Source organism: Primulina eburnea, chromosome 7, assembly GCF_022965805.1.
Source record: "Primulina eburnea isolate SZY01 chromosome 7, ASM2296580v1, whole genome shotgun sequence".
Classification (NCBI taxonomy): Eukaryota; Viridiplantae; Streptophyta; class Magnoliopsida; order Lamiales; family Gesneriaceae; genus Primulina; species Primulina eburnea.
Genome location: NC_133107.1, coordinates 1,307,344 through 1,408,739, shown reverse-complemented (window position 1 = coordinate 1,408,739; position 101,396 = coordinate 1,307,344). Strand labels below are relative to the sequence as shown.

Genomic DNA, 101,396 nt, shown 5'->3' with positions numbered 1-101,396 from the left:
TGCCTTGAAATGTAGCCTTGTCTCCTAGCTGCCTGTACGTATGCAAATACCAATTATATTTGGTTATACATCGATTTCGAGCTGAGTTGTTAGACTAATTATAATAGATAGAAATTAATTAGCTTACTGTTTCATGTTCTGAGCAAGTTCCAGCTTGAAAATCTGATCATTCTCGCCCCACAGAAGATGTATTCTCTGCAAGATTATATATATTAATTAAGTGGTCTCAAATTTGTTTTTCTTGTTTTTTAGATCCTTTTTCTGGTGGGAGGATTGATATGGATGATTAAAGCGCGCAGTAGCGGCGAAAGAATAGAATACCTGGGGGAAATTCGGGATGTTGGCATCTTTGTTGCTGACCAACAGACCTTCAAGTAGTTCAGCCCTATCCTTCCTGTTGGTGAACATCACCTGTTCATCACCGAATCAGTTCCTTCAATTTTCTCAAGTGAATTCTAATTTTTTAGGGTCCAAGTTTATATTTTTAAACAGAAAATATTTTTTTTTTTTAGAAGAGTGGGATGTGCAGTTAATAATGATGAAAGAGACCTCTAGAAAGTCCTTATGAAGCTTGTCAGGGAACCACAGTTTCTTGTGTGCCGCAACTTTGAGCAACGCCTTACAACCTTTGACAGAATCAGGTAACAGCAGCTCCGAAGATGATGAAAACCCGAGCCCCTTCAATGTTTCGTTGCTGATCGAATCCGTCATGGCTAGGATGGACCCGGAGATCACCAACGCCTCCACCAGCTCCGGGTACAGCTCCGCCATCTTGAACGCCACCATGCCGCCGTAGCTGAAACCCACCAACGTACACCTCTCGATCCCCAGCTTCCTCAGCCCCTTCACCAGACACTCCGCCTGGAAAGACGGCGAGCGGTTGGGATTGTCGGTGATGGACCCGCCGAAGAAGAGAAGGTCTGGCACGAAGACGGAGTATTTCTTCGTGAGGGAGCCCACTTGGAATTGCCACGTGACGACTCCCTCGGCAGCGAAGCCGTGGACGAGTACTACTACGGGTTTGGTTGGTTTGGTGGTGGCATGATGGCGGTTTTCTTGGCTTTTTTGGGCTTTTTTACGGTTTCGGAAGGGACCCAAATGTTCATTACGGTTCCGGGCTCGATTTCCACTGTGTGTGGGATAACTCCGGCCATCTTCATCAAGCCTAGCAACAATGGCTTCTGGGCTGCCACAAAATTCACCATGCTTTTTCCTTTTGTCAGTTCGTTGTGTGAGCTTGCAGAGATGATGAAGAACGGAGGAGGAATTTAAACGAGGAAGGATGACTGGAAGTTGGTATTAGGTTGCCTCCTTTAATGATATGGGCATTATATTGATATCAATTCAATACACTCGTGGGTCCAAAATTAGGAGTGGCTGATTTCATGAATTTGAAGGATAAGATTTTTCTTTAAAAACAAACATATAGAATATTTTTTAAATTTTGGATAAATTATATCATAAAATGGTGTGTTTTTTTAAACATGAAATGGAACTACAAAGGTATTTTCGTACAGTGTCTGCTATAACATATGAATAAAAAAAATTTACAATTTTATGATTAACTTTATTTATTGATAAATGAAAACTTTTATAATTTTTTTAGGTTTTATTTATGCATTTAATGGATTGATAATCAACAATTTCTTGCACGAAATATTTATCTTAAAAGAAATTATATGTTAATTCGTTCAAGTAAGCAAGTACGTGAAGTACTTTGTGTAAGAACGGTGATTAAATATATAAGGTGGTTCGATTTTTCATCAACCATTCCGTCCACCGTCTGCCTTCCATAATGATATATTATTAATGAATAAATTTTTTTTTTTTTTAGGAACTAATGAATAATTTTCAAATTATATTTATATAAGCCAAGTTTTAGCTGTCACTTTGATTTTTGCAAGCAATTGATCGACTTGTTTGGTTTATTTTGTCGACGAAGTTGGATGGCCTACTACTAATGTATCCATTAACATGTAACTCAATATGAAGTGGCATCTATGTTTTTATAAGAGACGTGTGTTCGAATCCACGTGAAAACGAAAAAATCATCTCTAGTTAAAATGTATATTTTAATTTTAAAAAATGAACTCAATATTCTAATCCAGCCACGTATTGTTTCTCCTCCATTGAATAAATCTATGACAAATTAATTTTGTTTCAAATATTCATGAATTGGTAATCCCATGAACAGTTATAATTTTGTTGTTAGAGTAAAAAACAAGTTTAGATGAGTGAATATATACTTTAAAATATTTATACAGAGACAGATGTATTTTAGGGCTCTATTGGGATGTAGCCCAGCCCACTTTTTTTTTATTTTTTAATAATTTAGCGACGGTTTTTCAATAACCGTCGCCGATGTGGATCGGCGAGAGTTTTAGTTACACCGTCGCTACTAACGACGGTTTATTCAAACAATCGCTAATCGGCAAGGCAACAATCCAGGTAAGAATCGGCTATACATTTTTTATTTTGTTTAATTTTTTATAGCTTCTCTGTGTGTGATTTGTGGTTTCTTGATTGTTTGTTGTTGAGTTGTTGATTGACTATTACTTGTTTATTTGTTTAATAATTATTTTATTCTTGTTTAGGATTATAACTTGAACTATTTCAAAATGGAACATCAATCTGTTGTAAAGAAAGGAAAAACATGGATATCCTCTTTCTTTAAGAAGAGAGAGCTAGTCAAGATACTTCAAATCCTATGGTCCTTACCATGCAACATCAATCCAGTGAAAGTCTTCTATTTCTCAATATCCAAATTCCTTCATGTTCCTCTCCTAGAGACGATCATCAGTCTTCGTCTACTTTTATTGAACGAGATCCGGGAAAAAGAAAACAGATATGTGAATATCATGTTAATGTACGAGATGAGATAAGACGTTCATATCTAAATATGGGGCCTTATCAACCAGATATGTTGGAGTATCCAGGTACAAAATTTGGAAGCCAGAATCGTTGTTTTCAGAAAAAATGGTTTCAGAAATTTTTTTGGTTGGAGTATTCGCCTTCAACAAATAAGGCATATTGTTTCTATTGTTTTATTTTCCTGAATGATGTTAATTCATCTAATATCTCGGCATTGGTCAATGAAGGATTTGACAACTTGTGCTTTTCTTGCCCGTATTGGTTTTGCAGCTTCTTCACCTCATACTATGTGTGAGAAAAGGGCTGAAAATTTGATAAGGCCTTCACAACATATTGATAAAGTGATGCATGCACAATCTAAAGAGGAAAAAGAGAAAAATAGTCTGCGTTTGAGCACCTCAATTATAGCTGTTCGTTGGCTAGCACTTCAAGGTTGTGCTTTTAGAGGTAACGATGAATTTCTATCTTCATCTAATCGTAAAAATTTTCTTGAATTGGTCAAACCACTCCAACTTTTATTCCTGGATTCGTACTTGTATTTGTAAGAGCAATTTGTGAAGTCCAGCTAAATTAGCAGCTCGAGTTGAATTCTCGATCCCACAAAGTACAACTGAACTAAATTTTTGAAAATTCAGAAAAAGTTTGTGGTACAAAATGAACTGATATACTTACATATATAATAGTATAATGTAAAGAGAGATAAATAAAAGTGAATAGAGACGAAAATTTGTTTATGGATATTGTTTGAATGTTAAACTTTTTTATTTCTATGTCTCTTTTATTTTGTTTTTAAAAAGATTCTATGAGAAGATTTGATACAACCATTTGTACAAACTTACTTCGTTTAACAAATTTTTTGAACTGAATTTTTTATTTTTTGTCTAGTGTTACATCGATATTTTTTTGTGTCTTGTCAACACTATGAAAAAATAGAAATGAAAAACAACAAAACCAAATTTAATGTACCAATACCAAATTTTGAAAACTCGGTTGACCAAAACCCTAAATAAAACATTTATTATACCAAAATAGTTATTTACTCTCGATTAATTGATGTTGATTGTTTATCAGGATAATTTGTCATTCTATGGTTTTATTTTATTTCTATAAATGTATCATCAAAAAGTTTTGGGTGCATAATTTTTAAAAAGAAAAAAAAAATTAAAAGATCGTTGAATATTTTGTGGGCCATTTTCCAATAGACTGATGATAGAGCCCATTCTACATGGAGGGAGGAGTCAATTCACGGGCCTTAATCAACTTTACTATTGTTCTAAATAGCAAGACTTGTGGTCAAATCTTGAAAGATGTTATAGTTTAGTTAATTTATTTTTGGCACCACTACGCACAGGGGCCGTACTTTTTATGAGATCAACGAGACCATCGTCTCAGGGTCCGATCTTTGAAGTGGTCCAACATATATATTTTAAGTTGATGATATATTGAAATAAATTTTTTTGGCTCAATATTAAATAAAAAGAAAAGTAATCTGATTATGTTTATAATTGATCAAACTCGATTTTTTTTTTCAAATTCGGTTTGAACAATTTAAATAATATTAAGAGACTTTGAGACATTTGTTGATTTTGGAGAAGTTAAGAAGTTATTTTTTAACTATCTTGATAAAGTATTGTATAGAATATCAACAATTTTTTTAAAATACTACGGTGTTTGACAAAACTGAATGATTTATTCTTAAATATTTATATTATCTATAACATTATTGAAGTTGAAGTTAACAAACACTTATCTTCGATAAATAATGTCACAAAATAGACTAAATGAGCTAGCTATGTTATTAATTGACAAAGAAATGATTCGAAACTTGGATTATACAAATATGATATATATTTTTTCCTCTAAATTAAATAGCTAAACAATTATTATTTATGTAATTATTTTAAATATTTGTTGACTTTTTTTATGTAATATATTGTTTCTTGTGTATTTATTATATTTAGAGTAGGTCTCATGTGAGACCGTCTCACGGATCCTAATCTGTGAGACGGGTTAACCCTACTCATATTCACAATAAAAAGTAATACTCTTAGCATATAAAATAATACTTTTTCATGGATGACCCAAATAAGAGATCTGTCTCACAAATACGACCCGTGAGACCGTCTCACACAAGTTTTTGTGTTATATTTATTATTTGTTAACTGAATTTTAGTATTATTTATAGTAACAAGATAATCTATTTTTTTTTTAAAAAAAAGATAATCTATTTTTAAATTTTCGTTTCAGGTCTCATCGAACACATGTACCGCTCTGATTACGCAGGGTAATTATCATAAATTACCATGAAAATGCATGAAACAATTGAGTCAAAATTGGCATAAAAATGCATGAAAATAATTGATTGCCGATTGGTCATCATCGAGAGAAGAAAAAGGTGGAGAATTAGCTTCCTTTGGGCAGAAAGAGTACCAGACCTCATCGTCTTCTCCTTGTAGGAGACAATTTGAGGTTGCGTACGGTGTCTCTTTTACCAACTTTACTGACCTCGTTAATTACCCCATATTTGACCAGAACCTCCGTTCATATCATCTATTGTGATACCCTTGTAAGAGCCCGGGTCATGGATGACCCGGAATATCAAATGGATTCCCAAATTCGAGTGAGTCTGCAGATGAATTCTTCTGGAGCCGGGCAGGTGAAAGCCCATGCTCTACTCTCCGGGCAATCTTAGGCTCGGGCTCTTGTATAAATCTCCAGGGAGGCATTCTACCCGGCCACCTCGGTATGAGCACCGCACTCGAGTATACTAACAGAATAGGATGTGGGCGACTGTCCCATCTCTGACACCGTGCCGATGAGTTGACATGTCAGAATATAGGGTGTGCTCAGCCGTCCTACTATAATTAGTAGCTAGGTAGCACGGAGAACGAGGTCATCATTACTCCTCATATTATAAATACCAGGTTTTCTCTTTACATTTAGGGGGGATTCATTCATTCATTCACACCAATCACACAGCCATCACTTGGCTACATTGGTTTTATTGCTTGAGTACCCTGCTGACTTAAGCATCGGAGTGGTCACGCCGGACACCCCTCCGGCGCCCATTCACGAGTTCCTTTCATTGTGTGCAGGTTACAGCTGAAGCCATATTACGGAGATATATCTCATTGCTCTTATTCCCATCATTATATTGATAGCAGATCCGGTGGAGCTCCCGACCCGGCTCACCCATTTCACCAGGATCGCATCATTGGCGCCGTCTGTGGGAAACTTGAGCTCAAGACGTAGATATGGTTTCCATTCGAAGCAAGTCCGACCTTGCTCGGCACCACAGTAAGCCCAACTCTCCTTGGCAAACATAGAAGTCCGACCAGCTCGGCATTCAGATCTTATATGTGGATTTTATATGAGCTCGAAGCTCAGCAGCTATTCCGGATTGACGTGGAAGAGTATTTGCTATGTACTCAGTAGCATACAGCTGTAGTCTAGCTCAACTAGAGAATTTCACTCTACCGAAAATGAATTCGGATTCAGTATTTCCAGGTTAGTGATTTGGTTTTTAATAAAACTAATATAGCAGGAGAAACAAAATCTTTTAAGTCCGGGAGATACTAGGCCCCGGCACTCATATTCAGAGCCCGGGAGGTATGAGGCCCCGGCATCCGGCACTCATATTCAAAGTCCGGGAGATACTAGGCCCCGGCACTCATATTCAGAGCCCGGGAGGTATGAGGCCCCGGCATTCGGCACATTATATTAAGTCCAGGGATCCGTACTCTGGCTCGGGGCTCCGCACCTCGACCATTCCAAGTCCCGGGACCTGCTCCCCGGCCCAAGGCTCCGCACCTTGGTTATTGATAAGCCCAGGGTTCTCAAACCTGGCTCGGGGCTCCGTACCTCGACCATTCATGAAGCTAAGGCTCCGCGCCTTGGTTATCTATTAAGTCCAGGGATCCGTACCCTGGCTCGGGGCTCCGCACCTCGACCATTTATGAAGGCCAGGGCTCCGCACCCTGGTTATCTATTAAGTCCAGGGATCCGTACCCTGGCTCGGGGCTCCGCACCTCGACCATTCATGAAGGCCAGGGCACCACACCCTGGTTATCTATTAAGCCCAGGGCACTACACCCTGGCTCGGGGCTCCGCACCTCGACCATTCCAAGTCCCGGGACCTGCTCCCCGGCCCAAGGCTCCGCACCTTGGTTATTGATAAGCCCAGGGTTCTCAAACCTGGCTCGGGGCTCCGTACCTCGACCATTCATGAAGCTAAGGCTCCGCGCCTTGGTTATCTATTAAGTCCAGGGATCCGTACCCTGGCTCGGGGCTCCGCACCTCGACCATTTATGAAGGCCAGGGCTCCGCACCCTGGTTATCTATTAAGTCCAGGGATCCGTACCCTGGCTCGGGGCTCCGCACCTCGACCATTCATGAAGGCCAGGGCACCACACCCTGGTTATCTATTAAGCCCAGGGCACTACACCCTGGCTCGGGGCTCCGCACCTCGACCATTCCAAGTCCCGGGACCTGCTCCCCGGCCCAAGGCTCCGCACCTTGGTTATTGATAAGCCCAGGGTTCTCAAACCATTCATGAAGCTAAGGCTCCGCGCCTTGGTTATCTATTAAGTCCAGGGATCCGTACTCTGGCTCGGGGCTCCGCACCTCGACCATTCCAAGTCCCGGGACCTGCTCCCCGGCCCAAGGCTCCGCACCTTGGTTATTGATAAGCCCAGGGTTCTCAAACCTGGCTCGGGGCTCCGCACCTCGACCATTCATGAAGGCCAGGGCACCACACCCTGGTTATCTATTAAGCCCAGGGCACTACACCCTGGCTCGGGGCTCCGCACCTCGACCATTCCAAGTCCCGGGACCTGCTCCCCGGCCCAAGGCTCCGCACCTTGGTTATTGATAAGCCCAGGGTTCTCAAACCTGGCTCGGGGCTCCGCACCTCGACCATTCATGAAGGCCAGGGCACCACACCCTGGTTATCTATTAAGCCCAGGGCACTACACCCTGGCTCGGGGCTCCGCACCTCGACCATTCCAAGTCCCGGGACCTGCTCCCCGGCCCAAGGCTCCGCACCTTGGTTATTGATAAGCCCAGGGCACTACACCCTGGCTCGGGGCTCCGCACCTCGACCATTCCAAGTCCCGGGACCTGCTCCCCGGCCCAAGGCTCCGCACCTTGGTTATTGATAAGCCCAGGGTTCTCAAACCTGGCTCGGGGCTCCGCACCTCGACCATTCATGAAGGCCAGGGCACCACACCCTGGTTATCTATTAAGCCCAGGGCACTACACCCTGGCTCGGGGCTCCGCACCTCGACCATTTATGAAGGCCAGGGCTCCGCACCCTGGTTATCTATTAAGTCCAGGGATCCGTACCCTGGCTCGGGGCTCCGCACCTCGACCATTTATGAAGGCCAGGGCTCCGCACCCTGGTTATCTATTAAGTCCAGGGATCCGTACCCTGGCTCGGGGCTCCGCACCTCGACCATTTATGAAGGCCAGGGCTCCGCACCCTGGTTATCTATTAAGTCCAGGGATCCGTACCCTGGCTCGGGGCTCCGCACCTCGACCATTCATGAAGGCCAGGGCACCACACCCTGGTTATCTATTAAGCCCAGGGCACTACACCCTGGCTCGGGGCTCCGCACCTCGACCATTCCAAGTCCCGGGACCTGCTCCCCGGCCCAAGGCTCCGCACCTTGGTTATTGATAAGCCCAGGGCACTACACCCTGGCTCGGGGCTCCGTACCTCGACCATTTATGAAGGCCAGGGCTCCGCACCCTGGTTATCTATTAAGTCCAGGGATCCGTACCCTGGCTCGGGGCTCCGCACCTCGACCATTTATGAAGGCCAGGGCTCCGCACCCTGGTTATCTATTAAGTCCAGGGATCCGTACCCTGGCTCGGGGCTCCGCACCTCGACCATTCCAAGTCCCGGGACCTGATCCCCGGCCCAAGGCTCCGCACCCTGGTTATCTATTAAGTCCAGGGATCCGTACCCTGGCTCGGGGCTCCGCACCTCGACCATTCCAAGTCCCGGGACCTGCTCCCCGGCCCAAGGCTCCGCACCTTGGTTATTCAGTAAGTCCGAGAGACAAAAGGCCTCGGCATCTTATCTCAAGTCCATGAGGCACGATACTCCGGCATTTCTTCTCATTTCTAGGAGACATGAAGCCCCCGATGCCTTTATAGAACAAGATTGATTATCTCTTTGGGAATCCAAGCATGACTGATCGGGACAGCGAGTATGACTCTAGCCCGACTATTTAAGGGATGTGTGATGATACCCTTGTAAGAGCCCGGGTCATGGATGACCCGGAATATCAAATGGATTCCCAAATTCGAGTGAGTCTGCAGATGAATTCTTCTGGAGCCGGGCAGGTGAAAGCCCATGCTCTACTCTCCGGGCAATCTTAGGCTCGGGCTCTTGTATAAATCTCCAGGGAGGCATTCTACCCGGCCACCTCGGTATGAGCACCGCACTCGAGTATACTAACAGAATAGGATGTGGGCGACTGTCCCATCTCTGACACCGTGCCGATGAGTTGACATGTCAGAATATAGGGTGTGCTCAGCCGTCCTACTATAATTAGTAGCTAGGTAGCACGGAGAACGAGGTCATCATTACTCCTCATATTATAAATACCAGGTTTTCTCTTTACATTTAGGGGGGATTCATTCATTCATTCACACCAATCACACAGCCATCACTTGGCTACATTGGTTTTATTGCTTGAGTACCCTGCTGACTTAAGCATCGGAGTGGTCACGCCGGACACCCCTCCGGCGCCCATTCACGAGTTCCTTTCATTGTGTGCAGGTTACAGCTGAAGCCATATTACGGAGATATATCTCATTGCTCTTATTCCCATCATTATATTGATAGCAGATCCGGTGGAGCTCCCGACCCGGCTCACCCATTTCACCAGGATCGCATCATATTGCATTACGTGCTATTATTTAGCGTGAAATATTTGATTCAACGTCATTGTATTATCTTGTATTTAACTCAAATTTTACGATCATTAAAGTTCATAAATTATTATATTATCTTTATCTTTTAATTTAGAGTGAGTCTCATGTCTCACGGATCATAATCTGTGAGACGAGTCAACCGTACCCGTATTTACAATAAAAAGTAATAATTTTTCATGAGGGATCCAAATAAGAGATCTGTAAGATCGTCTCACATAAATTTTTGTATTTAATTTTTCATCCAACGTCGCTTGCTCGTGATATCATAACTGTTTCATCATTGTAACATGCTCACTATTTAACCAATAGTGAGTCCCGACAGTCGACTGCGGAGCCATCTTATAGCCCGCCGAACTAAATTTCTCTTTTTAATTTTTTTATATTGAGATATTTGTTCAAATTTGTATTTAGTCTATGTAGCTCAAATAAAAAAATAAAAAAAAATACAGAAACGTTAAAAATTTTGTATATAGCTCGGATAATCAAATAAAAAAGAAAAATATAATCTAGTGCTAAAAATAAAATTTTAGTCCAAAAAATGAACTTATTAATTGTCATATATTATTTTGTATTTTACGAAAAAAATTAGTTTCTTGATTCCGGGAAATAAATTCTTACTTGTTGGGTATGATATACTTAAACTGGGAAACTGGGATTCAGTCATAATCCCAAATGCATGACGTTGCTTTTGAGGAATTTCAGAATCTCGAAAAATGTTGTGTGTAATATAATATCTATGCATATGATTAATCAGTCGTCTTTTATTCAAATTGGATTTGCATGCATTCATGCATGAGGTAAGCCCATCGAGTGCCACGTGGATCAAGGCAATGATTAGGCCTTTTCTGGGTTTCTGTTTAAAGAAGATTTTATGTTATTATTTTGAAGATTTTGGAAACTTGGTCCAGTTTTGGGTCCCGATAATTTATATATGTATATATATATATATAATATAATATAATTGTTACGTTTTTTTTTTAAAACGATCTTGCTAATTTTTATTTTGAGATGATTTCAATCATGTTCATATTTGTAATAATAAATAATATTTTTTCATCAGTGACTCAAATATAAGATCTGTCCTACAAAATTTTTGTTAAATATAATTTACGAATTTTCAGTAATGTAAAAATAAATCGATGACAAATTAAGAATAAATTTGTACATGAAAATAGTTGATGGATTTTGTTTAAATTAATTTCCAGTTTTGTGGACGATTCCAATCTCAAGACGATCCGATTCCCTCTGCATGACTGCATCTATATGTAAGGGTCCGCCTTTTAATGTTTTATTTTTGTGACCATATATTCATTTTTGTTTTAGATTTTTTTTAATAAAAATTTCTCATTGAAATTTGCATTTATATTAATTATAGCAAAAGGTCAAAATAAATAAATAAATAAAATGTGTCAAAGAGTAGAAGTCGGGCTTCAAATTTTTCAAATTTAAGAGAGATTAGTATAAATCTAGGTATAAATGAGGAAATAAAAATGACTAAATAAATGAATAAATGAATAAATAAATAAATAAATAAAACGTGTCAAAAAGTGTTTATACTTTTTTCTAGAAATTTAAGATTAAATGAATAAATTTTCAATTAAAATTATAATAATAATAGTTTCCTACAAATCTATAAAATAATTTAATAAAAACATTATCCAAATATAAATTAGTATATCATATTATATTAATATAATATTTATAAAAACATATTCATTCAAAAAAGTCAGGTGTTTTAACAAACGGAGTTTAATTATACACATATTTTTAATATTCTTTAAATTTGTTTTTGTTTTTGCTTACTCATGATGAAAGAAGAATATAAATTTTTAAAGAATTCATATAAAAATTAATAGAATTATTTACTTAATTCCTTCCATTAAAATAAAATAAAACCACCTGAATAATTATAGGTCAAAGATTTCATTAAACCCCCAAACGTACAGTGGATGATTACAAATCTTGCTAGTACCTTTTCCACTTTTTGGTATTGTCCCCTATGAATTAATTAATACATTCAAACATCTTCGATCTATTATTTTCTTTACATATTTTACACACCTTGCAAGTAAATGGAGAAAACACAATTTTTACGCTTTTCTTTGAATTAATTAATTTGAGAGTGAGGGTCATGTGAGACCATCTCACGAGTCATAATCCGTGAGACGGGTCAACCCTACCCATATTCACAATAAAAAATAATACTCTTAGCATAAAAAGTAATACTTTTTCATGGGTGACCCAAATAAGAGATCCGTCTCACAACTACGACCCGTGAGACCGTCTCACATAAATTTTTGCCTTAATTTGAATATGGCATGTATATATGAAAATGACTGATATATATTTTACTGCCAAAATTTAAAACTTTATGGTTATATAAATTTCTTTCTTTATGATTTTTTTTAATGATTGGATCGTCTATAACAACTAATCGGCATGCATAAGAATAATGTACGTACATATATATGATTACATCCTTGAATTTTACTTGGAATAAAATCTTACCCCATCGACCTTTTAGTCTTTCAAATCTCTTTTCCCTTTTTCATGACAAAAAAATAATATTCGTGGTCATGTAATTTACAAATATTTTATTTTTGTTTATGTTATCCGTTTAGTTTTAGTATAATAGTTTATTTATTTATTTATTTATTTTTTGAATTTTTTACACGTGAAAACGTTAAATAATTTGTTTATAAGGAAAATTTTGACCATTTGCCAGTTCGATGCATGGAACTTGTGATCATGAATGGAAGACTAGTCACGTGGGTTCTTTTGACTGCCCAATCACCAACTATATCACTCTACTTCCACCACACACATGCATATTATATATATATATATATATATATATATATATATATATATATATATATATATATATATATATATATATATATATCTGTGTGTGTGTGTGTGTGTATATATATAGATGATCGGATATTGGAGATAGATACATCATACACATGTATAAATATATATATATATATATATACACATTCTGGTTTGTAATATTCCTTTGTTTCACTAGATTACACACTGCAAGCTGTAACCTGTGTTCTTTTTCTGTGTATCCAGTTTCACGTAATTTCACTGATAGTTTTGTTATGCTTATGCAATATTGCAACAAGATCAGATATTCTCAATCAATCTGAACGTGGAACGCTGCAGATTGCGACTGACATTTCGCCATTTCATTAGCTTTAATAAAGCTAACAGACAAATATATATACTATTTCTCTGATCTCTCGTACACTCGAACCAGCTCTGTTCTATGTTGTTGTTCAAATAATGTATTATTATCACTATCATACATCACTTTCGATTCACTATTTGCTCTTACCCACTTCTTTCTTGATAAGAATTACAGATCCCCCCACTTCCATTTTATTTCTCTCCGTATTCATTCGTTTCCCGGCATCAATTTTGCCTTGATATTCTTCGCATCTTCTGGAACTTGTTATTTCTTTAGAATAGAAGAAGAAAACCCTTATGTTTAAGTTCAACAAAGTAGGGGGATATATTTGAGTGGAAAACATTCAAGAATGATGCACAGGTGCGGTAGTTCGAACATGGTGGGGGGTTGTACGTGTGGCATGTACCATCCTACTCGAGGGAATTCATTTTCGATGCTTTTCTCCAAGAATAATGATGGATATCTTGAATTCGATGAAGGGGATATGTACTCTTTCGCTACTAATTCTCCGCCGTCTTCTGTTGATTGTTCTCTTTCTTTGGGCACGCCTTCCACTCGTCTGATCAGTAATGAGAAAAAGCGGTCTTCTTGCATTCCTGGCTTTGGATGGAACAATTTTCCAGCTTCTAAACACATGTCTTCGCCGCCGACCACCGTGAAGAGTCACCGTGGAGGAAGTAATATTGGACACTCCGGCAGGGATCCTCTCGTGGCCCGCCGATGTGCTAATTGCGACACCACTTCTACTCCTCTCTGGAGGAACGGTCCCAGAGGCCCTAAGGTCATAAACAGCTACCTTATGACTTCAATTGTTTTTAAATCGATCGTTACTGTTGTCCTACTAGCTAGTTTAATTGAATTCACGTGTTATATTATCGCAGTCACTGTGCAATGCATGCGGGATACGTTTCAAGAAAGAAGAGAGAAGAGCCACGGCAGCCGCCTCCATCACCAACGGCGGCGGCGGCGACTCTCAAAACGCGATGAATGATTCATGGGCGGCTCCACCTCAGAGAACTCTCTACCATCCTCCTTCCTACAAAAACGAGTTCCGATTCGCAGAAGAAGACGATCATCGCAACTCGATTTCGTGGCGGTTCAACGTCACAGACAGGCCAAGTCTTGTTCCCAACTTTACATCATAAATTAAGTTGATCATTCGTCCCAAGAATCTTAAAAAACCAATCAATTAAATTACTGACTACTGATATTAATCCGGCCGTTCGATGGCGACCGTTGGTCAAGAAATCCAACGTTCGGCTGTTTCTTTTTTTGGTCCCATCGGTTCTTACATAGGATGGGAGTGTTCTCTTTTGTGACAAACTTTCACTTTTGTTGTAAGTTAATGTTGTCGGAACCTTTTTTCTGTTTGTCTCAGGACATATTGCATTTTTCTTTAATTAATTAATATTATTACGACCGGTTTGAGACCACGCGTGCGTTCTCTTTATATGCGCCTGTTATATATTTTCTATGTATTCAGATGTTCTATTAACGATTGTTGTCGAATTTCAAAAGTTAAATTAAATTATATTATTATTATTTATATCCTGAATTAATATTAATCATTTATTTATATTTAAAAGTCTACGCACGTGCGCGTTGTTGTCATTGGCTTGCAAATATTGCGACCTTAATTGTACGATGAATTGAATTTATTTGAAAATCCAACACTGAGCATTGTTTCTTCTGGTGCTGAATCTTTTAGACGAAATGCGTATGTTGTATAATTTTGATATATTATTTATATTAGTGACTGACACAAGAAATGCGTATGTTGTATAATTTTTTATTTTTGAAAAAGCGATTTTCGAAACTCATGCAATGATTTTTCAGCCACAGTAGTGAGAAATTTTTTTTAACTTTTCTTTACTGTTCTTAGTTTTTCTCTTTATTTTATTGAAAAATATTTGTATTAGTTTAATTGAACTTATAAACATAAATTTAGTTTAATATGATGATATTGATGAACTAAGTCGGTTATTATGTATTGCTAAGTTTAACTAGTAGCATAGATTATAAAAAAGTGGTTGGATCAATTCAGTTGTTTCCCGTAAAATTGGGCCAATCTACAATTTTAAATCATGATTATTTAATATATACTGACATTGGACTCTACAAATCTCTGCGCGACCTCTAACAAATTGGAGCCATTGATTCTTAGCGTCTTTTCTCTTTTGAATTGAAATCTGTCACCCTTCGCAAGCTGATTTTTTTTAGCTTACCAACTCCACGAGCAAACAGTACGGCTCCGAAGAACCAGACGTTTGAGGTGTTTATGCTGTATGTAGTACATAATCATGCCAACTGTTTTTGTTCTATTTGCTGTCCAAGATAGTATTAGGTTCGATGTTGTCTTCATCGACAAATTCTTGCTGACATGGGCTAGCACTTTCAAATCATGGCACCCCACGCCACTGTCAATCATGTGGTCAACAATGACAGCCCTGCAGCACCTCAAAATGGCAATTTTTCCAGTCATTGAACCCTAGACAATACCAACAACTAATGAGGATGTTTGCTACGCCCTTATCAAGTTCTGCTCCCACCGATTCCTCCACAATGATGGGCTCGTCTTTCGCTACAGGTACCTGCTTATCAGTGTCATTAAACCATGTTTCAGCGCCTAGTAAGTTCTGGATTGTAGATTCTGGTGCATCTAAGCATATTTGTTCTGATGCTACTCTATTTTTGAACATGAAGCCTATGCAGAACTCTACAGTGACTCTTCCGGATAGCACTTATTCCAGTCACTCACCCCAAAGGATGATTGGCAAGGGTGATTGAGTTGGCGATTTGTACATCTTTTATCATGTATCTTCTGCATCACATATTATTGCTGCAGCGAATAAAGTGTCAGCCTCCATTTGGCACAATCGACTTGGTCATCCTTCATCAAAATCTCTCGAGGCCTTGAAGACTCTCTTGTCATGTGATGACCTTCATTCTATTCATCTGTCTCCATGCTATGTTTGACGCAAAGCTAAGCAATGCATGTTACCTTTCATTGCTCACAGTAACATGTCAGAATCGCCTTTCGATTTAATACACTATGATATTTGGGATCCATACAGTCTACCTGCAATTAATGGATATCGTTTTTTTGTGACTCTTGTTGATGATTGTACTAGATTCACATGGGCCTTTATGCTCAAACATAAATCTGACGTGAACTTCGTCATTCCAAGATTTTTTGTTGATTTGGGAGCCTGCCTTGACACCCGCAAGTCCACAAACGGTTTCTGCATTTTTTTAGGCGACTCTTATTTCTTGAAAGTCCAAGAAACAGTCGACTGTGTCTCGTTCTTCTGCTGAAGCCGAATATCGAGCTCTAGCAACAACATCATGTGAACTGACTTGGCTACATCAGCTTATAATCTCGGACTTTCACATTATAGTTACGTCTCCGGCTCCTCTTTTGTGATAATACTGCTGCAGTCCATATTGCTTCCAAACCCATTTTCCATGAACGTACGAAACACATCGAGCTCAATTGTCATTTTGTTCGTGAAAAGATTACGCATGGCACTCTGAAACTCCTTCCCATTCGCTCTCAGCACCAGCTTGCCGACATGTTCACCAAGCCATTAGTGTCCACAATGCTCCTTCCTCTACTATCCAAGTTGGCCGTCCTGAGATATCTACCGTCCTCCTTGAGGGGGAGTATTAGACTGAGAATGTAAATAATTTAGTCCAAGCCAGCTGGCATAATTAGTTGGCACAGTTAGTTTAATATATTTTGGGTCGATAACCATTTGTTGGTTGGTGTACATAGAGCCATGTAACTGCTTACATTTGAGTAGAATGAGAACACATTTTCTTCCATATACGATAACTCTCTAGATGCAACAATTCGTAACAGTAGTGTTGCAATTTGTGTTTTGTGATATTTGATGTTTGAAAGCATTATTCTGATTTTCGGTATTCTCGTAACTCCATACTGATGGTATTTTTGTTCTACGATTGAACGTGTATGAAAAATCAGGAAGGAAAATGCAGAAGATGTTGTGAGGACCCTTGCTGACAACTCTACGTCGATTTAGCTGGAAGCAGTTTCTGATTTATTTTCGTGTTTATTCAATCCATCTTTTAGACATTATATGGTATTTGTGAAGAGTGTGAAAGGTTTAATCTTGGGCCTGAAAGATAAGATTATCTCACATTGATGGGGCGAATGTTTGGGCTTCATATGACCAAAACATCTCAGCTCAATGTTTGGCCCGTAGATGTCAAATGATTAGGTTGGGTTCCCACTTCGAAACCGTACGATCTCGCTGTTTTCTGAAACACCCAAAGCAAAGATCCGACCCAAACCAAATTCACTTTGATCAAGAAGGAAAGATTCATTGGATAAAGGAAGCCAAGTTCAGAACTGTATCAGCTTGTCGACTAATGGTGGAATTTTTGGGTAAAGTAGCCAACTTTTCTGTCATTTTTACCATCACTCTACGGAGATGCTACGCTTTACGTATGTGTGTGCTTTAAAATTCGATTGTTTGTGTTCATCTCGTTCTCGGTTTTTTACGTTGATATGTTTTCCAGTGCTTTCATTTATCTAGTTCCAGATGTCAAGAGCGCCATGTTTGGTTCAACAGAAGTGCAGATAACTGTTTGATGAAATGCCCGTGACAGAAACCGCCTGGGGGGTCAATATCAGATTAACTATTTTGTTCTGGGAAATATATTTGTATGATTTAGGTTTAGAATTGATTCCTTGAAGAGACTGGGAAGGGAGATTGCGGGCCAGTGAAAGAGGCTAAAGAAATTTAATTGGTAGAATTTCATCTTTGCGCTGTAGCCTGTGAGACCTTTCCTTTTCTATTGATGAGCTGCAGGACATAAGATTGGAATAGAGGAAAGTATGGTCCTGACGGAAATATGATCTGCCAGTTAAGAATTTAGTTTACACACAAACCACATATGCTATGGTTCATCGATTTTGTTTAATAGAAATATGATTATATCCTGCATGTATTCTTAGGTTTTAAATTGATGCTAGATCTGTCCACTTTCTGTTGGCACTTGCCTATTTAGATGTTCCCATGTAGTTAGGCATCTGAATGCACTGTTGCATGAGGCAGAGGGAGGTGCGACCGTGCAATCTTGTGCCCTTATTATGGTTGAAGACTAAGTGGCTCCATGATTTGCATGCATGCTCAAGGAGAAATGATATGCCTTGTTGCAAGAAAAACCATGGAAAATTTTGAACTTTTGAAGGAAAACAAAATATAGAGAAAGGAAGGGTATTGGTCACAATAATCATCTCTTGACCACACATTATTAATCCACTGGGTTGCAGATGATCTTGTTGGTTGTCTCACATTGGTTAGATAAAATCCCTGAGAGTTTCATATATGGACTTGGACAAATCTCACCCCTTGAGCTAGCTTTTGGGTTGAATTAGGTCCAAGTTCCAATCTTAATATAGCTCAGGTTCTACCGTTATGTGTTGGATTGCTCATAGTTGGGACACTCGTTCTGTCTATAATTGGATCATTTATAAACTTCACGCTGCAGATGTTTATTCCTGGGCGTGAGGGTTTTTTAGTTGTCCCACATTGGTTAGATAAAATTTCTGAGAGTTGCATATATGGACTTGGACAATCTTCCCCTCTTGAGCTAACTTTCGGGTTTGAGTTAGGTCCAAGTTCCGATCTTAACATGTCTCAGCTTTTTTCTTTTGTTGTTCCCATTTCCTTCTTTTACCATGTTGAAATCCGGCTTCTTGTTCTCTTTCCTTCATCTATCTGGTTTTATATTGTGATTTCCGTCACTCGTCCTCCACCTTCATTTAGCGTAGACTATGACCAATTTTCACGAAACTCCTGGCTTCTTTGTTTCTTTATATCCGCCACAATATTTTACACGCTTTACAGATTTCACTTAATTCTCTTAAGTATCAATAGCGGTTATTTTTTTAGCAGCTTATCGCTGAGAGGCACATCTTTCAGTACAGATATATGTTTGTTGGTCGCTGGTACCATTTCTTGAAGTTCTTGCTTTCTTTTCCTTTGATCGTTACTTCGTTACTCTTTTAGATCAGGACGAGGAAAAGAAACGGGTTCATCAAAAAGATGGTTATCTTTGTGGATATGAAATGTTAAATATATCTGGTGGCATCTTGACTTCTATTACATCCATAATTAGTTTGTCCTGACTCCTGACTGCTTTGTTTGCCTATCATGTCAAAATAGATTGGATGAAGTTTAGGATACAGTAGGTTCTTACTGAAATTAAGCGAGAGTCCGTATGGAACTGCTAAAACTCCATACTGTTTATGTAGGTTCCATTGATTTCAGAAAACTTATCATTTATTCTCATTTTTTAATTTCCTTTGTTTACTATGGATGATTGTATAGCGATTAGTTTTCATGTCATGAGGAGTTGTTCCATTCGTGTTGAGTAAATCTTCTCTGGAAGCCCGTGTTTATTCACTATTTTCGTTTTTATTTCACATTTTTTTACTTCATCCATACTTGTTTTCAGGTGATTAATATTTTTGCTAAAATGGAAGCCAAGTTCTTTCGCTTTCTTAAAATTGTTGGTGTCGGTTTTAAGGCTAGAGCAGAAGCCGAAGGCCGTCTGTTGTACTTGAAACTCGGTTATAGCCACGAGGTTGAACTGACGGTGCCTCCTGCAGTTCGTGTTTTTTGCTTCAAAAACAACGTTGTCTGCTGCACTGGAATTGACAAGGAGAGGGTGCATCAATTTGCTGCTGCCGTTCGTAGTTGCAAGCCTCCCGAAGTATACAAAGGCAAAGGCATAATGTACATTGATGAAGTGATAAAGAAAAAAGATGGGAAGAGGTCTAAATAAAGGGCGGAATTTCGTTTAGAATATGTTATTCATGCTAAACCGATCGTTCTGAATATTTCATCCAATTTCAAGAAAATGGTATTTTCGATTAATTAACTTTGAACATCGCAAACAACTACCCTCAGCGTGTTGCTGCATTCAGTAAATTAGTGTTTAATTTTTTGCTTGCATCATGGGTTTCACTGAGGAAGATGATGCAAAGCAAACTATAAATAACTCGATTCATTTTGTTTAAAAATGAGAAATATTTGAATCAAAATATAAATTTAATGGCTGAAATATCATGAATTCCAAAAATTCATTCGAAGTCCATTATTTCCGTCTGTGAAAAAAAAAATAAAAAAAAAAGATAATAGGGTAACAAGATTTCATGCAGTACTATTTTTAAATATATTAAATTAAATTACTTATCAAATTGGTGCTTTTTTAATCCAATGTATATATATGGGAATTCATTAGAAAATTGAGTTGAGGAAGAAAGGGGAAGAAATCAGAGATGACTTTGGGTCTGATTAACGCTAATCCGGTGGTTCACGCTAAGAAGGAGAGGCACGCCCGCACCGACGACCCTCACGCCGTCGATCCTCTCGATATCTATGATATCCTTCCTATTTTTTTTTTTGAAAAGCTAGATTCTTGCTCCATTTTCAATTTGCTTCATGTAAATTACTGTATTAGATAGAATTTTAATGTGTGATCCTTCACTGTGGTTGAATACAACATGTGAGGGACATAAGAGATCCAGAGCATCCGTATTCACTGGAGCAGCTCAGCGTGCTTTCTGAGGATTCTGTAACTGTGGATGAGAAGCTTGGACGCATTCTGTAAGTATTTGATTTATATGTTCAAATGAGAAATGATGTGAATTTTTTACTTGAATTTGAACATCGACTGAATTTCTATATTTAAAACGATTAGCTTTTGGTTAAGTTCTTGTTTTCTTTTTTCAATTAAAATCTTTACGAAAATCTTTACGACTGTATCTACAAGATTGAAGTCTAGCTCCTTGTGGTTGAGTTGCGTATGCCTTTGACTGCACCTTCTACCATGGTTTAGCGATGGAATTGGTCATGTCTGAAATATTCAGTTCATTTCTGCATTATTTTTTTCTCTATTTATTATCTGTTTGTGACAGGATAACCTTTACTCCAACTATTCAGCACTGCAGCATGGCCACTGTAATTGGTCTGTGCCTAAGGGAGAAGTTGAAAGACTGTTTTCCTCCACATTTTAAGGTTCGTTCTTGCATCTGTAAAAAATTTCCTTTTATCGATGTAATTGCTTGACTTGCGAGAGATGGCTTCTATATTTGTTGGAAAACTTGTAACAGGTTGGCGTGGGGAGGGGTAAGAGGAAGTGAGCTTGCTTAACTTAAGGATAGAAATGGAGTAGTGATTTCCTTTTCAAAAACTCGAACTATTACAAAACTTTCAGTTTCATTTATTCATAAAAAGGCCGAAGGAGTTGAGGCAATTTGATCACAAGAAACTTTGTTTTAATGAATTGATAAATGGTTAAGCCACTCCAGAAGAATGCTGGGGTTGCATCTCTAGATGTTACCTTTTGAATTTATTTTCTACCTTTTCTATTGTAGTGATTATGGTTCACATCAATCTTAAATTTTATGCATGGATGTGATCTCGCAGGTGGATATAAAAGTGGCTCCTGGATCTCATGCAGATGAAGAATCAGGTGATTATACCAAAGAGTTAATGCATCTATATCATTAGTGATGGTCATCTTTCCCTTTATTTGCTCATTTACGATTATTAGTGAACAGTACGCAAATATCTGCTGCAAGCTGAGGTAAGGATAGAATTGGAGATCCTGCATGGCATAGTTTATTGTTTGATGGGCTCTTTTTTGGTCATTTCTTCGGTTGCAACATCCATACCAACCACACACTACCCACGAAGAAGACAAAGAGGAGAAAAAGAAGATTGGAATAACAAACCACAATCTGAAACATAAAAGGATATCTATCTTGACGTGCTGAGAAAATAATTTGTCCATCCGGGTAGCATTGTTGATTTTTAAATCATAACCGTTTATCATCGTCTATAATGTGTAAATTAGCTACCATCTTAGTAATTTATTTGAATTTGTGTATGGATTAACAATCACTTGGCAAAGTTCTGCAATCTAGAATGAGATAAAATAAAGCGACGCCACAAGTTTGTTTCAGTCGAACCTGTTTAGCTTGTAGCTTCTGAGGAATCTTGTTAAGAACATTTATATAATGCTTGCTGATCTTCTTTCAGTTAACAAGCAGTTGAATGATAAAGAAAGAGTTGCTGCAGCATTAGAGAATCCTAATCTTCGCCAACTTGTCGAAGAATGCCTTTATTCTAGTGAACTTTGAGCACAGAGTTCGCCTTTCTCCACCACGTAAGTTGTACAGGATGTCCTCGTATTCTTGCGTATAGCAAGACTTTGTTGTGTGTGTGTTGTATTTTATCTGATACTGAATTACTAGTGGTTTCACGCTCGCGCTTTTAAATAGTGAGAAACCCCTTTGAAAGCCACACCATACTTTCCATGAATGTTTAATTATGATAGTTTTAATCAGAATTTTATTCTAGTTAGGAGTTTGTCTTCGACATTAACCCAAAAGAAATATCGAAATATCACACTTGTTCATAATTACAAAGTATCATGCTTTGATTGGTTTATTGGCTAGATCGGAAAAAGACCATAATTGCAAAAAAACAAAAAAAAAAAACTTAAATTAAGTGGAAATTTGACAACGAGAAATTGCTCAGAAAAACTAAAGTTAAATTTAACAACATATAAGACTTAAATTGTAAAGACACAAATGGTCACATATCGAAGTTACGATTTTCTTTGTATTTATACACGTCATCTGACATTTATAAAAATATATATGATTTAGATACTATTACAACATAAAGAACCAATAATTTCAAATTCGAGTTCATATTTATTCTTCTTCTACCAAAAAATTTTGAATGAAACACTAAAACAGTACATTTGTGGAGATCAAAATTATAAAATTATAATAATCTGTATATCATCTAACGAGCATCTATACGCAAAACACGCGCACCTTGCAATCCCTCGCCCAAACGGGGTTTCGTGGAATTCATTATGAACATATGAAAGCAGAAAATAAATATTACAACTTAAAAATTTAAAATAAGTTTATAACCAACTTACTATGGAATTTTATAGTTTCGTTTTTCAAATTACACATATTTTTTAAATTACAGTTTAATTTCTTATTATTTTTAAAAATTATGATATGCCTCCGTTTTCAAATTACGGTGTATCTTTTATTATTTTTATTATGAGATAAATTTATGTAAATATAAATATGATTGTATTTCCATATTAGAGAGCATCTTTTATTTTTATAATTATGATATTATCTAATTTTAATATAAATTAAATTAAGCGAGTAAGTGCACGGATAACTAAGAAATCAAAATTCAAATAGATCAGCATATATAGCTAGAGTTCTTGTTCATCATCAAGTAAAATTCAAAACATATATATATATATATATATATATAGAGTTGTTGTTCATCATCAAGAATCTCTTTTCCACTAAGCGTGCTTGCTCTGATTTCTACCTCTTTCCTTCTCCTTCACTTCACTCCCTTGATTCTCATGAACAACTTTATCTTCCTCTTCTTCCTTAGACAGGGTCTGGTTAGGCGCGTAGGTTCCTCCGAAACCTTCTTCCTCGGATCTCGTTGCGTACGCTTCTCCAAATGAATGACTCATCGTGTCCCTGTTGCACAGCAATATACATATAAACAGATAAAACCGTGTCTCAAAACAATATATAAAACTGGGATATGCATCTACCAACCCTTTTTCGGTTTTGGGTTTCTGGTTTTGTTTGTCCATTTCGTCAGATTCTTCCGCGGGTCCGGCTGTACCTTGTGCGTATCGGATTTTGGAGGTTTTGCTGATAATCTTATGCGGATATGATGGGAAAAAAGGAGACAGGGTCTGCGCTCGTAATGTTCTTCCAATGCCAAACATATCAGCTTCAAGATAGGCACAAATCTGTGTTGCTTCTCAAATTATACGAGGACTGAAAGTTTATATTATTATTATTATTATTATTATTATTATATTACATATGTGTTGTTTATTATAATAGTGGACATCTGTAATAGATCAGAATAAAACGGCCATACAAAATTTATGTGCGTTGCGGTAACTTAACGCGTGTCTACTCTGCTTTGACAGGTGTTTGTGCAAAGATTCTAGATTTTCAAAAGATTTAACATTTGAAAATCTTTTGGTATTTATTCTCGAAAAACAAAAGGTATTTTACAAAATATTGTTGAATGAAAATTACTCACGATCTCAACGAGTTTGCAAAGATTTGTATTAAAAACCGAATACGTACAAACTCGATGTCACGCTTCGACATTGAAATTGAATATTTGGTATTGTTGAACCATTAAATAATCAGCAAAAAATAAATTTTGTAGTATTGTATAAATTAAAACCATTTTATTTTATAAATATCATAAAATAAAATCGTTTTTACAACATATATTCTGAAAACGATAAAAATCTGCATAAACATTTAAAACTTAAATAATTAAAACTAAAATAAACTTCTTGATTCATCTTATTACCAACCTCAAATTGATCTTGCTCACTTCCTCAATTACTTCTTCTTACTTATATGATCAGAATGATAGAGTAAGAAGTGACTAATAGTTCACTCAGTAAACGATGGCCGTCCAAACACGTACATGATTTTCGAAAAACGGCTTATACTCCTTGTACCGCATTAATATGTTGCAATAATGTTTAACTTTGCTATTAGCTAGCTAGTCACAATTAATGACTCTAATTATACATCATCCTCTCCATCAGCCTTACTTTAAATCAGAAACAAAGTGGTTTATCTGTCACCCATCCCTCCAAAAAGGACTTGAGGAAAGATATATATATATAGATATATATATATATATATATATATTAGTAGAGTGACTTTTATAATTATGTAAAAAATAATAGTTATCATTTTAAAAGTTTTAATTAAGATGGCCAAATCGTATTCGGGAAAAAATAACATATTTTTGTGAGGTATGGATTATATATTTTTAGCCTACTAGAAAAATGCACGTGCGTTGCACGTAAAAACCTAAACTGCTGAAAATATATGTACGAAATTTTGATAATATTTAAATGAATTAAAACATGGTTAATAACATTTATCAAATGAAACAAACTAAGCCATAAAAAATAAAAAAATCATGACCATAGACGGTATATGAATCAGAGAAATTATCTTATCCACTTGACACACTTTCCAATATGCTTCTTGGTTGATTTTGACAACTCAACAACTCTTTGTGACTTTGTCGTAGTTTGTTATAATATGCATATAACTATTTTGGTATGCTCAGCAAATATCTGATCGTCTATAGCTATAAGATTAATAAATTTTCAACAACTATTTCTCAATCGCTGTGAGAAAAATTATTTGAAATCTCTTCAAATGACTATATCTTAGAATTGTGTCCTCGTTTAATTTGACACAATTCAAGAAAATCATCTTTGATCGTCATTTTTTGGAAGCTTTCCAATAATGATTGCGTGCATCATGTCATGAGGATGATATAGTTTCAATCTCATTTGTTGCGTTTAGAACATAAAATTATATTATTCATTGAAACAAAACAAATTTTCTTCTAGCGAGTTTATATTTTGTTTTATAATATTTTATCATATAGAACGACATACAAAATTATTTATTGTATTTTAAAAATCTTGAGAATAGATACGAATAATGTAATTAAAATATACATATGAGATATCATTCTAATATATGTCAAAGTATTTGTTTTATTCAATATCTCATCTAATAATATAACCATTTAGATTTCATGAGCATTTTACAACAGTCAAAATTAATTTGATGAAATATTGTAGAATTTTATTTGAATTTCAATATTTGGCTAAGTGAATTTACTTGACAAGGAGTTTTCTATGCTACATCATATATGTTATGAATTAGCTGGTAAGACACTTTGACTAAAAAAAGAGACAAAAACAATCTCGTATCACCTCGAAATATATTGAGATAATATTGGGGGAAATAAAGTGAAACTGGCTCGATGTCTCAATAAAATGCACAGAATTCATCTATTATATTGTGTCAACAAAGCTTTAGAATTGTTCTCATACCATTATAAATAGAATGAAAATTATGTACAATTTGTTTTTCATGTATTTTTTTTCTGAATGAAGAATTTTTTCTTTTTGAAAAACTATTTTATTGAGAAATATTGACATTTATATGTCGCACAACCATGAAGTAGCAACATAATCATTATATAACACTTAATGTACACATACAATTCTTCAATTTCTTCTTCATTGTGCTTCGTTGAAATTTAAATCTGAATCATTCTTGATCTTAAAATTTTGCTTTAAATATGATTTAATATATATGTATATGTTTCATGTTACTTAGTTGGACCTAATTTCAAATATCTATAAAAAAATGTGCTTGAATTATATCATACAGAAATTAGGACATAGTATGTAGGACTGAGCACTTGCCGTTTTACCAAAAGTTATAGCTAGTAGTAATGGTGCAACTCAAATCTTTTAAACCGCGCAACAGCTCAAGCACCACCGTTCGACCGCTCAACCAAGTAGAGACAATTATTGCACCCAACAATCTTCCTCCTATAATTACACTCCTTGCAATCAATGGGAATCAAACCCGTGACCTTGGCTCTGATACCAATTGTAAGACTGAGCGTTTGTCGCTTTACCAAAAACTATAGCTAGTAGTAATTGTGCAACTCAAATCTGTTAAACTGCACAGCAGCTCAAGCATCACAGTTCGACCGCTCTACCAAACAGGGACAATTATCGCACCCAACATAGTAATACACAACATATTTTTTTTTATTTAACATGTCTTTTTTTTCATCCTATGTTTGTCGAAACTTTTTTGTTCAAAATTTGACGCATTTCGTAGACTATATATATGAAAAACCAAGAAATTATATAATTCACAGAAACCATTTATTATTCTCTTCATAGAACAGAAGACCCAAAATACGTGGTTTGATTGGTGTACTCTCATATTTATTTTTATATAAACAACAAGACACATCATATAATATCAGAAAAATCAATTACCGCCAACAATACTAACCAAAACGAATAAAAAAATCATAACACAAACAATCTCGATAAGAAAAAAAATGATAACTCAAAGTTTAAAAATAATTTATTTAGTACAATAACAAAGAAATTGAAGTATATACGAACAATAAAAAGCATAAAATCACTCTCAAATTAAATATTAACCCATATTATTTACAATTTGTATAAATTTTCCAATATTTTTTTAAAATAAAGAGAAGACGTCTTATTAATGTCATCGTTTTATAGACATTCATTCCACTTCTTTAAAAACACAAATGAAAAATGGTGCCTTGAAATCATAATAAAACCATTTAGAAAAGCAGCTGTAAAAAATATAATACAAAGTCACACAATTTTTCTTAAACTATAGAAAAATATTAGACTATTGACAAAATATATGTAGCAACAACAAAACATGCGTTAACTTGTGATATAATGAAAATTTAGAATCATGCATAATCATTGAATTAAAACAAAATCGCATGTCAAAAATCTACTGGATATTATATATTTTAATAATTTATCCATATTTGTCGTTTACCAGAGGACTCTTAGACCTACCAATTTTTGTAGTTCACCTATTATTTTCATAATAAATAATATTACAAAAATAATATAAACAAGAACATAAAAACTCAAATTAAAATGTCTTCTATCAATCTAAGTAAAAAAAATTGATTAGATAATATAATAATGTCGTAAAAAATTTAAATATTGATTTATAGACAGAAGTTTGGAAATATATTTGTCCCAATAAATAAAAAATATTATCTCTTGATATTCTGAGACATAAGGTAAAAACGAAGAAATATTTCAATTTTTTAATATTTTCTAAGTCACTTTAAACTAAGTAATCTAAGCAAACAGAAAACATGCATTATGTGTTTAAAAAATAACAAAATATCTTATTAATAAAAAATTGAAAAATAACCATTTTTATTGGATATTTGATTTTGTTTTCTCTTTTCTTTGTGCAAACAAACAAATAACAAAAACAATCCAAACACAATTACATGATCAATACAAATGACATATAACAATCAAACATGTTAACGCTAGGGGTAAAAAACTCCTCTCATTGCAAGAACAAAAAATGATCAAATAGAGCATATTATTTAGTAATATTTATTTAGCAGCATTTATAAAAAAATTGACTAAATAACTTAAAAACAGTGTTTGAAATCTATTACAGAAAAATATTTCTCTCAATCGTATATTTCTATTGACACATGGGGAGTCTGAAAATATTTTTATTCTAAATGAGAGAAAGAAATTTTGTATGACCTTAATATTTATTAATATTTTATTTTTATTCAATCCGACTCATCTCTTTTGTCTTCCTATTATTATTTGACGGCAATGTATAAATTTAAGTATTTAAAATTAAATTTAAAGTAAATTAAAATAATAGTTAGTTTGATTGAGTTAAATAGACTATTAATAATCTTATGAAACTAAAATAAAAAATGACTTAAATAACACCATTAATATGACAAATTGTAATATAAAAAAATAAAGTGATTTTCTGTGAATTTGAAAAAAAATAAAGTGATTTTGTGTGAATTTGATGTCAATGTAATCACAATTCACATTCATATATAGATATTAGTATAGATAGATAGATTAATTTAATTTTAATTAATTTTAAATTTTAATTAATTAATTTTAATTTTATGAAATAGAAAATGAAAGAAAAAACATGTATTCAATTCACATATTTATATTAGTATAGTATAGATATAGATAGATTTTAATTAATTAATTTTAATTTTATGAAATAAAAAATAAAAAGAAAATATGTATTAATGATTAATATTAAATGAAAGTTCGGATATTTATGTAAATTCACAATTCAATTCATATATTTATATTAGTATATAGATTAATTAACCTCATAATCATTGACTAGTTGGTATGATCTTACTTGATCTAAATATTGTTTAAGTAGATCTTTTGTGACAATAATAAATAATATTTTTGACATAAAAAATAATATTTTTTTTAAAATAAGAAATACATATCGTAAAATTAATTCATGATATTGTCTACATAAATATTTAAAAAATTGCTAATGGCCAAAAGAGGGACCACAACACCCAGTGATCTTAAATGATGACACATTAGAAAACGTTCAATACTATAAATCAGATTAGGTGCTAAGCTGATAGACAAAAATTTATGTGAGACGATCTCACGGGTCGTATTTGTGAGACGGATCTCTTATTTGGATTATCCATGAAAAAGTATTATTTTTTATGCTAAGAGTATTACTTTTTATTGTGAATATGGGTAGGGTTGACCCGTCTCACAGATTAAGATCCGTGAGACGGTCTCACATGAGACTCACTCAAGCTGATATCAGAAGGGGGTCTTTAGCATTAATCACGTTTTGATTGGATGTTTATCAGAACTATCAATTTCGACAAACTTGAAAACTTTAATATCAGGGGGTCTCGTGTACAAATTAGATTTTCTAAAATGAAACGAAGTATGCTAAATCTAAATTTCACATAAAATTATAATCCATCTTCAATCAAAAATTTTGAAACCCACTAATAAAACTATGACCCATAAAAATGAAAATGACTCATGCATGGGGATTGTTTGTAATGAATTTATAGATTCTGTAAAGGATGGTTGATCAGTGTTGTGACGTGCAAATGGCAATAAAGGAAAGAAACCAAATTGGGGTGTGAGCAATGAATGAATATTTGCGCTTAATGGAAAAACACTGCGCAAAAACAATGGACAACTGTAGTCCCCATTGATATCTGCGCCAGAATCGGAGGTACAATTCCCAGTCCCAGTGCACTGAATGCACCCGAGTTTCACCACACTGCACACCAAAATAAGCAATGCATTTATTATCTTTTTTCTTCAAACAACTAAGATGTAGCCTATAGTTGCTATGCTGGGTAATCTCCCTAAGAAAATGTTTCAACTGCATTATCTAGGGCGGGGAGACATTTTTTGTAAAGCTTTTCTTTTTAAAAAAATAATCATTTTGGCGGTAGAAGACCAGTACACAGGAAAATGGACATCTTCTTGTACTATATTTCACTGGAGGGAATGGATTCCACAGCGCCTGATGCTCCCTCACACAATGACAAGAATGAGAAAGGATGCAATATTTGCAGAATGGAAGGGACGATTAGAAATGCCATCACAGAGGACTATTAATACTGCAAGGGGCAGCCTTTATTACATCCTGTAAATTGGTATGGTGGCAGAGAAAGAGGTACAAGTTACAACCATTCCAGGAAAGTTTCATAGTCACCGAAATAAGTCCTTGGCCATGTGGCCAAACCAAAGAAATTGCACTTTTCTTTAACTCTGCCACGCACATAATAAAGAACAAGTTTCACTGATTAAAAAAAAAATAGAAGCCATGGTGTCAAGAAGGTTCTTAATGTCTATTTGTTTGATGTGGGTTGTTTTCTGGGAGATGAAATGATGTTCCGTCATTGGCATCCCTGCAGAGAAATGTGACATTAAGCCGGCGTATACTAAAAGGAGATATCTACACACTTGTCATATGATGGATGAATCACAACATGAGTGGATCCTAAATACATCACGTGAACGACTGATACATGAAAAACATACACGACACAATTGTACCCGATCAAGGTTTGAGCACTATTCGTATTAACATACTAACCACGAATTCATACAGCAAAGAGATGACAACAAAATGAATTTTCCCGAAGGGGCTTCAAAGTATCATCTATACTAGCATAATGCCTCCCATGTACTCCTACACACAGCTGAAATTGGACTTGATTTTGCTTCAGAACATGAATCAAAACTATATATAATTCATCCATGTTGGCCATTAACAATATAATCATCACTACTCCAACATCAATGATCCAAAAAGATGGAACAATGCAGTGAAAAAAACCAACCATAATCAATGAATTCAATCAACGCCAGGAAGAGACAGTGAGCAGGGGAACATCATTCCAAGCTAAAGAAAGAAATCCAGGCGGAGAAGACTCCACAAGCTTGTACATTGAGCTGTAACTATAGTTCCAAAGAAGTATTTTCGCTTGGCTTAATGCATAATGACTGAATATTAATGAATGAAAACCCGCACCCTCCATTAAAAACCTCCACCTATCTTTATCTTCCATGCGCTCTCTTTTTTGTTCTTCCGATCCAACAACGCCGGCTATTCTCCGGCCAAGAATCAGACTTTCGACCTGAAGCCGCTCCGGAGACTCCCGGGTCAAGTTCGGGTCAAGGGATTCGAAGACGGCGGTGTAGTATTTGAGCGCATTCTTGAATCGGGGAAGGTATTCAACCCGGTTCAAGCTCACTTCATACTCGCCTAAAGTTACGACTCTTGGGTTCAATGATTTTGCTAGCTTGAGGGCTGACTGGACACCTTCGTTGCTGTCGTCAAGTAAGTTATACAGCTGAAGCATGAAGTTGACAGTGATTTCCTCGTCCGGGTCGAACCGGAAACTTGAACTTTTCATTTCCTGGATCGGAGTCAAAACCGGTTCGAATTCAAAATTCAGATCCAAAAGCTCAGCGAAGTCTTTTAGTCGTTTTCCAGTAGCCGAAAGCGAAGCTGCCGGAGAACGCCCGAGAGCAGGGGCAGGTATCCCGGAAATTCGGACCCGCTCTGGTTTCCCAGCTGGTCGGGTCGCCAAAGCCTGCAGAAAAGCTGCCCATTGGATTCCTTGAACAATCCCAAAATCCACTATGTGTATCTTTTGGGCTCCCTCCGTGGCCTCTAAAATTGCTTGATTTGCAGTTAGATGAGCGAATTTAAAGAAAGGGCAGGCTTCGTTAAGGGCCTTGTATGATAGAGTAAACTCTTCAGAGGTGGTATCGGAAATTGTGGCAGGTTTTTCACCTTGAGGCGAGAGTCTGCTGTGAAGGGATTCGAAGAAATAGTACGAAACTCGTTCGATGGGGTTGCCATCCTGGGAGACCGAATCCTCGAGGCGTATGAGTGATCTCACTGCGTTTTGTGGGTCCGAATCAGAGATTAGAGCACAATCAACCAAAGCTTTAAGAACTGGAATTGATTTAAGCGAAGTTCCCAGCGAACTGGTGGAAGCACCAGCATTACCATCCCCAGTCACTACGACGTCCTCTTTGGCGATTACCGGCTTGGATTCTTTTGTAACCGTTGGATCAGTTGCAGGTATGGGCGGGGAAGAAGGTGGCACCCAGGAGGACGTTGGTTCGGAGAAGATAACGCGGTTGAGATCGGAGGGTGGAGAAGAGTTGATACTGAATCGACCAGGAAACGGATCAGTAGGATATAGATGATTAAACTCACTGTTGTTCTGCCACGTTTCGTAATCTGCCTGCAGATTGGAGCTCTCCGTTGAATCTCCACCACCCATCAAGCTCTCCATCCACTCATCCGAGTCAAAATCGCCCCCAGAAGCACCGCACAAATCTGAGAACCGGAACCCAGTCGACGAGTGGTGCTCCAGGTTGGGGAACTGAAACCCGGAATCATTACTTTCATGTCCAGCGCCGGGGACCTGAAACGGGTCGGGAAATCCAGTGGTAATAGCACAGCTGAGGGAGGTAGAGGCCGTAGAATGATGGTGGGCTGCGGCGGCGGAAGTGGTGGGCGGCCATTGGGTGTGGCAGAAGGGGTTGACGGTGAGATGCTGGTGCTGGTGCTGGTGTTGGTGCTGTACTTGCTGCTGCTCTTGCTGCTGCTTCTGCTGAATCACTTGCTGTGCAATTGCCATCAGATTTCCACTGTCTGTACACATGTATGCCATCGTGCTGCCCGTGAATTTTCAAAGCATAGTAAAGAAACCACAGAATTCAACTGAAGAAATTGTGGGAGAGAGAGAGAGAGAGAGAGAGAGAGTTGAGTGAAGAAGGCCTGCGAGTTTGAAGGAAGCAAACTTCCAAGTTCCAACTCAGGCTACAATCTTTCGTGTGATGGTTCGTTTTTACCTGTAGGTATATCTATTGATTTTATATGCTACTATAAAAATTAAATTACCTTAATATTGTTCGTAATGTATTTTAAATATAAAATAAAATTTCTATAAATTAATATTTGACATCTCAAAATTTTATTAATTAATTTAAAAAATATAAATAGTCAATAAATTAATAAATTAGAGTGTTTCAAACTTGAAATCAAACTCCAATAATAATTAATAGATCTAATTGTCCCCACCGAATTATAAAGTTCCATTATTATTTAAAGAGTTAGTCTCATGTGAGACCGTCTCACGGATCATAATCTGTGAGACGGGTCAACCCTACCCATATTCACAATAAAAAGTAATACGCTTAGCATAAAAAGTAATACTTTTGCATGTGTAACCCAAATAAGAGATCCGTCTCACAAATACGATTCGTGAGACCGTCTCACATAAGTTTTTGCCTTATTTAAAAACAGCCTAATCACTCACAAGTAAATTAAATTAACCTTGGATAATATGGTTAGACATCAGAAATAATTTTAATAATTAAATTCTGAACCCAAAATTTTAGTAAATTCACCTTGCATGATATCGTTCGACATCACAAATAATTTTAATAATTAAATTCTGAAAGTTTATTCCCGAATTTTTAGTTTTTTTTTTAAAAAAAGGAAATTGCTTGGCCTATAAAATTTTTTAAAAAACGAGCCATCATTTTCAGACAACCAAACCCTCGCAAATCAAATTCGTGGTAGCTTACCAAAAAAACAAAATAAAATTTATTCGTGAGAGAGGAATTGAATGACGGCTACTAGGAAACAAAATTTTAAAAATTAAACTTTGATTGATTAATTAACAATTTATGTGACGTAATGTCTCCATCGGGTGAAAAAGCCTCAATACCAATCAAATCAAAACTTAAAACATGTTAAAAAAAATTGAACTATATTTCTTTGAGTTGTTGTTGTTACTTACGAGAGTGCGACTTTGCTTCATAATTTAAAAGCGTGCTACCGGTGCATGAATGAAAGAGATTGAAGCTACACAACCACAAAATATAAATTAAATTCATGGATCCCAATTAATGCTGGACGTGGTCCCATTTTCTCTAGTCAGCGTCTACATAAATAAGGTAGTGACCCGTTCCAGAATCACCTACTAATCAAGATTTAAGCATGCAATTAACTTAATTAATTACAATCAGAGATAATGGCGGAAAAGGTCAATAAACGATAGATATACAACTCAATCGAAGTCCAGAATAATTCAAACAACAATAAATGGTACAACTGTCTCGAAACAAAGCAGTACTGATAACTAAAACAAATGGCTACTCAACGTCCTCCTCCTCCTCCTGAGCCATCCAACCTGAGACCTGCCCCGTGGAAGTGGGGTGTCCAAGACAAAGAAAAACGAGGACGTGAGCGATAAGAACGCCCAGTACAAAAGCATGAGTATACAAGCCTATATGAAATGCACATGCTATGATATGATACCAGGGTAGTCAAGAAACAGGAGTCACAAAAGATCTCAATATGCTCAGTCTAGAGGCGCCAAGTGGATAGTGCCGCGCGGTACTCCTCTGGGTCACTGCATCCACTACAAGATCAGACTTGGATCTAAAATGTCCCGGATCACCGAAGCCCTCCGGACCCGTCGGCCACTGTGTACTCTCGGTGTCCATGCGTCCACAAGACAGGGCTGAGCGGCCCCACAAGATATAGCTTATCTCGAAAGAGATACAGCTCAACAATAAAGGCTATCTCGAAAGAGATACGGCTCAAGATGAAATGCAACATGCAGCAATAAGCGTGACATAATAGCATGCATCATATGACATATATCAATGCAGCAAATAATCATGCAACACATATAAGAATGTATACTCAACCAGGATATCTCGGATAGTACTTTCGTACCTCTAGTAAAGCAATCCTAGTCCACAGGAAATCCTATCAATCGGGTCTAGTCCGTCGTCAGCCCTGACGATACTGAGCTCCCTGACTGCCCTTCTCGGACCGTCGGTTATGCCCGGCTGCTCTGTCCGGGCTGTTCTGTCCTTCCCGGGTTGCTCTTCCCTCCCGGGCTGCTCTTCCCTTCCCGGGCTGCTCTTCCCTTCCCGGGTCCCTTCCCGGGCTGATCTTCCCTTCCCGGGCTGCTCTTCCCTTCCTGGCTGATCTTCCCTTCCCGGGCTGCTCTTCCCTTCCTGGCTGATCTTCCCTTCCCGGGCTGCTCTTCCCTTCCCGGCTGCTCTTCCCTTCCAGGGCTGCTCTAGAGAGCTAAAACTTGCATTTAAACACAGAGTACCCCCTCCACAATGAGAAATCCCATGGCCTATTTATAGACCTCAGCTCGGAACTTACCTGCATGAACGTGTCAACCAAATCCCATGCATCCGGACATCTGTCGCTAGGCAGCATGCACAAAGACACCTCACCTTACATGCATGAACGCGTCCAACAATTACCATGCACTTGACACCTGCCCGGCAGGCGTGTCAACCAAATACTAAAACTCAATCGACACCTCGGCTACACCTCGGCTTACTCACACGGACTCTAAAGCCAAATTACACATGATTTACTTAATTAAAGATACTTAATCATGTTTATTTAAATAAATAGGATTCGGGCTACTACACATATTCTAATGAATACTGAGTTACCTTCCTTCAAGAATATTTGTGCGACCATTCAGCGCGAGGAAGTACGCCGAAAAGTCATGACACACTCTATTAATCCCAATCCTCCGGATGTTCGTGCGTATATTACTCGCTCGTCCTCTGAAGAAAAATCTTACAAGGGCAAACGCCCTGATCTCAAATGTCAGCATTGCCATATGATTGGTCACTCGATTAATCGTTGTTGGACACTTCACCCAGAGTTGAAACCCAAATTCTCCAAAGATCAGAAAGGCGGAGGATATCAAAAACGAATCCCTGATCATAAGGCTCATGTGGCTACAAGCTCCATTGAATCTCTTTCTTCTAATCCTGTTGCCTTACTTAATGATTTCGCGAATTATTTACAAGATAGGAATGGTCAGGGAGCTATCCAAGGAGGAGTTATAAATCAAGAAAAAGATCAGCCAGCTGCACTTCTTAGTCAGTTTGCTAGTTTTTTGGCTGATACAAATTCTGATGCCAACCAAGGTATTCCGATTGCTTTTCTAACTGCTCTCGAAATTGATAGTTTGCATGATGTATGGGTCATTGATTCTGGTGCCACAGATCACATGTCAAATAAGTTAACCCAAGTTTATGATTTTTGTTCTTTTGCTACACCTTCTCTGGTATCTGTAGCAAATGGGAAAAGTGCTCTTGTAAAGGGTAAGGGCAAAATTAAACTTGTTTCAAATACTATAGAGTCTGATGTTCTATATGTTCCATCATTTCCCTTTCAGTTGTTGTCCGTTCACAAACTGACATCTTCGCTCAATTGTGAAGTTATATTTACTCCTCACAAGGTCATCTTTCAGGACCTCGTCACCAAGGAGATGATTGGTGAAGGATTTCATTTGCATGGACTCTACTACTTCTCTCCTAATTCTCAGGTTACCAAGGGATTTCAGGCTGTTTCCTCTCCCTTTAATGAGCAACTTTTATGGCACCGCCGTCTCGCACATCCTTCAAATAAAGTTCTTAGCAAAATAAATCAAGTCTCACATAAAGGAACACTTGACTGTGATATCTGTCATTTTTCTAAGTCCTCTAGGCTTCTTTTTATCTCATCACAATCTCGTACTACTCAGCCATTTGAGATTGTACATTCAGATATTTGGGGGCCTTTTTCCTCCTCTCTAGATGGATTTAGATATTTTGTAACCTTTATTGATGATTTTTCTAGGATTACTTGGGTGTACTTATTGAAATCAAAAGGTGAATTTTTTGACTTCTTTAAGGATTTTCACATGTTGGTTACAGCTCAATTTTCAGCTCATATTAAAGTCCTTCGATCTGACAATGGCACAGAATATATGTCTCATAACATGACAAAATATTTAATTTCTAACGGAATATTGCATCAAACTAGTTGTGTCAATACACCTCAACAAAATGGGATTGCCGAACGTAAAAATCGTGACTTGCTGGAGAAAACTCGAGCTATAATGCTTCAAATGAATGTCCCAAAACATTTTTGGTCTCATGGAATTCTTACTGCAACCTATCTTGTGAATCGCTTACCCAGTCGAGTGCTGGATTTTAAATGTCCTCTTGAAGTATTGCAGGACAAAGCACCTGATTTGTCTCATCTCAAAGTCTTTGGATGCACTTGTTTTGTACACGTCTCAACTACTCACCGTGACAAGCTTGATCCTCGAGCTGTTAAGTGCATATTTCTTGGTTATTCTCAAACACAAAAAGGATACAAATGTTATGACGTTCTCTCCAAGAAATTATATGTGACTAGAGATGTCCGTTTTGCTGAACAAATTCCATACTTTGTTGCCCCTAGTCAGGGGGAGAAGCTGCCTGAGCCATTTCCTCTGCCTAGCATTGATTATGGTCATCAATCTACTCAAGATCTACATCCTAGCCAAACTATCTCAGAACACTGTGATAATCACTTGGATATCTCGAGTGTTCCTTCCAGGGAGGCTATTGTAGAATCATCCGAGCAAGTTCCTTCCCATACACAAGGTGATCCAATATCTTCCCGACGTAATCCTCCGCGGATGCGTCAACCTCCAACAAAACTGGCAGATTATGTTGCTCATACAGTTAGGTACCCTATCTCTAATTTTCTGTCATACCAACGACTATCATCTTCGCATACAGCCTTCCTTACAGCTATATCAAACGCTCCTGAGCCCAAGAACTTCCATGAAGCCAAATCCCAGGCCGTTTGGCAGAAAGCTAGGCTTGAAGAATTAACTGCTCTTTCTGAGAACAAAACTTGGACTATAGTGCCTCTTCCTCCGGGAAAACATGCAGTTGGTTGTCGTTGGGTTTTTAAAATGAAGTTCAACTCCGATGGTTCTCTTGATAGGCATAAAGCACGCCTTGTTGCTCAAGGTTTCACCCAAAAATTTGGTGTCGATTACAAGGAAACTTTTGCTCCCGTTGCCAAGATGACCACGGTACGAGTTCTCTTATCAGTTGCTATTAATAATGGGTGGCCTTTGTTTCAGATGGACGTCAAAAATGCATTTTTGCATGGCGATCTCGAGGAAGAAGTGTTTATGAAGCTTCTTCCCGGGCATCCTCAAATTGAAAATCCCAACTTGGTATGTCACCTCCATAAATCAATTTATGGTTTGAAACAAAGTCCCCGTGCATGGCACGCCAAGTTGAGCACTGCCCTTGAAGCTCTTGGTTTTAAAAGGAGCTCAGCTGATTCGTCCCTTTATGTCTTGCGTGGCTCAGTTGACACACTTGTGGTATTAATATATGTTGATGATCTCATTATTACCGGGAATAATACTGATTCTATTGCTCAGTTAAAATTGAAACTTCAGCATATATTTCCAATCAAGGATCTTGGTTCATTGAAGTACTTTCTTGGAATTGAAATAGATGCTTCCAGCAAAGGGCTGTTCCTTAACCAGCGTAAATACATTTTAGACTTACTTCAAGATGCTGAAATGTTCAACACCAAACCCGTTGCTACACCGCTTGACAGCAAATTGAGGCTTACACCTACACAGAAACCCCTAGACTCACCAAGCCATTATCAGAAACTTGTTGGAAAGCTCATCTACTTGACTATCACGAGACCGGATATTACGTTTGCTGTCAGTCTTGTTAGTCAACATATGCATGCCCCAACCATTCAACCTCTAGGCATGGTAAAACGAATCTTGCGGTATCTGAAAGGCACGATTGGTCGTGGAATAGTAATGACCCGTAATGGTCACACTAATATTATGGGATATACCGATTCTGATTGGGCTGGAAATGCACTTGATCGTCGTTCTACTACTGGTTATTGCATGTTTGTGGGTGGTAATCTGGTGTCTTGGAAAAGTAAAAAACATGTGGTCGCCAGATCTAGTGCTGAAGCTGAGTATCGTGCGATGGCTTCTGCAGCATGTGAACTCGTATGGCTTAACCGTCTTCTTATAGATCTAGGATGTCCTAGCTCCATTCCTATGAAACTTTTTTGTGATAATCAGGCTGCTATGCACATTGCTTCTAATCCCGTGTTCCATGAAAGAACCAAACACATTGAAGTGGACTGTCACTACATTCGTCAACAGGTTCAATCCAAATTAAATGACACTCAATATGTGCGCTCTAATGATCAACTAGCTGATGTGTTCACCAAGGTGTTGACAACTACTCAGTTCCACCGGATTTTGAGCAAGCTTGGATCCATCAATCTTCTGGATCCAGCTTGAGGGGGAGTATTGGAGCATAAAAGAATATTTTGTGTATAATATCTTGTATATATGTCATGCTACATTAGTGGAGATATTTAGAACTAATTTTGTTATAGGCAGATTTTTAGGAATCATTTGTGATTACGATTACTAGAGACATCTCTATATATACTTGTAATATATATGAAATTAGTATGAATAAGAATTCTCTTCTTCTCAATTTCTTCACAGTGTTATCTTACTTCTAATAACCATCACATATATTCTACATCACTTGGTGGTTCATTCATTTTGTGGATGGATTCTTTCTTCCCCCCGGTTTATAGCCATCTGGGGATAAACACATTTGGTATGCCTTGGTAGCTGCTTATACCAGATTTATATAATGATACCCACACACAAAAAAAAAAAATTGATTCCATAGTTGAGGCAACAAAACGAGACATGTCTCAGCAATAAGTTTTGATTTTTAAATGCAGGCCTAGGCTTTATGACCTCAATTATTTTCATCTTCTTGGTTGGAGTGTTCATGTCTGTCTTCTTGGGTTGGTAACTCGGTTCTTTCTTTGGGTCCATGGTTTATTAAGAAGATGCCCCTTATGAGTTATATATGTGCAACCTTAAAACAAATCAGTGCATGCAGCGATTTCTCCAGGTAAATCTAGCTTATTTCAGAAATGGTCAAATTCTGATACACAATTCTTGTTGTCGCCAAGAGTTGGTAAATTTATTAGCATAGATAAACTAAGATTAGATATTATTTGATTTGATTCCATCGTATCTTGTAATTATTACTTATATATCATCTATATTAGGAGAATATAGGCACGGAGAAATGTATAAATGCTCTCTTTGTGAATAATATACTTTAACCTTTGAGCATCAAATCCTGTAAAATTCACCACACCACAAGTTTAGCAGGGGTAGCTTGTCTTTCTAAATACATCGTTGCCAAGTAGCAAGCTAGAAAGGTTTTTGTCTTGCCTGGTAAACTTGAAGTCTGAGATAAAGGTCTTGATTTCATGCTTACTGATCTGTTGTCTGATGGTAATTGTGTGCTAAAAGTGTGAAGTAAACTCGTGGTACTATAAATGCCACCACGATCAATTGATAATGGTGGCTAGCTACCTCTTGATGGGCTATATATTGTGGGAGGAAGCACTTTCATCTAGTCACGCAGATAAATGCAACCAACCAGGGTTGTTCGAAAGAATAATGATCATAATTCAACAATAGAAAACGAAAACTAGATTTTTAGGAAAAAAAAAATGAAAAACCAAATTATATGACTTAATTATAAAATTGCATGTGAAGTTCTATGCTTGAAATCCATGCAAATCAGTTACCTTTTTCACGTAAGCAAATGGAAATTCATGAAAAATTGCCACATGGTGCTGTAGCAATCCACTGTGAAGTCTAGCTTTCACCAAGGAGACCAGAGTTAAGAGTGGTGAATTATTTAAACCGTATTTTTTCAAAAATCTGTGTGCCGTCTTGTGAGTTGCTCAGTTGACTAAAATTATCGATCAAATTTGGTTTGTGATTTGTATTAATTCAAATTTTATTTGACAATGAAAACAACCTTATATTAGACTTGAGATCACCCATGTCTTAACAAATGAAAAAGGCCACACCAGTATTCAACAGATAAACAGCAGCAGCCCGTGCACGCTAAGCAGATCAACACACGACAGTACCGAAACAAAACGCCAAATTATGCACCAACACTTCTCTTTTGTCCTTAACCCTCCACATTTACCATATAAACTCGACAATATGGCCCAAACTCCAGCACAGAAACAACTGATTATCTGACCAAAATCAAGAAACTGCTCAATCTCGATGGCACCAAATCCATTGACGGTAATCTTCTTATCCATTTTTTTCATACTTAACCATTCTGATGCCGGAAAAATCTCGATCTACTGGGGTCAAAACGGAAATGAAGGAACGTTAGCTGCGACTTGTGCCACCGGAAATTACCAATTCGTGAACTTAGCGTTTCTCCCCACATTTGGCAATGGCCAGACTCCAATGATCAATCTTGCTGGTCACTGTGATCCCTACACCAATGGCTGCACTCATTTGAGTTCTGAAATAAAATCATGCCAAGCAAAAGGCATAAAAGTGATGCTCTCGATCGGAGGAGGAGCCGGGAGCTATTACCTCTCCTCCGGTGAGGATGCCAGACAAGTTGCCATTTATCTTTGGAATAATTTTTTGGGCGGAAAATCATCATCTCGTCCATTAGGAGCAGCAGTTCTCGATGGAATTGACTTTGACATTGAGGGAGGGACCAATCTTTATTGGGACGATTTGGCGCGATATCTTTCAAACTATGGAAAGAGGGGCAAGAAAGTGTACTTGACTGCAGCACCACAGTGTCCATTCCCGGACTATTATGTTGGAAATGCCCTTCAAACTGGTCTTTTTGACTATGTATGGGTACAGTTCTACAACAATCCTCCTTGCCAGTATTCTTCAGGTATGAAGAGTTTCGAAGAAGCATGGAAGGATTGGAATTCTATTCCGGCGGGTAAAATATTCTTGGGTTTACCGGCATCACCGGAGGCGGCAGGAACTGGATTTGTACCAGTAAGTGATCTTGCTTCACAAGTGCTTCCAGCAATAAAGGGTTCTGCAAAATATGGAGGTGTGATGTTGTGGGATAGGTATCATGATACCGACTACAGTTCTTCTATCAAGAACGATGTTTGATCAATTTTCACAATTCAGTGGCATGTTACGTAAACTATTTCAAGATTCGTGTGTTAAGATTGTATCACTATACGTGTCTTTGTATTGGCGTCTTTTGTGATGTAATTGTTTAATTTTGTTGATAAATGTTTTTTGGTTGTTTAATTTCCCTCACGCTCTTCCTGAAATCCTATTAGTTTCCATGTAAAGTTCAAGGAATTGCACTTATATTGCGTCTGATACCTGATACCTGGACCACCTCAAGTTTTTTTGATGCCCTTCAAAGGTGTTTTTGAATTTAGGGTTATCCACTTATCTTGTTTCTACTTAAGAAACAAGTACTTTAACATTTTAAAATATATAGCAATTGAATAATGTTATAAATATAGTTATTTAAAAGTATATTTTGTATGTTTCAAATATACACATGTACATATGTGTGTGTGTGTGTATAAATATAAATTTTGAAGGTGATTTGGCTTAAATAATTTCCCAAACTGTGAATATTCTCAATATATTTTCTTACTAACATAACCCGTTAATACAATTTCTTGTGGTGTAAGTTAATCCAGCTCCAAAAAACAGATCATAAAATCATAAAGAAGAAAACAAAATCTATATATAAAAAAGGAGACGATTGTCTAGTTGAAAATACACAACACTAAACAGTAAGTAAATTCATGATACAAGCCAGAAGTACCTACCCATGTTCAATCCATCCGAGAAATGTCTTAAAAAGTAGTACTTGAATAGACGATAAAGTCACTTAATCTGACCTCCGATTATCCCTTCCTTTGGCATCAGATGCGGCTCGGTCATATCCATAACCATCATCATCCATCTGATCATAGCGATCATCATCACGGTCAGCTTCCCTATAACGGTCATAATCATGCTGGCCATCTTGATCGTCATACTGTCCCTGACCATGGTGCTCATAGTAGTGTCCACGATCGTGCTCAGTTTCTGAATACCCATGTCCATGTTCAGGTTGATCAGGCCACCCACGATTATCTTCCGCTTCTGCACTACCATAATCTCGATCTCTTGCACCACGGTCTCTTTCATGTTTAGAATCAACACGCTCATAGTCACGGTCATGAGGGCGTCCTCGGTCGTAGTCATCCCCAACTTCATTATCCCTGTCTCGGTCCTTTTCCTTTTCCCTATCACGATGACGGTCATGGCCACGTTCCCGATCACGGTCATGTTCCTTCTCACGTTCTCGGCCACGATCACGGGTTCGATCCCTCTCCCGATCTCGCCCATGGTCTCTCTCCCTGTCCCTGTCCCTTTCCCTTTCCCTTTCCCGGTCTCTGTCTCTGTCTCTGTCACGATTCCTATGATGCCTATCATCTCTATGGTCACGGTCATTTGGTCTATCATTTGATAGCTCACGGGACCTTTCCCGCTCTCTCTCCTTCTCCCTCCCCCTATCCCGAGATTTCTCCCTATCCCTAAATATGTAAGCCAGAAATGAAATTTGGATTCATAAGATGCCAATAGGTAATGCATTAAAAGAATGGAACGTTTGCAACGTCTACCAAAATCAACAGAAATTATTTCAAGTGAAATTGTTAGCTTCAGCAAGTTTAGCAGTATAAAATCAATAATTTCAATACACAGTAATTGAAGGCTAAAACCTGTATGAATATTACCTGTCTCGTTCATCTCGAACTCTTGGCTCTTCAGACCCAGATATTCCTCCAGACTGCACTTGCTCTCTAGAAAAACAGAAGATAATGATTATCGTTATTCATTCAATACAACATGAACGTCGTAGTGGCATATAGACAAGCATGACAAGAAGTATTATATAACAGAAATTAACATAAGGTGTTTGGAAATAAACATAAGCATTCAGAAAAATTGCTTTACTGCATAAAATGAACAGAATTAAACAACTTAGACGCAATGTTGCATGGACGTAAAACAGTCATTATGAGTCATGATTTATCACATGATCATGAAACCTGTGAGAACTCAGGCTCAAGAGAATAAAGACAACAGGGACCAACTATCTTTCAAAGTTCAAAGATAAAAAAAAGTAAAATTCTCCTCAGCATCATCAAGAAATTTTTAACCGCGAATTATTTTAAGAGTGTCTAGAGAGATAAAGTCATTACCTTCCTGGATACTTCTGGCTAACCTCTTCACTACCAACCCGAGTTGTTCCAAGCCCACCACCAAGCCTTCGCGGTCGCCAATTTGGAACAGTTCTACCACGTTCAACATCCACAAGCACCCTTTTGTTATCAATTTTTTTGCCATCTGCTTGCTTATATGCCGCTGCATGACATATGAACACTAGAATTATTTACTGCCGGATCAAAGGGAGAAAGAGGCAATCATGGCCATGGAAGAACCTTTCATATCTCGTGTATGTGCGAACTCAATAAAAGCATAGCCCCTTGGTTTACTTGTCTCTTTATCTGTAATCAAGCGAATCTGAAACTCAAAAGGATAAGGTCAGGAAGCTATAATTGAAGAACTAAAATATAACACATAAATAGAGAAGTTTCTTAATCATGTCTTCATTTCGTAAAAATTAGATAAATAATGCCTAAGGGCACGGCAGACAGGCACTGCGCCTAATTAGCCGTGCTCACCTTCTAATCATAGAGCTCCCAGGCGAGATGCATCACCATCACTGCTAGAGTTGCGATAAAACAGAGGCCAATTTACCAGAAGCCAAGTAAACTAACCTCCCCTTACCCAGGGTTTTTCTTAATAAACAATCGAATGACTCTGAATGACAGATGATAATCCATATAACTTTGTATTCGTGTAGCATTTTTACAGCCTTTGAATCAAAAAATAAGAATTTGGCAGCAGTAAAGGAAGTGCATATTAAAAGAAGAAGAGAGATGCTATACTCCCAGTGAGTTTTACCAAGTGCAGGAAAAAGTTGCCTCCCAAGGTTGCTTGAAATAATGACCAAAAGAAAAGGCTTCAAAGCACACTGATTAAAATTTCACCTTTGAAGGAATGAGATGCACATCCATCCAGTTTTAAATAGTACTCGAGATAATCAAAGCAAATAAGCAACAATCCAGGAAATTTTCCCTCTTACCAAGTCTGATACTTACACAATGAGCTATATGGTTGGATTCGTGCTAGAAACTATATCACCATCCTAGCTTTGAAAAGATTTCCGGGACAAAAAGCCACAAGGGATAAAAGAATTAGCCAAATAACCTAACTGCAATTAGTTGAACTGAAATTACAGCTGGGGTTACTACATTTCAGTATGATCAATCCAGTCATGATTCCAATGAAGAAATGAGAATGACTTTAACTAATAAGCATAAATGATGAGAACTATGATTTCAGTGAAGAAATGAGAATGATTCTAACTAATAAGCATAAATGATGAGATGATAATACAATTTGGATGCACACTTTTAAGTTTCAACCAGAATGAATAAATCCTAGTCCGTAATAAATATTCCGACCAGACCAAATCAGTCAGAATGAGCACAAATATAATTTCCTGGAAATAAATGAGACAAAATTTTCAATGTTTAGCTAGGCTAAAAAATAAAAATACAAGTTTCATACTTTACTGGATGCAAGAAACTTCAAACCATTCTGATTGTCGAACCAAATTTCCTAGTGATTCAGTAGTTACCACTTTGTTTTATTTGAATTCCATTAGATAATATCATAAATAATTCATCATCTTTCTCTTGCATAAGTTTTTTAATGTATTATGAAGGAGTTGAAGGGAAACCCAGTAAATGTGAAAGACTGAAGTTTTGAAACCTCTCTTCAATAGTCGAAACAAAGCTGAACCATATTAAGATACTCTTACCGACCCAAAAGATAACCAGAGCCCCATTGGGTTCTATACAGTACCTACCCTCTTGATTGGCCCATAAGCCTCAAATTCCCTTTTGATCCTGCTCTCAGATGTCTCATAATTCTGGGGGGAAACATGAAATGAGTCAACCTAAGAAATACGATAAAAAAAATGAGCGCGACTGATTAATTGGGAAAAGGAGGACTCACAAGCCTAGCAACAAACAATGTTTTGTAAGGATCTCCAGAAATATTTGGGTTGTTATTTGGATCATCTGCAAAGAAAATCACATAAGATTATAAGTTCCGCAATGTCTAGTAGCCACTAGCCACAGAATTTGGAAGAGTCCGATAGCTACAGATATTGTCTATCATGATGAATATACAATTTTGAAAATAAACAAATACACGTATAAATAAAACAAGTATATGCCAAAGGGTGCAAGGCCGCAAGCTATGGCCAGTTTTAGATTCAAGGGAAGTTGCAATTACATTTCTCGAACTCCTCTGCAGCCTTTTTGGCTCCTTCCTCCAGCCGTATTGCATGAATCCTGGCCCTTCTTTGTGCCTTCATACAATTCCAACATTTAAGGAGTGAATGTTATGATACCAAACTTTAACCAAAAGAGCAACATCAAAATTTATGATAGGAACTGATTAATAAAAATTAAAATCAGTAATTACAACTCTTCAATTCCTTGTTACAATGAATAATTTTTATGGATTTGCAAATTGTAGGTGTTGAGGTATACATGTGCAGATTTTCCGTTGTTCACCAAATCAAAGTCAAACTATAGAAATTATAGAATGGATAGTTCAAATAGTGCCCAGTATAAAAAAAACTACAAACGTTTGACATTCACACGGAAATGTCTTACCGGAGTCTCACCCTTCTGGATAGGGGTTGCATACTCAGGATCGTCAGGATTCGCAAATTCACTAACTAATTGTGCCACACCTGAATCAAATAAGAATAAAAGGACAAAATTCATCCCATAAGAATCCATAGTTCGAATTTCTAATGATGAATAATTCTTCAATTAGAGCCTTTGACAAAACTGAACAGTTAAAGCAACAACTACCAGTATATGGAGGGCATTTCCTCTTCTCTGGAGGTGGTTTGTATACCAAAGGCGAACGTGGCTCAAACAACTTCAGAAGACTATTTGTCAAGCCAGTGGGGTGACTTTGACCAATCTGGGAACAATGACAAATAACGAAATCGCAAATTATGAATAATTCTTCAAATAGTATACGAAATACAGTCAGTTATCAGTATCACCCATTTGTAGATCAACGCTCGTAAACTATGAAAATAAGAACAACATTCCTCAAGTCAAAACCTTTCCAGTAAAATTAACATTTCCAAAAACTAGTCAAACTCGCTAACATCAACCGTACTCATATGAAATCTAGTACCATCAGCATAACCGCCCGAATCAAATTAGAGCACCTGAAATCCCAATTTATAAGAAAAAGAACGACGTCAAGCCAAGAAGATAGTACCAGTTTGAGTTGCAAAACATTGGCGCGATTCTGAGCCTTGGTACGGCCCTGAACGGCGGCGTTTTGATCGCGCATCATGGCGTCGCCGTAATCCCCCATCTCCGGATAGATGCCTGAGGGGTAGGGTTTTTCGCGCTGATCGGAAAAGCGGCAGCAGTATTCACGAATCGTAACTCCACAAACACCGAGAAGGGTTTTAAGACTGCGGGTTAGTGTGCCATTACATATATACCCCCGAATAATTTGTGATGAAATTAGAAAATCGAATAGTTTATTAATATGATTTGCATTCTCGAATGACAAAAAAAGGATAATTTATTATATCTTTAGTGGTAGAATAATGAATAGATTTGAAACGGTCACGAATATTTATTTGTGAGACGAGTTAATCATACTGATATTCATAATAAAAAATAATACTCTAAGTATAAACTAATATTTTTTCATGGAGTCTTCGGCACGTTTTGATTCACAAAATACGACCGTGAGACCGTTTCACACAAGTTTTTGCCTCGAATAATTCATTGGTTCGTTGGGTTTATTCCTTCCTATCCCTGCAGACACTGCCTGCAGGTGTATATCCAAGGGTCAGAATTTTTTCTGACCCAATTTTTATTTTTTTTTTAAAAATTTTTCCCCATGAAATGGAATCCCAACCATTGATTCTGGGTGTGGACACTGCCCCCACACCCAGGATCGAACTTACCGGTTCGTTGGGGTCTTCGGCACTTTTTGATTCAAAAAAGTAAAGCTATATATTATTTTCTTATAAATTATATATATGTATATATGTATGTATGTATTTTATATATATATATATATCGTTCATGGAACAAAATAATAAATAAGAATTATTATAAATGTCATTGTTATAAACTTGAACTGCGAGTAAAATAAAATTGATTATATGACTGTTAACGTAGAAAATCTTGATCCTGCATCCATATTTTTTCCCTGTAGCTTTTACTTGTCATGGCTTGGTTTTACAATCTCTTTGGAGTGATCACTGCTGGATGAAGCAGATGGATTCAATCCATACTCACTGGTCTCCCCGTACTCGCTGCTGTTGAATTCCTGACTCGACATAACCATTTTCCGGAATTTCATCATATCAGCATTGTATGCACCAGTGTCATACGCTGAAGTACTCGTCTTCCCGTTCGGGTTATATGCTGCACTTTGGCCTGGTTTCACGCCTTCATTCAAGTCTTCTAGCGACGAATCGCCCTCCAATGCACGGACGATCTGATAATATATGTATAGCACCGATGTTGTATATGTGAGTAAAAAGTAAAGACTTAGTTGTGACGGATCAAAGCATTCTTTTCCCTTCGGGCCAAACAAAATCACGGGGTCTGCCATTATTGGGATATTAAAGGGTTTATTACCTGGCTCATCTTGGGGCGTCGTCTTGCGGAATGGCGAATACTGGCTGCTGCACAGGTGATCATGCGAGCTATTTCATGTGGAATGTAGTTGTCTTCGAGGCGAGGGTCGACTAGATCTTTGTAGTTTCCATCTTCCAAGGATTTGGATAGAAGAGGCCTAGCCTGAGTTCACGCAAGTTCTTGTAAATAAAAGGATAGAAAAAGTACAAGAAAAATTGCCAAGGCTAAATTTGAGAGCGAACCCAGTCTACTAAGCTATCTTCCATGGTTCTGTTTGTTAGGTCTACAGGTCTGCGGCCAGTTATTAGCTCCAAAAGCATGACTCCAAATGAGAAAACGTCGGATTTTTCTGTGAGCTTGCCGCTTGATGCATACTCGGGAGCCAAGTACCTGAACGAAAATCCAGTAAGGCGATCTTCTTTTAACTTAATTGAATGATCTTGATGAAACTGAAGGCACCGCTACTAAAAAACCTGGAACTTCCCCGATTTTCTTCTTTTTGAGGTAATGAATTAACGAACAAATGAATGAAATTTTTTGCCTACTAACCCGAAAGTTCCCATGACACGGGTAGAAACATGAGTAAAATTGTCGGAAGTGAGCTTGGCCAACCCGAAATCAGCAACCTAACACAGGACAAGAAAAGAACCATAGCACACACCGAGTTAAAATATTTCACAAGTACATGGTCAGTGGCATTTGAGGACATTTTTCATTACCATGGCTTCGAACTTTAAGTCCAGAAGAATGTTTGCTGCTTTGATATCACGGTGAATGATCCGAGGGTGGCCTGAAACGCATATGAAAATAATCATATTTTCTTTCTCGTGAATACACAGACACCCCAAGATTCAACTGGAGGGGTATAAGTTAACTTTTTTCTTACAGTCTTCGTGCAGGTAAGCGAGCCCTTTAGCTGATCCCACTGCAATACGAAGCCTAGTCGCCCAATCCATCACCGGTTGGCCTTTTCCTGTAACCAAATTTTTTGTTTCACATATGCAAGATTCTGAATCATGGTTATGCATTTGGCTATGTGAGTATCATAAATTATTATATATACGTTAACTAGTCCCTTCCAAATCTAGGCATACCGTAAAGGTGGAATTCCAAGGTCCTATTGGGAACAAATTCGTATACAAGCATTCTCTGTCCTTCAGCAATGCAATATCCAACGAGAGAAACAAGATGACGATGATGCACACGACTGATGATTTCAACCTCAGCCTGGAATTCCCTCTCCCCTTGACCACTTCCGGACTTAAGGCTCTTGACCGCAACCTCCGTCCCATCGGGTAAAACACCTTTATGTACGAACCCAAATCCACCTTGGCCTAACAAATTCGCCTGAGAAAATCCACCGGTAGCGGCTGCTAGCTCCTCATAGGTGAATTGACTCTTAGAACCAATGCCACCCATAAGTGGCGATGATGGAGGTTGATGCATAGGCGTAGGATGTTGCCCGGAGTAACCTGAGCTGAAATCACTGCTCGTGTTTGCCAGCGGTGGGGGAGGTGGTACACCCCATCCGGCAACTGGTGTTCCCACAAGTCCAGGTGGGGGAGCAAGTTTAGTAGTTTGGTCCATTGGTGGATTATTCCATTGTGTGGAAGCATTGTAGTATTGGTCACCTCCTGCGAGATTTTTTTTAACCAACAAAATTCGAATAATCAGAGTTAAAATACATTCTTAGCCCAGTAAACGGGGTTTTAAGTCATTCTCCGACGATAAAATTTGATCTTTTTCGCCAAAACTGCAAATTTTCCAATTGAAGATTAAGATAAATAAGCAAGAGCTTAAATACGTTATTGGAATAAATTTAATATTTATACGTATTACATCATAAAAAGGATGGTCATGACAAATTTTGAGTACCCTTCCATCTCATACCAGAATTCTATACCTGCAGATCAATGTTGGAGCTGCAGAAGCTACAGCAATGGAGCTGGCATGTAACAGCAGAGATAATTTAGAATGGAAGGGGAATTCCATGATTGAGTTTGCATCCAAATTACCAAATTCTTTGTAGTTTATATCAGCAGAAATGTAACTAGATTTGTGTGTGTCGGTGCATCTTAGAAGCTAGTTGAAATAACTATAGCGGAATAGTAAACCAACTAGCACTAACAGAATAAACTGGAAAGAAGCCAAGCACTAATGCTTTCTGATAACAGAGCACTTGAATAAATGGGATTGCAGACCTCTAGGCGGGCGTGCAGGATCCATATAATATGACGGCCTCTTCCTCCTCCTCGAAAATATCAGGCACGCGGCAATGAGGGCAAGAAACACGAGTCCTCCAACGACAATTCCAGCAATGATTGCTGTATTTGCATTCGAATCAGATGGTGGTGGCGTATCACCAGGTCCTGATAAAGAACCTGGTGAGGAACCTGATGATTTGTTAGGTGGGGCTGAATTTGGAGAGCGAGGGGGGGACAAGTAAGGGAATGGAGGTGGGGGTGAAGCAGCCGCCCGTGGTGCTGGAGGTGGAGAAAAGACGGGTGCAGGAGGAGAACCTGGCGTGTGAGGGGCATTTGTTGGAGCTGGGGGCGAGGGAGCGGTGGATGGAGGCGGACTAGAGTTAGCCGGAGGCGGTGGTGAGGCAGTGTCATCCGGGGGTGGGGATTGAGGTGGCGCTGGTGTTGAAGGGGGTGGAGCTAAGGGAGATTTTTCTGGTGGTGGGGGTGCGGCAGCAGGCGGTGGAGAAGAAGTTGGCGGTGCCGGTGTTGGCGAGGTTGGAGGGGCCGGTGGAGAAGGTTCTGATGGTGCTGGCGGAGGAGATTCAAGTCGGTCTTGCGGGGGAGAGGAAGACGGAGGAGAAGCTACTCCTCTTTCGAGGAATTTGAAAGTATATCAGATTCTTCAATAGTTTTAGCAAATCCAGTTGGAGTAAGTTCAGGAGATGAAGCCATTTATGGAATGAACTTCCAGCAAGGATTTGTGTCGATACATACGCCGGGAACTATGGTGTCGCCAGCAAATAGCTTTTACAACAATCTAATATACAGAATGAAAGCAGTTCAAAATGTATAAATGTATATAATATATACACAGAATTAATGAAAGAATGGGAAGGGCAGAAATTAATGATTGATCATCGCCTATCATCAGAAAACCAGATTTCCAATCCTGTAACAGTCCTTTGTTTTGTCACCAAGATTGAGTGGTGCATCATGCATGCAACATGTACGTACAAGGCTCAAACAGAACAAAAAGGGGAAATATTGTGCTTGTTGGCAGCAATCACGCATGAAATTTTAACACGGAGGGGACGTCGGTTCCATATATCCATGAGACAACCTTAAATCAATCGATGTTGTGCAACAAGTTTAGAGGGAGAGATGTACCTGAAGATCGAAGGGATCTCAAAGGAGAGAGAGAAGCTCTGGCGTTGCGTTTTTTGCCATATTTTTTGTTCGTACAAAGAAGGGCTCATCTGTTTTCTCTCTTAATTCTCAAATCTTGTGATTTTAAAACACCTCTAATTTCGGCTAGGGGTTGGTACATCATCCTATTACGGGACCAATGTTTTTTTGCTTAATTTTCCTTATTCCGTGAATTTGGCAATCTTAATGTTAATAGGATTGGTGCGTCATAATTATTCCCCATCAATCTTGCCCACTTTTTTGGGGGCGACTTTCCAAATTTTTGTATTCAAACCCGATCGAATTATCTTTCATTTTAAAACTCTTATTTAAACTTGATAATTATCGAGCTAATCAAACACTTATAAGTTAAACGAAACAAATAATAGAGTAGCGCATTTTGAGGCTTGGATCACAAATAACGTACAGCTAGCTATATACATATTGGATAAAAATCAACCGAAGCATTGATCGCTAGGCAGCGGGCCGGGTATGGATCCCTGTTGAAGAAATTGCAACCCAAACACGACGACAATGCCCAATAACGACAAGTAAGACAAGCCCTCCACAGCTCCAAGCAACCCGAATGGCCCGTTTGGCAGTCCCGAACCCGTTTTCGACTTGGTGTACAAAGACCAGGCCGCAATCCCCACCACCACGAGGTAGCTCACTCCCTCTAGAGCACCTAATGATCCCGCCGGGCCTGGGGGAAGTCCGCAGCCGGTTGTTTTCAGCGTGTAGAGAGACCAACCGATTAGAGGCGTGGCGATTAATCCCCCGCCGATGGCCGCTGCTTCTAAAGGGGATGAGCCGCTTCCTTCGCTGCTTTGCTTGGCCATGGCTTGAGGTTTGGTTCTGGTGGCATTGGGGCGGTGGTTTATAGGCGGTGGTACTGCAGGAGACAAGCGGAGGAGCAACATTCGAAAATCAGATGAGGAGGAAAAATTGGTTCACAATGTATAAAGGGGGGCAATTCCTGAACCTTATCCACAATTGTAAGATACTAAATTGGACACCATGTAAGAAAATCTGTGTTTGTGATAATCGACCGGTTCATTTTTTTTTTTTTTGATAATTTTATTTGTACTACGATTTATTAACATTGAACAAGAATAAATATTTGTTTAATATAATCGACCATTAAAACTAGTTGAGTAAGACTTTTACAATACAAAATCTTATAAACAATTATTCTTACACATCAACACGTCATGATAAAAACCAAAGGGCGATTATTAAAACAATACTTTTTGAGCCTGTTAAAGTAAATAAACGGACTCAGCGCCGTCCATTGTGAGTTCAGGCCCAACAATATCGAGTTGCAAAGGGCCCAAATCAAGAACCTGCAGGCTGCAGCTGCCAAAACCAACCCAGGATACAAACTATTATTATAGTGAGTAAAAGTTAGCTGACACAACACCATTGAGCAGGCACGTGGGAGCATAGCAATTCATTCAAATCATCATTCTACCAAAACGACGTCGATCCCGGTATCGTGATTGTCTTTTTACAAGCCAATTTCAAAATAAAACAAATTCGAAGAACAAGTTCCTCCAAAATCCATTTTCCCTCCGATTGAACCCCCCAAATAACTAACATTTAAACCCAAGCAGCAACGGCTACTGCATTGAAACCCAACATATAACCACTTTTCAAACATTATATCACTCATCCACCACAAAATTCCCTCCACAATATGAACAGAGGGCAACCGGCAAACCTAGATGACTTCAAGTGTCTTACATTTTCATAGAAAAAACCTCACTTGACCCTTATTGCTCCTGCTAATGGTGCTTCGACGATTTGCTGCACGGCAGCACATCATCATCATCATCATCTTCATCTTCATCTTCACAATCATCATCGCCGTCGTCGTCGTCGTCGTCATCATCGTCATCAGTTCGTTTCCTTTTCTGGGATGAAGATGGCGGCAATTCTTGGATTTCCTCATCTAGGTCTTCTTCTTCTTCCTCAAGATCTTCCTCGACTTCAGGATCCTCATCCTCATCTCCAGGATCCATGTCACTACCTCCTGTTCGTGGTTCAGTACGCCCAACAGGTTGAACCAGGTAACCATTGTCAAAATCTTCCTCCTGTAGTTAAACTAAATTACATTAGTTTTAAAAAAAATACTTGAAATTTCCATCCAATTAGTAGACCTGGTTTTTTAAAAAAATTTGGACGTCGCAGCAAGATAAGTATAAATTATGATGTATATGCCATTAAAGAATATCCGAAGAGAAGAGTATGCAAGAATAACTTGACACTAAGAGAAACCAGGACCCCAAGATCCAAGATTGTTCACAAATCACACTCAGCCACTAAATTATCACCGTATTAAAAGCAAACCAAATCTAAAAGGAGACAGGATAAACACTAGTTTCCTGCAGATACACCATAACTATGAAGAAAATACACATTTCAGGAAAGAACAGAATAGATAACATACATAATTCAGTCCCAGCAAAAGTAACAACAAAATTGGCATACAAAACTAGAATCCATGCAAGGCATAATCAGCAAATTGATTGCAGAACAAGACAACTGAAAGCCATAGGTTTGACATAAAATGAAAGGATTCAGCAGGCGGAATATGGAGGAACGAATATTTCTCTTGAGTAACGAACAGCATGGAACCCATTTCACTCATCCTAATTTGTATTCAATGCCAACAAAGAGCCATGCATCTTTAGAAAACTTGTATTCAATGCCAACAAAGAGCCATGCATCTTTAGAAACTTCCTAGTACTAGGAACCTTCGAGTTTTTACATATAATGAGTTCTCGAGCACAGAAGTGCTTCCAGAAAACTACCAAGACAAAAATCTGTCCGCAACATAAACTGTCCCGTTCAAGAACCGAAATCTGTGTATAGAAAGCACCAGCGATTAGAGTTCAGAGGACAAGTATTACGCATCAAACTATATATCAGGTTCGTAGAACACAAAAACATTAGCATGCAGACAATTCATCAAAAATTCTCAATGAACTGTACATTGAATTCAACCATCAAGAATATATAAGAAAGAAAGGCCATTTCTCAATTACAGAGGGATCGATCACCTCATCCTCATCGTCAAAGTCTACATCCTCCTCAACAGCCTGCACTTCCTCGCCAGTCTCCCCATTATCATCCTCATCTACCTCATCCTCACCTTGCTCATGCCCATCAATCTCACCCTCCACACTCGTTAACCTCCCAGTGCCACCCGCCTCCCCAAAATCCCTCTCCTCGTTATTCACCTCTTCTTCCACATCATAAGCATCGTCTTCCTCCTCCTCATCATACTCCACACCATCTTCATCCTCACTGTCATCAATCTCATGTACTTCCACCACATCCTCATCCTCTCCGTCATCATCTTCATACACCTCCAGATCATCATCCTCTTCTCCTTCATCGTCGTCATCCTCTACATCCACAGCAACCACCCCAAAACCATTCGAATGGGCATGAGAATCACTGCTACCTCTGCTCAACCTGTCAACCACTCTAGGAGTTTCTGTTTCCTCCTCGTCAGCATCACTCTCCTCATCCTCGTCTACATCCACAACTCCCTCAATCCCAGCTTGATCGCTGTTGTTCATCCTGCACGGACGATCCTCTCCATCAACCTCTCCGCTCCCAGGGTCATCCTCCTCTTCTTCTTCATCCTCCTCTTCGTCCTCCGATTCTGGCCTCTCATTCTCATCTACATCCATCTTATCCAAATACTTCAAGGACCTAATTAAACCAAAAACCTGGGCCCGGTAGTCCTTAATCCGTGTCACGGGGCACTCATAGAGATCCAAAGAAACCAATCTCAGCTCCGCCAACGGCCTCAAGTCGTTAATATCGGAAATTCTATTGTTGGACAAGTCAAGGTCCCGGAGCGATTCCAGGCCCGCTTCAACAAGGAACTCTAAGCCTCCGGCAATCCTGTTGTCTGACAGAATTAGCCTTTGTAAATTTCGGAGGCCAGGGAACTGCTCTAACGACGAGACCCCTATATTGGCTATGGAGAAGTGCTGCAGACTGTGAAACTTCTCGAAAAGTGACGGCTGAGGTAAACGACCATGCAGGCACTTGACGGCGCCGTCGAGGTTTAACGATCGGACGGAAGCGACATCCGTTTGACCGTCTAATGCCGCCTCCACCGCCCTCTCCCAGATCTCATCCATTAATTAATCAAACCCTTTCTCTTTACTGATCAAATTCACTAAGCTTTACCCACCAATAAAATTAACGTAAATGATTAAATTTCTTGTTTAAACTTTGAGGCGGAATCTTGCAACCCTAGATTTTGAATTCCAATTTTCGTATATATTTCGTCTCTCGCTCTCTAAAACGCCATATCCAGTGAGGTTTTCTAGCTCGCTCATAGATAATGGAGGCGAGTCGCTCCCGAGTTGAATGACTTAGGGTCAGGTTAGGGTTGAGTTAAGTTTGACCGCGGTTGGGTAAAATGGAAAGATTGAACGCATTTGCATTTGACGCGTCCGTTATCTTTGGCCGTTCGATTTTCGTTATCAGGATCGATGACATGGAATGAATATCAACGGTGAAGATAGGCTGATATTGTGTTTCTTGGAAAGGGCTTAACGAATCTAGAGATTTGATCAAAAAATATCCCTCATTCATTCATATACGCTGTGAAATTCAACGTTTTAATCCGACCTAATCGAATCGATTTATTTTAATAAAATATTTCACCATTGTTGAACCCGAAAAATCATAACGTTATATAAAATAATAATATAATATAATAAATATTATATTTTAAATTTTAAATATCTTAAAAAATAAATTAATTAAAATAAGGTCTAATATAAAAAATATTTTTAATAAAATTCGAGATATAAAAGTCACGTGTATGTATAAATATAAATATTAAATATTAAAAAATAAATTAATTAAAATAAGGTCTAATATTAAAAAAATATTTTTAACAAAATTCAAAATAAAAAAGTCACATATATGTCTAAAATATAAATATAAAAAATTGTTTTTTAAAAAATAATAATTTAAATGTGGAATTTGTTGGATCGGTTTTGTCTGTTTTGACCGGTCAAATTGGTTCTTGATCGGTTCTGACTGGTTTGACCGGTCAGATGTTTTTTAGCATTTCAGATTAGATTTGTGCTTGGTTTTCGGTCGAACCGTCAATCTGATTCGGTTTTGAAAACAATGATGAATTCAATAGAGTTCTTTTCAATTAAAAAAAAAAAGGCTAATAGAGCACCAAAACTCATAATTTAATAAACTAATTGTAGATAATACAGAAATTACATGGGCAGAAATGTGTGTTGTTGATTGATTTAACCTTCATTATCGAAGAAAAAAAGAGTGTTATCTTAAATTTATCAACAAGTTATTATTATAAAAATTCAAAATAATATAAAATTTATTAAAGTATAATTTATATTTGTGTTTTGATGATCTTAAACTAAACTCAGACTTAACACAGATCATTAAATGGAACAAAACAAGACTACATACATGTTGATCAACCTACGTTATCACAAGATTTACTGAACAAACAAATCGAACCGCTCAACTTTTAGTTTATTCAACAACATAAATCAAACCAAGTTATTCGAGTAGAACATGTCAACTCGAAGACCATTATGTCAATATTCTCTAAAGGAAAAAAGACTATCTACGAGTTTATTATAAAAACGAGAGAATATATGTTGGGTACCCCTTTCAGATAGTATCCAAGAAATTTGAATTTGACATTAATATATTTGATAACTCCACATCCGTGAGTATCGTATATATTTATTAACATTGGGGACCAATATCTATAAATAAGGAATACATCAGGACTGAAAATCCCCCTCTCACAATGGCTATTATTTTATCAATCTTCATCAAGCATTCAAATCGCAAAATATCTCTTAAAAGATTCATTTTAAGTTTTTTTTGCACACACCATAAATTTTTCATTAAAATCAATTAATGATAAACGTTGTGCACTTCATATTATCGCCTATCTTTTATACTCAATTGTTGTTGTATAGTGAAAATTAATTATATCTGTCAAAAGCATGTTCTGAACAGATCAAGTTGGAGTCAAGAATGGTAATAGTTTCAGCTCATTAGGTTGAATAATCTGATATTCAAAATGGCTAATCAATCTAATATATTAACTTAGAATTCATCAAATTTATTTGCTGAATAATCTCTACTTCCATGTATTGAACTAAACCGATATATTTATCCATTTATTCCGTTATTTTCAAATAGATGTCACACACATTTTTTTTAAAAAAATTTGGTAAAAAATATATATTAGTCCATTAGTATATACGTATATAACTTTTTTTATATTTACAAATTATCACCTTGTTTATGAATATTTCATATTTTACCTGAGAGATGTGACCACAGTCCATGTGATCAGAGATGTTAACAAACGTTGTGTGCTTTGCAATCTCAAAGATGAATCTGTCTAGCACTTGTACTTTCGTTGTCCTATTTCGAGTGGTATTTGGAACACCATTCGTGAGTGGTTGGGAATGAGGAAGATTATGGGATCAACATCGGCAGTCTTCAGCACGTACAGAACGATCTATTGGGGAACTTCGACATACACTGCAGTTGCTGCTACGACATACCAAGTATGGATGGAGCTTAAGAAACCGATCACTTTTTGAGAATGAGATACCATATTTGTGGTAGACGATCAGGAAGATCATGATACACATATTAGGAAGATCATGATACACATATTTCATTGCTTTCCTAGCACTAGTGATGCACTTTATTGTAAGGATTTTTAACATTAGTTATTACATTATGCTAGTTGTTGAATTTTTGGGATGTCCAGCGTAGTTGTACTGTAATTTTTTTTTATATCTATTTAATGGAATATCATTTTCATTAAAAAAATCTGTATAATTAAATCTTTGTGAACCTCATCAAAATAAAATGAAAAGTGTTATATATACAATGAAAATTTATACGATTACACATTGTGTGTGAAATTATAAAACTATACAAATACAATTTTAAAAGATTCCTTTCAATCAAATTGCATTTAGGATAGTTTTACAATTTTATTATCAATATGTAACCGCATGCATAATCTTCATTGTATATATATCTCATAACTCAAATAAAACTATTTTTCTTTTTAATTGATTTGATTAAATTTATACATATATGTATATTATTGATTATTAAAATCTGGCTGATCCGGCCCATATTTCTGGCCTTGGTTGGTTTTTCTTCAGTCCATTATTACCGGCACAAAGGCCCAAAGATACGACACTGTTCATACAGCTATCCAAAACGTTTGACGAAAAAAAATCACATATTGGTAGGGGTGAGCAAAATATCGGTCAAACCGAGAAAACCAAAAAAACCGAAAAAATTTAGAAATTCGGTTCGGTTTAATCGGTTTAATCGGGTTATTCGGTTTAATCGGTTCGGTTCGTTTTTTTGGGAAAAAAATCGGTTAGACCGATAAAACCGAATATATATATATATATATATATATATATATATATATATATATATATATATGTTGGGCCTCAAATTTGGATAGGATGCATTTTTATTTTTACTGGGCTTTTTACATGAAAATTGGAAACCCAATTCTATTGAATAAACACAACTATTGGCTTCGTTTTCTTAATTGATCAAACTTAGGCTAGGTGAATTGATTATCTCTGTATATTTGAATCATGTATTAAATTCAGTTGTAGTTTTGTGTAAATATGTTTAAAAAGTTTATTTAATAAAAAATCGGTTATTTCGGTCGAAAACCGAAATAACCGAATTTTTATCGGTTCGGTTTCCTCGATTTTCTTTTCAAAATTCGGTCGGTTCGGTTTTCCCAAAAAAAAATCGATCGGTTCGGTTTTCGAAAAGTTCGGTTCGGTCGGTTCAGTTATGACCTATTGCACACCCCTACATATTGGAGGTGGCATTCTATGTCATAAATCATTTGAAGTCTGTAAAATTTTAAATCATAAATTTAACTAATTATCTCATCAATGGTTGACTGGTAACAAAAACGATCAGCATATTATTGTCACGATCAAATGCTTAAAATTCGTTTTTTTAAATGCATTTTCTCTGTATTTGATGAATTTGATATTTGCTCTTTTCCCAAATGCAAGATATCTATATACAGGATGAATGAAAAAATTCCTCTAAAATTCTCTATCTTTATTTTTTAACTTCGGTCTCTTTGTTGAAAATCACGCCGATCGAATAAATCACAATGGACAAGCTCCATGTGACATGGTCAAATGAAAAAAGCAGAAGTAAGAGGAATTGAACATATGATCTCGTGATAAGCACCTATCATACCCTACCATCTCAATTAGCTTTGAGTGGCAAAACATTAGAAGAGAGTCTCCATATGTTGAGTAGAACTCTTGTGAGACGATCTCACGAATCTTTATTATGAGACATGTCAATCATACCGATATTCACAATAAAAAGTAATACTCTTAGCATAAAAAGTAATATTTTTCATGGATGACCCAAATAAAAGATATGTCTCACAAAATACGACCCGTGAGACCGATCTGAAATTTTTAGTAACTAAATGGAAACAAAATCATATCAAAGATATCACGATCTTAATGAAATCAAATATGATAAGATATGTGATTTGATTTCTTCTCACTACAATTAACAACAAAACTGCTGAAATTTTTTACCTTCTCACTGTCATTTTAGCTTAAAATCAGTTGGAGGCATGAAAAATTCAGAATTTAAACCGCAAACATTGAAATCGACCTCTTCGATTTTCCAAGATTCTTCCAATTCCCTTTTGTGGTTTGCTGATTGCTCCCCATATCTGAAAACAGTGACAAATGTCTTCCCACTATGTGCAATATTCACATTATCTACATACTTGTAGCCCTCGATCACAGATTCCATGCTCGTTTCCCAGAAGGCGTCCCCATCATCTTTACTGGTTTTCACCGTGAGTAATCTGGAATCCTCTAACTTAACCAGTAGGCCGGATCTTTGGCTGAAGTATCCCCATATAGTGTGATGAATAATTTCGGATTTTGGGTTGCTTTGTGCTTCTAGTGTAGATTGGTTTGCATCTAGCTTTAGTATGAAGCAATCTTCGTCGTTTATGATTTTTTCGCCTATGCATACTGCATCGATAAACAAATTGGCTACCGAACGTGGATCCAGGCCCTGTAAAAGTCATCAAATCAATAGGACAATGAGATAGGAATTTAGAAAGAGGGGGGTGTTTCGAATGTTTTTATTACCTGAAAGAACCGGCGTAAAGGTCTAGGAGGACCCTTGGACATAGGCCTTTGCTGATTCGAAGATTGTCTCCAAGAAATCTTGCCATTGCTTCCTGATATAACCTTGCATCCCGAAATCAGCAGCTCTAAACACCACTTGTCGGGATTCTTCTGCCACAGAACGAATCCTCCTGCTTCGTCTGTGCTCGTAACCTTAACACTTTCGTTATCACCTTGATGAAAATCTGATGCACTGATTTTAACCTGTCCCATTGCGCACATGCTGTTCACCGCGTTCAGCGCCGGTTGCCCTCCTGTTGCGGCTATATATTGTTGCACTATGTATTTGGCTGTTGAAGCTTCCTAGAAATGATGACGTATAGGGAAAAAAGGTGCTTCTCAATAAGTTATGAGTTACAAATGAGAGATTATTTATACGCGATTAAACCAAGTTTGTAGATAATATAAGCCACATTGAAGGATTGAGTGTGTACCACAGGAATTTGAGTACAAACTGTCTACTTTACTATCATTTTAGCTTGAATATACAATTGAACCAACAGTAATTCTAGAATTATTTAATTTTGCATGTTAACTTGCTCAGACATGAACGGTGCAATTCATGTTTTCACCCAAATTCCTCATTGTCATGCAGGTATTACAGATCAGATAAGATCTCATCTCACCGATTATCAAAAGCTCAGATATACAAAACTTTTACCTTAGTTAAAACTTGTTATATGATATGATGTATATATCTACTTATTATGCTCCATTCAATGTTCCTCCGATCGATTACCGAAGGGTAGGGAAACCCTAAACAACCATTAGATTAAAATCCAAAGAGAAAATATTTCTAAAACCAGTATCATTTACATACAATGGAAGCATGTTTAACGGGACGATGTATGGATTGATCCAGCTGAACTTGCATAGGTATAAGAGGAGATCCCACAAAATACAGAAGGAAGCTCAATTCATTGTATCTTCCGGCAATGATCGGCGAGGACCACTTGTCGGAAGTCTGAGCTTTCATCCACGTCGCCATGTTCTGCCACCGCACCGCCACATTATTTCCCATCCTGGTGAACATCTCCTCCGGGATCGGCACCTCCAGCACGGTCTCCAGCCCGTCTTCTCTGTCAAAATTGGGGCACATTTTTCGCATGAAATTAGCCTGTTTGTTCTTCTGCTGTGTGTTGGAATGCATTACTTTAGTTGTTTTCGGCTGGAATTGAAAATACGAGGATGATCTGACGTGAAAGAGAACAAAATCAGGCGCAGTAATTGTGAAGAACAGCAGACAGATCAAGCTGTGAATATTGGAAGCCTAAATCATGAGATACTCGTACGTTTTGGTCATGGAAACCTGGAAGGTTGCCCATGTTTTTAGGGTTTTGTGATGCCTCGTTGGAATTGATCATGCATACTATAATTAGTTCGATACTATTTCAAAATCGTAAATTATTTTTTTTGTTTGAAATACGTACATTATTGTATCTTAGAAACGAATTATATGCTTTTAAAATAATATAATTTTGATTATATTATCATATATTATTCGGATTATTGTCCATCCTTAATGACAAAAAAATAATATATATTTTTCTCTATTACAAGTAGTGCTTCGATAGAACATGTTAAATTTTATATTAAAAATTGAATATAATTCAACTTATGAAATCCTCAATTGTTAATTCAAATTACTTATTTAATCGATCGTCTCTCTGCAAATCAAAACCTTTTAAATTAACATATGATTTTGACAGAATATGTCTCTTATGAGACGATCTCACGAATCTTTATCTGTGAAACGGGTCAATCCTACCGATATTCAAAATAAAAAATAATACTTTTAGCATAAAATAATAATTTTAAATGGATGACCCAATTAAGAGATTTGTCTCACAAAATACGATGTATGAGACCATTTCACACAAATTTTTGTCATTTTAAAAAAGGTACATATATTTGCATCCGGTCATAGTAAGTTTTTAACATCATAAATATAATATAAGAGATACTGGTATACAATATATTATTGTCACAATGCACATACGAACGAACTGCTTTTCAATTGAGTTTAACTTAGAGAGGCCAAATTCAATGCAACAGGCCTCTTGCTTCAATCTCAAGTCTAAATTTGAGACAAAATCTCGAGTGAGTTCGAGACACAGATGAAAGTATGAAACACCTTTCAATTTTTTTTAATCATAAAATAAAACATCGAGGCCCATTCGAATATACATGAGTTGCCGACAAAATATGTACATTAAATGCTGAATGACCTACTTGGCCAGCAGGTTGCTGTAAAATTCCTTTAAATTTAAAAAAATATTTTGGAGCAATAAATATTTTCACATTCAAAACTTTATTTTATAAAAAAAGTAAATAGTATCCCAAATCAAGTCCTAAGTACTCGGTTAACTTATTATAATAAATATTTAGATTTAGATTACATTTTTATTTGATATAAAAAAAAGAGAAGAAATTCATATTTCTTACCTATTTTTAACAACTATATATATATATATATATATATATATATATATATATATATATATATATATATAATGCTATAATTCAGAGTCATTATCATATGCTAGTGGGACATTTATTTTATATTCGTAAAATTTATGAAGTTTGAAATATGACAGATGAACTGAAATTGAAAGCTAGCAAATATCTCTGCAAGATGATAAATCGATTTCAATATTTTTGGCGTTGAAATCTTTATCGTATTAGCTGACTTTTGGGCCAAGAGTTGTAATCATCCTCGAAAAATATAAACTAAACGACCACTAATAATTCAAAAAACAAAAATCCTTCTGTTCCATTTTTTATAATCATATTAAAAAAGGGGGTGTTATCAACCTTCCACGTACATACTTTATTTTATATTTGTTACAGTACAAAATATAAGCTTCGATGACACGGACACCTATTAAATTTTGAAAAATAATTCACTAAAAATATATTAATTTAAATCATAATTAAGATATATATTAAGAGTCAATAATTTAGTTCTTGTATTCGTTAAATTTTTTTTTAAAAGGAACCTACCGAATAGTAATAAATAAACAGGAAGTTTGACCTGTAGCTAACACATAGGGGTTTCATATTTTATTTTTCTTAGTTAATTATAATTTATAACACAAAAACTCATGTGAGATTGTTTGAGACAAATATCTGAACCGAATTAATTTATACAAATTATTTATTTTATATTGAAAACATTAATTTTCAGTATAAATATAAATATGATTAACTCGTCAAAGATAACTCAAATATTGAAATTCGACTGAAAATTAATAGAAATGACAAATAACTACATCTAATTTACGTACGTACCCTGAGTCCCTCGTAAAACAAATGGCTCGGAAATCTACATATGATGAATATCCAACGATCTATCTACCCCTAAAAAAATTTGACGATTCACTTTCGGCGATTGATATCCTAAACTACCATATTTAACAAGTTTTATCACTTTTTTGGATATTGTTGATTAAAACTTAACACGGAATTCGACGCAATTATCACATTTTAATGCATGAACATCAAATTACACCAAACAAGATTTAGTTTCTTAAAAACACGAAGTTGGAGTGATACAATTATGTCAAGTATCGACAAGCTCCACTTGCCTGTTCCCGTTCTTGGAGTTTACAGCGCCTTTGCTGAATATTTCTTCCATATCCTCCAGCCTCCGGCCTTTCGTCTCTGGTAAACAGAAGTACACGAAGAACCAGGCCACTACCGCTATACTGGCGTATAAATAGAACGCGCCGCCATAAGTTATGGCCTCGGCAAGAGATAGAAATGTCATCGAGACTGTGGCGTTCATAACCCTGTTCATTCCCACACTCACACTGGCCCCGGCCGCCCGCAACTTCATGGGGAATATTTCAGCACTGTATACCCAGCAAACAGGGCAAAGACCGATGTTGAAGAACATTATAAACATATACACAAAGATTAAACTTAGTACAAGAGCCCACAGCAGCTTCTTTTCTGCGTGTTCCACCATAGTTAAACAGGTTCCAAGCCCTGTAAGGGCTACAATCATGCCGGTGATGCTGACCAACAGAAGTTTTCTCCGGCCAACTCTGTCGATTATGAAGGTGGAGATTGTTATGAATGTCAGTTTTGTCAACCCGACTCCGACTGTGGCTAGCAGGAGCTTCCTCTTCGCCATCACGCCCGCCTTTTTAAAGATTCTAGGGCCGTATAGAATCACAGCTTCAGTCCCTGTCGCGTGTTCGAAGAAATGGATCCCAACACCGGCTATTAGCATCCTCCGCACAGTTGGGGTCGGTTTGAATAGCAATTCCTTCCACACACCAGCTTCGCCTTGCGCAGTTTTTGATTTCGGGACTATTACAGTTTCATCGGTGCAATGTTCGTCAATCCCTGCTGCTTTTTTGATGTCTTTTAATCTCTCCTCAGCTTCTTCACTGTCATCACACACTTTGTACATGATTTTCTTGGCTTCCCCCAATCTGCCTTGCATAATCAGCCACCGGGGGGATTCGGGCATCTTGAGGATCCCGACTGCCAGAAAAAGAGAAGGGAGTGCAGCAATTCCGAGCATTATTCTCCAACCGAGCTTCAGACTCAGTCTTGCGAACACGTTGTTTGAGATATAACCGAGCAAGATCCCTGTACTGATGCCGATTTCCGGTAAAGAGGAGAGAAACCCACGACTGTTCGCTGAAGAAATCTCGGCGGCGTATACAGGAGCAATCATCAAAGCGAAGCCGACGCCAACTCCAGCTACGCACCTTCCGGCGAGAAGAACTCCGTAATTTGGCGAATAGCCCATAAGAATGGAACCGAGCATGAAGATTATGGAGGCCAGGACTATTGTGTAACGTCTGCCGATGTAATCGGAGGTTCTTCCGGCGCAGAGAGATCCCACAAGCGCGCACAGGTTCAAGATCCCCGCGAGGACTTCCAGTTGACCTTCCTTGATTGTGAATTCTTCCTTGATGAAAATCATGGCTCCACTCATGACTCCAGTATCTGCAAAATATCCCAGAAAACATGAGAGATGTGTCAAACGGACTCCGATTGAATCCAGAACAATTCATCAGGAAATTAATAAAGGACATCTGGACATCTTTTATTCACGTAACGTTTTTAAGATCCTAAAACAATGCAAAACAACAAAACATAAACAAAGAGCGTTGTTTCCTCATGCCAATAGATAAAATAGAGAGAAAATCACCATAGCCAAAGATTATCGATATCATGGAGCCAACCACTGCACAAGCACATGCATATTTGTTAAGCTTTCTCTCGCCATGGGCTTTAATCGCACCAGCCTCCATTGATACATGCACGGAGGTTTCTACAAAAGAAAAATGGGCTTTTGTGCATACAAAAACAAACTCAGGGATCAGGAAGTAAACGCTTTAATAAAAACCAAATATGCAATGTGTTCTTTTCTTGTTTTCTCGAGAGATTTTCTGAAAGGATCTTCAAATAAAAAAAAAGGTAAAGAAAGATATTCTGAAAGGACTGCATATGTTCCATTAAATAATATATATATATATATATACCATGTATGTATATATATATACCATGTATAAAAATGCTGTAATCGGATTCGGCTGGTTCCATAATTATAGCTGTTTATTAAATTTTATCCAAAAGTCTGACAATAAGTGGATAAGAATCCGGTCCAAATAACTTTTCCCGGAGTAAACGCGTGCTTGAGATTGCATCGGACTTGGGACTCTCGATATCGCTAGGCTAAGGAAGAAGATAAAAAGACAGAATCAAGAATGAAAAAGGCTTTTGAATTTGCAAGCATACATATAATTAATGAATTCAGATAACTGTGTATTAGATTTTGGATGCATTCAAAAGTCAACAATCAATTTTTTAAAATGAAATTTCGATTGACCAACGCATCGCACACATATAATATATGCTTAGTGTTCTTCTTGCATGCTACATATATCTAAAAAATTTAAGCATAAATAAAAATAATCTTGAAGATTAAAAAGAAGATTCTGCGTATTGATGTAAATTTATTATGATCTTCACTAAATCAATTAAGAATCGGCTATTAAATGGCGTGGATTCTTAATTAAACAGAAAGATTATATTTGTAGCTGTCCAAACAATCGACATATTATACTAATTAAGCAAGTTCTTAATCAAGTGAGGATGTTAAATAAGTGCCTGGCCACATGCATCGTACAAACCAGATGGGTGTCTTCGATCTGTGTATTTGCGCTTATATTATATGTATGCTGCTTAATTAAGTGACGGTCACATGTTTAATGAATTATATATATATATATATATATATATATATATATATATATATAGATGTGGGCACACACACACTTTAAAAGGTGTGCATTGCACGTGCTTTCGAATGTGAACTTGTATTCTTCTTATTAGCATATTCCTATGAAGATGAACTTTTTGGAACCAAATCGGTATCTGTTATATATATGTAAAAAAATTTGCAATTTGAAAGTGTGACTGAAAGTGGCGTTGGGGAATGAAGTATTATGGAAAACAAAGTTACATGATTAAAATACATTTTTGACAAGTTAGAGATTGAAAAAAAACAAACAAACAAATATTAAATTAGATGATTAAACTGATTCACAAAAACTTTTGTGAGATAGTCTTATTAGTCAATTTTATGAGATATATTTTTTATTTAATTCACCGATAAAAAAAATATTATTTTTTATGCTTATTAATTATTATTGTAAATATTATTAGAGTCGACTCGTTTCATTACAGATTTATTTACTATTAAAATAATAATGGCCCGAAAACTTGCGCCATCTTCCTCCAACAAAAATATAAGAACATAATGCCCTACCAAGCGTCCCATACAATACCGTGAAAGCTATTTTTCAGAAAATATATAGACCTTTATGTTATCTTTTTAAAGAATTTTTTTAGCTCTTTTTGCGCCATTTTTTTTTTTCAATAAAGCTTCATAATTTATACTCGTCCCCCGTGTTTTAAATGGTCAAAGAAGATAACAAACAAACTAAATTTTTCGAATATATATTTCATTAAATACGAAATGGTCTTAGATAATGGTAGAGTAATTATCATCATTTAAAATAAATTTATCGTTGCACTTTGATTAATGAATATATTTTTGTTATTTTAAATATACAAAGTCATAAACATCAAACTAAATAGTGTTTAATGCTATTTATGATGAATTTAAAATCCACCTAATAATGATTTTATTTGAAATCTATTTACTTATGTAATTAATTTATAAGTAATACATGAATATAAAATTTGATCTATTATTATTTACAATAAAATTATAATCAAAATCTTTGAATTTTTAATCCATCTACCTAAAATTTTATTCCGTTTTTCAATTTAGTATAATACATAGATCTAAAGCCCTAGAAGTTGACTCTGTAACGGAGACGTGTAATACGAACGAGTGCGCCACGAGTCAGCTACAGTCGTCGAGTCATTGTTTGGCGAAATTATTAGCGATTTTTTAAATTATTATTTCACATGTTTCGATAATGTTACAAAACGGGCTGGGGATGGGCAGAGCTATAACTAGTTGGCCCTTGATGGGATATTGCAAGTGGCAGGCCCATATTGTTGCTTTTAGCCCGTTTTAGTGCCAATTGTTTAAGTAAGGCAATTCTCCATAATATTAATCCCTCTTCTTTTGCATGTGCCAAAATAGTCCCACGTACAATTTAAACTAGTACATCGTCGTATACATTACGTGATTGTATAATATTTTTTATAATTAATTTGATTTATATTTAAATGAAGATCAAAATATAATGGTAAGAAATAGTGATAAACTAAAAAGTAAATTGAAAAATAAATGAATAAAAAAATGAGAGTTGAACCTATAAGCTAATATCCAAAGAAACAATTATTCTATCTGCTGAACTACATATAACTTGCATTGAAATTTTAACATTTTATTAATATATATAATTACTAAAATATACCATGACACCAAAATTAGTTATTTTACGTTTCTCAAATTTAATAGAATAGCATAGATATGGGGCAAATTGGCCCGTCCCGTGATCTTGCCGTTAAAAAGAGACGGAAATTATCCGACCCCCAGTTCACATGATATTGTAACCTGATGTCACACCGCCATTTGCTTACTCTCTCCCCTAGTCTCACTATTTCTCCAAGCCGTCCACCAACAATGCTAGAAGAAACCGTCAAATTCCGTTCAAAGAATCATTGAGAATTGCCTTAGACAATCGGTACTAAAATGAGCTTTGTCAAATGAGCATCTGACGTCCCTTATATATGCAATTTCGAATTCTGTAAACAACACGAGCACAATATATTTAGCTTTGGCTTTGGTGCCACTTTTTTACTGTCTTCTTTCCCCTTGGAAAATACATCGTTCACCTCGTATACTTTAGCTTTATAATTCGGCAGGAGGCCAACGCATTTGGGCGGAAACTCACTTCGAATTTTTGACGTAAAACAAAAAAATACATAACAGAAGGTCAAGAAAGAAAGACTGATGATTATTATGTTTCACAGATATTTCACAATATTGTGTGGATGATGCCAGTGGCTTCCTGGCAGTGTTTACTTAGGAAAAGCGCAAGTCGGAGGGTTTCAAAAGACAGTCGGAGATGGTGCTTTGTTGGCATGACAGGTCACTTGTTGCCACATCATCATGGAGGAATCAAGTAAATAGTAGCTGTGATGCTGTATCCCGTAACGGTGCTGTTGCTTTATCGAATATATAACAATATTATAGTCATAACCCTAGGCAAAAACATGACCTTGTTATTCCGTAGTGTGAAGGTAGTCTATGCCACACTAGAGTTTTTCGGATTATTTTACGATATATCTGGAATATTTCTCTAATATGATAGGATCAAAAGTTAACCTTTGGATCATCATCATCATATATACCATCTTTCATAAAAATATGAGACTATATTGGAACAAGAGGAGAAACACTCTAAATGTAACGTAGACTAACCTGGAGTTTTTCTCTTCCTATTCCAATATTATTAGCACATATGAGACTTAACATTTTTATGAATGATGACAAATATGTTATGATCGAATGACTAATATTTGACATCATCGCAAAGTGAGATACTCCATCCGAATCTACAATAATTTGACCTTCTCAATCAGAATTCGAATTCAAACCATTTGCGAAATATACACCAACTAAAACCTTTTTAGGAATAATCTTGCTAATGTTTTCCTTGGTTTTGCAATCGAGAAAAACGGTACCGAATACCTACTGATATAATGGCATAAACGAAAGCTTGCACCCAACAAGTTAAAAGGTAAACAAAGCAAGAAATCATTGGACGGACAAAAAAAACAATCATGCTGATAAACTACTTTTGATGTAAGAATTAGGATGTGGAAGGTGTTGGCTAAAATTGGTACAGTTGATATTAAATATGGATGCACGGTGTAAGAGTATCTAACTTCAATGGACCTAGAAAGTACTCACAACGTGGTCTTGTCGGCTGCAAGTATGACAAAATGGACTCTCCACAGGCATGATCTAACGGTTACCTTCGTCCCCACGGGACTCGGAACGTTACGCGGGGTTACCATTCTCAATGTTAGATATGGCATCTTCACCACGCAAGCTTGTTAGCTCGCCCTGTTTCAAGAGCAAAAATAGCATAATTTAACATGAAGTATTCGAGAAGACCAAAGACCGAAAAGTTGATTGTGCTGTGGACAATTTTGGTAACAGGAGCACTTCATTATGCTGTGAACTCGCTAAATCGAAGCAGTTTTACATTAGGATATGATGATTAAAAAAATATATGTTTCATACTTTTTATATAGACGCCCTATAAGCCATGTTCAACCAACCATCAATTTAATTTTAAGAAAAATGCCTCGTTCCATTGCCCATTCAGAAAAAAAATTGGGTTCGCATATCAGAAAAAAGAGGAGGCATCAGAAAAACCTTTATGGCGTTATTCTCAGATGTGAGTTTCTCGCATTCTTCTGAAAGCCTTTGCAATTCATCTCTGAGGGTACGGTTCTCATTACTTAAAGTTTCCACCCTCTGCTGTAGCTCTTCACACTCGGCCTGAGAGGAATGAGAAAATTGAAACATTAAAGAACATTTACACAAGATGACACAGGACTTATTCACATAAAAGGAGGCCAAACAAGCATAGAGATTGTGCATTCTAACCCCCACCCTGGATTCTGTGAGCACAAAAAAGACAGTCATCTAATTAATATAATAAGAGTTCAACACAGCCTCATAAATAATCACCACGCTTCAACATAGCATCATTTGCCTCGTTATTCGTCCCTTCAAAAGAATCACCATTCAATCTAGAGACACAACACAACATGATGTTGGAGAGCAGCAATCAAGTCTAGCAGGAATGGCTTTTGGACTACTGTACAATTTAAAAAAAATAGTTGGTTTGTCACTGCAAGCTATAACTTTTGGCCACTGAAAATAATTGAAATATGATGCTTGGGCCTAGCATGCGATATAAAATATAACCTAGTACTTTTGGTAAAACAATAGATACCCATTTTACATATGATATGTTCATTTTGTGCAAAACATAAATCTAGAAAGGGAAGTAAAATATTCGATCGCCCTAAAATGCCATAATCTAGGTGGAAGTTGTGAGGCCACTTTGACACACAAATGCCCAGAATCCAAAACTTTTGAAGATCGAGAATTGAATCTATTAGGCAAAACAACAAATAAATGGTTCTTTGAAATAAATTATTTAGCCAGCTTTATTTAAGCAATTTTCTCAAACCCCTCTTAATCTTAAATTCTTTTTCAGAACTTCAATTAAATGTATATGCGATAAGGCCGATATTAGCGTAACTTGAAGACAACACAGCAATAGAAAATGCATCGATAAGGCCAGTATTGGCGTAAATTGAAGACAAACACAGCAATAGAAAATGCATCACACCTGCTTCCGTAATCTCGATCTCCGAGCAGACTCACGGTTGGATTGCTTTCTCTTTTGTCTTTTAAACTCACGTTCGTCCTGTAAAACTAATGTTAAGGCTCTATAGTTCACCACTAAATTAAATCCGTTGCTTCACTTGTGAGAAAAAAACATATGCAATCAGGCATGGGATAAATTAATGATCTCCTCCATTTTAAGATTCCCAATCCTTCCTTGTTTGGTGAACGAAGAGATCCCACCATTTCAGCAAGTCTAAATCTGTCTACAACAATGTGCCAAAAATCTGTTTACAACAAGGCCATTTTAAAATGGCGAGAACTTTCTTGCTATTTATTTATTGCTCACATAATCCAGGAAAGAAACTAAATCCATTTCTCCTGAAGTAATTAGTTACAACTGCAAACCTACACGTGATGTACAAAAGTTTTCCCCCTTAACTCACATGCATATAACTTATAAAATTATAGTTCCACAGTCAAGATTTGAAGGATTTTTTCTTCATTTTAAGGAATTGCAATAAAATAGGAGCAATTAAAGTTCTTTCCATTTATATATGATTTTATTAGGTAAATATTTATTCCATAAATTACTCTCTTTATTTCCTATTTATTGTATAACTTTACCAAGGAATAAAATAAGTTTTTTATTGGTGCTCTACTTTTCTCTAAGGGCTGCCCACTTTAGCTATATCCACCAAGGAGATAAGCCATATGAACAAGAAACTGCACGAGTGTTTCCAGTTATCAAAACTTCACTCAGTTACCATGGTAGCAAATCACCCTTTGGTTGTGATAAAACTTCAAATTCAAGCACCGAAGCTAGATTACTTTCAAAAACAAGTATTTTACCCAACCAACCGCGTGACTTAGGTGCACAATGCAGGATCCTGAATTACATCTCCCCTTCTGAGGTTACAAGAAATGACAGATCCACTCTCGAGCATCCATTCAAAGATAATTCAAATTTCATGGTCCCCCACCACCCAAGTTTCTCATTTATTATGGCCCCGTAATAACTTCAAAAGTATAATATTGCTCTCATACTTAGATTATGTAAGTCGTCATTCATATTTTACAGACCTTCGACTTATCCATCCCTAACATGAACAGGTTATCTGCTTTGTTCAAACAGTGAAGAAGTTTTTCCGGACATGAAAAAGTGTAAAGATGATAGAAAACTCAGCTATAGTCAATTAAGGAAACGTAAAGCTGGATAAAATGGAATCAACCATGGCACTGAAAAACACAAAATGAGATAAATACCTGAACCCGCTGATCATTCATCATCCCAGATGGAGCTACAGAGGGAGACACACCAGGTGGATTGGGACGAAATTTCATAGGGCCAGAACCAGCAGGCGATGCATTCCACAAATCCATGCCAATGTTCAGATTAGTTGCAGGCATAGAGACAACAGGATTGCCAGGTATGGCAGTGTGGCAATTGGCCGGAACGGCATTGTTCCGTACATTTGCCCCTGATATTTCAATAAACAGTCTTGTCAACTGAGACTAAGATGAAATGTATTTCAATAAACAGTCTTGTCAACTGAGACTAAGATAAAATGAACAATGGGATCCCACAAAAATTTACCTTCAGCAAGCATTTGGTCAAAACTTCCTTTCCTGGTCGCAGAAAATTCCTATTAATCATAAACAAATTTGCTTCAACACCAAGTATCATAACCATCAACTTGCTTCAGTATATGGTAAAAAGTTTTGAGGTATTCAACACTCTAAAAGTGAGTATTGCAGTAGCAGGATAAAAGTTTGCACGTCATTAAAGCTGAGAAAATTGCCTGATTGTTATCATCATCATCACTAGCATCTGAATAATCTTCACTCCCGCTTTCAACACTGCTCATAAGCAAACAGTTAAATATGTGAACAGAAGCAGTAATTATAGGCATCAATCTCAAATGAACCATCAAAACTAGACAGCAACTCTAGCATTAAATCTATCACAAGCCACCTTCTTGCACCAACATCATTTCCAGATCCTGAAGCTGCTTTTCCACCATCTTTTGACACGCCACCCACCAAACCCTGATTACCTGATGCAGCACCCTTTGCTTTTTTACCAGAAACACGGTCTTTCCCCTCAGTGGCTTTCCCATCAAATTCTGCAGTTCCGGGTACTGTTCCCGGAGTCTGTAAAGGGAATACGACAAGCAGCAACAATAAAAGTAAAACCTCAGAAACACCTTTGGATACAACGTATCATGTTAAAAACAGCACGCCCCTGTGAACCTCAAACGAGGGACAAAATCCCTTGGGGTTATGAGTTAATTTAAACAACCAAATATTACCACTGCCATATTGGGATGGGTATACACTCCTGCAGGTGGATACAAAGCTGGATATGGAACCGGGGTCCCATATGGTGGCATGAGAGGATGCTGAAAAGTATTTAAAACAGTTCATTATAAGACTTGTCTGCAAGGAAACTCAATCTGTATTTCACATTTTATAGATACAAAACACAATTAAAAAGAATCACCTGGCCCCCCCACATGTAGGGATGGGGAGTATGAGAAGCAACAGTTGAAGCAAAAAATGGCGGAGTTGCACCAGCACCATAAAAAGCCTAGGAAACAAGATTCGTTGTTTGATTAGTAATAGCATCCCCATCAGAGGCCATGTTTTATATTTGTGTCCGTCAACACTCCACGACAAATGAAAGCTGAAAGAAAACATATAAAAACCTGTATAGAGCTTGACCAATCAGGATATGAAGGAGTGGCTGGCGCTTCCTGTAAGTTCTCAATTGAACAGGGAAAAGGACCAGGAATGTTAGTTAGCAGAGACAAAGTAGACAAATTCAAACAGAATTATATATCCACAAACGTAGTCCATTGGCAAATGAAAATACATAGATAACAAAAGGTGTACCTGTGGTGAGGAAGTAGGTTTGGAAGACTTTGTTGGAGTGCCCCCGTCCCCAGCCTCCATTAGAGAAGCTGAATGCAGTCTCTTGCCCACTCTTGTGGGACAATGCAGTACAAGATTTTTGTATTAATAAACAAAATCTAGTCACCTGATAATATCACAATGAATGCAAAAATGTCAAAAGTTCATTCTAGTCTAATTTAGAAAAAGTTTTTAATGCTTATGAACTGAAAGGAAACTTAGGGCCTAGAAGAACGAAATCCAGTTATGTATGTATCATTTGACAGGATCCACTCATAAACAGAATTAATTATCATTTAACAAACAAATCCTCAGTATCGAAGTGATGAGAACGTAAGAAAAAAACCTAAGGGACGACCTATTGCTATTGTTAATGTTGATAATAAAAAGTCTTATTCCTATCCTTATGAATCCGAGAATACTATGGTATTTCCTTTAATTGTATTAGTATTATTTACTTTGTTTGTTGGATTTCTAGGAATTCCTTTTAATCAAGAATGAACAGATTTGGATATTTTAACCAAATGGTTATCTCAACGTTATAACTCAAAAACTCCTCAAAGATGATTGATAGGGGCATCCGGAATTTCCTGTGGTCCTCGTTCGTTTAAGCTCAAGTATTTAAAAATATAGTAGACTTTTGTATCGGCTAAACACTAAAAAAATTTGTTTCTTTTAAAAACAGTTATTAGACATACATATTTAAAATGTTAAAAATGCCAGAGATTAACATTTGCATGCAACGGCAATCACTTTGAAAATCATCATCATTCAAGTCATAATCCCAGACTAGTAAGATAAGCTACGTGACTGTCATGTCTCCATTATGCTATTTAAAAAAAGCATTATCCTTTTAAATAGCATTAATCCGAAATTACTAAAATACTACTCGAAATTTCACGGCAAACCAATTTTGGCATCACTCTTGTTTCACCGATATTTTAATCTCCTCCCACTATTAAACAAGCGTATATATTTTATGAGACTCACTTACCAGATCAAAAGTCAGTTAAAACAATAGCCACTTTAAATAATAATAATAAAAACGCCATGAAAAAAAACCAAACAAATGGTTATGATTATGTATCACATCTAACAGGAGCAGATGCATCCCTCAAATATAACTAATATCTAGTCTCGTTCACGCAATTGATTACAAGACTTCAAACCAGAAGCAAAAACTTAAATTTCCAATCACGGACCAAATTTAAACTATAACGCCTAAGACCAAATCAACACAAGTAAAAAATCCCACAATTTTATACTTAGTTCCGTATATAACTCGGCAAAGAAGCATACCGATGTGTCTGGAAAATATGTGTGTGTGTGTGTTAGAGAGAGAGAGAGAGAGAGAGAGAGAGAGAGAGAGAGAGAGAGAGAGAGCAAGAAGAAAGAGAAAGGGAACTGACCCGATCCGCAAGAGTGACTGAGGTGGAAGGAAAGGAGTCCAGCACGGACGTGTTTGTTTGTTCCTCTTACAATAAACAAAATTATCCTAAATATAGCGCCAAGTACCAAACCCACAACCCAGAAACACAGTTAACTCTTGCCCCCCAACGGCAGCAAGGATCAGGTTTATATGTGCAACTTCCAACGTCGTACCGAACACAAACCAAAAGAAAACAATTGATCGAACTAAGATGAAAATCACACCAATTATCCTAATCCCCAACAACAAAACTTCAATCAACACTTGCGAGAACAGGTAAAGGGCAAACTTTTTTAAGACCTGGAGATTTTACTGGAATTGGTAGGCAAGTTTATCTCTTGGTAAATTCAAGAATTCAGATTGATGGGTTGTCCAATGGGGGGAAGAGGAGAAGGTGAGGAGAGTGACACGTGAGGAAGAAAGACGTACACAGCTGTCGAAAAGCGAATGGATAGGAACGGGGAAATTCTATGCTGGGATGACCAGGCCATTGACTTTTGTTCTGCGTCGCTCCTTAGTTTTAATATATCTAATAATTGAGTTTACCAAGAACTTAATTTTTTTTTAGTATTAATCTCCCTTTGTGTATATTGTATTTACGGTCCACAAATAAGAGAATAATTTACTAAAGCAGGTGATTGATCTAAATAATGTAGTATAAATTAAATTAAGGTTAAACTTTAATTTATTTTTCATTACAAAAAATAATTTTATTAATAGAATTAAAATATCGACCGTTTTTTATAATAAAATTATTTTTCAATTAAAATTGCAAATGATTCAGGCAATGTATTAACTACAAAACGGGGAAAACACAAAAACAAAAAGAAATGATGAAATGAAAAAGGGAAAAAAAAACCACACAAACAAAAAAAAGGGAAAAAAAGAAGAAGAAAAAGAAAGGTCAAATGAACAAACAAAGAAAAACAGAAAACACAAAGGCTATATCAAGAGATCACATGTTGTCTCCTTTCTTCTCCACGTTCTTGATATGGTGTATATAGATAGACTATGGGAAAAAGAATACACCTCTTGGGATTCAACTAAATGTCACGAGGTACAAACTACCAGAAATTAATATTTTAAAAGGAAACTCCATTTGATTCTACCAAGTACATTTTTCTCATCATTGAAATTTTAGAAGATGGTTCACACTAATTAAATATATTTTTTTTTGAGATATATGTCCTCTGCGGTTGAATATAAACTAAAATGAGTCAAAAGAGACAAGAATTCTAAAATCACAATGACAAGTAAATTTTGTTCTCATGGAGTAATGGAACTTTGTCTCTTCTTTAATCTCTATGATTTGTACATTGACTGACTATAACTATGTACGGCTATGCACACAATATCATTTATATAGAGCCAAAAACAAAAGGTGACCTATCCATCAAACTTTACAATGTTTTAGATTCAACACTAGCATCCATTTATTGTACCTAGCTACAGGCAGTGTCCGAAACAGCGTAGGAACCTGAGACAGATATTTGGCAGTTTCCTCTTTGTTCCATTAGACCTGTCCATCAAGCAATCCGTGGCCGAAATATCATTGGTTTCTTCCTCGTTTATTGAATGTTCGGCCTCCGGCAAAATGGACGGTGACACTATATTTGCAGATTCACAAATGCTGTCGAGAAAGTTTCCGATAAACTCTGCGATTTGCACAAATTCGGGCCGATCTTCCGAATTTTCGGCCCAACATGATTGCAAGAGGGGTACAATACCTGCAGGAATTTTGTCTATGCTTGGCCTTTGGTTCTGAAATAAATTTAAGTAAAAACACATGATTAGGTAGATATTTCATACTCAAAATTCATTAAAATGAATGCGCAGCCAACCACATTTATTGAAGCCAACTATCCTTCAACCAAGAACAAGAGGACGAAAAGCGCAGCATAGGAATAGTTCCCAGAAGCCATGAAATGTAGTATTCGTCAAAGCAAGCCATCTTTTCGGGTCATTTTTTCAGTGGACGACAAGAAGAAAATAAATACGTTGACTATTTTTGCATGGAAGTTAAACCATATATACAACATTATGAAGAACGTACCTTTGCTGCAGCATATGCCACCATGATATTGTTCCTGCCCTTAAAGGGAGTGTTGTTAGTAAGCAGCTCCCACAAAATCATAGAGAAACTATAAACATCCACTTTGTGATCATAATACTTCTTCTCTCCCACTCGAAGAGCTTCTACACTGAACATCTAAATTTTTTAAAAAGAGAAAAAAATAAGACAAAAGTGAGACTTATTTATACCACAAAACATCGACAAGATGAGGTTTCATGCTTGAGAAATACTACCTCAGGAGCCATCCAACGATACGTCCCAGCCTCCGTTGTCATTTCATCGTCAGCCTCTTCTCTAGCTAAACCAAAATCGGCTAACTTGATTTTTCTTTTATCTTCTGTAAGAAGAAGATTGCCTAAAAGAACAGCGGAAAGATTATTACAAGCGAATTAAAGGCACAAAGAGTTCACTTCTACATTCGACAAAATAAGAAATTGTAAAGGTGATGAAAATCATTTAGAAAAACTGGTCAAACATAATAAATTAATACTCAGAAATTGTAGAGCAGTAAATATTGAGATGAACAAGTACAAAATATTACTTGGCTTTAAATCTCGGTGTATAATTCTATTTTGATGAAGATATTCCATTGCTCGGGAGATTTCTAAAGCAAAACTCAGGGAAAGTTTCAGATCTGGACAATTTGGACGAATGCTCCACAAATATTTCTGAAGTGTGCCGCCTTTCATGAGCTCAGTTATTATCATCATTGTTGGTTCCGCAATTGCACCAATGAACTGTTGTCGACAAAATCAGTTTAACAAAGCAGAGACGTGGCATCATATTCTTCATGTTTTACAATATACATCCCATATATATGAGTTATATTTACCTTTTCATTTGTCCTAAATATACAAGCAAATGTCTATAGCTAGTATTCTACTCTTTTCCTAATACACCTCTATCACTAAAGCAGTAGTTACTTCCAGTAACTTTTATATTCCATGAAACACTCATTAAATAAAGATAAAAATGAAATTTGTTTGTATAATTGGTTTTCCCAATGATATTCTTAATCGGTGTTAAAAACCAAACAAGCATATATTTGTGACTGGAGAAGTAACATATTGCTAATATAATACTAGTAAGAGATGCACATGTATTGCATGTGCTATTATTATTTTTAATTTGATCAAATAATACTAAATAATTAACATGAAATTATTTTCGATTTAGAAAAGTTGTTCGATTTAAAAGGAAAGTTTTATTTTGATTTTTTTCTATTTAAAATATGGAGTGACTTGAAAATGTTTTAAATATGGTAAGAAGGGTAATTATGGAATTAAATATTTTGGTGTCCTCAAAGGTAGTTATTCTAAGACCCTCACACTTAATATAATAGTATAGATATAAGAAAGTACAAAAAATCGAGCCATTAAATGGTTTGCATAATACAGCTAAGAGACCATTTAGTTCAGCCATGACCAGCAAGAAATGAGGTATCATAAATATGGTAAACTAATTTGTCAAGACAGGAAGATGGATTCAAAGGAAAATAAAAGATTATCCTAGTTTATGATAAGCAAACTGCAAACTCTTGACGTAAAGCATAAAATAACAGATTAAGTTACAAGATATATTTTTGTTTATGACAATGAAAAGAGGAACATAACCAGGTTGGACGTGTACATAAAAAACATATGCATGCCCTGGTATGTGTAAATCTATATACCTGTATTATATTATCGTGTTTTACTCTAGAAAGCATTGAAACCTCCCGGCTGAATTTTTTCTGTAGATCAGACCTCACGTTTGATACCATGTCTGGTTGTATCACTTTTATGGCCACGGGAATAGACCTGTACCTGCCAAACAGAATGGTAGAAAATTATCTCGGCTATTTAAAAATACAAAACTTTTGAGAATAATATAGTGTGATACAGAAGTAGAAGGCATAGTGATTGTCTAAATTACCTTCCTCTTTACCAAAGCTAAATTCTGGCTACATACAGTTTGCCACAAACATACTCTGCAACTAAATCAAAAGTGATTGTGTCCAACCACTTCAGCATTGGCAGATATTTGCTTCCTTGCAAGAATTTTTTCGGCAATAAAATATGTTTAAAACAACTGACCCTGGCCATTTTTCCCATAAGGTTAGCCTTTTCAAATGTCCATTGTAGGCCAAAGTTGAGCAGACAAATTTTGTAGAGGCTTAGAATTTCCAGCAAACGATCAAATATGTATAAAGCTCAGCCTAGTAGAAGACATAATTATTTACTTTATCAACTGGAGATCAGTGAAACTAGGGCTAGCCACAATGGATATCTACTGTATTGTGAGGAATTTTGGGGCTGATGAACTTTTTAGTTTTATTAAGTTAAGTCAACATATAACCTAAGTAAGCTCTTATTTTCATTGGAACTTCTAGGCCTACATTGAAATATCTTGTTGTTATAAGCACAAATATATCAGTATCAAACACCAAACTAAGCTACCATATTCAAGAGGAGAATGTTTTCAGTTCTTAAGCAGATGCATTAGTCCCACCAACTTATGGCTGAGTCACATACTCACATCACTTTCATCTCATAGTGTGATAAAAATATTAAATGGAAACAAGGAAAATGCGTAGCATGTCTCAGTCAAAAATCTATACCAGATCGACGAAGCATTTAATTCTTACATCTTTCAAGCCGGAGTGCCGGACTATCAGGCATTTCACGAATTAGTTAAAAAGACCACAAATGCTTCATTAATCCATGGAAATAGGTTGCATAAAAGCATAATCTATCACAAATAGAAAGGCACAAAGCACATTACACCTTTTTGTCTACTCTCGGTCATCGAAGGGCTTTTGAGTTTATTTGTTTGAATATCAAGAGTCGGTCAAGTCAACAAGACTTAATACACACAATATTTATATGTTACACAAATCTTAGTCCCAAGATCTGTGAAGATATTGTACAGATAAATAGGAAAAATTACACGCATGCGAAAGTAATCTAATACGAATAGCTAAAATCTCGTAAGATTTCCAGATTACTCGACTCAATAAAACTAATATGCAATGTTTGTTTCATACCACTCATCCGAGTTCTATTAAGATCCTAGAGAGTCAATTAAAACCGTGGACATGTGCACACATTCTCCTTTTGGAACACCCTCGTAGATGACACTTGGTTACTTCGTGTCAATTCGCATCGCACGCTACAAATTTTTTTCTTTGTTTTACGTCATTAACTTGAGAACAAGTATGACAATTTGGGCGTTTTCCCTTACGTCATTGGGCATTGTAATGGTATGCACCTAACATTACTTTCTTGATTTCACAATCCTAGAATTACATCTCCACCAAAAACCTAGAATGTTTCTAGTCAAATTAACAAGGGCATATACTGTTGATCAGATAATTTACATAATAGATTCCAAATCTAGCAAGAGGGAAAAAGAAAATTGTATCCATCCATGAACAGATTTTTCTGCATTGAGAAGTAGGCCGGTTTTCAACATCTAAAACCAAATGACAAAAGATCACAATCCTCAACAGTTAAATGGGGAAAGAGAAAATTTAAATAATAACATGAAAATTTGCCAATGCTGAAACCAGAAGAATTCTCAGACACCGCCCCAATGCAACAGGGAACACGTTAAATCGAAGGTAAAAAAGATAAAGATAGAAAGAAAGAAAACCCCCCACAAAGTAAAGGTCGCAAGAAAACTCTGGCATGCAATGAAATTCAAGAAAATAACAAAATCACGAAGATCGAGATTGTTAACAAAATGGAGCCATAAAGATGGGTTTTTTCTAAGCGAAGAAAGGCACTCACAATCCCTCGTAGACGGTGGAATTAGTCCCGTCAGAGATCACTGCTCCTACAGAAAGCTGGCTAGCATCTATCAGAAGGTTCTTATCAATACTGACCAAACTATTGGAACCCATTCCGTCACCAGAATTTACTCCATGAATGGTGGACAAGGAGATTTCAGAGGGTTTAATTTCATCAGACATTTGACTAATAAACCCACTGATGCATCAGAGGGTGAGAAGAGAACAGAAGAGAAGGAAGGAAGTAGTATGTTTTGGGGGTATTTAAATGGAAATAAGAGGGAAAAAACCTTTCAAGTTTAGTAAATTATTAGTTTCTTTCAATTCTCACTAATTTATGATTCCCCTTCTAATTATATGACATACTGATAATTCAATTTTATCCTCGAGATAGATTATTTATTATTTATAAACCAATAGGCTATATATATATATATTTGAGTAGGTCTCACGGTCTCACGAATCTTTATCTGTGAGACAGGTCAATCCTACCGATATTCACAATAAAAAGTAATATTCTTAACATAAAAAATAATATTTTTCATGGATAACTCATATAAGATATATGTCTCACAAAATACGACCCGTGAGACCGTCTCACACAAGTTTTTGCATATATGTGTTTTTAGAAAGAAACAGATTGCACATTGATGAAATTTACATCAATTTTCACAAAATGACCCAACCAACACTGAACATAAGAGCATGCTTAGCAACATATATATAGGTTGAACCGAGGAGCTTCAGTATCCACTGTCTGCACAACGGTAGCAACATTGATCTCCAAAATCCATTCTTGCTATGAAAATCAATTAGCACCTCTCCATAACGACATGTTCCTTGGCAACATGTTTTTTCTATTGCTACGTCAAAGAAAAAGTAAATAATTCAAAGAAATACACAGACATACAACACACCACAATTAAGGCAAAAATTTGTGTGAGACGGTCTCATGGATCGTATTTTGTGAGACGGGTCTCTTATTTGGGTCACCCATGAAAAATTATTACTTATGCAAGGTTGACTCGTCTCACAGATAATGATCCGTGAAACGGTCTCACATGAGACCTACTCCACAATTAAATATCCTTTATTTAGTAAATTAATACCATAGAAATTCATTTTTGGTAAATTTGTGACCCGTCATTCGATTTTGGGGCCTTCAGAGATAAAAAAAAGCAGTAGGTTGGGCCTTATGTTTGGGTTACACGAGTAAGAAAATAATTTTAATTTGGATTCTCTCGAGGCCCAGATTGTTGCTTTTTCCAGGCCCTAAAATATCTCTAAATCGTTCGGCTAATTCCCATTTGCCCACGATCTAGCATTTGCTTTATCATATTATTATATTATATTTTTTTCTCTTTGAAAAGAGTCTTGTTTTCTATTTTATATGACTCTCTCATATTCTAATTTCTGAGAGATGGGAAGAGGATTGTTTCAACAGCAAAATAAGAGATTTTAACAAAAAAACGATATTATATTTAAAATAAGTGATTTATTATATCAAGCACCAGCGTCAAACTTCTTATTGGTTGATTAATTTGTTAACGATAAAGATTTAAACAGAATAATTTATAATACTCATATGATAACACCATTTGGTGGGAAAGAATGATCTCGAGTATGACTCATATATTATAATAATCAGAGTTAAAAATAATTATTTTATTTTTATCATTCAATTCATCGTCCAAATTATCATCTCACGAATCAAACGGTGTGTATATTACATAACTAATAAAATATCATACGATAATTTGTTCGATATTAGTGTGCTACAAAATATTCTTAAATGTTTTAACAGTGAAATACTTTGAAATTTTAGGAAAGTAAATTGCTCCAAAGTAGTTCGTTTTCGGCTCGATATCAAAGAGAATATTAACTATTTGCACGTCATATTTATTTATATTATATTTAAGAAAAGTGAGAGAGGGAATAAACACATAATATACGACAACCTAATCAATATACATTAGTCAAAAAGCAGGTTACATTGATGACAATAATATACACTGCCTAATTACTATTTAGTACTAAAGATTTGAGACACTTACCTGAAACTAAGGAAGACAAAAAACAAAATAGTTTATAATAGCTTACACCTTTAGTCCCTAACATAATAAATCTAGCCATATATATGTTGTACAACGAGCTACTCGGGATTATACTCTCTGTATATGCTAATTATTATTCGATCACATGAAATATAGACATGAATATTTGCAAATAGAACCTAGTCGATTAGCTACGTAGTTATAAGTTACATATAGTAGGGATTATTCCATACATCTAGCACGTAGAACTCGTTGTTGTTTAAATCTTGGAAGTCGAATTCGCCGAGGAATGGTGGGTCGTTAACGGCGTCGATGGAGAAGGATGAGCATGGACTGTTGCTTGAAAACCCATCACAACGCTCGGATAGTATCTGGATCTCCTTCTCGGCTTCTTGGAGTTGTTCCTTGAGCTTCAGAAGCTGTACCGACGAGTATATTCGATATTGTGATCTCAAACAAAAAGAAAAGAAAAAAGGAGGAGGTTTGGAGTGTGAACATAATATATCAGGCAAGTGGTTAATTATATCACTAAAGTTTTATAAATAAATATGACACAATTTGAGTCTTGTGTTTCGATCGAGTTACCAATTTTGGAAACCGAAACCTAACATAAGTAAGGTTTGGTTCAAAATTTCGATTGGAAACGAATATTGGTCTTTCGAGCGGCCTAGCTACTTTCAATGCGTAAAAGTGTAATGCGTGGAGACAAGACGTGGGTGGCGTTGGCTTTGTGCTACCTACACCACCACCCATCGTAATTTAATAGAAAACGTACGGAATTTGCATCGACTGTGACTGGATTTTGGGGTTCCCCATACATGTATGTCTTTAATTTTCCGGACATGGCATTTCCATATATATGATGCTAATTTCTATGTTTCCTCTAATTAAGAAAATATTAGTAACACAATCTCGTCTATTTTATTAATAAAACTTGGTGAGTCGATTGAAATTATATCAAGTTACTAGTTAGTATTTCATTATTTCGCAAAATTTTTACGGGTCTGATTCAGATTAATGCTATAAATTGTTTGTTTGATCAAGAAAAAATCAACATAGCCAAAACACACACAAAGAAACACCGACCTGAGTTTCGAGGCGGCATTTCTCCATCACGGTAGCGTCGTGCTCAGACTTAAGCTTGGAATACTCCTCCTCCATCTTCTTGCTCTTCCACCTGGCCCTCCTGTTCTGGAACCACACCGCCACCTGCCGGGCGTCCAGCCCCAGCTCCGCCGCCAGCCTGTCCTTCCTCTCCGACTCCAATTTATGCTCACTCCCAAAACTCTGCTCCAACATGCTCATCTGCTCTTCACTCAGCTTTCTTTTCCTCATCATCGCCATCACCCCACCATGACCGCCCTCGTCGCCTTTGTTCTTCTTTCTTCTCCGCCGCGGCTTCGTGCAGCTCGCAGCTCCGCCTGAATACACAGCTGAAAATTAAGTTTCTATATTTAGGAACAAACCCGTATGCATGCATGTCAGATTTACCCTTTTTCCATAGACCTGGCTAGCCCAGATTCATGGTATACAAATTAACTAACCTTGTTGTGGTACAAATTGGCCGTATGTTTCAGACGGATAGTACTGAGAAATGAGTACCATAGGATCATCGAGTTGATGGCCGTCCATATTTCTTCTCTTTTCTCTCTCTCGGTGCTGTGAACAGAGATTACTCAATAGTCACTGTTTAGACTTTACAACTTGGCAGTGAATAGGAAGCAAGAAAGTTGCTATCTTATGTAATCAACAAATCGAATACTTTATTTATAAAGAAAAATGGTTGAAATAAGTCTTGTTTTTTCTTCAATTATCATCAATGCCACTGCCTCATAAATTTATATATATATATATATATATATATATATATATATATATATATATATATATATATATATATATATATATATTAGAGCGGAGTCGGTAAGTTCATTATATTAACCCTCGCAGTAAACTTTTACGAATGGCGACAAACCTAGAGGCATTGGATTCATTCAACACAGGTGATAAAGAGTTAAGTCATTTGATCATCTTAAATGGAAGAAAAAGTGGCTTTTCAAATTAGCTAAGTTGTCGATTATTTGGAAAAAAGAAGGTAATGATTTTCAGTTAATATATAGCATTAGAGTGAGGGTCAAATCTCTGATACATTAACAACTTCCCATATGTTTCATTAATCTGGTCTTAGGTGGCATTTGATATTTAATGTCTGTTATTAGAGATTGATTTTCTTACACATGCAAGGTAGAGCTGTGGTACTTGCAAAAAAATCTCCACGAGTTAGAGATGCAAAGAGGCAGCAGTAAACATACTAGGTTAACATGAGCATGATCATCTATTTTCCTCGAATAAACATTTTAATATAGATAGATTGTATTTTTCGCAAATTATAGTATCTTAAAAAAATTGGCTTATGTTAAATATATTTCATTTGAAAAAAAAAAAATAGTATGTTGATAATGCAACACTTTAATTCTTTTTACCTGAGATGGAAGCTCGGAATGTTTCTTTTCAATTGGATTAGGTTTTGTCAAATAGGGAAATTAGATTGGACGGATGCGTAGCGAACCCTTTTTCCTTTAATTTCTCCATATATGTCTTGGATTGGTAAAACATGATTCAATGTATGGGTTCATGAATCTCGTTTCTTGTCTACATTATATACTCGTCCTTTTTATTTCGTCTAGATGCGTGCCATACAACAACCCAAGTTCAATAATGCTATCAAATTTCATTAATCCATAAATTCTTTTATATTTATCTCATTTCTATTTGTAATAATGTCGTAATATCAAAATCACTTTTTGAAAAATTGAAATCAACTTGAGATCGACTTCAAGATTTGAACTGAACTGAACTGGACAAATGGGACTTGAAATCAGGTTTACGCCCATCATTTATGAACACGTAGATTGCGCTTTTACTTTGGACCCCTTCTTGAAAAAACAAAGTTCCAAAGATTACCATCTATCCATTATTAAGAAATACAAATAATGGGAGAAATAGAATTAATTCAACTGAATGAATTCCGATTGCTCTAAATAAGTTTATCGTTAATGTTTTTCGCACGTTGTTTATTTTTCTTAACTGCAAAAAAGAGATTGTGTATCAATATTATTTGAAGTTATAACTAGGAATGAATGAAATAGTTGGATGTTTGATGAAGCAAAATACAGCTTCCAAGCCAAGGAAAGTGCACATGGGTCTGAGCCTTTTTACACGCGTCCTAACATCAAGACTCAGAGTCGTGAGACCAACATATTCCACACCATTATCCACTTAACTGCCAATTAGTTGGCAACTAGCTTAAATATAATTTTAATATTGAAGGATCCCTTTGACTTAGTAGCAAAGACATGCCCCAAAATATTAATAGAAGATCTAGAATGTCATAATCATATACGATATGAGACCGTCTCTCGGATCTTAATCTATGAGACGGGTCAACCTTACTCATATTCATAATAAAAATAATACTCTTAGCATAAAAAATAATATTTTTTCATGGATGACCCAAATAAGATATATGTCTCACAAATACGACCAGTGAGACCGTCTCACACAAATTTTTGTCATCATATACATCACAGATATGGAAAAAAAATTTAATTTTTACACAAACTTTTAAGATTTGACCCTCTAAACAAAATGCATAAATATGCTATGGGGAATAAATGGCAAATATGGAATATAATTTTTTTAAAAAAAAATTTCACATTTTATTATTGGATGTTGTTATTCACACTTTTTTTATTTATATTTTAATTGTGAATAATTTTTATATGTAAAGAATATAAAATGAAGTGTAAATATCATTACATTTGATTATTTTAATGTATTTGAAATTTATGCTAAATTGTCTTTGATGTCGAATGTAAGAACCCAACATTGACCAAAATCTTCTTGTGAAACCTTGATTATTTTCAATAGATAAGAATTTTGATAATAAGCCTAATTTTGGATAAATAAACCAAGATCTAAGATTTGATATGATATTGATACCAAATAAAGATCTAAGATTTGATATGATATTGATATCAGATAAAGATCTAAGATTTGATATGATAATTATCCTAGATTCAAAGTTTGATTCAAATTTCAGACATAAGGATAATACATGATCAGGATAGCAGACAAACCCTATAAATAAGAGAGCCATGCCATTAGAAATTCACACCTCCATATTTTTGAAATTTCCTCTCTAGTTCTCCATAGGAATTTTAGTGACTTTGCTCTCTTAGTGTGCCGAGTATCGAAGCTCTGAAGCAGTCCAGATCCAGGCTTAGTTTCGAAATCCTATCATCATCAGATCTCTTTTTTCGAATTATAAGTGAGTTTTTGTTTGCAACACTTGTTCTTTGAAGTGGGCTTGCGTTTAAAGAAGTTATAATTTGTGTATGAATCTCCCTTCAATTTCTGAAAGTTCGTTCGAGCATAATTCCTTGTTCATGATAAATTTTCTTCAAGATTTATCAAGTTATTATGTTCCAAGCACTGTTAGGATTCGATTGAATATGGGAAAGAATTTCCGAACTATGATCTTTATACGGTGGGATGGTAACCGTTGTACGGCCTCACTTCATAGAGTATTAACATATTGGACATGACCTCACTCCTTAGAAGATTAACATATAGGAGACTGATATCAGGAAACCATAGAAATGAGATTACTTTCAGTGCTATATGAGTATGCTAAACAAGTATGATGTACAAGTATGATATGTGATGACATTATGGATTATGAAGTAAGAGTATTCGTTATTATTCCAATTACGATATGCTATGTAAAATTTGGAATTCAAGTATATGTATATATTACTTCATGTCTCGAACGACCCCCACTTGCTGAGTATTTATCAAAATACTCACCCCTTACTTCCTCCCTACCCAGATAAGAACGAAGAGCAAATGGATGCAGATGAGCAAGAGCAATTTCGGGGATGATAGAAGATCCCGAGTTATTCCGGAAGTTTTAAAGTTTAGTTTATGTTTATCACTTCCGCACTATTAAAACATTTTTAATCAATTTATTTTAGTATTTAAGTTGTAAAGACGATTTTTTGTTAATTATGAGAAATAAACTGGTTTTGGTATATACTGTACTACGAGGCTTGTTGTTTGACGATTATGTGATTGCTGAGCAACGCCAATGTCGACTAACCCCGATCTCGGGGCGTGACACTTCTCTTCTTAATTTATTGTACTATACAAAACTTGAACCCATGTTAGTGTGTGCACATGCATAAGACAACAAATTACCAAAGAGATAAAGATCAAAATGCATGAACTCCGCAACTTTGGGCAAAGGATGAAATTTGTTTTATAAGGAAAGTTTTATCCATATATTTTTGAACCCAATGAATGATAGCTGACCACGTTCGTATTGGATCCACATTATTGGGACTGTTTTGGGGAAGGGGAATTAGTCACAGTCCAGCGCTCCAAAAAGGGAGAGCGAAAATTCCAATTTAACTTTCTTTGATGAGCAATGTCCACATATGCATGCAGAGATAAATCAATCAAACTGAGTTGAATATTAGTGAAATTTAAGAATAGAATTAACTATGTTTGAATTCGAGCTCAATTCAAAACACAATAATTTAAAATTTTTGGTTCAAGTTTGGCTCAAAATATTCAAAGATATTTCTCGAACAATAAAAAGCTCGAAATGTCTTAAAGACTTGAAATGTATTATACTTCGAACATATTCTAGTTTGATAACTTCGAGTATAAATCAAATATTTATCAAGCGTATGGAGGCAACATAATTTTTGTGTGCCAATCGATGGGGGATGTGTGTGTCTCATTAATTCCCATGGACTATAAAGTTCTCTGCAAAATATTTTTTACATGTGAGGGAAGCGAAGGTACTCGAAAATTATTACTATCACACAAAGGTAAATTTCGAAGGCAAAATTTTTTGGAGAAAAGGGCCATTTAGTTTTCAAGATCGCCCTAGATAGATCACACCAAATTGGTCTTTGAATAACATTTTTGATTGGTAGTGGTTTCGGTTTATGACTAGCCAGATATCACAATATAACATAGAATATTCTTTCGCGTAGCTTTAACTTTGATCAAATTGCTTCTTCTTCTTCTTTTTCTTTTTTCATTAAAAAAATAGAAGAAAAAAGAGCACTAGTTAATGAACATGATATATTATAATTAATTGAATTAGTGGGTGTCATGTTTATCCCGACAAACCAAGCTCCTGTTTCCCATCTTCCAACTTAGCTCGTTGATGCTAAAACAGCTAATAGGGATTAGCTTTTCCATTTTTTTATCTCTCAAATTAATTAATAGAGTATTCAATGATTCTTTTTCTCTTTATTTTCATTTAATTGCACCACTAAATTAATTACTAAATTATAAAAATATTCAAGTTCAAAGTTTCTTTATGATTTTTTTTTTGGGCGGGGGGGGCTTTTAGCTGTCATTCCAATGAAGGACTTTGGCAGGAAACAATAGAAAGTTAAATAATTAATATTATTATTTTTACATATTTTATTTTCTAATACGTGTCTCCTTCGGAGTGGATTGCTTTCAAAATCAGGAATTTCGAACAGGTCTTTATCTTCGCCTCTTGGTTCAGTCCGTACATTTATTTTGGCAAGACCTGTGCCACGACTAGCGTAAATAATGGTTGATTACCATTTAACAAAGTATTATATATAAAGATATGTTTTCTATAGATGCAAATATTTTGGTGATTTCAATCTTTCTCTTTTTAAAAAAAAAAATATTTTTAGTAATTGAATCATAGGAAATATAGATTTGATTAATTTGATTATCTACATAATAAGTTTGGGGGAAGAAAACAACTTTCTAACTCTTTGATAAATATATCAAAACTGGTAAGTTGAAATTATCAATTGTTTACTTTATATATATGGCAAAAACTTATGTGAGACGGTCTCACGGGTATTATTTGTGAGACGGATCTCTTATTTGGGTCACCCATAAAAGAGTATTACTTTTTATGCTAAGAGTACTATTTTTTATTGTGAATATGAGTATTGTTGACCCGTCTCACAGATTATGATCCGTGAGACGGTCTCACATGAGACTCACTCTATATATATATATATATTTATATATATATATATATATATATATATATATATATATATATATATATATATATATTGGACCACGTCAGCAACAGAGTTGTTAAAAAATATATAAATATTTTTTCAATGCTTAGAATTCAACGACCCTTATTTTACGCCTTAATTCAGGCGTTTAGGCATTCGTAGCCTTAATCCATTTGTCCCCTGATGGCCTGCCTTCTCCCTACCCCAAATCAAAATCATACGTTTGTTTATTAGTTAGACGAAGATCTCGAGTTTGTGACAAAGTCTTACTGTTAAATCTTCCCTCGATTAAATTTTTTTAAAAAATAAAAAATAAAAAACGATCCATCTTCTATTTAGGAGAGTTTACTTGTTAGGAATCGATGTTCTTCAAGAGGAGCAAAATTAGTTACCGTAAATTAAATCCTTAAAACTTGAGGATGTAGTTTGACGTTATCCGATGATGGAAGAACCATTTAGGTTAATATAATTTAATTATCTTGATTAAAATTGAAAAATATTAATGCTAAACAAATTGTTAGACTTAGACCTACATTGACACCTATACAGATATACAAATGAAAAAGTATCAATATGGCATATAATATATTTCAACATAATTATAATTAATGTGTATGTCTATATATATATATATATATATATATATATATATATATATATATATATATATATATATATATATAAAGTTTTGATATCCTGCACATCTACCGTGCACATCTTTGTGAGCACCTATGAGGTGTCACTCACCCATTAGATGCACAATTTTTCTATATTTCATCACATCCAATAGATGAGTGACACCTCATAGGTGCTCATAAAGGTGTGCACGGTAGGTGTGCAGGATATCAAAACTATATATATATATATATATATATTACAAAATTACAAATCAAAGAATCTACACTTTATAATAGAGTTTTTAATTAACCATTAATTAAGGATCAAAATTACAATACGTGGAAAGATATTCTGTTTGATATGTGGCATTACATTGTTCCTTCATTTCATAGAGTAGGTCTCATGTGAGACCGTCTCACGGATATCAATCTGTGAGACGGGTCAACCCTACCCATATTCACCACAAAAAGTAGTACTCTTAGCATAAAAAGCAATATTATTTCATGGATTACCCAAATAAAGATCCGTCTCACAAAATTTGACCCGTGAGACCGTCTCACACAAGTTTTTGCCCATTTTTCATAACATTATAGATTTTAAATTTCTTCATTAATTTATTAATACGGTTCCGAATTTATAAGCTTTAGTTGCACATGGTTACCACTTTCAATTCAAAGTATTTTTAGGTAGAAAGTAATTTAATTTATATTCAACAGGCGACCTTTAATTTATAATAATAAATTTAAATACATTTCCGAAACCAACTTCGTGACTTGAGAAACAATGTAGTAGAAACTTATAAGACAAGTCCATTTAAAAAAAAACTCGGGTTAATGAATAATGATGTTATTTCACATTAGGAAATATAGAGATAAAAATATTATTGAAAATTCAAATTTATGAGTGATATTAAATAGAAAGATATGCAAAATAAAATAGAGTGTGTCTCATGTGAGACCGTCTCACGGATCCTAATTTGTGAGACCGTCTCACGAATGGGTCAACCCTACCGATATTCATAATAAAAAGTACTACTCTTAGCTTAAAAAATAATACTCCAAATAAAAGATATGTCTCACAAATATGACTCGTGAGACCGTCTGACACAAGTTTTTGTCAATAAATATATGTGAACGCATGTTCGCCACAGAAGATTAATCTAGAGAATGAAACAAACAGCTATAGGTCATGTCTTTAGGATATATAATATAATGAATTTCACAAATTTGATATTAGACCTTGAATTCGAGATTGAATTATAATTCCTCTGAATAGAAAAGAAAATGTGTGAATATAAATAAATTGTTGGAGGATCTTTCAGGTGTACTAGATCCGAAAAAAAGTGGTGAAAATGAAGCTTTTTTGTGGGTTAACACTTCAATAGTGGTCCAGTTCAACTATTCTTTATGTACTTTAATCCGCGCGAGAAAGAATATATGCATGAGCTACTTATTTCAATATTGAGTTCCCAATTCCCATTCTATTTGGATTATTCTAACTGTGTAAAAGAAAAGTTCTTAATATTTTTTTAAACATTAACAAAATCTTCCTATGTCAAATATAACAGGTTTTGCATGTAGAAAATATGCAGGGAAAATGTTTCCCTTTTAAATTTCAAGAATGTGTGTTCTGAATTTAAAATCCGATCTCCTCTTATTTTAAGATTGATTCTTGATAGATTTCGAAAATTTTATATCTTAATAAAAGTCATCCAAAATTTATATATCAAATTCACTAATCCGATACGAATCTATCAAATCCAAAGACAGCCTCGTTTTTTTTAATATGAATCGGTTGCTATTTGTGGACTGGATCGGGAATTTCTTTAACAATTAGTTCGAAATATTTCGGCAACCTTGCAAATTACAACTCATTCGAATAATGTAGCAACACAAACTTTAACTATATCAAAAGCCCGATAGTCTTTCTAGCACTTAAAAAGCCCAAAGGATATAAAACATATATATTTTTAGAAGATATGGGGTTGTTTGCTATCTCCACTCCCCGGTCTTCACACTCCCATGTTGGAGAAGGATTATGACAGAGTTCGTAAATACTTTAAAAAAAGGATTATGAATTTTTCCTTCATAAAGTTTGCAAATGAAAAAAGTGATTGTGAATTTTTTTCCCCACAAATTTAGCAAAAAGAATTTGCAAACATTATCATTTAGGCATAGTTTGGTACAATGGATAATAGAGGGATTGATAAATAATCCTCTTTATCCCATGTTTGGTACCTTTTTAAAAGGCAAAAACTTGTGTGAGACGGTATCACGGGTCGTATTTTGTGAGACGGATCTCTTATTTGGATCACCCATGAAAAAGTATTACTTTTTATGCTAAGAGTATTATTTTTTATTATGAATATGGGTAGGGTTGACCCGTCTCACATATTATGATCCGTGAGACGGTCTCACATGAGACTCACTCAAAAGCTCATGATGATATCATGGGCCCTTGATAAATAATTTTTTAGAAGGATAAAATATCCCTAATAGAAGGTGTGATAATTTTAATCAAATGATAAAATACACTACAAATGACTTAATTACCCTCAATTTATAATGATTTTTTATAAATCTATGCTAGTAGGTAGAAATTAAAATCAAATAAATATTTTATTTATTTTTATATATTATATAATATGATAATTATATAAATGATTTCGAGATAATTATATAAATAATTTTTATAAATCTCAATAAAATTATTATTATCACTCGATTAACCTTAAAAATTGATATTTGATTTGACTAAAAAAAATCAAAGGCTCAATTATCATATTATATAATATATAAAATTAGGTAAAAATAAATAAATCATGCAAGTACTATCGGCACATGTACAGATAAAAAATATGAATTCAAGCAACAACTTTGAAATTATAAAATTTATAACGATAAGGCTAATTTTGTCATTACAATCTAATATATAAATTTAATCACTCTTATTAAAATCATACCAAACATTAAATATAATATCCTACATCTTATTTATCATTAACTTATCATTATATTATATATCACATGTTTATCCTATCATGTATACCAAACTATGCCTTAATGTATTTGAGAAACCAAATTTAGTTCCTAAACAGAATACTAAAATGGGACATGTTTCATTAGAAGTTTCATTGTCTGTACAAAGGTTACCACCATATACAAAACTACAAGTTCCTGAATAGAGATTTAAAGACATACTCAGGCTTAAATAAAAGTTATCATCTGGAGAATTGGTTTGATGAACAATTTGTTCAAGTTGGTATATTATAAAACTTATCAGTTTTTTTCCCATTAATAAATGAAATCCTTCTCCGAGTCTTTATTTATTGCAGAATTAATAATGTTTGGATCAGTATTTATTTCAAGAAAAATGTCGAATCAGATCATATTTGTAAAACTTAGAGAAGAAAACTATGAATTCTCATTAGTGATCATACGTGTTATAACATATGTGGTTCACCAAATATAAATTAGCTACTGCGAATTTTTATTATTGGAAAATATTACAAGTGCATATAAAATACCTAATTTCTCACAATCTCAACATCAGAATATAACCGTGAAAATATTTTCTCTGACTTTAACAAGAGAATCCCATAACAATATAATCTCTAATTGCATATATGTTTAATGAAACATATCACGTTGATGAAACTTCTTCTTATACATATAATCTCTAATTTGTAACCGTGGGTATGAAAATTTATACCTTCGAACTTGTTGTTTCCTGATCCATCATCTTCTGCAATCGATTCTCTAGCCTTAGCAAAAAATCCGAAAAAAATTCTGACGTGGAAAATCGGACAAAACTACAAACACGGATCAAACTCAGAATTCTAAATTTTTTTACAACAAAACCCTGATAACAGTTGTTGAGGATTATGCCGAGGTGATAGCAAACATGATGATTATATAATATCAAAAAATACGGAATTAAAACAATTAACAAGAATATAAAGATTTACGTTATTCACACGATATATACTACATTCATAGAGTTACTGCAAATATTTGTTATAAGAAATATTACAAGTGTAAACAAATTAGCACTTGATCTCTCACAATCTCAATATCAAAATATAATAATGAAAATATTTTCTCTAACTCGAGAATCTCGTAATACTTTGTTTTCTCTAATTTAAAATGTTTTGAAACTGCTTCGATTTGGAATGCCTCTCAACTGAGGAAGAGGAGCTGCAATCATTTATGTACCGAGTGTCTCAATTCTCACAATTTTCGATATGCCGCTTTTGACTAATTATGCTCCCACCATCGATCATCTAAAATGCATGACGGTGACAGCTCAACGAACATTTTCATTATACGTCTGAATCTCGTGCCTGACTCAGTAAATCGAGAATCGCAATATTCACATAAAATCTTGATGATTAATTTGGCTTATTTGGGCACAGGAGCCACTTACTACTCATCATAACAAGATAGATAACTAGACGACCAAATAAACTCTTGCATGCCACACATTATTTTTATCCTCGCATGCACTCAAACTTGAATATATAATATAAATATTAAAACACAAATTATTTCATCACTCGAGCTGATCTCTTGTTACTAATGTTGGAGAGAATCTGGCACATGGATTTGTATGACGAGCCACTGAGTTCGCTTAGAGCGCTGGCAGCACTAATTTTCAACCTTTTAACCTTATCCCTCATCACTTTTCCATCTTCCCCCTGAATTAACGTTCTTACCAATTTCTCTATCTCTTCCCTCCCCACCACTTTCCTTGTGGGCAACTCCTCCGGCCGCAATGCCACCCCAAGCTCCTCTGTCAACATGGCGGCGTTCAACTTTTGCTCGGCATATAGCGGCCACGCTATCATCGGCACCCCACTAACTATGCTTTCCAACGTCGAGTTCCACCCGCAATGCGACAAGAATCCTCCGATCGATGGATGGCTCAGGATTTTGACTTGTTGTCCCCACAATGGGACCAACACTCCTATATTTTGGGTTCGGGTTAAGAACCCCGGAGGCAAAAAGCTCGGAGACCATTCCGAACCATAGTCTCTAGTGAAAAATGCATCGTCCACACGGCCACATGTCGGACTTCGCACCACCCAAATGAACTGTTGTTGGCTCATCTCCAGCCCCCAAGCCAACTCGGTCATTTGCTCAGTCGATAGCACCCCACCACTTCCGAATGATACAAATAAAACACTTTGATTAGGTTGTTTGTCTAGCCAAGCCATGAAGCCATTTTCCAACACGTTCGGTTCGATGGTTCTCGTCAAAGGACCGATAGGGTAAACGGGGTTGGTCATCACAGACCTCAACGCTTCATTTTCCCTAAATGCCTCGAGGGTTTTGGACTCCAAATCTTCCCAAGAGTTCAACAAAATCCCATCAAATAACGTGTATTCTTTCCCCCGTCTCAGATACTCTACATACTGCTGATCATCCCGGTTTAGCATCGGGTCTACCACATCCACCGGTCGAACCGGTTTGCAGCCCGGAATTTTCAAGTAATCCTGCTCGTCAACATATTGACCTTTGATTTCTCCGTCAAGAACCGGACAGTATACAGTCAACGCAGTATACCATGCATTAGAGGGAACATAGACATACTTGGGCAGTTTATACTCCAAGGCAATCGGCAGCGCTTCGGTCCCGAAAAGATCGACAATCAAGGCGTCCGGCTTGCGGTCCATGGAGGCGATGGCAGAGCGGATTAATGGCAATGCTTCCCGGAGCATCATGCACAGTGTTGTGGCAACTTGTATAGAAGGATTTATGAGGCGTGAGATATCACCAAGGGGAAGCTCCACTGTTTCGACGAGTCCCGCTTCAGTTGGAAGCTTCAGGAGACTGGATTCCAACGGAGAACTGCTGGTCGTGACTGCGAGAATGGTGGTTTTGACGTTGTGTTGGGTGGCGAGGCGTTCGGCTAGGAGTTGAACCGGGATGAGATGTCCGACTCCGGGACTGGAGAGAATAACGATGTGAAGATTGTCTGAGGAGCCACTCATGGTTGAGTTATCTTCTCTCAAAATCGACTGTCACATGGGAAATGAAATAAGGAAGTAAAAAGTTTATAAGCACCTAAACAAATGAAAAGGAAATTAGGAATCACAAAGTTTACAAGGAGAAACATGATAAATACTACTCAGTAGTAACTGTGTATGTTGATAATAAATAAATAAATAAGATATGCATGAAATAAATTGCAAATAATTGAAAAATAAGAGTTGTTTTTTGTTATAAAGAAAATTAAATGATTAAATATTAAAATAATCGAAATGCATATATTTTATTAGATCAAAAAAATAATATAATTTTGTTTTCAATTTTGCTTAGGCTTTTATAACAAAGTGGTATCTTTAGCAACAGAGTGCTGCGTGTAGTTCAAAGTTTACACTTTGAATAACATAACATGTTTGAAATCTTTACTAATTAGGAAGTAGCAGAATAAGCTGAAGTACGTAGCTAGTCCAAGTTCACTCATATATTACAAAGAATCATGCATGCATATATTGTATGTATCGTAATCATTTCAACAAATAGCTAATTCAGGCCTCTTTGAAAATGTTCTCAAGACCAAATCAATGCAGAGTGAGTTTCACTCTCACTTTTGTAGCAACAAAAATATATAATGCTTTTAGTACGTACCCGATCTTATAATATATATATATATATATAGCAGACAATGTTATTCTGTAGAACTTCTCCTTAGCCTTAACCCCTTGATGCTTTGACGGCAAAAGAAGATTTTCAATTGAAGGAAAATTGAGACAAGAGGAGATGGGAAAATTGATGCACGCGAAGAACGGAAGAAGAGGCAAGTAAACGTGAGAGTTCTGTGGAAGCTATGTATTGATTGAGAAAGAACCATTTTCAGTTGAAGGAAACGTGAGATTCACGATTTACACTCATATTCCCGATGTCGTCTTTATTCACAAGAAATCGTTGTATTTTTGTCTTGTTACACCAACACTTCAAATTATTTACTCAAAATTTCTTTCCAGTACTGTCTCATTATCTTAACATGAAAATAACTTTTAATTCCAAATAATGCATATATATAAATATTCTATGTGCGATATTATTCCTTAATCCCCTTAATTAACGATCAAAATTACAATACGTGGAATTAAGTTTGACATGCGGCATTATACGTACAGTTCCTTCACTACAAAAAAACAGATGGAATAGCGACGGTTTTTAAGAAACCGTCGCTAATATGGCGACGGTTTTTTCATAACCGTCGCTATATAGCGACGGTTATGAAAAAACCGTCGCCAAATAAAATACGCGACGGTTTAAAAACAACCGTCGCTTCTTTAGCCACGGTTTAATATAAACCGTCGCTATTTTAGCCACGGTTTAAAAATAACCGTCGCTATTTTAGCTACGGTTATTTAAACCGTCTTAAAATATTGCGACAAGTTTTAATAAACCGTCGCTTCTCAAAACAGGTGACGGTTTACAAAACACCGTCGCTTTTTTAGCCACGGTTTACTAGGAACCGTCGCTTTTTTAGCCACGGTTTATTAAACTCTCGTAATATATTACGACTGTTTAAGTAACCCGTCGCTACTCGTAAATCGTCGCTTAATTTAGCGACGGTTTTACGTCAATACGTCGCAATATAAGGCGACAATTAAATAAAAATCGTCTTAATATAGCGACGGTTATACTATAAACCGTGGCCGATCTGGATTGGCGACGGTTTAGTTGAAACCGTCGCCGATCTACATCGACGACGGTGTTTTGGTAATCCGTTGCTAGTAGCGACGGTTATACTTCTCTCCGTCGCTATATGAAGACGGTTTTATCTTAGACCGTCGCTATGATTCTATATATACCGAGGTTTTCGAACACATTTCATAAGCGATTTTCCCTTGTCTCTGGTAATAGCCAAACTCTATAAATTTTTCGAAGTTTCGTTTTTTTATTTTGTACTAACTATTTCTTATTTATTTTGTAGATTTGCTACTCGATTTTCCAGTGTTACGTGGAAGTTATTCTTCGCGCAACATCAGGTTTTAAAGTATTTTTTTTACAGAAAATTCAATACATGATTTAATTTTTACGTATTAGTTTATTTTTGTAAATTTAATACATTAATTTTTGCTTAAATTTTATATCTTCGCGGTGCATGTGCGACTCTCGTTACATACCGTCGCTATATTAAGCGGCGGTTTTTTTTTAAAAACCACCGATTAATATAGCGACGGTTTTATTTATACCGTCGCTTACTATAGCGACGGTTCTTGCATAACCGTTACTTATTTTAGCGACGGGTTTTGCAAACCGTCGCGTGTTATAGCGACGGTGTGTATAAACCGTCGCTTATAATAGCGACGATGTGCAAATAACCGTCGCTGATTTTAGCGACGGTAAGTAAAAACACCGTCGCTATTAAGCGACGGTCTTCTTCATAAATACCGTCACCATAGGCGACCGGAGTTGCAAAACCGACGGTCTTCTTCATAAATACCGTCACCATAGGCGACCGGAGTTGCAAAACCGTCGCTTTGAGAAAGCGACGCAAGGTTTTGTTTCGGACCTCCCAACCGTCGTTAAAACCGTCGTTTTTACCATTTAGCGACGGTATAACCGTCGCTATTTTTTTTTTTTTTGTAGTGCTTCATTTCCTAGCATTAAGTACTAATTATAATTATCGCTTTTAATCCATCCATTAATTTATTTATACGGTTGCAAGAAACATAAGCTTTAGCTACTGGCCTACTGCACATGGTTACCACTTTCAATTCATAGTTTTCTCATAAGAAATTAATTAGAAAGTTTTCTCGCATGCATTTAAATTATCTTCGCCTACATTTTTATATACGTGAAAAACAATAATTAGTGGAAACTTATATATAAGATTATAAGTACATTTCAAGAATCTTGATTGACGTTTGATTTCATTTCATATGAAAAAACATACCAAGACAAAGACAATGAGTGCTACACAATGAAATCAGTTCTTTTGGGTTGATGAGAATACCAACACATGAATTTTGGGAGATACATTGATGTTTGAAGATGTGAGTGTAGTAGCTTAACCATATATGATATTAGAGTTGGCATTGAGGTGATTGGAAGTGCGAGAATAATTAGTGGCACACTTGACCAATTCAAGAGACAATCACAAAAACAAAAAAATATCACGTACGTTGTTAATTTATGCGTCGCAAATAATGTTGATATCATAAATTTGTACAACTATGCTTTATATAGTTTGAGTTACGTCCAATATGCAAATTTTCTTGTAGCACAAATGACTTTGTCTCGTAACAAATCATGAAGAAAGAATACATACTTCAACATGAAGTAAATACTCCTTTAA

The 101,396-nt window shown here is 36.2% G+C and overlaps 16 protein-coding genes and 1 long non-coding RNA gene across 23 annotated transcripts in view; 4 read left to right on the top strand and 13 right to left on the bottom strand.

The window, feature by feature from the left end:
* LOC140835953 (uncharacterized) overlaps positions 1 to 1,310 on the bottom strand; it is a 1,563-nt gene extending 253 nt beyond the window's left edge. Inside the window, 5 exon segments of the mRNA XM_073201364.1 lie at positions 1 to 32; positions 128 to 195; positions 322 to 411; positions 550 to 1,034; positions 1,037 to 1,310. The exon segment at positions 1 to 32 is cut by the window's left edge and continues 253 nt beyond it. Of these exon segments, the coding sequence (XP_073057465.1) occupies positions 1 to 32; positions 128 to 195; positions 322 to 411; positions 550 to 1,034; positions 1,037 to 1,205 (844 nt within the window). The 5' untranslated portion in view covers positions 1,206 to 1,310.
* Positions 1,311 to 12,849: 11,539 nt separating this feature from the next.
* LOC140835952 (GATA transcription factor 19-like) lies at positions 12,850 to 14,426 on the top strand. Its single transcript, XM_073201363.1, has 2 exons — positions 12,850 to 13,793; positions 13,894 to 14,426. Exons 1-2 carry the CDS (start codon positions 13,362 to 13,364, stop codon positions 14,155 to 14,157), a joined length of 696 nt encoding a protein of 231 aa, XP_073057464.1. The 5' UTR covers positions 12,850 to 13,361; the 3' UTR covers positions 14,158 to 14,426.
* A 2,798-nt stretch (positions 14,427 to 17,224) lies between these two features.
* Positions 17,225 to 19,924, top strand: LOC140836412 (large ribosomal subunit protein uL6m-like). Of its 6 annotated transcripts, none has more exons than XM_073201901.1 (3): positions 17,225 to 17,420; positions 17,578 to 17,658; positions 19,499 to 19,924. In XM_073201901.1, the coding sequence occupies exons 2-3, from the start codon at positions 17,632 to 17,634 to the stop codon at positions 19,826 to 19,828; spliced, it is 357 nt and encodes a 118-aa protein (XP_073058002.1). In that variant the 5' UTR covers positions 17,225 to 17,420; positions 17,578 to 17,631; the 3' UTR covers positions 19,829 to 19,924. The 6 variants fall into 6 exon arrangements, with proteins under 6 accessions (XP_073058002.1, XP_073058000.1, XP_073058003.1 ...); XM_073201899.1 differs by having other exon boundaries at positions 17,572 to 17,658; XM_073201902.1 differs by lacking the exon at positions 17,578 to 17,658.
* A 340-nt stretch (positions 19,925 to 20,264) lies between these two features.
* Positions 20,265 to 22,353, top strand: LOC140836411 (protein AE7-like 1). The gene is made up of 5 exons (XM_073201898.1): positions 20,265 to 20,428; positions 20,548 to 20,652; positions 20,964 to 21,063; positions 21,475 to 21,520; positions 22,090 to 22,353. Exons 1-5 carry the CDS (start codon positions 20,325 to 20,327, stop codon positions 22,188 to 22,190), a joined length of 456 nt encoding a protein of 151 aa, XP_073057999.1. The 5' UTR covers positions 20,265 to 20,324; the 3' UTR covers positions 22,191 to 22,353.
* A 910-nt stretch (positions 22,354 to 23,263) lies between these two features.
* Positions 23,264 to 24,010, bottom strand: LOC140835951 (uncharacterized). Its single transcript, XR_012118955.1, has 2 exons — positions 23,664 to 24,010; positions 23,264 to 23,582 (listed from the first exon to the last, which is right to left on the bottom strand). It is a non-coding gene; the product is annotated as an uncharacterized lncRNA (long non-coding RNA).
* A 5,578-nt stretch (positions 24,011 to 29,588) lies between these two features.
* LOC140836409 (SCARECROW-LIKE protein 7-like) lies at positions 29,589 to 32,920 on the bottom strand. Of its 2 annotated transcripts, none has more exons than XM_073201897.1 (2): positions 30,895 to 32,920; positions 29,589 to 29,822 (listed from the first exon to the last, which is right to left on the bottom strand). In XM_073201897.1, the coding sequence occupies exon 1, from the start codon at positions 32,743 to 32,745 to the stop codon at positions 30,913 to 30,915; it is 1,833 nt and encodes a 610-aa protein (XP_073057998.1). In that variant the 5' UTR covers positions 32,746 to 32,920; the 3' UTR covers positions 29,589 to 29,822; positions 30,895 to 30,912. The 2 variants fall into 2 exon arrangements, with proteins under 2 accessions (XP_073057998.1, XP_073057997.1); XM_073201896.1 differs by lacking the exon at positions 29,589 to 29,822 and adding an exon at positions 29,859 to 30,459.
* Positions 32,921 to 40,805: 7,885 nt separating this feature from the next.
* Positions 40,806 to 42,027, top strand: LOC140835950 (hevamine-A-like). Its single transcript, XM_073201362.1, has one exon. It carries the CDS (start codon positions 41,068 to 41,070, stop codon positions 41,941 to 41,943), a length of 876 nt encoding a protein of 291 aa, XP_073057463.1. The 5' UTR covers positions 40,806 to 41,067; the 3' UTR covers positions 41,944 to 42,027.
* A 492-nt stretch (positions 42,028 to 42,519) lies between these two features.
* On the bottom strand, positions 42,520 to 47,453 carry LOC140836405 (U1 small nuclear ribonucleoprotein 70 kDa-like). Its single transcript, XM_073201892.1, has 10 exons — positions 47,230 to 47,453; positions 46,806 to 46,920; positions 46,602 to 46,681; positions 46,216 to 46,291; positions 45,934 to 45,998; positions 45,785 to 45,847; positions 44,289 to 44,370; positions 44,049 to 44,211; positions 43,581 to 43,646; positions 42,520 to 43,379 (listed from the first exon to the last, which is right to left on the bottom strand). Exons 1-10 carry the CDS (start codon positions 47,326 to 47,328, stop codon positions 42,689 to 42,691), a joined length of 1,500 nt encoding a protein of 499 aa, XP_073057993.1. The 5' UTR covers positions 47,329 to 47,453; the 3' UTR covers positions 42,520 to 42,688.
* Positions 47,454 to 48,067: 614 nt separating this feature from the next.
* LOC140836406 (proline-rich receptor-like protein kinase PERK15) lies at positions 48,068 to 51,473 on the bottom strand (the record flags this gene model as incomplete). The annotated part of the gene is made up of 8 exons (XM_073201893.1): positions 48,068 to 48,474; positions 48,618 to 48,779; positions 48,860 to 49,007; positions 49,167 to 49,243; positions 49,337 to 49,407; positions 49,504 to 49,590; positions 49,712 to 50,251; positions 50,819 to 51,473. Coding segments are annotated over 8 exons (2,022 nt in total), but the record flags the coding sequence as incomplete, so codon positions are not given.
* Positions 51,474 to 52,336: 863 nt separating this feature from the next.
* Positions 52,337 to 52,990, bottom strand: LOC140836408 (uncharacterized). The gene has a single exon (XM_073201895.1). The coding sequence runs from the start codon at positions 52,903 to 52,905 to the stop codon at positions 52,441 to 52,443; it is 465 nt and encodes a 154-aa protein (XP_073057996.1). The 5' UTR covers positions 52,906 to 52,990; the 3' UTR covers positions 52,337 to 52,440.
* Positions 52,991 to 53,434: 444 nt separating this feature from the next.
* LOC140836407 (uncharacterized) lies at positions 53,435 to 56,390 on the bottom strand. Its single transcript, XM_073201894.1, has 2 exons — positions 55,048 to 56,390; positions 53,435 to 54,078 (listed from the first exon to the last, which is right to left on the bottom strand). The coding sequence occupies exons 1-2, from the start codon at positions 56,143 to 56,145 to the stop codon at positions 53,770 to 53,772; spliced, it is 1,407 nt and encodes a 468-aa protein (XP_073057995.1). The 5' UTR covers positions 56,146 to 56,390; the 3' UTR covers positions 53,435 to 53,769.
* A 4,161-nt stretch (positions 56,391 to 60,551) lies between these two features.
* LOC140835949 (uncharacterized) lies at positions 60,552 to 62,606 on the bottom strand. The gene is made up of 3 exons (XM_073201360.1): positions 62,072 to 62,606; positions 61,213 to 61,554; positions 60,552 to 61,135 (listed from the first exon to the last, which is right to left on the bottom strand). Exons 1-3 carry the CDS (start codon positions 62,399 to 62,401, stop codon positions 60,653 to 60,655), a joined length of 1,155 nt encoding a protein of 384 aa, XP_073057461.1. The 5' UTR covers positions 62,402 to 62,606; the 3' UTR covers positions 60,552 to 60,652.
* Positions 62,607 to 64,674: 2,068 nt separating this feature from the next.
* Positions 64,675 to 66,724, bottom strand: LOC140836403 (probable polyol transporter 6). The gene is made up of 2 exons (XM_073201890.1): positions 66,422 to 66,724; positions 64,675 to 66,216 (listed from the first exon to the last, which is right to left on the bottom strand). The coding sequence occupies exons 1-2, from the start codon at positions 66,522 to 66,524 to the stop codon at positions 64,814 to 64,816; spliced, it is 1,506 nt and encodes a 501-aa protein (XP_073057991.1). The 5' UTR covers positions 66,525 to 66,724; the 3' UTR covers positions 64,675 to 64,813.
* A 3,730-nt stretch (positions 66,725 to 70,454) lies between these two features.
* On the bottom strand, positions 70,455 to 76,959 carry LOC140836404 (G-box-binding factor 1). The gene is made up of 12 exons (XM_073201891.1): positions 76,450 to 76,959; positions 75,023 to 75,167; positions 74,836 to 74,883; positions 74,631 to 74,717; positions 74,440 to 74,529; positions 74,103 to 74,281; positions 73,930 to 73,987; positions 73,725 to 73,773; positions 73,394 to 73,608; positions 72,132 to 72,209; positions 71,144 to 71,269; positions 70,455 to 70,828 (listed from the first exon to the last, which is right to left on the bottom strand). The coding sequence occupies exons 2-12, from the start codon at positions 75,080 to 75,082 to the stop codon at positions 70,763 to 70,765; spliced, it is 1,056 nt and encodes a 351-aa protein (XP_073057992.1). The 5' UTR covers positions 75,083 to 75,167; positions 76,450 to 76,959; the 3' UTR covers positions 70,455 to 70,762.
* A 778-nt stretch (positions 76,960 to 77,737) lies between these two features.
* On the bottom strand, positions 77,738 to 82,532 carry LOC140835948 (serine/threonine/tyrosine-protein kinase HT1-like). Its single transcript, XM_073201359.1, has 6 exons — positions 82,314 to 82,532; positions 80,216 to 80,348; positions 79,085 to 79,280; positions 78,777 to 78,898; positions 78,523 to 78,678; positions 77,738 to 78,230 (listed from the first exon to the last, which is right to left on the bottom strand). Exons 1-6 carry the CDS (start codon positions 82,493 to 82,495, stop codon positions 77,916 to 77,918), a joined length of 1,104 nt encoding a protein of 367 aa, XP_073057460.1. The 5' UTR covers positions 82,496 to 82,532; the 3' UTR covers positions 77,738 to 77,915.
* Positions 82,533 to 84,269: 1,737 nt separating this feature from the next.
* LOC140835947 (homeobox-leucine zipper protein ATHB-40-like) lies at positions 84,270 to 86,124 on the bottom strand. Its single transcript, XM_073201358.1, has 3 exons — positions 85,911 to 86,124; positions 85,453 to 85,799; positions 84,270 to 84,785 (listed from the first exon to the last, which is right to left on the bottom strand). The coding sequence occupies exons 1-3, from the start codon at positions 85,996 to 85,998 to the stop codon at positions 84,573 to 84,575; spliced, it is 648 nt and encodes a 215-aa protein (XP_073057459.1). The 5' UTR covers positions 85,999 to 86,124; the 3' UTR covers positions 84,270 to 84,572.
* A 10,305-nt stretch (positions 86,125 to 96,429) lies between these two features.
* Positions 96,430 to 98,183, bottom strand: LOC140835946 (anthocyanidin 3-O-glucosyltransferase 5-like). The gene has a single exon (XM_073201357.1). The coding sequence runs from the start codon at positions 98,068 to 98,070 to the stop codon at positions 96,622 to 96,624; it is 1,449 nt and encodes a 482-aa protein (XP_073057458.1). The 5' UTR covers positions 98,071 to 98,183; the 3' UTR covers positions 96,430 to 96,621.
* Between the last annotated feature and the right edge of the window lie 3,213 nt (positions 98,184 to 101,396).

Bases quoted from the DNA above. Each gene is read 5' to 3' on its own strand.
- LOC140836404 (XM_073201891.1), bottom strand. From the start codon at position 75,082: ATGGAGGCTGGGGACGGGGGCACTCCAACAAAGTCTTCCAAACCTACT. The intron at 74,530-74,630 runs GTGATTCTTTTT...AATACTTTTCAG, and splicing joins CCTACATGTGGGGGGGCCAG to CATCCTCTCATGCCACCATA. The intron at 73,774-73,929 runs GCAATTTTCTCA...TATGATTAATAG, and splicing joins ATGATGATGATAACAATCAG to GAATTTTCTGCGACCAGGAA.
- LOC140835946 (XM_073201357.1), bottom strand. From the start codon at position 98,070: ATGAGTGGCTCCTCAGACAATCTTCACATCGTTATTCTCTCCAGTCCC.
- LOC140836405 (XM_073201892.1), bottom strand. From the start codon at position 47,328: ATGGGGGATTACGGCGACGCCATGATGCGCGATCAAAACGCCGCCGTT. The intron at 44,371-45,784 runs GTAGGTACTGTA...TTTGAGTTTCAG, and splicing joins CTTATGGGCCAATCAAGAGG to ATTCGCTTGATTACAGATAA. The intron at 44,212-44,288 runs GTTCTTCCATGG...TATGTCATGCAG, and splicing joins ACATACACGAGATATGAAAG to CGGCATATAAGCAAGCAGAT.
- LOC140836408 (XM_073201895.1), bottom strand. From the start codon at position 52,905: ATGTTGCTCCTCCGCTTGTCTCCTGCAGTACCACCGCCTATAAACCAC.
- LOC140835950 (XM_073201362.1), top strand. From the start codon at position 41,068: ATGGCACCAAATCCATTGACGGTAATCTTCTTATCCATTTTTTTCATA.
- LOC140835947 (XM_073201358.1), bottom strand. From the start codon at position 85,998: ATGGACGGCCATCAACTCGATGATCCTATGGTACTCATTTCTCAGTAC. The intron at 85,800-85,910 runs GTTAGTTAATTT...CTTAATTTTCAG, and splicing joins CCAATTTGTACCACAACAAG to CTGTGTATTCAGGCGGAGCT. The intron at 84,786-85,452 runs GTCGGTGTTTCT...TCGTCGGTACAG, and splicing joins AATGCCGCCTCGAAACTCAG to CTTCTGAAGCTCAAGGAACA.
- LOC140836403 (XM_073201890.1), bottom strand. From the start codon at position 66,524: ATGGAGGCTGGTGCGATTAAAGCCCATGGCGAGAGAAAGCTTAACAAA. The intron at 66,217-66,421 runs GTGATTTTCTCT...GATATTTTGCAG, and splicing joins ATCGATAATCTTTGGCTATG to ATACTGGAGTCATGAGTGGA.
- LOC140836412 (XM_073201901.1), top strand. From the start codon at position 17,632: ATGCCCGTGACAGAAACCGCCTGGGGG. The intron at 17,659-19,498 runs GTCAATATCAGA...ACTTGTTTTCAG, and splicing joins TGACAGAAACCGCCTGGGGG to GTGATTAATATTTTTGCTAA.
- LOC140836407 (XM_073201894.1), bottom strand. From the start codon at position 56,145: ATGGATGAGATCTGGGAGAGGGCGGTGGAGGCGGCATTAGACGGTCAA. The intron at 54,079-55,047 runs GTGATCGATCCC...GTTTAACTACAG, and splicing joins ACTTTGACGATGAGGATGAG to GAGGAAGATTTTGACAATGG.
- LOC140835948 (XM_073201359.1), bottom strand. From the start codon at position 82,495: ATGTCTGATGAAATTAAACCCTCTGAAATCTCCTTGTCCACCATTCAT. The intron at 80,349-82,313 runs GTGAGTGCCTTT...TCTGTTTGGCAG, and splicing joins TCCACCGTCTACGAGGGATT to GTACAGGTCTATTCCCGTGG. The intron at 78,231-78,522 runs GTACGTTCTTCA...AATTTATTTCAG, and splicing joins TGGCATATGCTGCAGCAAAG to AACCAAAGGCCAAGCATAGA.
- LOC140835952 (XM_073201363.1), top strand. From the start codon at position 13,362: ATGATGCACAGGTGCGGTAGTTCGAACATGGTGGGGGGTTGTACGTGT. The intron at 13,794-13,893 runs GTCATAAACAGC...ATATTATCGCAG, and splicing joins ACGGTCCCAGAGGCCCTAAG to TCACTGTGCAATGCATGCGG.
- LOC140836409 (XM_073201897.1), bottom strand. From the start codon at position 32,745: ATGGCATACATGTGTACAGACAGTGGAAATCTGATGGCAATTGCACAG.
- LOC140836411 (XM_073201898.1), top strand. From the start codon at position 20,325: ATGACTTTGGGTCTGATTAACGCTAATCCGGTGGTTCACGCTAAGAAG. The intron at 20,429-20,547 runs TATCCTTCCTAT...TGGTTGAATACA, and splicing joins GATCCTCTCGATATCTATGA to ACATGTGAGGGACATAAGAG. The intron at 20,653-20,963 runs GTAAGTATTTGA...TGTTTGTGACAG, and splicing joins GAGAAGCTTGGACGCATTCT to GATAACCTTTACTCCAACTA.
- LOC140835949 (XM_073201360.1), bottom strand. From the start codon at position 62,401: ATGCATTCCAACACACAGCAGAAGAACAAACAGGCTAATTTCATGCGA. The intron at 61,555-62,071 runs GTATGTAAATGA...CATCATTTCTAG, and splicing joins CCGTTAAACATGCTTCCATT to GAAGCTTCAACAGCCAAATA. The intron at 61,136-61,212 runs GTAATAAAAACA...TGACTTTTACAG, and splicing joins CTTTACGCCGGTTCTTTCAG to GGCCTGGATCCACGTTCGGT.